Source organism: Spermophilus citellus (genome assembly GCF_964194105.1).
Source record: "Spermophilus citellus genome assembly, chromosome: 4".
Taxonomy (NCBI): Eukaryota; Metazoa; Chordata; class Mammalia; order Rodentia; family Sciuridae; genus Spermophilus; species Spermophilus citellus.
This window is the reverse complement of record NC_138185.1, coordinates 47,659,822-47,804,000: the sequence shown is the minus strand read 5'-3', so window position 1 is coordinate 47,804,000 and position 144,179 is coordinate 47,659,822. Positions and strand designations below refer to the sequence as shown.

General features: G+C 40.0%; 1 long non-coding RNA gene across 1 annotated transcript; it reads left to right on the top strand.

Moving 5' to 3' along the window:
• The first annotated feature begins 40,518 nt into the window (after window positions 1-40,518).
• Window positions 40,519-42,378, top strand: LOC308648054. The gene is made up of 3 exons (XR_014021771.1): window positions 40,519-40,636; window positions 40,982-41,079; window positions 42,248-42,378. It is a non-coding gene; the product is annotated as an uncharacterized lncRNA (long non-coding RNA).
• The last annotated feature ends 101,801 nt before the right edge of the window (window positions 42,379-144,179 follow it).

The following is a 144,179-nucleotide window of genomic DNA, read 5'->3' as shown; positions in this document are numbered from 1 at the left end:
CATGAGCACAAAATATAAATTTCCTACTTTATGTTGTTCGTGTCAGGTTTTTTGGTTACAGCAATTGAAAAGCTAAAGCAGGAGGGCTGTGAGCAACTAGACTCAATAGCTCTTGAACATCTGGGAGACAGTGCAGCACAGGTACCTTAGAGTTGTCTGCCCAAGGGATAAGGAAATGGGACTGTTAGTCTCCACTAACTCCCATTTGTCCTTGATTATGAGCCAACTCGTAAAATTAATCTGCCCTGCACAAGGATCAAGCACATTTCTGTGTCCAGAGAAAACTCTTCAAACAGGGAATCTTACCCATGTGCAGTAAGAATGCGTGCAGTGTGTACAGAGGCAGTGAATGCTCAGGGAACACAGGGCTGAGGTGACTGCTAGTGAAACCCTGATCCATGCCTGCTGTCTTTCTTCCCTCCATATAATATTTTTTTGAAATATTTATTTATTTACTTTTTTAATTATTGGCAGACACAACATCTTTGTTGGTATGTGGTGCTGAGGATCGAACCCGGGCCGCACGCATGCATGCCAGGCGAGCTCGCTACCACTTGAGCCACATCCCCAGCCCCACTTTTTTTATTTTCTTTCTTTCTTTTTTTTTGTATTATGTAAATGGATGGATTTGTGGATAGGTGACCATGTGTCTGTCTTTGTATATGTTGTATGCGTGCTTGTCTATATGTGTGTGTATGTTTGTCTGTATGTATATATTTACATTTTTCACCATGCTAGCAATCATACAAAACCTAACCTAACAAAATCTGGGGGTAACAAAAAGGCGTGTGGCACCAAGGAGAATATGTTTGTAACTCTCTAGACTGAGAGCTGGCGAACATTTTCTATGAAAGGTGAGATAGTAAATATTTTAGGTTTTACAGGTCATATAGCCCTTGTGGTAACTGTTCCTGTTGCCTTCGGAGCAGGAAAGCAACCACAGACAATGTTCAAACTTATGGGTGTGACCACATTTGACCCATGGACTTGCCATCCCTACCCCACAGTATAAGCCATGGATTCTCCCTGTTCTTAATTTTCTCTGTACCACAGTCTTTCCCCTTCAGAGTGTTTCCTCTAAAAGAAGCAACCTTTAGGATTAGGGTAACTCACCTCCAATTCTTGAAAACAAAGGGTCCATCCAGACCCAAACAGCATCCCAAAATCTGGCCAAATGCAAGCTTGTGTTTGTATTTCTTCTGCTTTTTCACATACAGATGGTTCTATAGTAATCTCAAGATATCTGTTCAAATGCAATCATTTTCTCTCTTTACCTTAACCATCAGAATCTTCATTTCCCTCTTTTTTAAAAGTTGGTTGTTTATCTACAAATGTCACAATTCTTTATTTTTAATCTCCATTCTTTTGTCCAGCCATTCTTTTCTTTGTACAATAAAAATAAGCAAACAAATAAATCATTCAACTGGTTAAAGGCCCAGGACTGAATCCACAGGGCTGTTTACCCAGCATCCTTGGACTCTTGCAGGGACCTAACATCAAAATCACCTGTCTCCTCTCCCTCATCTTCCCTCCTACTTCCCTATGCTTCTTTCAGGGAAAGAAAATGTTTCCCTGATTGACTAAAAGGAAGCATCCTACCCAGATTTTACATCCATGGAAATTTTTCTGTGTTCTCACTGATGCCTGGGGGTCTGATTCTTTTCAAAGTTAAGATTCTTTTTTTTTTTTTTTATTGGTTGTTCACAACATTACAAAGCTCTTGACATAACATACTTCATTCATTGGACTGAAGTGGGTTATGAACCCCCAATTTTACCCCAAATGCAGATTGCAGAGTCACATCGGTTACACTTCCACAATTTTACATAATATCCTATTGGTCATTGTTGTATTCTGCTACCTTTCCTATCCCCTACTATCCCCCCTCCCCTCCCCTCCCAACTTCTCTCTCTACCCCATCTACTGTATTTCATTTCTCTCCTTGTTTATTTTCCCATTCCCTCACAACCTCTTGTATGTAATTTTGTATAGCAATGAGGGTCTCCCTTCATTTCCATGCAATTTCCCTTTTCTCACCCTTTCCCTCCCATCTCATGTCTCTGTTTAATGTTAATCTTTTCTTCCTACTCTTCCTCCCTGCTCTGTTCATAGTTGCTCTCATTATATCAAAGAAGACATTTGGTATTTGTTTTTTAGGGATTGGCTAGCTTCACTAAGCATAATCTGCTCTAGTGCCATCCATTTCCCAAAGTTAAGATTCTTATAGAACATGAAGCCAAAAGACAATTCTACTCCAACACTGGATTTTTTTTTCAGCAGCTGGAGGACAGGCAAGTTGAATTTCAAGCCCTTAATATGACATTACACATTGCAAGGTCTTAAACATGCATATCTATTACTTTTCAAAACACAACTCATGCTCGATTTTAAATCAGATTTATGCTAAACCAAATTTGGGGACTTGACATATTGATGTGCATGCATCCATCTCTGGATACTCATAATGACTGGAGAGAGAAACCCCAATTTCAACACAGCTTAATATTATTTTCAGAGGAGAGAGACCGATTTGTTCACCTCAGGGACAACAACTAACATGAATCCTTGCCCAGAGGACCTCAAATTCTGAAGCAAGATGATCATCAAAATGAGAAGCAGAGTCAACAATAACTGCAAAATGTCACTATGCCATTCGTGCAAGCATGAATGGTATTTGCTTTCTTACCCTCTATTTTCTCCTCCCGCCATTCTTGAGTCTTCACATGCTTTAGAAATCCATCTGGATGACTTTTGAACTCATCTCTCCCCCTGGCTCCTGATGCCCTTCTTTGTTCACAGTCTGAGATAGGTTTGTCAGTCACCAATTAAAAGTTTGCTCCAAAGGAGGAGAAAGTAAGATCCCATAAAAATAGAGAGGAGATTGATGAAGTAGAAGTGGATTGAGGGGAAAGGAAAAGGGAAGGAAAACAGAAGGAACTGTGGAAAGAAATTGACCAAATTCTATTATGTAAATATATGAATATACCAGAGTGAATTCCACCTTCATGTATATCTATAAAGCACCAATTACAAAAAAAAAACAGCAAGAAAGTATAAGAAAGATCAGTAGAGCAGTGGAAGAGGAATAGGATTGGGGAGGGAAGGAAAAGAGGAAGCAATGGAGACTGAAAATAGAGCAAATGATATTCCATGCATGTATGATTATGTTAAAATGAACCCCAGTACACTGCACTAGTAAAAACAGTTTTTAAAGAAGTTTGCTCTGAGACTCTTTCCCTGGAAATTTACTTGGATAGTTTGAGGCTGTGCATTAGATCCCCCTTTCAGGAGAAATTCCTTTCTTTTTTCTTTCTTTTTTTTAGGTATTTCTGAGAATATTTTAATTATTCCATCTTAAAAGGATATCTTTTAAAAATACACAATTCCTGGTTGGCAGCTTTATTCCTTTAGCACTTTTTTTTTACTTTGATGTATCATACATAGATGGGTTATAATTTCTCATAGTTTTTCTGAGTATACATATTATAGAATCACATTAGTCACACAGTCACATTCCTTTCTGAGCAGAGTAGGCAGTCTCTGATCCTCCATCCTCACATAACAGCCCCATGACCTACACACATGTCTGGACCTTGGGAAAGTTTTCAGATACATAGAGGCCCCATTAAGGTTATCCACTGCTATGCAATAAATACCATCAATCTCAGGAACTTCAAACAGCTTTATTTTGCTTATAGTTTGGAGGTTAAGGATTCAGAAGGACTCTTCTGGGAATTTCTCACTTGCAATCTCTCAAATAGTTATTAACAGATATCTCTCAGAGCTACAGACCACCAAAGGCTCATTCAGGCTAGAAGTCCAATGTGAATAACTTGGCTTGCAGGTGATGGTGGCTGTTAAATGCCAATCAGAGCACCTATAGACATTTGTCCATGTAGCTGAGCTTCCTACAGCAAGAAGGTCAGCTTCATAAGGGAGCATCCCCAGGCGCATTTCCAAAAAGTTAGTGTTTCAAGAGACCAAAACCAAGGCTCCAAAGTGCTTTCTCTGGTCATAAAAGTTGCTCAGCTTCACTTATACTTCAAGTGATTTCATAAGGACCGTCAAATTCAAGAGGAAAGAACACAGACCCCACTTCTTAATGAAACCATGTCTGAGAATTCTACTACAGGGCCAGAGGTCTTTCTCAATCCTGCTTGGACTGCAGAAGCCCATCCAAGTTGGTCATGCCGGGTGCCAGGTTCTAGGAGATATCCCTCCCTCTAAGAGAGTAGGTGCCTCTATCCTTTTTCTGGGACTGTGATTGGATAAGCTTATATCACAAAAAGCAACTTAAGCACAGGACCTAGTTCTTCCACTGTCGGTGTGACACAAACAACTGACTTAATATTTCTCTGATCTCTAGTTTCATCTGAAAAATGAGAATAACACCATTCTTGTAATCTGTTATAAAGATTAAATGGGATTAAATAAGAAAACGTATGGAGTAAAATTTACTTCATAATCAGTTTTTGGCATGTGGTCCTAACTCTACAAATGTCACACTAAAATAGGGAGTTGTCACTGAGCAAGGCCATGGGATAAGACCATTCAACTGGCGAAAACACAAAGCTACACCTAATCTTTTCTACTATACTATTTCCTTTTGACTTGGACACAGGAAAGACACTGATCTCTGCTTACTCCTTATCTTTCTTTTTCTCCATTCCCACACCTCCTTGTTCTCTCTTCCTCTCATTCTCTTCTTTCATTCTCTCACTCGCCTGATTGTGCCCATTCTCCAATTCCATGATGTCTGATTTGGGATTCTACCTGGTTCCCTTAGGGCCCCCCTTCCTGAGTCTTTTCCTGTGGCTTCCAAATCAAGCTCCCCAACTTTGACCAGTGCTCATGTCACTCTTTGTCCTGCCATCCATATGGGTTTTGGGGTGGGCTCTGGGCCTCTGGAGGTGCAAGCACCTGGATGCTCTCATCTCAGTTTGATCTCCCACCATGGAGAGCAGGTTTTCTCAGTTACTGCGCTGAGAAGAAACCCACCTCACCCTCACTAGTATTTAGTTTTTACCCTGACTGCAGAAACTCTCCCTGCTTCTTTTGAAGAGTAACCATAATCTTGTGTTAAGGATTTGAGCCCTGGGTTACCTGGGTCTAGTCATGAACCATCCAGCACAGATGCTGTGAGTCCTGGGGAAATGTTTTCTTCTCTCAGCTTTTTCCCCATGATTAAAGACACAAGTTCTCTCCATACTTCCCATTATTCTGTTCCTACCATAGCTCACCCCGTAAACAGCCTCACCCTCCGTCTCACTGTCGTTTAAGAAAAGTGAATGGTCTGGAGCCAAAAAAAAAAAAAAACACAGTATGCAGGCAGCCTGAGGTCAGGCCTCCTTTGGGGACATTATTAAATCCACCGTCAGGACTGGAGGCCCAAGGAGAGCCAGTGTCCCAAGAAAGTCAGAGGGAAACTATGTCAACTTTGCTAGTACAAAATAACCACTTGTGTTTGTATTCCCCCCAGGCACATGCAAGATCCATTTTCCATTTTTAAAATGATCTGCATCTTAAAATATTATTGAGGCACGGGGTTCTCTCGTTTCCCTTGTTTCTCTGTCCTCATATAGTCCTGAGGGCAGAACATCTGTCAACAACTTTTCTACAGCCTAAATCCTGTCCTCAATCATGTCAAATCCTCTCAGGATATTAGTCTTTCTTTCTTCTTTCTTTGTTTATTTCTTTTCCTTTAATTTTTTTTTTCTTTTTGGCTCTTATTAATTTGCAATTGTCCTCTTCATTGAACTGAGTTTGTCAGTACTGTCCTCATTAACTTTGAAAATCACAAACTCTTTGGTGGCACCATCTTTCTATCTGGTCACATAGTGAGACTTGGTTTGAACAGAGGGGCCCCTTTTCTCACTCCAGGACCAAGCAGACAATGGAAATCTAGGTGGTAACTCCACTGATGGAATCTTCCTTGTATATGAAGAAAGGAATGGTGCATACCAGATGTATATGCAATTATGTCATTTCAAGAGGAGGACACAAAAGCTTGGGGAGGCCAAGTGGCTGTAAGTGGCCTCAGTCTGATCTTCACTTGCATCCAAAATAAATTCTAAGCTATGGTCTCAGCCTTTCATTCTAACCAGGCCTGTGGAACAGAGTGGGCATGGAGGGATGGACTTCTCTAGAGTCATGTGGCAAGTTTTCATCTCAGTGTAACTGCCACAAAGTGCCCGATTTCACCTCTCAATAAGGCCCTGAGCAGCTCCCTCCAGTGTCCTGATTCTCAGAGTATTGATGTCCTAAGGGAACCAGGTCCTACGGGAAGTGTGAAAACTCCAGGGGAATCAAAGAAAGGCTGAGTCCTGTGGTACAGCCCTGCTCAGTCCTGCTGCCTGAAGCCACTCACAGGCACACAGATCACCTGGTGCTGCTTGCACAGGGTTCTGTTGAGATGTGTTAGGACTGGAGGGAAACTGTCACTCCCACACTTCATGTGAACATTGAAGGAAGAGCCAGCAGGAAGCATGATTGATCCACAGCATTGCCAGATGAGGACCCCAGCCTTGGCCATGCCAGTCTATAAGCTGAGGACTGTGAACCTTGACCTTGCAAGGGAAAAATCTTTCTGGTTTTAGCAAAAAAGTGATCTCCGGTGGGATCGCTTTGGAAACTTTGCCATAATATAGAGATGATGGGTGAAGAGCATCACCAGCCAGCCAAAAGGGATATCAGCATATTAGACAATCCCATAAAACAGAGCTCCTCTTTTGGTTGTCAAATAATCAGCCCAGACTCTTGGGGGACCAGAAACTGTTGGACAGATGTCAAAGGGGCTTCATAGTCACAGTCTACCCATAGGCCTGGCCATGTCCCAGTGGCACAAAGGGGTGGTGTGAGCCCGCCCTGACCTTCCTTCTCTGAAACAATTAATTGTCTTGCTTTTGTTGAGCCTGGTTTCTCCTTGGGCTCAGCACAGCCCTTAAAATAGCAGCTAGTTAGGTTGGCCAGCTTGGAATTTCCTGGAACCACCCAGCATGGGACATTGGGCCCTTAGGTTGGCTCCAGCTGTCTGTCAAGGCGCTGCCTGGATAGCTCTTTTCCTGAGTCCACTCCCCACCCCACCCTTTGAGTCAGGCAATAGTGTTTTGGTGCTGCTTGTACCAGGAGTGTCAGCAGTCACTCCGTTCCCCGTCCACAGGGTATAATGGAACGAAAATGTCCTTTGGGGGCCCCCTCACAGGCAGGCTTGGGGTGGCTAGGACTGGGCATGGCAGTGTCTAAAGTCACAGCTTCATTAGCTCTCTCTATTTGTGGAACATTTCTCCTTCACTTGTACTTTACTTGTAGGATATAATTCAGAAAATTCTTTTGAAGTTATGCTTTGTGAAATCATTAGAATAAAGACATGGAGATGGTGCCAGAGAATTAGTCTGGTACAAATGGTGTGCTCTTGGGTGGGATTAAGGGACTCATCTTGCCAAGCTAAGAGACTCACTTTCTTCAGGTTTCCTTCCATCTTATTTGCCCTTGAGGATACTGGCTCCAGTAAGACAAAAAGAACCACCACAACAAGAATCCACTAAACAGACAAACTGCAAAATACCAGAGATGAGAATTTTCATTTAAAATAAAAATTTGGCCACCAAATAAAAATTTAGTAAAATAAAAAATGAGTTAAGGGAGCACAAATATACGAACAAGACTTTAATTGGGGGCTTCAGCTGAAGGATGACAATACTGATTAGGAGATCAGGCTGCTGAAGAAAGGGAGATGTAAACTTTTACTAATTTTCTGGGATGGGCTAGAGTCTGGTAATTTTCCACTAGGGGTACAATGCCAGGGGTGCATTCCAAAAGAAGTTTCTTCTTGTGGGAAACTCAGACTGACATCGCGGTGAACTTGTCCCAGGAACTGCCAAGTTACCTTGCAGCTGGCCCTGCCATCCTGTGTGAACATTCTGGACTTGTGGGTAGATCTAGGACTGTGAAAGGACTAGGTGTTTGGGCTGTGGTAGCTGCTGAAAAAGTTCGAAGGTGGAGTTGAAGAGAACACAAACCAGCTCTGACAAGCAATCAATCTGTGTCTATGCAGAGCTGAGTAGAGGAAGCAAAGAGAACAGACTTAACAGGAAAACAGAGATGCCTAAGCTTTTCATCCCATTCAAGTCACCCATTAGACATCTACTGGCCCAAGTGAAAAGTCAGTGTTTTCCAATAAAAAGCTTAAGGTCCTAAAAAGTAAACTAGGCAACTGCTATCATCATAACACACACATCAAAGGTGTTACCCAAAGCAACACTAGTGGGAGATTGATTAAGTACTGCTCCTCTGTGTGACCTCCACAATTAATGATTTTTAAGTTGACTAAGAACAAGTGAAAATAGAGGATTTGTTGGGTTTATTTCTTAAAAATAATTTCATCTTGTGCAAACATTCTGCCTCTATAGTCTCATCAGGATCTCATGGTGGATCTTGTTGAAAACCCAGGTTGTGGATATGATGAGGGGATTCTCAGAGGATCTGGACCCCAACCTGTGGCCTGACCCTTCCCAGCTGTGTGAAAATCACTTACCTTTACTCACCTGAGTTTCTTTATTTGCAAAACAGTTGTTAGGAGCCTCCATTGACATAATAAACCTAGGAGCACATTGGAAACTTATGTGTGCTGTGCAGATGTGAACTTTAATTAGGCATGGGCAAGTTTTTTTTTTTTTTCCCCTAGTGCTGAGGATAGAACCCAGGAACTCCTGTATTCCAGGCCTGTACCACTGAGCCACACCCCGTCCCTCGACAAGGAATTCTCTCTCTTTTTATGTTTTTTTCTAGTAGTGGGGATTTAACCAGGGGTCCTCTACCACTGAGTTACACCCTCAGCTTCCCACAAAGAATTCTTCCCCACCTCCCCCGCTTTTTTTTTTTTCTGGTACTGAGGATTTAACCCAGGAATTCTCTATCACTGAGCTACAACCCTCAGACTTTTTTTTTAATTATTTTTATTTTTTATTTTTATTTATTTATTTATTTTTATTGGTTGTTCACAACATTACAAAGCTCTTGACATATCATATTTCATACATTAGATTGAAGTGGGTTATGAACCCCCAATTTTACCCCAAATGCAGATTGCAGAAACACATCAGTTACACATCCACAATTTTACATAATGCCCTATTAGTAATTGTTGTATTCTGCTACCTTTCCTATCCCCTACTATCCCCCCTCCCCTCCCCTCCCATCTTCTCTCTCTACCCCATCTACTGTAATTCATTTCTCTCCTTGTTTATTTTCCCATTCCCCTCACAACCTCTTATATGTAATTTTGTATAGCAATGAGGGTCTCCCTTCATTTCCATGCAATTTCCCTTTTCTCTCCCTTTCCCTCCCATCTCATGTCTCTGTTTAATGTTACTCTTTTCTTCCTACTCTTCCTCCCTGCTCTGTTCATAGTTGCTCTCATTATATCAAAGAAGACATTTGGTATTTGTTTTTTAGGGATTGGCTAGCTTCACTAAGCATAATCAGCTCTAGTGCCATCCATTTCCCTGCAAATTCTATGATTTTGTCATTTTTTATTGCTGCATAGTACTCCATTGTGTATAGATGCCACATTTTTTTATCCATTCATCTATTGAAGGGCATCTGGGTTGGTTCCACAGTCTAGCTATTGTGAATTGTGCTGCTATGAACATCGATGTGGCAGTATCCCTGTAGCATGCTCTTTTAAGGTCTTCAGGGAATAGTCCGAGAAGGGCAATAGCAGGGTCAAAGGGTGGTTCCATTCCCAGCTTTCCCAGGAATCTCCAAACTGCTTTCCAAATTGGCCGCAACAATTTGCAGTCCCACCAGCAATGTACAAGTGTACCCTTTTCTCCACATCCTCGCCAGCACTTGTTGTTGTTTGACTTCATAGTGGCTGCCAATCTTACTGGAGTGAGATGGTATCTTAGGGTGGTTTTGATTTGCATTTCTCTGACTGCTAGAGATGGTGAGCATTTTTTCATGTACTTGTTGATTGATTGTATATCCTCCTCTGAGAAGTGTCTGTTCAGGTCCTTGGCCCATTTGTTGATTGGGTTATTTGTTATCTTATTGTCTAATTTTTTGAGTTCTTTGTATACTCTGGATATTAGGGCTCTATCTGAGGTGTGAGGAGTAAAAATTTGTTCCCAGGATGTAGGCTCCCTATTTACCTCTCTTATTGTTTCTCTTGCTGAGAAAAAACTTTTTAGTTTAAGTAAGACCCACTTGTTGATTCTTGTTATTAACTCTTGTGCTATGGGTGTCCTATTAAGGAATTTGGAGCCCGACCCCACAATATGTACATCGGAACCAACTTTTTCTTATATCAGACGCAGATTCTCTGATTTGATATCAAGCTCCTTGATCCATGTTGAGTTAACTTTTGTGCATGGCGAGAGAAAGGGATTCAGTTTCATTTTGTTGCATATGAATTTCCAGTTTTCCCAACACCATTAGTTGAAGATGCTATCCTTCCTCCATTGCATGCTTTTAGCCCCTTTATCAAATATAAGATAGTTGTAACTTTGTGGATTAGTCTCTGTGTCCTCTATTCTATACCATTAGTCCACCCGCCTGTTTTGGTACCAGTACCATGCTCTTTTTGTCACTATTGCTCTGTAATATAGTTTGAAATCTGGTATCGCTATACCGCCTGATTCACACTTCCTGCTTAGAATTGCTTTTGCTATTCTGGGTCTTTTATTTTTCCATATGAATTTCATGATTGCTTTATCTATTTCTACAAGAAATGCCGTTGGGATTTTGGTTGGCATCGCATTAAACCTATAGAGAACTTTTGGTAATGTCGCCATTTTGATGATGTTAGTTCTGCCTATCCATGAACAGGGTATATTTTTCCATCTTCTAAGATCTTCTTCTACTTCTCTCTTTAGGGTTCTGTAGTTTTCATTGTATAAATCTTTCACCTCTTTTGTTAGGTTGATTCCCAAGTATTTTATTTTTTTTTTTTGAGGATATTGTGAATGGAGTGTTTTTCCTCATTTCTGTTTCAGAAGTTTTGTCGCTGATATACAGAAATGCCTTTGATTTATGTGTGTTGATTTTATATCCTGCCACTTTGCTGAATTCATTTAGTAGTTCTAGTAGTTTCTTTGTAGACCCTTTTGGGTCTTCTAGGTATAGAATCATGTCATCTGCAAATAGTGATAATTTAAGTTCTTCTTTTCCAATTTTTATGCCTTTAATTTCTTTAGTCTGTCTAATTGCTCTGGCCAGTGTTTCGAGAACTCTATTGAATAGAAGTGGTGATAGAGGGCATCCCTGTCTTGTTCCAGATTTTAGAGGGAATGCCTTTAACTTTTGTCCATTCAGAATGATGCTAGCCCGAGGCTTAGCATAGATAGCTTTTACAATGTCAAGGTAAGTTCCTGTTATCCCTAGTTTTTCTAATGTTTTGAACATAAAGTGATGCTGTACTTTGTCGAATGCATTCTCTGCATCTATTGAGATGATCATATGGTTCTTATCTTTAAGTCTATTGATGTGGTGAATAACATTTATTGATTTCTGTATATTGAACCATCCTTGCATCCCAGGGATGAAACCTACTTGATCATGGTGCACAGTTTTTTTGATGTGTTTTTGTATTCGATTCGCCAGAATTTTATTGAGGATTTTTGCATCTAGGTTCATGAGAGATATTGGTCTGTAGTTTTCTTTCTTTGAGGTGTCTTTGTCTGGTTTCGGAATCAGGGTGATGTTGGCCTCATAGAATGAATTTGGAAGAGCTCCCTCTTTTTCTATTTCCTGAAATAACTTGAAAAGTATTGGTATTAATTCTTCTTTAAAGGTTTTGTAAAACTACGCTGTATACCCATCCGGTCCTGGGCTTTTCTTGGTTGGTAGTCTTTTGATGGCTTCTTCAATTTCATCCATTGATATTGGTCTGTTCAAATTGTGTGTATCCTCCTGACTCAGTCTGGGCAAATCATATGACTTAAGAAATTTATCGATGTCTTCACTATCTTCTATTTTATTGGAATATAGGTTTTCAAAATAATTTCTAATTGTCTTCTGTATTTCTGTAGCATCTGTTGTGATATTGCCTTTTTCATCCCGTATGTTAGTAATTTGAGTTCTCTCTCTTCTTCACTTCGTTAGCATGGCTAAAGGTCTGTTGATCTTATTTATTTTTTCAAAGAACCAACTTTTAGTTTTGTTAATTTTTTCGATAGTTTCTTTTGTTTCAATTTCATTGATTTCCGCTCTGACTTTAATTATTTCTTGCCTTCAGCTACATTTGCTGTTGTTTTGCTCTTCCTTTTCTAGGGCTTTGAGATGAAGTGTGAGCTCATTTATTTGTTGGTTTTTTCTTTTTTTGAGGAATGACCACCAGGCGATGAATTTTCCTCTTAAAACTGCTTTCATTGTGTCCCATAGATTCCGATATGTTGTGTCTGTATTTTCACTTATCTCTAAGAATTTTTTGATTTCCTCCTTTATGTCTTCTGTAACCCATTGATCATTCAGTAACATATTGTTCATTTTCCATGTGATGTAGGATTTTTCCTTCCTTCTTTTATCATTGATTTCCAGTTTCATTCCATTATGATCAGATAAAATGCAAGGTATTATCTCCACCCCTTTATATTTACTGAGGGTTGCCCTATGGCATAATATATGGTCTATTTTTGAGAAGGATCCATGTGCTGCTGAGAAAAAAGTATATCCATTTGATGATGGTTGATATATTCTATATATGTCAGTTAAGTCTAGGTTATTGATTGTGATATTGAGTTCTATAGTTTCTTTATTCAACTTTTGTTTGGAGGATCTGTCCAATGGTGAGAGAGGTGTGTTGAAGTCTCCCATAATTATTGTGTTGTGGTCTATTTGATTCTTGAACTTGAGGAGAATTTGTTTTATGAATGTCGCAGCACCATTATTTGGTGCATAAATATTGATAATTGTTATGTCTTGTTGGTGAATGGTTCCTTTAAACAGTATAAAATGTCCTTCTTTATCCCTTTTGATTAACTTACTCTTGAAGTCGATTTTATTCGATATGAGGATGGCCACCCCTGCTTGCTTACGAGGACCGTGTGCATGGTATATTTTTTCCCATCCTTTCACCTTCAGCCTGTGTATGTCTTTTCCAATCAGATGTGTCTCCTGGAGGCAGCATATTGTTGGATTTGTTTTTTTAATCCATTTTACCAGCCTATGTCGCTTTATTGGAGAGTTTAAGCCATTAACGTTTAGAGTTACTATTGATATATGGTTTGTACTTCCTGCCATGTTTGATTATTTATCCTTTTTTTAAAAAATTTAGTTTGTTTCTCCATGATTATCTTTCCCCCCATCCTCTGTCTTTACCGAGGCACTTCCCGCTGATGGTTTTGGTTATTGTTTTTCATTTCTTCCTCGTGTAGAGTTTTGCTCAAGACGCTTTGCAATGCTGGTTTTCTGGCTACAAATTCTTTTAGCTTTTGTTCATCATGAAAGATTTTTATTTCGTTGTCGTATCTGAAGCTTAATTTTGCTGGATACAGAATTCTTGGTTGGCATCCATTGTCTTTCATTGTTTGAAATACGTTGTTCCAGGACCATCTCGCTTTCAGCGTCTATGATGAAAAATCCGTTGTTAACCTTATTGGTTTACCCCTGAATGTAATCTGTCTCCTTTCTCTTGTAGCTTTTAATATTTTCTCTTTGTTCTGTATATTGGATATCTTCATAACAATGTGTCTTGGCATTGGTCTATTGTGATTTTGTGTGCTCGGTGTCCTGTATGCATCTTCAATTTGTATATCTGTTTCCTTTTTTATTTCTGGAAAGTTTTCTGTAATTATTTCATTCAGCAGGTTACTCATTCCCTTGGTTTGAATCTCTGTTTCTTCTTCTATCCCGATGACTCATAAGTTTGGTTTTTTTATGTTATCCCATAACTCTTGGATGTTTTTCTCGTGATTTTTTACCAGCCTTTCTAAGTTGGCTAGACTCTTTTCAAGATGATATATTTTGTCTTCATTATCTGACGTTCTGGCTTCTTCTTGCTCCACTCTGTTAGTGATACTCTCAATTGAATTTTTAATTTGGTTTATCATTTCCTTCATTTCTAGAATTATTGTTTGATTATTTTTTATAATCTCTATCTCCTGATAGAGATGCTTATCTTCTTCTTTTATCTGTTTATGTAATTCATTCTCAATGTGTTCTTTCGCTGCTTGAATTTGCTGTCTTGTATCCTCTTTAAGGTTCCATTCCATCTGTCTAAGGTGTTCCTTGAGTTCTTTATATGACCATTTTTCTGATGACTCTAGGTCCTCCTGAATATTTAGGCTGTCCTGCATTGTTTGTACTCCTTTTCTTCCTTGCTTTTTGAAGCTGCTCATGTTACTTCTTGTTCTGTTTGACTGATGAATTACTGTTTACTCCTATAAATTTATTAGATGCTTGGGAGGAAATGTATTAGAAGGGAAGGGAAGAAGTCACTAAAGAGAACAAAAGTAAGCAGGTAGAATTCAAGGAAGTGGGGGTAAGAGAAATGAAAAGACAAAAGAAGAAAAGAATAGGAAATAAAAAAAGAAGAAAAAATTTTTTAAAAAAACAAAATAATAAAAAAAATTAAAATTAAAATTAGAAGAAAAAAATTTAAAAAAAAATTGTAAAAAAAGTTTTAAAAAACAACAAGAAAGAAAAATGAAAATGAAAGAAAAACCCAAATCAAAAAAAAAAGAAAAGAAAAAAAGAAAACCAAAAAACTAATAAGTGCAGTCTTAGAGTTTGATTAACTTCTCTTCCAGTAGGTGGCGCTGTGCCCACCAGGTCAAGTTTCTCCTGTCAATACGCGGGAACCAATCACTGTGCAGCAGCTCCTCCCAGACTGGGCGAGTCTCCAATCCTGAGTGCCTAGGGCCTCCTCTTGTGTCTAGTCACTTCCCACTTTTCCTCTAGCCAGGCCCCTCTCACGGGTGCCGCTCACCACAATACTGGCTACACACCAGGTCTGCTGCTCCTGGGAGCCCTGTTTTCATGAACGACTGGGCACACTCTTCCAGTTTGCCATTCCCTCAGACCCTAAGTTTGTAGAGCTTGGGGCTGAGAATCCTCAGTGAATTTTACTTGCCCTCCGGTAGCCACGCCCCCGGTAGCTGGTGCAAGAGGCCTCAGCAGTCAGCCCTGGTGGGAGCGGTAGTTCCGCGCCACGGGTCCCGCACCACCTCTGATTCCCTCGGGCTAGCTATTGCGCTCACGGGAGAGCTGGGAGGGACCCTTAAGGTTTCCCTGATGTGTGGAGAGGGAAGGCTAGGGAATTATACACCTGTATCCGCAGGTTTCAATGAAGTTATCTCCTCCGCCGCAGTCTGATGACGTCAGTTCTCTGCCATGGTGGTGTCTCTTGCAAATGGCGACAGTTCGTTTCCCTTTGCTGGGCGACCAATGCAACGGGTGGGTCCTTACTGTCTCTCCCAAGCCCCGTTTCAAACCTGTGGCCACTACCTATGAAGGCTCGGTAGGCATTTACCTCCGTAGGATCAGAAGGGCTGACCAGTTGTTTCAGCCGGATGGATTAGTGCTGAGTCACAGCTGTTTGTCTGCGGGAAGCAGGTGAACGGGAGCTTGAATTCAGCGGATCCGGGCTCATTGTGTGTTCTAAGAGGCCCAGACTGTTCGCCCCAGATCCACGTCAGCTCAGCATTGCCTAGTGATCCTGAGCAAACAGATTTAGGTTGTTTACGACTCCCTATGCCCGCACAGCTGAAGAGGTCAGAGACTTGATCTCTCTGCGCCCGCCGCCATGTTGGAATCCGGCATGGGCAAGTTTTTATGAACTGTTAAAGGAAAATTTGGCCCAGACAGCTTACTACTTAATGAGAAATCACTCTCATTGTTCAGCTGGACTTAGATACTAACATTAACTGTTGACTGTTTTAATGGGCAGATCAAATTGAGCTTAGAAAATAATAAGTTCCCATTCCCCTCTGAAATCATGTGTTGCAGGCACACATAGAACTGTGGAATCTGGCTTCCCCGACGGCCCATGATGAAGATTTTGTTTCCACATTCAAGAGACTTTTTTGAGGAGGTCAAAGGAATCTTTGTTCATTTATTTGTTTGCTTGTTTATCATACCTAGTCACACGGGGCAGATATCTAGAGCCATCCAAATCATGCATTTGATTATATCAGTTAAAGCCATCTAGTAACCAATGACACCTAACCCAGGAAACAGTTCTACCCAAAGGCTTCACAGAAGCAAGATCATTGTGTCCTTCAGCAGAAAGTTAAGTTTGAAAACAATAATAGCCATCAGAGCTGTTCCTTCTAAGTAGGTTTCAATTGGCCTATGAACCATGAGCTCGGTACCATTTGGCTATGTGGGGAACAGTGTAGACCTCCATCCCTGGCTTGGCCTTTTCTGTTCATCAAAACAGAAGATCAGAGAGGTTCAGAAGCAGCCAGCCCCCTCTGCTGGAGCCCAGTTTATGTCCACAGCCAGCCCTGACTCTGGTGCCTAGGTTGGTTCCAGATCCTAAACTCAGTCATCTCAGCCAATAAACCCAAGAGGTTTATGGGTAGGTGAGATTCTTCTCTCATCTACAGCTTTCTGTCTTTCTTTGTACTCTGAGATGAGCCAACTTTTGTGGTTTTAAGAAATCTGGAAAATTGTTCCACATAAATTTTCAAGCTAAAAAGTTAGACTGCACAGAAATTTCTAGAGACCAAGTCCCCTGTATAGCCTTAACCACAAGTGAGCTAAGCTGTAAGCTCTGACTAAAGATGGCACTTGAGAACATGCATCACCCCTCAGGATCAGAAGTTAAGTGAAAACCATGGCACAGAGCAAATAAGCCTGCCCAAGGTCATGTCTCCTTTTTGGGATTCTAGTGTCATCTTCAATATTCATGGGTGCCTCATTTCAGGCATTATGCAAGACATGCATACCTACAAGACGAAATATGTGAAAGCAATGCAAAGGAAGAATTACTTTGGTTCCATTTTAAAGATGTGACAACCAGGCCTTAGAAAGTGTAAGTGACTTGTCCAGGGCCAAATAAATGTTTGAGACTGAATAACCAAGTCATAATTCAAACCCAGGCCTCTGAGCCTGGTCTCAGGTTGGTGTTTCTTCCTGTATTACATTGCTTGGCAAGAAGGGTCCCTGAGAGTAGAACATGTGTGCTTGCAAAGTAGGGAGCACAAATATGGAAACAGCCTCTGTACTTCAAGATGGTGCCTTGAGCAAGAAAATAATCCAAGTCCTTCCTTGCATGGTGTATATGATACCCCTACTTGCTAGATTTTCATGAAAACATAGTCATCGTCATATCCATTCACTTCAATACATTTCTTGAGTGTATACAAGAAGACCATTTTTCTCAGCAATATTTACCATTGACCATGAGCTAAAGTCTAAGTTCCTTGAGACTGAGAATGGTTGATTGCTTCTTGGGAATTATTTTGGAGTTCAAGTTTAGGTGATTAGAGTTATGGGGTCAGAGTTGGTTCCATTCCCATTGCCCTCCAGGATACAGCATTATAGCAGACCCTTTTTCTCATTCCATACATCCTTTTCTATCTGCCTTTGATATAGGACTCAGGCAGTGTTGATAATCAGCAGATTCCAGGAGCCTGGTCAAGAGGAAAAGAAATGTTATGTGTTGGATAACGATTTTCAACCTGCCCCAAAGAGCTTGGAGGGGCACTCCCAGGCCTGACTTTAATCTACTAGTTAAGAGTAGGGCCTCTGGGGTTGGTGTGTTCTTTGGCAAAGCTAGTGGGTGTCCATATTAACCCATCCCAGATGTGAAGCAAATAATTTAAATACAGTATATAATCTACAATATAATTAAATAACATGCAATGTAATTTTAATAAGGATATGATCATAACATTATTTATTAATATAATAATATAAAAGCTATGGATTATTGTTCCCAATTTATGTTAATGTGCCAGGTCAATTTCAATGAAATATTCATAGAATTTAAAACTTGGAACCTAATGGGTTAAGGAAGACAATTTTTTATTAGCTCTGCTCTGAGTGTTCAGTTAGGAGCTTAATGATGCTGTAGAACCTATGACATCAACAAAAGTATCTGGTACCCTTTAGCCAACAGACTTCTTTTCATCTAGGACACTCATGGGTTCCAGATAACCTGGTGGACCTGATAGAGACAAAAGACATGACTTTCAAAGCTTCTCAGGTCTGTTTCCCAATACCTCTGGCCCACTTTCTGCTTCCCTACAGTTGATGATGTAGGTCCTTGGATTCCAGATCTTGACTTAAGATGTACTAGCACTTTCTTGACTCTGAGTGTTTGCACACATTCCTTCCTCTCCTAGAACCCATTCCTTCTTTCCCACTAGAGTTGGCTCTCCATATCCACAGATTCCACATCCTTTGACTCAACTGACAATAGATTGAAAGTATATGAAAAAAACATTCAGAAAGTTCCAAAACACAAAAATTGAATTTGCAGCTCATCAACCAATGTGCTGGATTCATGAGAATAGAGTTATATAGAGGGATACTCTACGATAATATCCTGCTATTTCACAGATCTTCAAACTCTCCCCAGCATTCAGTATCTGAGCATTATTCACCTGGGCATCTCCTTTATTTATCATATAGTTAGGGCTATCATAGTTCTAGTGAATATGTACAGGCATTTTTTTCTTATTATTCTCTAAACAATATCATATAACAACTATTTACACAGCAATTGCATTGTATTAGGTACTCCTAAATAATATAAGAATGATTTAAGTATAGGGGAGAATGTGCATGGGTTATCTGCAAATTCTACATTATTTTATATAAGGTTCTTGAGCATCCACAGATTTTGGTACTGGAGGAGGGTCTTGGAAACAATCCTGTGAAGATGCTAAAGAATGACTGCATTTCCCTCCTCTGTAAGTTTGGGTTAGTAGATTGATGTCTGTGGATACTACTTCCCTGTTCTGCTCTTCCTATTAGTGCTTAGAGGCCCTTTGATAGCTCTTTAGGCTTTCCAAAGAACAATCCACAGTGGCCTGATCGCTACTAGTTTGAAGACGTTAGCTACCAGAGGCACTGCATCCTAGACTGAAAGAGCTAGAAAATTAACCATATAAACACACACAGTGGCTTTCAGGCATGGTGGATAAGTACCCTAGCTCCCCTCCTCTTCCAAGGGAATTTCTGTAAAGACACATGGTTGACAGGGCTCCAGTTGTCTTCAGATAGCACCTCTTGCTGGCCGCCCTCCATTTCTATCTCACCTCTTCATTCACTTACTAGGGTTTCCTGGCTCACCTACCAAAGGAACTTATTGCACCCAAATCCTTGTCTCAGGGTTACTGCTAGGAGAACTTGAACCAAGACAATTCATCCCAATACTTATCATGGGCACCCATCTGAACTGATTGCACCCCCCACCCAATTCTAGTGTCAGTCAGATTGGGCAGAATGAGCTGCTCTTGTTCCTACTAGTATCCTAGTGCCTGATGAACCACCCAGGATCACAATTAATGTCAACAAATATTTTTAAATAAAAAAGACACAAAATAGACTAGGGAAGAGCTTAGCCATCTTACAGGGGAGACAGATGTAAGCAAATGAATGACAAACCAGAGAAACAAGATGAATAACTGAAGAATACCTTGAGGCACAGAAGAGGGTGTGATTAATTAAATGTAAAGTACTGGTGGAGTCAGAACAAGTGATGTTGGTGTTTTAAATGACTGAATAGAACCAGGTAGGAAAGCAGGGAAGAAGTCCAAATAGGAGTAATAGCAAAGGCCAGTGCTTGCAAAGATATGCAGACCAGATCTTCCCTCAGGGAAGGACTTTCTGACCTGTCATGGAGATGGTGGTATTCAGGTGGCCTTCAGCTGTTGGCTCTGGCCTGGGCTGCAAAGAATTGCCTTGCCAGGACCACACAACTCAAGAAAAGACAGAATAAGGCAGGCTTACAACGCCACGTAAAGGGAGAAAAAATTTTCTCTCAATTCTAAACTCTGACAGATAACAGCGGCTCCAGAACTTCCTGCAGAGCTGGCCAGGGTTTTACCATTTCTGCATCTTATTCTCTGCCCAGTCTTTCTTCCTCTTTCTTTTCTTCACAGGTATTGATCCCTCCTTATAGTTGTCAGATTTAGCAAAAAAAATATATATATATATTAAAAATAAAGGGTCCAGTTAAATTTGGATTGCAAATAAATAATAATTCATTTTTTTAGTATAAGTGCATTCTGAATATTTCAAGGGTCATACTTACATTTTAAAAACTTATTCTTTGCTTATTTGAAATTCAACTTACCTGAGTCTTCTGTATTTAAGCTAAAAACCCCATCACTGTGAAATGGCTTGCCTATCAAATTCCATCTCAGTATTCACTTCTACAAAAGGAGGATGGTTAGAGAAACTTGGAGAGGCTTGGAGAGAAAGTGGACAAAAGGTGAAACTGAAGAGGATGGATCTTAAGGTGAGTTTTGGGGCTTAAGGGTGTTAGCTTCTCCTTTCACCCTTCCTTTGAGCACTTGTTCAGTGGAGACCACCCTCCAACCAGCCACATCTGCTGTTGTATTATCTCCAAAAACTGATGGCTCTTTCAAGCTCCCCATGTGAAATAATTATAATTCCCCTGTCACCCAAGCTCAGCCTACCCAGACCCCTTAGGTTCTGCTTTGACCACCATCTCTGGACTTAGATTGGCTCAATAACAGACTGCACTGCAGGGAGAACTGTAGAGTAGAGAGAAGGAAAAGATGGGGAGAAGGGAGAGGAGAGACATAGGAGGTACTTGGGAATGAAATCAACCAAACTATGTTGGTTGTATGAATATATCACAGTGAATCCCACTTTTATGTATAATTATAATGTACCAGTTTAAAAAATAAATAGAAGAGAGACTAATAGATTGGGGGGGGGGTATTAGGGGGAAAGAAAGAAGGAGGGAAAGGAGAAATATTGAGGAAGAAAATGGAACAAATTATATTATGTGCATATATGATTATAGCATAATGAATTTCTCCATTATGTATAATTATAATGCACTGATAAAATTAATATAATTTAAAAAATATACCGCCTACATAGATGACAAAGAATTTGAAGTGTGATAACTTTAAAGTATGTCTGAAATTTTTTTTTAGAATTTTTAATATTTATTTTTTAGTTTTCAGTGGACACAACATCTCTATTTGTATGTGGTGCCGGGGATTGAACCCAGGATGCACGTATGCCAGGCAAGTGTGCTACCGCTTGAGCCACATCCCCAGCCCTCTGAAATTTTTTCAATGTCTTCCCTTCAAAGGGTGAAATTTATTTCCTATGCCCTTGAATACAGACTGGATTTAGTTACTCACTTAAAACAAACAAAATAAGGTGTAAGTGGAGGTATTACCTTCAAGGCTAGGTCATAAAACACATTTTATGCCTTGCTCTCTCTCTCTCTCTTTTGGATCATTTTCATGGGGGAATTTCAAATCTGAACCAATTTTGGTCACCAGCATTTTGGACAAGGGATCCTCAAGCTGTATCATACTGTGTTAGTCAGCTTTTAATCATTGTGAACAAAATACCTGAAAAGAATAACTGAGAGGAGGAAATTTTAATTTTGGCTCATGAATCCAGTAGTTTAGGCCAAGGTCGATGAGTCCACTGCTCAGGGCCCAAGGTGAAGCAGAACATCATGGTGGAATGGCGTGGAAGAGAGATTGTTCCACTCATGGAAGTAGATACAGAAAAGAGAAGGGGCCACAGGAAAGATGAACCCTTCTAGGGCATGCCCCCAGTGACCCACCTCCTCCAGCCACACCCCACCTGAACATAATTATCCATTCAACTGGGAGGGATTGATTATGTTACAGTCCTCATGATCTAATCATTTCACTTCTGAATATTCCTGCATTATCATAGGAGCTTTTGGAGGACACCCTATATCCAATTATAACACACACTCTCTTCCATAATCCACTTTGAATCACCATTTCCCCTTGTGTGGTTCCCCCAACAGATGTGGCAACTGTATAACATCTGCAGAAACTCCAGTGAGGGGTAGTGGCATTATAACTGTGCTGTGAACACCCCCACTGCAACAGTACCTGTCCCATCTGATGATGCCTATCACAGCTGGTACTAACCCATTGTAAAGCTGAGGCCCTGTATCAGGGAAATTTCCCTGGATCACAGATCTTTTGTCCTGCTGAAGCTTTGCTTTCTCTATGCCTTCTTTCCATTTTGATACAGCCTCCTTCCTCCTAGGACACAAAACTAAGTGATGGGGATGGGCTTGGGAAGAGCTGGCTCAAGAGGGACAACTAGAATAAACTTGAAGCAAATTTGTTTTTCCAAGATGTCCTTCCCAAGTGGCTTCCTGGGGTCTCATGTGAACAGCTCCTGGCAGTCCCCCAAGGCACCAGAGATGCTCATAAATTCCTGAATCCCAGAGTGAACTGTTTGGGTCAGTGTGGACCCTTGCTACATAAACAAAAATCAGCTGATGTGAAAGATTTGACTTGACTATACTTTGTGAACTATGAGTCATTGCTTCTTTAAAGATTTTGAATCTGATACTCAGAGGCTAAAATAGAAACAACTGGACACCATCCTGGGTTCCTAAGCAGGATGCACATTTAGTACATAATGCTGAGAAATGACTTTCAGAACCTGGAATCCAAAACCTCACCAGGGGCCATTATGTAGCCCAAAAATCTGCCAAGGTTACCTCTTACTGAAGTGAGGTGCCATGGTCTGTCTCTCCCTGAACTTCTTGTCAACTCTATTTGTTTATTTCCTCCAGACCCATTCACCTCTTGACACATGCATAAAACATTGCTCTGTGTTTAGAAATGCTTACACAAATGTGTGAAAGGTAAATAGTTTTGTCTCAATCTTGGCAACCCATCAGATGCTTATGAGGATGATAAAAATAAGGTTTCAGAAATCTTGTTTATGGAGAAAGCTCTAAAGAGGAATTGGTTTTAGATAATGTTTCTAAACACTATTCCCAGAGATTTTATTTTTCCTCCTTTGTTTGTCTTGGTTCCGGGTCTAAAAGATGAAGGCGTTTTGTTTAAATCTCCCAACACCATCAGAGACGCTAAATCCATTCTTTGTTCTTGAATACAATGGTGAGATTTTTCTGTCTGAAGACTTTCACTGCTTCTTTATTAAACTGGAAAGAAGGATAAAATGGAGGTGGGGGAGTGAGTGCTTGAAATCCAGTAGCTAGGACTTCAGTAGCCTATTTTATATGTTTTAGTTATTGATAGAAAACTATAATTTCAATGTGTAAAGTGCATTCGTTGCACGTATTTCTGATATAAATAAATGAACATCTACACACCACATCCCATGGGAATCTCCACTGTTCTTGCTCCTTGACCTCTCTGAGCCCTGATCCTGGTGCCCCTTTGGACCTGAGTTCCACTGTTTTTTCTTCCCTCTCATTTGGGATGTGGGCATCTTGTTGAGCATTGCTCCTTGGTTCCATTCACAGAATCTGTCCCCACTTGACTGCTGAAAGGTCCCAGTTGAGCACTGGCTGCCTTCATATTGTTAACAGTTTTTCGTGAGACTCTTTGCATTGTGTTGTCTTTTGAATGGCTCCACTTGGTGTCGACAGCAGCCAGTTCCTGCTTCTGACAGAAACACTGAAGGTCTGCTGTGGAACTAGTTTATCTTCAGAAAAAAAAAATGCATCCTTGTTTCCCAAAGGTTTACCTCATGATCTCTTATTGAAGGGAATCCCTCAAGAATCCAGACTGGGCCAGGTGTGGTGGTGCATGCCTGCAATACTAGCAGCTCAGGAGGCTGAGGCAGGAGGAGGATCACAAGTTCAAAGCCAGCCTCAGAAACTTAGGGCCTCTCTAAGCACTAAGCAACTTAGTGAGACCCTGTCTCAAAATTAAAAAAAAAAAAATTTAAAAAGCTGGGTATGGTTCAGTGGTTGAGCGCCCCTGGGTTCAATTCCTGGTACAGGAAAAAAAAAATCCAGACTGATTAAGACTAGAAGTAAGGGTCAATCACTGGGTGATAAACCACTCATTTAGACCTACAAAATATCATCATTTTCCTAAGTTTGTCAGCAGATTATGTTGGCACTTCATACTGGTTTTAGTAAGATGGCAAAAGAATTACCATTCTCTTCTTCTGTTTCACCTCTCTCATAAATGTGCATTTCCCCCTCCATCTAAGTAGCCTATCTTTGTCATCAGGAATCTATCCTATTGTCATTCACTATTATCTGGTTTCTGGTTTGGGCCCTCTATGCCAATGAGCTTGTTGGTTGATGAGCTCTCCTTTGGGCATCTACATTGGGAAAGAGGATTCTCCTCCTTGCTGGGGCATCTATACTGTGAAGATAATATGACAGTAACCCAGGAGAAAAGTTATGAGCACATAGAACATTGCTTCTCCAGCTTGCTGTTAGAGATCAAGGGGAATTAGAAAAGTTCATTCAGGGGAAGAGTCTGTAGACATTTTGGTGATAGGTTTTATTTTTATTTTTTACCTTTTGGATACTGAGGATTAAACTGAGGGACACTTGACCACTGAGCCACATCCTTGCCCTATTTTGCAATTTATTTAGAGACAGAGTCTTACTGAGTTGAGTAGTACCTCGCTTTTGCTGAGGCTGGCTTTGAATTTGAGATCCTCCTACCTCAGCCTCCTGAGCCTCTGGGATTACAGAGGTGTGCCACTGCACCCAGCTGGTGATGGGTTTTAAATAAAGAATGAGTAAGAGACAGTCTGAAGTCAACCTTTATGTATAGGACAATAGGTGCTAAGCTTTGTATAAGGATGAGAGCTGGATGAAGCAGAAATCCATAACTCAGATTAAATGTAGCAAATATTTCTGAGCTTGCACATTGTCCTTGAATGCATAGAGGGTTAGGGATCTGGACAGATTGAGAATAAACCAAAGTGAATCGATGCAGAATCAAATATATCAAACCCTCATCTGAAATGGCATTTCTTAATGTTCAGTTCTTCACTTCCAATAATTTACCTGACGTTAATTGCAATATAACCAATGTATCAAAATATACCCATCTGACACAGTTGGACCATATTAAGGAAAACTTAAAAATTTAATCAAGTAGATATATTATTGGGACAGAAGGGTGGGTTGAATACTAATTTTTTTAAATTTTATTGTTGGTTGTTCAAAACATTACATAGTTCTTAATATACCATATTTCACAGATTGATTCAAGTGGGTTATGAACTCCCATTTTTACCCCGTATACAGATTGCTGTGTCACATCAGTTACATTTCCATTGATTTACAAATTGCCTTTCTAGTGACTGATGTATTCTGCTGTCTATCCCATGCTCCACTGTCCCCTCACCCTTCCCCTCCCCTCCCCTCCCCTTCTCTCTCTCCATCCCCTCTACTATAAATCGTTTCTTCCACTTATATAATTTTTCTCCTACTCCTCCTTTCCTCTTATATGTAATTGTGTATAACCCTGAGGCTCACCTTCCAATTCCATGCAATTTCCCTTAACTCTCACTTTCCCTCCCGCCTATCATCCCTGTTTAATGTTATTCTTCTTCTCCAGCTCTTCGTCTCTACCCTGTCCTTGGTTACTCCCCTTATATCAAAGAAGACATTTGACATTTGTTTTTTAAGGATTGGCTAGCTTCACTTAGCATAATCTGCTCTAATGCCATCCATTTCCCTCCAAATTCTATGATTTTGTCATTTCTTATTGCAGAGTAATACTCCATTGTGTATAAATGCCACATTTTTAATCCATTCATCTATTGAAGGGCTTCTAGGTTGGTTCCACAATCTTGCTATCGTGAATTGTGCTGCTATGAACATCGATATAGCAGTGTCCCTGTAGCATGCTCTTGTTAGGTCTTTAGGGAATAGACCGAGAAGGGGAATAGCTGGGTCAAATGGTGATTCCATTCCCAGCTTTCCAAGAAATCTCCATACTGCTTTCCAAATTGGCTGCACCATTTTGCAGTCCCACCAACAATGAACAAGTGTACCCATTTCCCCGCATCCTCGCCAGCACTTGTTGTTGTTGGACTTCTTAATGGCTGCCAATCTTACTGGAGTGAGATGGTATCTTAGGGTGGTTTTGATTTGCATTTCTCTGACTGCTAGCGATGTTGAGCATTTTTTCATGTACTTGTTGATTGATTGTATGTCCTCCTCTGAGAAGTGTCTGTTCAGGTCCTTGGCCCATTTGTTGATTGGGTTATTTGTTATCTTATTATCTAATTTTTTGAGTTCTTTGTATACTCTGGATATTAGGGCTCTATCTGAAGTGTGTGGGGTAAAGATTTGTTCCCAGGATGTAGGCTCCCTGTTTATCTCTCTTATTGTTTCTTTTGTTGAGAGAAAACTTTTTAGTTTGAGTAAGTCCCATTTGTTGATTCTGGTTGTTAACTCTTGCGCTATGGGTGTCCTATTGAGGAATTTGGGGCCTGACCCCACAGTATGTAGATCATAGCCGACTTTTTCTTCTATCAGACGCCGTGTCTCTGATTTAATATCGAGCTCCTTGATCCATTTTGAGTTAACTTTTGTGCATGGCGAGAGAAAGGGATTCAGTTTCATTTTGATGCAAATGGATTTCCAGTTTTCCCAGCACCATTTGTTGAAGATGCTATCTTTCCTCCATTGCATGCTTTTAGCCCCTTTATCAAATATAAGATAATTGTAGTTTTGCGGATTGGTTACTGTGTCTTCTATTCTGTACCATTGGTCCACTCGCCTGTTTTGGTACCAGTACCATGCTGTTTTTGTTACTATTGCTCTGTAGTATAGTTTGAAGTCTGGTATCGCTATACCGCCTGATTCACACTTCCTGCTTAGCATTGTTTTTGCTATTCTGGGTCTTTTATTATTCCATATGAATTTCGTGATTGTTTTATCTATTTCTACAAGAAATGCTGTTGGGATTTTGATTGGGATAGCATTGAACTTATAGAGAACTTTTGGTAATATCGCCATTTTGATGATGTTAGTTCTGCCTATCCATGAGCAGGGTATATTTTTCCATCTTCTGAGGTCTTCTTCTATGTCTCTTTTTAGGGTTCTGTAGTTTTCATTGTATAGGTCTTTCACCTCTTCTGTTAGGTTGATTCCCAGGTATTTTATTTTTTGGGGGGATATTGTGAATGGAGTAGTTGTCCTCATTTCCGTTTCAGAGGATTTGTCGCTGATATACAGGAATGCATTTGATTTATGCGTGTTGATTTTATATCCCGCCACTTTGCTAAATTCATTTATTAACTCTAATAGTTTCTTTGTAGACCCTTTTGGGTCTGTTAGGTATAGAATCATATCGTCTGCAAATAGTGATAATTTAAGTTCTTCTTTTCCTATTTTTATGCCTTTAATTTCTTTCGTCTGTCTAATTGCTCTGGCCAGTGTTTCGAGGACTATGTTGAACAGAAGTGGTGAGAGAGGGCATCCCTGTCTTGTACCAGATCTTAGAGGGAATGCCTTCAATTTTTCTCCATTAAGAATGATGCTGGCCTGTGGCTTATCATAGATTGCTTTAACAATGTTGAGGTATGATCCTGTTATCCCTAATTTTTCTAGAGTTTTGAACATAAAGGGATGCTGTACTTTGTCGAATGCCTTTTCTGCATCTATCGAGATGATCATATGGTTCTTATTTTTAAGTCTATTGATGTGGTGAATAACATTTATTGATTTCCGTATATTGAACCAGACTTGCATCCCAGGGATGAATCCTACTTGATCATGGTGTATAATTTTTTTGATATGTTTTTGAATCCGATTCGCCAGAATTTTATTGAGGATTTTTGCATCTAGGTTCATTAGAGATATTGGTCTGTAGTTTTCTTTCTTTGAAGTGTCTTTGTCTGGTTTAGGAATCAGGGTGATGTTGGCCTCGTAGAATGTATTTGGAAGTTCTCCCTCTTTTTCTATTTCCTGAAATAACTTGAAAAGTATTGGTGTTAGTTCCTCTTTAAAGGTTTTGTAAAATTCTGCTGTATACCCATCCGGTCCTGGGCTTTTCTTAGTTGGTAGTCTTTTGATGGTTTCTTCTATTTCCTCTATTGTTATTGGTCTGTTTAGGTTGTCTATATCTTCCTGTCTCAATCTGGGCAGATCATATGACTTAAGAAATTTATCGATGCCTTCACTATCTTCTATTTTATTGGAGTATAAGGATTCAAAGTAATTTCTGATTATCTTCTGTATTTCTGAAGTGTCTGTTGTGATATTGCCTTTTTCATCCCGTATGCTAGTAATTTGGGTTCTCTCTCTTCTTCTCTTCGTTAGCATGGCTAAGGGTCTGTCAATTTTATTTATTTTTTCAAAAAACCAACTTTTGGTTTTGTCAATTTTTTCAATTGTTTCTTTTGTTTCAATTTCATTAATTTCAGCTCTGATTTTAATTATTTCTTGCCTTCTACTTCTTTTGCTGTTATTTTGCTCTTCTTTTTCTAGGATTTTGAGATGATATATGAGATCGTTTATTTGTTGGTTTTTTCTTTTTTTAAGGAATGCGCTCCAAGCAATGAATTTTCCTCTTAAAACTGCTTTCAATGTGTCCCATAGATTCCGATATGTTGTGTCAGTGTTTTCATTTATCTCTAAGAATTTTTTAATTTCCTCCTTGATGTCTTCTATGACCCATTGATCATTCAGTAACCTATTGTTCATTCTCCACGTGATGCATGATTTTTCCTTCCTTCTTTTATCGTTGATTTTCAGTTTCATTCCATTATGATCAGATAGGATGCATGGTATTATTTCTACTCCTTTATATTGTCTAAGAGTTGTCCTGTGACATAATATATGATCTATTTTTGTGAAGGATCCATGTGCTGCTGAGAAAAATGTGTAACTACTTGATGTTGGGTGGTATATTCTATATATGTCAATTAAGTCTAGGTTGTTAATTGTGTTGTTGAGTTCTATAGTTTCCTTATTTAACTTTTGTTTGGAAGATCTGTCCAGTGGTGAGAGAGGTGTGTTGAAGTCTCCCATGATTATTGTATGGTGGTCTATTAGACTCTTGTACTTGAGAAGAGTTTGCTTGATGAACGTAGCTGCACCATTGTTTGGGGCATATATATTTATGATTGTTATGTCTTATTGGTGTATGGTTCCCTTGAGCAGTATGTAGTGTCCCTCTTTATCCTTTTTGATTAACTTTGGCTTGAAATCTATTTTGTTTGATATGAGTATGGACACTCCTGCTTGTTTCCGCAGTCCATATGAGTGGAATGATTTTTCCCAGCCTTTCACCTTCAGTCTATGTATATCTTTTCCTATCAAATGCGTCTCCTGTAGGCAACATATTGTTGGATCTTGTTTTGTGATCCATTCGACTAGCCTGTGTCTCTTAATTGGTGAGTTTAAGCCATTAACATTTAGGGTTATTATTGAGATTTGGTTTGTTCCTCCAGTCATATTTGTTTATTTATGTTACTAAACCTGATTAGTTTTCCTCTTTGGTTACTTTCCCCCCTTTACTGTCCTACCTCCCACTGATGGTTTTCAATGTTATTTTCAGTTTCCTCTTCCTGTAATGTTTTGCCAAGGATTTTTTGAAGAGATGGTTTTCTAGCTGCAAATTCTTTTAACTTTTGTTTATCGTGGAAGGTTTTAATTTCATCTTCCATCCTGAAGCTTAATTTCGCCGGATACACGATTCTTGGTTGGAGCCCATTTTCTTTCAGTGTTTGAAAAATGTTATTCCAGGATCTTCTAGCTTTCAGAGTCTGTGTTGAGAGATCAGCTGTTATCCTGATTGGTTTGCCCCTAAATGTAATCTGCTTTCTTTCTCTTGTAGCTTTTAAAATTCTCTCCTTATTCTGTATGTTGGGCATCTTCATTATAATGTGTCTAGGTGTGGATCTCTTATGATTTTGCACTTTTGACGTCCTGTAGGCTTCTAGGATATGGGATTCTGTTTCATTCTTAAGTCTGGGAAGTTTCCTCGTATTATTTCATTGAATAGATTGTTCATTCCTCTGGTTTGGAGCTCTGTGCCCTCCTGTATCCCAATGACTCTTAAGTTTGGTCTTTTAATGTTATCCCATATCTCTTGGATGTTCTGCTCATGGTTTCTTAGCAGTCTTGCTGAACTGTCTATGTTCTTCTCAAGTTGAAATACTTTGTCTTCATTGTCTGATGTTCTATCTTCTAAGTGATCTATTCTGCTGGTAGTATTGTCAATTGAGGTTTTAAGTTGGTTTATTGCTTCCTGCATTTCTAGGATTTCTATTTGTTTGTTTTTTATTACTTCTAACTCCCTGTGAAATTGATCTTTTACTTCCTGGATTTGTTTCTGTAGTTCCTTGTCAATGTGATCTTTCATTGTCTGATTTTGCTGTCTCATGTCTTCCTTGAGACTCCAGATCATCTGAAGCATGTATATCCTGTACTCTTTATCTGACATTCCATCTGTTGCAACTATTACCTATTCTAGAGTTGAGTTGACCTGCATTGCTTGTGGTCCTTTCTTTCCTTGTCTTTTCATGTTGCTTGCGTTTCTTTCTGCTTCGTGAAACTGTTGTGTTTTTGAAATTTTTCCCCCTGTTTATTTATGTTGCTCTTGTATATTTGGGATATCTCTCTTGTAGGGCGGGTAGTGGCTGTGATCCTCCTCTAATCAGGGTGATCTATCCACTACGCTGGTTGGTCGTAGGTCTGCCCGCCCTGCGGGCACGGGTGGCTGCTCTACTCTGCCCCCACTCCAATTGCGGTGACGTTCCTACCACATCCTCGGATCGTTGGTCCTGATCCGGATGTGGGCAGCAGCTCTTCTCCACCCCTACTCCAATTGATGTGACGTGTCTACCATGCTGGTCGGCCTCCAAGCCTGTTCCGCCGGTGGGTCTCAGATCTGCCCACCCTGCGGGCCTGGGCAGCAGTTCTGCTCAACCCCCACTCCCAGTGGGGGTACCTAACTGCCTCTCCAACGGGTCTCTGGGCTCCTTCCGGACGCTGGCGGCGGCTCTGTTCAACCCCCACTCCAACCAGTGTAACGTGACTGCCTCGATGCTACTCGTCCACCACACTGGCCGGCTGCCGAGCCTGTCCTGCCAGTGGGATGCAGGACTGCCTACCTTGCAGGGTCAGACGGCAGCTCTTCACGGCCTCCACTCCAAGTGGGTTGACTTGGCTACCCTGCCGTCGGGTCGCTGGTCCTGTTCCAGGCGTGGGAGGCTACTCTCCTCGGCCCCAGCTGCAGTTGGGGTGTCGCGATACCACACCGACGGGACCCTTAGCCTGCTCTGGGCACAGGAGGCAGCTCCACTCTGCCCTCCAGGCCCCCGCAGCACCCAGGAGGACCCGGACCAAGAAGCAGTCCCTGTAGGATCCCCAACCCTGAGCCAGAGCCGCTTCGGGAGCCAGGAGCCGGTCTCTCCGATCCCCGCCACTTTCTGCTAGGAGCAGGCTCCTCAGGGCTACCGCCGCGGGTTCCCCAATCCCAGGCCAAAGCCGCCCCGGGAGCCCAAGCCTGGCCGCACCAGACTCTCCCTGCTCGGTGCACGCTCCCCTGGGAGCAGAGTCTAAGACGCACTTCCCGCGGGCTCCCCAGCTCCGGGTCAAAACTGTTCCAGGAGACAGAGTCCCGCTGCCCCTCGTCGCAAGTTTCACTTGTGGCTGGCCTCAGCTTGCGGTCCCCACAGGCTCCGCGGCCCTGGGCTCAAGCAGCCACGAGAGCCAGAACCCAGCCTCTCCGATCCCTGCCACACTCTGCTCGGAGCAGGCTCCACAGAGGTACCTCAGCCTCAGGCCCAGGCAGCCCCGGGAGCCCGAGCCTGGCAGCTCCAACCTCTCCCAGCTCAGTGTACGCTCAGACAGGGGCAGGGTCAAAGACGCAGTCGCCGCGGGTTCCCTAGCCCCGGGCCAAGAAGGATCTCCCGCCCTGGGCCAAAGCAACCCGGGGAACTAGAATCTGGCCGCTCAAAGCCCGGCGCCCGCCTTGGCAGGGGTGAGGCCTGAAGAGTATTCTCCTCAGAGTTTCCAATCCCGAGCCTGAGCGATCTGTCTGCGCGACGCAGGCAAATACCAGCCTGGAATCACCTGTTCCGTAGTTGAATGAGCTGAGATCAGTAGAAAACAGGGATGATTGCATCAGCTCTCCATGATGGCGGCTGCAGTCCTCCTCTGTGTTCCGACCGGTGTCGGGAATCGAACTGGACCGATTCTCTCCTCTATTTCAAAACTGGAATTCAGCACTCAGCGCGGCCAGTGTGCCACTGGCAGGAGCCTGCAGAATCCGCTTCGCTGTAATCCCGCTCTGGTACCTCGCGGCTAATTAACTCGGGCACGTCCCAGACTCCATCCACGGGGCGGTCCGCCGACCAAGTACTGCTTCGCTCCGTGCGGAGAAATCGCCCGCGACCAAGCCCCTGCAGCCGAATCCCACGCGCTGGAATTCTGACCTCTAGATTCTGGAGCACCTCAATTTCACTGGGGATTCCCACCAAGGTAGCCTTCAGCCATTTCACCTCGTGTTTCTCCTGCACAGTGGCGCAGCGTACTGGTGTGCTGCACTCCCTTGGCCGCCATCTTCAGGATCAATCGAATACTAATTTTTGACAAACTTTTTGTTCTTCTTGGTATCAGCCTATTGTGATCCTTCACCCAAACTTGTGTATTTGCAGACACACATACACACACACACACACACACACACACACACACATACACACACACACAGAGCCATCAGGCCTTCTTGTTCTCATCTTTATTCAAGTTCCTCACAGAAAGAAAGCCAATGAATTACTTTTCATTACAATATTGGTGAAAAGGGAGCATGTAAAACTTTTCCCTACAGTATTTTCATTATAAAAATGTAATCAGGTCTGTAGTCATACTCCCGCCAAATGTACCTAATCTTGTCTGATCTCAGAAGTTAAGCAGGTTTGGCTTTGTTAGAATCTGGATGGGAGACTGCCTGGGAATACTGGGTGGGGTAAGTTGCCAAATGAGAAGGTGCATGTCTATAATCCTAGTGACTCAGAAGGCTGAGGCAGGAGGATCACAAGTTTGAGGCCAGCCTCAGCAACTTAGTGAGAACCTGTCTCAAAATAAAACATAAAAAGAGCTGGGGATAGAGCTCTGTGGTAAAGTGTCCTGGGTTGAATCCCTAGTACCAAAATAGTAACAATAACAATCAGAAATATAAATCAAAGCAAGAAATTTCAATTAGAAAATCAATATTCTGCAAGAAATTGGGTAAGAGGTTTGGAGGTGGGCAGGACACCAGGAACCCTGACACTGGGCAGTTTTCCCATGCAAATAGTCAGATATTTTAGTGAGCAGATAAGGTGAGATGTGGAATCCATCCCAGCTTTGTAGGTGGAGATGGAGCTATTAAATCTACGAGAGAAAGCACATTTAACCAGAAGTCAAAGAATCTGAATGTGAGTCCCACCCCGCCCCTTCCTGTGCAAGTAACAAGGTGGAAATCATGATTTTTTTCCTTATTTTTCTCATTGGTGTACTAAAAATAATATATGGACTCACGTTGAAAATCAAAGAACATGAAAACAATCTGATATAGTGTCAGTATCATTATCACTGTTCCTAAAGTTTTTAAAGTTCAGGAAATTTCAGAGGAAGAATAATAAAACATGGAAATTATCCTTAAACTCACCACCCCAATTCACCAAAGTTTTCTAAAATTTATACTACCTGAAAATAAAAAGAAGAACCTGTTGAAAAAGTATCCAATGCTATTTAAGAATTGTAAGTTGATACATTGTAGATACTAGAGATGTGCAGAAATATTTGGAAAATATTTCTTTTTTTAAACTCACATTATTTTTCAGTGAGATAAAATAATAAGGGCATTAGCTAATCATTGCCTGATAAGAGGCATTGCACAATTTACGAATGGGAAAAACACAATACCAAACAATTCCAAGGAAACAAGACAGAAAACAGGTGCCTGTGGAAGACTTTGACAGAATTTTTATTGCAGATGATTGAGGATTCTGCAAACACCAAGCACATTTGTTATGGTTGGAATAAACATCCTCCAAAGACACACACAATAAAAGCTTGTCTGCCAGGCTATGGCACTTCTAGGAGGTAGAAAACACTTAATAGGTGGAGCCTAGTAGGAGGAAGTTAGGTCCCTTGGTGGCATGACCTTGAAGGGGATATTGGGACCTCAGCACCTTCCTCTCTCTAATTTTTTGCTTCTAGGCTGTGATGAGGTGAGTAGATTCCATCATATGCTCCTGCCATGATGTGCTGCCTCATCATAGCCTCAGATCAACAGGCCAATCAACATGGACTGTGAAGCCTCCAAAACTGTGAGCCAAAATAAATTTTTCCTCATTTAAGTTGATTATCTCAGGTATTTTACAACAGTAATATAAGATTGAATAACACACAATTAAATCAACACTCTACCACTGGCATGAATGCAGGCTCATGTTTGGCATTGTGAGATATACTAGGGCTTTCAGCATTCATATTGTATATTTTCATAAAAGTTTCATTTTTGTGTCATAAAGTGCAATGTAATGCACAGAATGAATAAGCCATGGCATCCAGCTAGGGAAAAATTCCTGCTTTAAATAAACATTGTCACCTACTTCATATAACTTTGAGATGTCCCACTGGATACTTTCATAGATAAGAAAGTTGTTTATAATTATTCTATCCAATAACCTAAAGCTGATTCACAATAAAAAACAAAGGATTTGTTATGGTTTTAATATGTATTGAATTTTCCAGGATATCCAGTTTTGTGGGAACATAGAGAATATAATATTTTCTTTCAAAGGACAAACAAGAGTTTAGTAACATATTGGAAAAATCCTACCACATCAGATGTGCTATTTGTGGTAATATGCATATAAAAGGTTCTCTTTTAACTACCAGGAAATTCAGACATAGAACTGAGTCAGTACCTAATGACATGTACATAACACATCCATGTAAAAAAATACAGATATGGTTCACTTAGTTTTATTTTTATTCTGAATTATTAAAGTCTATATGTGTAGAATTTTGTAATCAACTTCAAATATTTTGCAGAAGTTGGCGGGACTGATAAACCTGATTGACTGACTGACTCAATGAATGAATGAGTGAAAAATCACCCAACAACTAAGAAATCACATGGACGCTTCTTCAAAAGCTGTACAATTCTCTTATTTCCTCTGTGGCATGGGCATCTTAAAATAGTCTTCTCTTTAATTCTGTTGTTTTTTTTTTTGATGTTGTTGTTTTCCCCAAAAGGAAATATCTAAGTAAAATTTATTTTTAGTTACACAAATAATGCATTTTCCATGGCAAAATTTGAACATTTAACAAGGCTAAATTCCCTTTTGAAAATAAACTTATTTCCAGCCCTTCCCCACAATCAGAAAAAAAAAATTCCTTTCAGAATTTTCTGTGTTTAACTATAAATAAGACTATGCCAATACCTATTCCTATACCTATACCTGTACACTTGTATCTATACATATGTGAATATTAAGTTTCCAAAGAATATACACAGAGCATAAAAAATGAAATATTTGGCCAAGATTTCTACATAGATTGATATGATTTGAACATTTATCCTCTCCAAAACTCATGATGAAGTTTAATTATCCTTGTCAGAGTGCTAAGCAGTGGAGCCGTGAAGAGGTGTTTGAGCCATAAGGACTCTGCATTCGTGGATGGGATTAATGCCATTATTAAAGGGCCAGTTCAGTCTCCTTTTGCCTCTTTGCCCTTCTGCCTTGCACCAGGTGGAGATGAAGCATCCCTCCACTCCACAGGACACAGCATTCAAGGCTCCATCACAAAATGAGAGTCACCAAACCTGCTGGCCCCTTGATCTTGGGCTTCCCAATTTTTAGAACTGTGCACTAATAAACTTCTGTTTATAGATTACCCACTCTGAGGTTTTAATGGTTTAGATATGCAGTATAACCTAAACACCCATGTATGAAACAGTGCAAGAGAATGTAGAGGTGAAATGTCAGCGTTTTAACAGGTTTAACCTAATTAGTGCATTAATCCCCTTATAGGAATTAACTTGGTGGTAACTATAGGCAGGTAGGTGTGGCTAGAGGAGGTGGGTCCCCAGGGGCATGCCTTAAGGAGAGCTCTTTCTCTCTGCCTTTTGGTGGCTGTGTCCTGAGCTGTTTTTCTCTGCCATATTATTCCTCCATGATATTCAGCCTCTCCCAGAACCCTGAAGAATGGAGCCATCTATAGACTGAGACCTCTGAAACCATGAGCCCCCAAATAAAGTTTTCCTCCTCTAATTGTTCTTTTCAAGGTGTTTTGGTTGCAGCAGGGGAAACGTTGATTACAACAATGGCATTCTGTTTAGAAGCACTGACTAAGACATACATGTAGAATACACACATACATATAATCTTCCTGAAGGACCGCCTGTCTCAGAGTCTTTCTCTACCACTGTACCTAAATCCTCTCTACTCATTTTGACTGTTTCCTGGTGGAGCATGGTATGAATTTTTCATGATTGATTCAGCTCTGCTTCTATTGGTTGAGAATTGGGTGTTTCTAGTTTTTCACCATAACTACTGCAGGGGGCACCTTCCTTCAGAGACCTGTGTGTCCTGAGCCCAAAGTGAGATGTCTAACAATCTGGCCCAGGGATGTGCTCAGTAAGGATTCGTGGGATGAGATGATGAGAAGAAGAAATCACATAAATGAATTATCATTGAACTAATCTAGGTGAGCAACAGGAGATTCTGAATATTGCTTTCTTACTTCCATGTATATTCCTTGGAGTAGAAAAAAATATAAAAGTAAAATTAAACACTGCATATCTAAACCATTAAAACCTCAGAGTGGGTAATCTATAAACAGAAGTTTATTAGTGCACAGTTCTAAAAATTGGGAAGCCCAAGATCAAGGGGCCAGCAGGTTTGGTGACTCTCATTTTGTGATGGAGCCTTGAATGCTGTGTCCTGTGGAGTGGAGGGATGCTTCATCTCCACCTGGTGCAAGGCAGAAGGGCAAAGAGGCAAAAGGAGACTGAACTGGCCCTTCAATAATGGCATTAATCCCATCCATGAATGCAGAGTCCTTATGGCTCAAACATATAGAATATACTTCCAATGACATTCAGGAAAAAATTACTAAATCAACAACCACAGTTGGGTTGACCAATGAACTAAGTGACCAGATGTTTTAAAAATCAACTTAGAAAAAAAAAATAGGGTAACTCAATGGTTTTAGCCAGAATTGTTTATACATTTATTTTATTTAACATGAAGCTCCATACAAGGATCAATTCATCCGGTACTTTCAAAAGATCAACACCTAGCTTTGGATCCACCTGAGTACCCTTGCTTCCTGCCTTGATGTGTCCTGGAAGTCACACTGTCTGGAAGGAGGCAGAGCCAAGGTGAGCTGTCAGAACTGGATCTGACATATTCCAGAGGGAACTCAGGCGGTTGAGTTGGGAAATAACAAAGGAAATAACCCCTAAGGAAGGTTCCTGTGTCACTCTTGGAAGATCAATAGTTCTCTTATTTACCAAACACTATTGCCGAACCAGAAATTTTTTACCTGTGTTCCTGAGATTCACCTGCTTCTAAGCAGATCAGAAATGAAAGCTGATCAGCAGATATTAAATAGTTTACTTACAGTCACATGGCCCAGAAAAGTGTCTATCTGATCCCAGCGAATGTGCACTGCCACCACTTTCTGTGCTCTCTTCCAGGTGATCTTGACTCAGGACAGCAGATCTCATCTCCTCACAAGAAAGGCTGTTTCCTGGTAGTCCAGTGATTGGGGATGGTGATTCACTGTGGACCCTCTCCCTGTTCTGGTGACTTTCCTTTAATGTCCCACACCCTTTCTCCTTCCATAACCCATTTTCTTCCCTTCAGACCCTCCAAGCACCAATCTCAGCCAATGTGGAGAGCTGGAGCAAGTTGGCTGTGGAGTGGCCCTTTAGGCTTCAAAGCCAAGCTCACCCCCTCAACCTTCCTCTGCTTATGGTCTCCCCCTGGGCCACATGTGAATATAGCCACTGGGTTGAACTGAGTTGCAAGTGAGCATTGCTCTGGGATGGCCATGACTGGACTGTCCTTATCAGAAATCTTCTATGTAGTGAGTTTTTTTGCTGTCCCCATCCCCCACCTGGATGTCCCTGGGAATGGGTAACTTTACTGGCTCTGAATGTCTCTTCCTTCCCCTTGGGACAGCCTCACTTTTCCTTCAGGAAAGGCAAGGCCCCTCGGGCAGGAAGTCCCACACCCAGTAGGACGAGTCCTGGGGCGGGGGAGCCCTCTACAGTGCTGCCCACTTCAAATGAGACAGGGACAGATTACAGTGAGGACGTGAGGGGATGGGTCATGTCAGGCTGATAAGATGGCAAACTTGCGCAAGTGAGCACTTGCAATTTTATACACTAAAAGGCCTTAAAAAAAACTTAAAGGAGGAATTTCCTAAATATTAAAAATGCACTGGATATATTATGGCTATTATATGTCATGTATTGATGTGAGCCTTATTGTGATGCCCAAAGAGTAGAATACTCCATCTACTGCTTCATATATTCCAAAGTTTTTCTCCTTTTATTTACTGTCTATTATTATACACTGACATAATAATTTTCCCACAATCATCATTTTTCTAGCATTCATAAAAGTTCTTAAGTATATTTTTAATTTTTTTTTTTATTTTTGCAATTCTGAGCAAACATTCTACCACTGAGCTATACACCCAGTCTCTAAATCATTTCTGTTTTATTATTTTATCCTTATCTTGTTCCCAAGGCATATATCTCCTTTGAAGAACAAGAGACCCAAATCCTACCTTTTCTAGTCCTCTAAAGGTACCAATATTTTTAGCATTTTTCTTATGTTAAATTTCTATTCTTTTACCCTTGAACTATCCACTCCTAACCTGTTCCTTCTAGTTTTCTGCAGATAATTTGTTCTTCACACAGAATTTTAGTGGGAAAAACTGCTGAATCTATTTAAAAAAAAAAAAAAACTTAAGAAAAATACAACCCAACTTTTAAAATGAATAGATAGATACTTCACAAAAAAAGATGGCAGAACAACCCATAAACACATATAAAAGAGATGCTCCCCATAATTAGTCATTAAGAAAAGGTAAAGTCACAAAAAAGTATAGTAACAAAAATAAACAAAGCTGGATGCTAGTTAAAGTGGTAAGGGAAGATTTTAGTCAGTAAGGACTCTTGCAATAGGAAAGAGTCCGGCATGAAATGAACTTGATTTCAATTCGTACAAAGGTGAAAGGAGTTTTCAAGGGAGAGTGAGGGAGCAGGAAGGGAAACAGGGCCTGGGCAGAGTCAGGAAAGTGAAAATGCAAAGGGTCAATCCACACAAAAGGCAGGTGCAGCTACCAGCAGAAAAGCATTAAAGAAAGGATTCTGGGGTCCCCAGAGACAGCCTGGGGCCAGAGGCCCTATCCACAGGTGTGACTGGTTTGGAATGTCAAACAGCACATTCTCTTGGCTCCTCCAATTTTCCCAGGCAGGCACTTTAAGGGGAGATAGGATTGTGTTGGGGATATGGCTTTGCGCTATTAGAAGCTGTGTTTGTTCAAGACAAGGTTGAGGCCTAGAGGAGAAAGGGGCTCAGGGAGCCTGGGTGGAGTTTAGGCAAGAAGAGAATCTTTGTCACTATATACAAAAGTGGACTTTTTTAAACAGACAAAAAAAAAAAAAACTAACAAACAGATAACACAGGTTAAGTATCCTTATTCAAAATGCTCAGGACCAGACCTCTTTTAAATTTTGTTTTGCTTTGTTTTTAGATGGGAAATATTTCCCTATTCTGTATATAATGAGATATCTTGAGGAAGGGATGAAAGTCTAAATACAAAATTCATGTATGCTTCATATACATCCTATACACAGTATGAGGTGATTTATACAATATTTTTAATTTTTTGAATGAAATAACATTTCATAGAGCAGAATTTTTTGTTTGTACTAAAATATTTGCCTTCAGAAGATTTTATATTTTTGAGCATTTTGGGTTTTAGATTTTTGAATTACACATCTTCAGCCCATACCAGGTATTTAGAAGGATGTGGAGCAACTAGAATTCACACACTTTAGAATATTAGAATATTTCATGGGATTATTTCAGTATTTCTTTTCTTTCTTTTTTATTTTTATTATTTATTTATTTATTTATTTTTAATTGGTACTGGGGATTGAACCCAGAGGCACTTAACTACTGAGCCACATCCCCAGTCCTTTTCATTTTTTTTTTTTTTTTTATTTTGGGACAGGGTCTTGCTAAGATCCTTAGGGCCTCATAAGTTGTCACTAAGTTGGCTGTTTTTGAACTCACTATTCACCTGCCTTAGCCTCCTGAGTGGTGGGAATTACAGGTATGAACCATCACGCCTGGCACATGGTATATTTCAAAAAACAAACTACACCTACCCTACTATCCAGGCATTTCAGAAAGGAGTGTTTATATCACCAAAAAACATGGACAAAAAGGCATTAGTAGTAACAGCCAAAATACAAAAGCAACCCCTATCAATTTAAATAGCAAAATATACTTTAGTATTTACCAGTGGAATACTTTAGGAAACAAACAAAATGACAACTGTAACATGAATGGATCTTGAATTACAGGACATGGAAAAGAACCCACAAAGGAAAGAAAACATGCTGTGCTTGTAAGTCTATGAAGTCCAAGAACAGGCTACCAAATCCATGTTGAGATAAAGCATGACAGAGGTTCCTTCTGGGAATGGCAGGTATGTGCTGACGGGAGGGAGCAGAGAGAGTGGGGAGCGAGAGAAGTCCCACACCTTGATCTGCACAGTGACACGTGAGGCTAGATGAACATCGAAAACATTCATTGAGTTGTGTGATTAGAATCAGTGCACAATATAGCTGGTGTATTTAGCCTTAGTTTAATTGCCTATCAATTAAATGTAACACATAGAACTTGTTTGGATATTGTTTTTAAACAAAATACCTTTAAGAGGCATTTATGAAACAATGGGGAAATAGCAACATTCACTTGATTTTAAATAATTATTAAGTTTTCATAAGCTCATGGTATTGCAATTGTATATTTTTGTGCCCTTAACTGTTAGAATATAGGCAGAAGGAAGAATTGATATGACATTTGGGATTTGCTTCAAGACAACCTTGTGGGATATGCAGAAGGGGTTGGAAGATATCAAAAACTCAGGTCAGTACTCTATAGGTGATGGGTGCCAGGAGGTTCAACTTTGGTTTAGTTGGAAATTTCCCATAAATTAGAAGAGGAGGAGGAGGAGGAGGAGGAGGAGGAGGAGGAGGAGGAGGAAGAAGAAAAAAAAGACAAAAGAGAAAAATAAGATTTAAATTAAAGGAAAGGCTAGTTGTTCCTCCATCCTGCTCTGACGCATGCAGCAGAGTATGGAAAAGAGTGTCAGGGCCCGCCCCCCCCCAACACCATACACCCTTCCCTCTCTCCCAGCACACGGCATCACCCCGCTGGGCTAGGAGACAGCAGGGACTGACACCTCTTCCCCAAAGGAAGGCCTCAGCAGGTTCCCTGAGGTTGGCAGGAAGCGTCTCTCCCTGAGGCTCCAGGGACCAAAGCCTTCCTCCCTGGGACCGCCCTGGGATTGTTAAAGATCACCTTAGCTCATCACAGCCTCCACCCTGTTTCCCTTGTGCTTGAAAAGGGGGTAGAAGGATATTATTAGCTCACTAACCTATGTCTCCCCATCCTCCCAGAGTACCTCTGCAGTCCAGGTCTCTGCACTATGTTATTTCCAAATGAAAATGGTTGCCAACCAGGAAATTGCAGGCCTTCGTGAGAAGAGTGACAAAGACCATACTTCTTAACTGGGACTCTGGGCCACACTGTTTGGGAAACAAAAGCAAGAAAATTGCCCATTAATGTTAACATACAGAGATCTCTGAGGAGACCTGGGTAAAATAAAAGAAAACAAAGTTAAATAGCATCACCTCTGAACACAGGTGATCACATGAAGCATCCCCAGCATCCTTTCAGAATCCTCTCCTAGGGAATGCAGCTTCTCAGAGCAGATACTCTGAACCAGAATATTCTCTGGGTCCAGTGGCTCAGTGAGTTCCTTGGGGTCACATTTTGTGCCTTTATGAAGTGAGGGTCTGTGGCATCATGAGATTCTCAAAGGGGGCCAGAACCTTGAAAGGAGCAAGAACAGTGGCACTGAGAGAATTTTTCTAAGGAAAGGCTTAATGTTTCTTGATAAGAGTAAATCTAAGTATGCAATCTCTCACTTTTTTTCTATTTATTTTCATTTATTGCTGAGCTAGGAATCAAACCTATTTATTGCTGTACTAGGTGATTGACGACTAAGCTTTTCCTTTGTTTTTATTTTTAGATACTGTTACAGACCTGGGGCCTTCCAAGAAACTGAGGCACTGTGAAGACCCCCCTGCAAACCCCGATTCTTGCAATCAAGTCAGAGATTTTAAACAGTGTCCCACAGAGTAACAGGAATGAGTTTATTGAAATCATGAGAAAAGGGAAAGGGGTCATTCTCAAGGGAGAAATGGGTCCTCTAAGAGACGAGAGGGACAACATGCAGAAGAGCACTCCAGTTTTATTGGGGATCCCAGAGAATTTTCTGGAGAGTTTTGCCCAGGTCCAGCTCTTGACTAACAGCAGGATGACATAAGACTTTCAAGTCCCCACTGCTATGACAACTCTAGGTCAGTTGTCAATTAGTGTCAACCAGCTAATTGGCTTCTTAATAATTTTTACAGATTTTATGGTTCAGAGGTACTGTCCTTATCTCCCTGGGTTTCAAGGTCTGGTCATAAAAGTCTTCCCTTTTATCATAACTCGGGTTCCTCATATTGACATTATTTGGGACCTGCATTCTTCTGTAGATAACAGGTGGTTTTCTGAGGAATGTGACATAGCCTATCCACATAAGCCAGGCTTATATACATGCAAGTAAATTGCTTCTTGAAAAAGAAAGCATGTGAGAGTCAGCACAGTGGGCCCATTTTATGGAATTATTCTCTTTTTTAATATATTAAAAATATTTATTTATTTTAATTGTGGTTGGACACAATACCTTTATTTTATTTATTTATTTTTATGTGGTGCTGAGGATTGAACCCAGGGATTCACACATATAGAGCAAGCTCTCTAGCACTGAGCCACACCCCCAGACCTGGAATTATTCTCTTAATCTCATGCTCCCACCATTCATATATGTCTATTCCCTTACAATAAGATCTCTCTAGGTTGTCTACACTGGCCTTCAACTTGCAATCCTTCTGTATCAGCCACCCAAGTCACAGAGATTACAAGTAAGTTCTTCCACACCTAGCTTGTAATGGTATTGGTACCAAAAGAGACTTGTAGACCAATGGTACAGAATAGAGGACACGGAGACAAACCCATATAATTACAGTTATCTTATATTAGACAAAAACATATATTGGAAAAAAGATAGACACTTCAACAAATGGTGCTGGAAAACTGGAAATCCATATGCAACAAAATAAAATTAAACCCTATCTCTCACCATGCACAAACTGAACTCAAAGTGGATCAAGAACTTAGGAATCAAACCACAGACTCTACGTCTAAAAGAAGAAAAAGTAGGCCCATATCTCCATCATGTTGGATTAGGCCCTGACTTCCTTAATAAGACTCCTATAGCACAAGAATTAAAATCAAGAATCAATAAATGGGATGGATTCAAACTACAAAGTTTCTTCTCAGCAAAAGAAACAATCAGTGAGGTGAATAAGAGAGCCTACATTTTGGGAGCAAATTTTTACCACATGCACATCAGATAGAGCACTAATCTCTAAACTCAAAAATTTTAACACCAAAAAAAACCCCAAAACAAATAACACAGTCAATAAGTGGGCCAAGGAAGTGAACAGACACTTCTCAGAAGAAGATATACAATCAATCAACAAATATATTAAAAAATGTTAAACCTCTCTAGCAATTAGAGAAAGGGAAATCAAAACTACTCTAAGATTTCATGTCTTTTAATAAATGTCTCAGGAGTGCTATTCTTTTGAATATCTTATCAAGGATGAGATGAACCAGGTTCCATTTTTAAACCGGGATCCAAGAATTCTTGAAAAACAAGACAGTCAAATGTAGACCAGGGAAGAAAGAAGACTATGGTCTACCCAATACCCCTATTGCTAATTTGGAGGAGAATGAATTTTTTGAGAATCACATTAAGCAAATCTTTCCACTTGTTACTGACTCAGGATCCCACTGAAGGGTGAAGAGTCTGTCCACCATATATCTCTGTTGAAAGTCTAGGACAACTCCATGTGTCATGGATGCACATGTCCACTTGTAACCCCAGCAAGCATGTCCTCAGCCTCACTGCTCCCCAGCACAGATTGAGAGTTCTGTTCTGGGCCAGATCTGAGGCCAAAGGGAAGAACTTGGTACACTGTAAAATGAAGCACAGAATTTATTTTTTTCTCCTTTTGTTTACTTAATTTCAGTTTGGCTTAAATTTTTATTATTTTATTTAATTCATGCTATCTTATATTTTATTTGTTATTTATAATTTATATCATTGGTATTTTTCGTTGCTGTCTAGTATACATTTTAGTGCATGAAATTATAGTTTGCATAGCAACAAATTATGCATCTTTCTTATTAAATAGCTGCCGATGTGTGCCACAGTGAAAACATTAGAAGCTAAGAATCACCATAATTTAAACATCTCAGAGGTAACTACGGTTTATATAAACAGAGATATATAAAAATAGTTCTTTTACCCTCTCTGGAGTCTTAAGTCCTGTGTTCCTTCCTTCCCATATTTGAGAGAAATGTACACTCTATATATAGTTCAACTTTCCTGAGGTTCTTGTGAGTTTAATGTACAGCTGTGGAGCTCAAATGGTCAGTTCCTCAGACCTCAGCAAAACAGACTGGGAAATCATCCTTTAACAATTCATTCCCAGGAAATATCCCTGTACTGACTGCGGAAGGGTGTGTAGGCATGGCTATTTTGCACTGGTGTTGTGTCCGCCCAGATTCTGAGTCACCACACTCCCTCCTTATCAGCCTCCTCTCCCTCCACAGACCCTGCTTCTGACCTTGCCTGCACCCTCCCCTTCTCATCCAACCTGACCTCACCCGGACCTGGAAATTCACCAGCTGCTGGCCAAATTACAATTCAGGACAAGAAAAAAAAAGGCAGAAATGTCTTGAATTAAACATGGATGTATAGGATAAATCCTTAACTGAAATGATAGAGAAGAAAGTAGTTACACTAATGTCCAATATCAGGGATAGAAGAAGAACAGTACGGATCCTGAGACATCAAAGGAATTATCAGGGCATGGTATGATCAACTTTTATGCCAGAAAATTTCACAGTTTAGATGATAATGGGGAAATTCCTTGAAATCCTATAACTTAAGAAATGTATAAAAAAGGAAAAATTACTTGGGATATGAATCATCCCAGGCAAGGTTTTAGAGCAGAGCTTAGAAATAAATCCAACAGCTTCAGGGGAAAATATGAAGAGTCCAAAGAGTAACCATAGATAGAAAGGGAATATCTCATGTCTTAAAACTGCATTTGGTGTAGCTTCCAGAATCAACAGAACTTAGGCTGTTGACTGTGTTAAATAGTTTAGATTTGAAGAGGGTACATCTTTGATTAGATCGAATCAGGGAATGATGTCGCATCTGACCTTCATGCCTCTCATTCATGAAGACTAAAAATGGTCTGTTTTGGTGGGAAGTGGGTTGGAAGGGAGGCTTCAGAATGAGAGAAGAAAAGTCGAAAGTCAGAAGTCATGGCAGCAAGTGTGGGGGGTGGATCACAGAGCCACCAGCTCTGAGAAGTGTTGAACTGTTTGTGGCCTCAGACTCAGGAATTTTAGCAGTTAGAATCTTCTCTCTCGTATGTAATTTTGTATAACCCTAAGGGTCTCCTTCCATTTCCAAGCAATTTCCCTTCTCTCTCCCTGTCCCTCCCACCTCTCATCCCTGTTTAATGTTAGTCATCTTCTCATGCTCTTCTTCCCTACTCTGTTCTTAGTTACTCTCCTTATATCAAAGAAGACATTTGGCATTTGTTTTTTAGGGATTGGTTAGCTTCACTTAGCATAATCTGCTCTAATGCCATCCATTTCCCTCCAAATTCTATAATTTTGTCATTTTTTAATGCAGAGTAATACTCCATTGTGTATAAATGCCACATTTTTTTATCCATTCGTCTATTGAAGGGCATCTAGGTTGCTTCCACAGTCTTGCTATTGTGAATTGTACTGCTATGAACATTGATGTAGCAGTGTCCCTGTAGCATGCTCTTTTTAGGTCTTTAGGGAATAGACCCAGAAGGGGAATAGCTGGATCAAATGGTGGTTCCATTCCCAGCTTTCCAAGAAATCTCCATACTGCTTTCCAAATTGGTTGCACCAATTTGCAGTCCCACCAACAATGTACAAAATTACATACAAGAGGAAGTGAGGGGAAAGGGAAAAATAATACAAGGGGGAGAAATGAATTACAGTAGAGCGGGTAGAGAGAGAAGAGGGGAAGGGAGGGGAGGGGAGGGGAGGGGGGATAGTAGAGGATAGGAAAGGCAGCAGAATACAACAGACATGAGTATGTCAATATGTAAATCAGTGGAAGTGTAACTGATGTGACTCTGCAATCTGTATACGGGGTAAAAATGGGAGTTCATAACCCACTTGAATCAAAGTGTGAAATATGATATATCAAGAACTATGTAATGTTTTGAACAACCAATAAAAAAAAGTTATTTGGGGGATGCTTTGAAGAGGTTATTGGGACCTTGGTCCCTTGACCTTGGTCCCTTACTCTCTCTTTTCTCCCTGTTCACCGGTAGGTAGGTGGGCCATCATGCATTAGGTGAGCAACTTTCTGCCACATATTCCTGCAAGCGGGACAAAAAACAATGGACTGAAACTTCCAAAACCACTAATTAAAATTAATTTTGTCTCTTATTAGGTTGATTATGTTAGGAATTTTTTACAGAGATGGGACGTTGACTAACACTACAATATATATGGATGTGCATGTGTAATATGCTCTATAGTCTATGTACGAAAAATAAAAAGAAATTGAAATATTAAAAAAAAGAATCTTCTCTCTCATCCCAAAGAAAAAAAGTTTACAAAATTTCCATCTTTTGTGTTCTATTTTCCTAAACCACTTGCAATTATACAAGGATTGAATATTTTCTGTAGTAGTTCCTTAGAAACTCAAACTTTCACTTATTCTCTTTTTTCCCACTCTTTCCTAAGTCTGTTTTCTCTGTCTGGGTTTCAATGTTTCTGTTCCTTGAGAGAATCTTTCTTTCAAAGATCCTGGTTCTTTAGATTGCACTCCTTTCCTTTTACTCAAGTTGCCCCACACATCTTTGTTTACTCCATGACTTTTTTTTTCAGATTTTTATCTAGTTTATTTCCAGGAACACCATGATCAAGTAGCAATACCATAGGCCTACATAAGCAAAACTATTCTTTTTTTTATTTCTTACATAGATGACAATAGTGGAGTGCATTACATTCATAATTATCCATTCACAGCACAATTTTTTGTAACTCTGTATATAAACTATGACTTTTGTCTTTGTTAGTTTGAAAATCTATGTCACTAACAGGCTTTGGCTATGATCATTGGCATATAGTTTGGTAGAATACATAACTACATTTTTGTTTCCATTTGTACAGACTAAATATAGAAACACAGCAAAGGAAATTTAATTAGTAGAAAACCCATAAGGAATCAAGGATTCTGCTTTCAGACTCATATGACACTAAGAATTTTTTGGACAATGCAATTTTTCACTTCTCCTTTATTTTCATTCAGTTTTCAAATCTGGGATTTATTTTTTCTCTCCAGATTCCTTTGTTTAGGAGGGTTTAATTAGATTTGATATTTTCAAACTCTGTCCTAGGGCTATGACCTCTGTAGTGCTTTGGGAAAGATCTTTCTCTAGAGAAAAGGACACAACTATAAAGATAAATTAATATTTTGCATTTTGAACAATAACTAGTTTGAAAAGAGTTTTTAGAGGAACCCTTACACCAATCATTGGGATAATTAGATAATTTATCACCCCCAATGGAACATAGACAAAATTATACCTTTTTTTTTTTTTTTTTGCACTGGGGATTGAACCCAAGGGTGCTTGCTTTACCAGTGAGCCACATCTCCAACTCATTTTATATTTTAGTTTGAGACAGGGTCTCACTAAGTTGCTTAAGGACTCACTAAATTGTGGTGGCTGGCCTGGAAATTGAAATTTTTCTGTCTCTGTTTCCCAAGTTGCTGGCATCACAGGCATGCTCCTCCATGCCTGGCTAAAAAATCATATCTTGAAAAAAATTTCAAACCTACAGAAAATTTACAAGGACTTTTACAAGTTACAAAACTTATTTACAAGTTACAAAACTTAAAAGTACCAAACTTTTTATTTCCCATGAAACTATTTAAGAGTAAATTGCTGATGTATTGTCCATCACTCCTAAATATGGTAATAACACACAACAGAACCATCCAACTCTGGAAGTTAACACTGATGCATTGCTCCACTGATTCTGTTTTTTAATTCAGATTTCACCAGTTCTCCCAATGTCTTCTATGGAGAAAAAGATCCAGTTAAGAAATATACATTGCATTTATTCATGAAGTATTTTTATTTTCTTATTTTGTTGTTGTTGTTGTTGTTGTTTATTTTACAATGCTGAGGCTCAAACCCCGGCCTCATGCATGTTAGGCAATTGCTCTACCAGTGAGTTATACCCCCCTGGTCTCTTCATGGGTTGGGGGATATTTTATTTGTTTTTTATTTCTGGTACTGGAGATTGAACCCAGGAGCATTCTACCACTTAGCTATATTTCTAGCCCTTTTTATTTTGAGATAGGGTCTCACTAAGTTTCTGAGGCTAGGCTCAAACTTGCGATCCTTCTGCCTCAGCCTCGTAATCTTGCACCACCACACTCTACCCCATTATGCATTTTTGACTGTACTCTGACCAAAAGTCCCTTGGTCTCCTCTGGACTTTCATGGTCTCAGCATATTGAAGACCACAGGCTATTGGGTATTCCTTATTTGTATTAGTCTAATGTTCTTTCATGATTAAATAGAGGATATGCATCTTTGACATGAATAACACATAAATAATGCTATGTTCTTATTCTTATTTCCTATCAAGTTGCACATGATTTCACCTTATCCTTTTACTGGTGATGTCAACTTTCATCATAGAATTAAGGAGGTGTCTGCCAAACTTCTCTGTAAAGTCACTTTTTCCCTTCATAATAAATATGTATACTGAGGGATCACGTTTTTGGCTATGTAAATATCCTGTATTCCATCAAATTTTCATCAGAACTGAGAACATAAAGTAACACAGTTATTCTGGAAAATATCATAGAGCTTCTTCAGAAATCTAAAAATAGACTATCTAGCACTCCCACTTCTGGTTATGTATCCAAAGGAACTGAAATTGGTGTGTGAAAGACACATCTGGGGTTCATTTCAACATTATTTACAGTGGCAGAGACATGGAAGCAACCTAAGTGTCCATCAGTGGATGAATGCATAAAGAAAGTACAGTGCAAGTATACAATGGAATGAAATTCTGTCATTTGTGACAACATGAATGGAAGTGGAGAACATTATGCTTAAGTGAAATAATCCAAACACAAAAAAGAACCGATGTCACTTATATGTGGAATCTCAAAAAGTCAAATGGATAAAAACACAGAGTAAAAAGGTGTTTATCAGAGGCTGGGAATTTGGGATAGGAAAGGAAAGAAAAGAAAAGGGAAGGTATTGATTAAAGGGTACAGAATATCAGTGAGACTGGAAGAATAGGTTTCAGTGACCTATTGCACTTTGCATGGTGACCACAGTTAATAATAATGTAGGATATATTTGAAAATTTTTTAAATAGATTTTTAATAGTGTGACCACAAAATAATGATTAATTGATGTGGTGATGGATATGTGAGTTAGCATGACTGGATCTTTTTTGTAATATATACATAAATCAAAATATCACATTGTACCTCATAAATAAACACAATCATTATTTGTCATTTAGGAGTAAAAATAAATTTTTAAAATGGAAATAGCCTTTTATCATCTTAGTTGCTTGGCCATACCTTTCAGATTAAATTATACAAACACAAGAAGGAAAGGAAAAGAAGAGAAAGAAGAACATAAGAAGCCGAATCAGGACAAAAAAATAAATAAAATTAAAGAATAAGTGAATACTTAACCAAATAAATAATAATTGAGTTTGTTGCCAGTAGGCTTGCCTTGCCATAAATATGAAAAGAATTTAAGAAGAAGGATTATAATATAGGTTAGAAGCTGGAATCTACATAAAGAAAGGGAGGGTATTAGAGAAAAATAAGTAAAAGTAAAATTTAAACTTATTTTTTCTTATTCTTTTTTTATTGGTTGCTCAAAACATTACAATGATCTTCACATATCATATATCATACATTTGATTCAAATGGGGTATATTGATATAACAGGTAACAGTCAGTTCAAAACAATAATAACAATGTATTCAGTGGCTCTAGTTTATGTATAAGTGCCAGAAATGATAAAATGGATGGAAAAGAGGAACTAGTAATATTTTATTGTGAGATATTCACTTACTTGTAAATCAATACTGTTTTATTTGATAATGGATTCGTTATGAATATGTTCATCAAATTCTATGGCAACCACTGAAGGGAAAAGTCTAAAAAGAGTATAATTGATACAATAAGGAGAGGAAAATAGACTTGTATAAAATGCTCAGTGAAAACCACAAATGTCAGAAAAAGAGTAGAAGACAAAACCAAGAAAAATGGAAGGACATTGAATAGAAAGTGGTGAGAGGCATGGTATATATTAATCCAAACATATCAATAAAATCACTTTGAATGTCAGGAGTCAAGAGGGGAAGCCAGACTTGAGACTCCTGGAGAGACAGAGAAAAAGGATAAATGCCTTCCATTTGTCTGTCCAGAGCATCAGGAATCCTACAAGACTCTCAGAACCTCCTTAATATTCAAATCTGCAACATAATAGACAATAGCAAGTTATGTAACCAGCCTGGGAACCCCTTGAGAGATAATTGGATAAAGAATATATGGCATAGAACATAGGGGAGTTTTACTCAACCATAAAGTAGAATGAAGTTATGTTATTTGCTGGTAAATGGACAGACCTGAAGAGCATAATGTTAAGTGAAATAAGCCAGACTCAGAAAGTCAAGGGTTGAATGTTTTCTCTCCTATGTGGAAGCTAGAGAGAAATAAGAAATTTTAAAAAGGGGAGGGGACATATTTAATGAAAATAGAAGAGATAACTGTGTAATAGAGGAAGGGGAATCAGAGATAGGAAGGAGGGATGGCAAAAGGGAGAAGCAGCAAAATGAAATTAACCAAACTATGTTATATGCATGTATGAACAAATCCCAATGTGCTGAGAGCCATTGCCAAGTAGGAATGACACATCGAAATTTTCTTGTCAGCCTACCCCATGTTGCTTAGAGGAAGGACTCTCCATTGTGAAAATGGGCTTGTCTTAGACTCAGGTCATTTGCAGTGACATTGCATGTATGCTTGAGTAAGGTGACCTTGCTCAAGGACCAGGGCAGATCCAGGTTTAGGGCGGATCATGTTTTAGGGAGTATCCCGCTCCTTGGGTTTAGGGCGGTTCCAGGTTTAAGGTGTACCCTGCCAGGAATAGGGCGTATCCTGCTGATTAGAGCCTGGTGGAGTACATGGATTTTGCCCAGAATGTGAATTTCCCCAGAACGTGTTTGTAGAGGGCCGGTGTGAGTTCCGGAATAAAGAGTTGCTGTTTGAATCTACAAGGTGTGTGGTGGCTGGTGATTTTGTGCCCAGCCAGACTGCGGCACCAATGGATTCCATTTTTATGTATATAACTATAACGCACCAATTTAAAAAATAAATCCAGAAAGAAGAAAAGAAATGAGCCTCACATTCAGGATCCTTGCATCTGGATGTGCACACAGAGAAAGCAGTCTACCACCCGTGCTGGGAAACTTTGGTTGAGATTTGGATGGATCTGAGGATGAATGTTGGAGAAAAGCCATATGCCTGAACAACAGGGAGGGACTTTTCCAGAGGAAGAAGAGATTGGCCCAGAGATAGAAATGACCACAGGTGGCTGTTACCTGGAAGATGTCATCTGCATCACAAGACAGACCTGGCTTTCTGTGCACATCCTCTCTGCAACCTTACACAGACTGAGCCACCCACTTCACCCCAGAAGCCCAAACCCCTATCTCCAACTTCAAATACCTTTCCCCTCCCTAAGTCTACTATTCCAGTACCTTCATTATATAGTAAATTTTTGTGTTGTTTTGCTGTTGAAAATGGTAATAGTCTTGATAAACAAATTAAAAATATTATCAGGGTGGATCTCAAAACCAAGACCCAATATATGTTGCATACAAAAAGCCCATTTTAAATATATAAAGACATATGTAGATTAAAATCAAACGGATGGAGAAAGATATGCCATGGTAACATTCAACAAAAGAAGGCTGAAATACCTACATTAATTGCAGATTGAGCAGACTTCAGAGCAAGGAAAATTATCAGTAATAAAATGGGGCAATACATGATGATAAATGGGTCAACTCTCCAAGATATATCAGTTCTTAATGTGTATGTGCCTAAAAATAGAACATGGAAATATGTGAGGCAAAATCAATACACCTGCAATGGCAAATAGGTGAATTCACTGTAATAGTTGGAGACTTCAACACATCCTTGTCAGAAATGCACAGATCCAGCAGGCAGACATAATTGAATTCAAAAGCATCACCTGTCTCTGGACTATTCATAAGGTGGCTCTAGGGCTAAGAACTCTGTAGTTTGAAAAATACAAATATTTTGTATTTTCCAAAATAAAAAAGCACCATCCATCCATTATATATAATTGATATCTACAAACTACTTAAACTAAGAACAAAAGAAAACACATTCTTGTCAAGCTCTCTTTGACCATTCACCAAGGTAGAACACATTCTGAGCCATAAACTTGCCTTAGCAAATTTAAAATAATAGAAACAATACAATGTTTGCTCTTAGACCATAATGGACTAACTAAAAATCAGTAAAAAGAAGTAGCTGGAAAATCCCCAAATACTTGGCAATTTAAAAAATACTTCTAATATCACATGAGTCAAAAAAGAAAGTCCAAGAGAAACTTAAAATATTTTAAACAAAATGAATACGAAAATGTAACTCATCAAAATTTGTGGGATGCAGTAAAAGCAGTGCTTAGAGAGAAATTTATAGCATTCAAGGCATATAATTTTTTTTTAAAAAAAGAAATAGCTAAAAATTAGCAGTCTAAGATTCCACCTGAGGAAACTAGAAAAAAGAAAATAAATTGAATCAATAACTATTAACCTTCAAAATGGAAAGCATCAGTCCTAGAGGAATTCATTGGTAAATTCTATCAAAATGGGAAAAAGAAATTATACATATTTGTGTAACCTGTATAATTAAAAATATTGTCAGGGTGTAGTAATTAAATTATATAAATATCTATATAATTAAGCTATATTTATTTGTATGTAACTAAATTATACAGGTTTTATAATGTTTTTCAGAAAACAGAAGCAAAGGAGACAAGTGCTTAACTCATTCTATGAAGCCAGCATCACCCTACTACCAAAATCAACGATCTTGCAAGAAAACTTAAAACGATATTCCTTACAAAATAGGTGCAAAAAACCCTCAAAAAAATATCAAGTTGAATCTAAAAATGTATAAAAAGAATTGTACACCAAGACCAAGTAGGATTTACCCCAGAGATGATAGGGCAGTTCAAGGCCTGGAAATCAATTAATATAATCAACCACATAAATAGTTAAAGAAGAAAAAGTCATGATAGAATCGTACAGATACAAATTTTTTCACAAGATCCAAAAGTCATTTTATAAAAAAAGAAAAAAAAAAAGCTTTCAGCAAACTCAGAAGGGATCTTACTCAATTTGAAAAAGAATCTATAAAATAAAATTTTTTAAAAACTCACATCCACCATCATACATAATGTTCAGAAACTAGCAGCATTTCTTCCAAGATCAAGAATAATGCAAGCATGTGCCCTCTTGCCTTCTCTCTACTCCTCTAAAACATTACACTAAAAAACCTAGTAAAGGCAATAAGAGGAGACAATATATAAAAATTGCAGAACAAATAAAAGAATAAACAAAACCTCGAATTAATTTACAATTATACCAAGTCGGAAAGACATGAGGTTAATATACAAATGTCAGTCACTCTCCTACATACCAGCAATGAACATGTGAAATTTGACAATACAAACACATCATTATTTACATTAGTACCCCAACAATGAAATATTTAGGTATAAATCTAACAAAATATGTGTAAAGTCTATATGATGAAAGCTACAAAAATCTGGTAAAAGAGTTCAAAAAATAATTTGATCAAACAAATAAAAAATTAAAGTAAATGGAGATATTCTATGTTAAATGAATAAGAAGACTCAATGTTGTCAGGTTCTTCTCTACTTGATCCATAGTTTCAATGCAATCTCTATCAGAATCTCAGCAAATTAGTTTTTAGATATTTGCAAGCTGACTCTAAAGTTTGGCAAAGGCAAAAGACCTAGAATAGCGAACTCAACATTGAAGGAGAAGAACTAAGTCAGAGGACTAACAACACCCCCCATTAAGACTTGCTATAAAGCTACAGCCATCAAGACAGCATGACATTCATGAAAGAATATACTGATAGATCAATGGAAGAAAATAGAGCCCCCAGAAATGAACCCACATAAATATAGTTAACTGATCTTTCACAGAAGAACAAAGGAAATGCAATAGAGCAAAGATAGTCCTTTTCAGAAATGATGATTTAACAAATAGATATCCCTATGAAAAAAGGCAGAGGAGGCTAAATGAAAACTTACATTTTTTTTTACAAAAATTAACTCAAAATAGATCACAAACCTAAATTATAAAACTCCTTGAAAATAACATGGAATAAAATCTGGATGAACTTGGGTATATGACAATTACCTTTTCATGTACACTATAAAAGACACGTTCCACAAAATAAAAAATTTTGGTACATTAAAATTTATTAAAATTAAAAATGTCTGCTCTGCAAAGACACTGTTAGGTAAATAAGAAGACAAATCACAAACAAGGAGGAAATGTTTTCAAAAGACACATTTGATAAAGGACTGCTATTCAAAATATACAAAGAACTTGTAAAACTAAGAAATAATAAAATAAACAACCAAATTTAAAAATGGAAAAAACAGTGGAACACACATCTCATTGAAAAAGAGCTATAAATCATAAGAAGGCATATAGAATGATGATCAACATCATATGGGACAACACTACACACCTATTTGGCAAAAATCCAAAATATTGACATCATCAAATTCTGGCCAGAATGTGGAGAAACAAGAATTCTCATTCATTGCTGGTAGTAATGCAAAATAGCACAGCTTCCTTATAAAACGGTTTTCACAGTTTCCTACAAACTATACAATTGATCAATCATATCCCTTGTTAAGTAGCCAAGTGAGCTGGAAACTTATGTCCACACTAAAATCTGCATATGAATGTTTCTAGCAGCTTCATTTATTATTGTTAAAATTTAAAAGCAACTAAGCTGTCCATCAGAAGGTAAGTGAACAAATATACTCTGGTACATTCAAATAAGTGGAATGTTATTCAGTGCTAAAAATAAGTGAGTCATTAGGCCATGAAAGACATGGAAGAACCTTAAATGCATACTACTAAATGCATAAAGCTAATCTGAAAAAGTTACATATTATATGATTCTCACTTTGTAGTATTCTGGAAAAGTCAATACTATGCAGACAATAAAAAGATCAGTGGTTGCCAGAGAGGGAAGGATGAATACACAGAACACAGAGAATTTTTAGGGCAATGAAACTTTTATGTAAAATACTATAAATACATATACATACATACATATATATGTATATATATGTGTGTGTGTGTGTGTGTGTAAACACACATATATACACACACTATATGCACACACACTCATATATACACACACTATATATATTTATACTCACATATACACACACTATATATGTATATATATATATATATATATATACACACACACATATATATACACACTATATATATTTATATACACACACATATATTTACACACACACACACACACACACACAATGTACAATCCAAGAGTAAACCCTAAGGTCAACCTTGGACTCTGAGTGATAATGAGGTGTCAATGTAGATCCATCAGTTGTACCAAATGTACCACTCAGTGTTGGCAATATTGATAGTGGGGGAATGATAGGCATGGGTGGGGAAACAGACAGGAATTCTCTTTATTTTCTGCTCAGTTTTGCTGTTAACTTAAAACTCATCTAAAACTAAAGATTATTTCTCATCTTAAAAACATAGTGCTGGGCTGGGGTTGTGGCTCAGTGGCAGAGCACTTACCTGGCACATGTGGAAGCACTGGGTTCAATCCTCAACACCACATAAAAATGGATAAACAAAATAAATATATTGTGTTTAAAAAAAGTATTTTTTTAAATCATAGCAGTTAGTGAATAAGGTGACATTTAGGGTTCTGCCGTCCTTGAGGGCTCCTGAACACCCCCTACCTAACTGTTTGAGATGTGACCACTGAAGAATGAAGTTTCAAGCCTGTGTGAGGAAACTCACTTACTATGAGTGGGTACCATCATGCAGCTCATAGACTGGGAGCTGGATTTAGGAAAAAAAATCAATTCAATTAGACCACAACTTCTATTGAGTGGAAAAATCTTGTTCTAGAGGGGAGGGGTTGGAGATGATTGGCTGTAATCCAGAGGAAACACATTTTTCAAACAGTATTAATATGTGGGTATGTGCAAGGATTTTTCACCATTATAAATGAAGCAGAAAGACAAGGGAAGTGAGAGGAAGAGTAAATTAGTGGCTAGCCAGGCTATTCACCACCAAAAGATTCTTAGAAGTAGAAAAATTGACCTAATGCTGCTTGTGCCAGAGCATCCAGTCCTATTTACAGCATCCACTTATTCCTTTGAAATGTATTTATTAGGGAACTTCCTAGGTGCCAGGTACAGAATATACAGTGAATAGCAGGAAAGGTAGGATTCCTACCTCTGTGAAATGAGCAGTATAGTAGAGGAGAAGCTATAAGTTTACCTGTCTAAATAAACAGGATATTAGAGCACAGGTTGGTCAGTTCTTTGATTAGAGAAGTTGGAGGCAACATGGAATTCATGCTATGAAAGCAGAAACCAATCTAGATTTGGGGATAGAAAATCAGGAAGGGCTTCCTAGAGAAAATGATTCCTTGGTTGGGACCAATGCCAGATATATTTTAGTAAGAGCAAGTAACACCAGGTGCTGTAACAAACAAGCTCCAAGTTTTAGCAACTATAACTGGTTGAATTATAACCCTCAAAAGATATGTTCAAATCCTAATTCTTGTGAATGTAACTTTGTTTTGAAACAGGTATCTGCAGATATAATCAAGTTAAGACGAGATCATATGGGATTAAGAAGTGTTCTGACTCATGACTGGATTAGAAAAGGAAACTTCATACATATGCATAGATACCCATGAAAACATCATGCAAGAAAAGATGCAGAGATCTGAAGAATGTATGTACAAACCAAGGAATGCCAAGGACCACCATCAAACACCAGATGTTAAAAGAGCAAGGGCTGGGGTTATGGCTCAGTGGTAGAGCGCTTGCCTAGCACATGTGAGGCCATGTGTTAGATTCTCAGCATTGCATATAAATAAATAAAATAAAGGTCAATTGACAAGTAAAAAAGTATTAAATATTAAAAGAAAAAAATTTTTTTTTAAAGAGGCAAGGGATGATCCTTCCCAAGAACTTTCACAGAGAAGGTGGTTCAAGCAGCCTATAGAAATGGCACTTTGACACAGATGCCTTGGGAAATGGATATAAGAGTTAGCACACTGGGAAGGTTTTCCCTTATTGTCTGTCCACTCTGGGTCAGTGAAGTGGTTAGGCAAGAAATGGGAGAATGACTGTCCTCCACAAAGTCCCCTAGAGATGTGCTATCCTTCCACCTTGTCACTCCACCTTTTCTAGAGTCTCAAGAAACCCCTCTATCATGGTTTGGGCAGTTAGGAGAGAGAGAGAGAGAGAGAGAGAGAGAGAGAGAGAGAGAGAGAGAGAGAGAGAGAGAGATATCTCACAGAGGTCTCAAGGGATATTTGGGTCAAGGTATACATTTATACCCACTTCCAGAGCATGGTTATGTGTCCCTACCCCAACCATAGTAGGGTAGAGATGTCAGTCTCTCTATATGTAGGAGGTAAAGGAAGCTCTCCTGAACCCCACTCCCCTGAGTTCTGGGGATCAAACTCAGGGATGTCTGACCATTAAGCTATCCAAAGCCCTTTTTACTTTTTTTTTTTTTTTCATTTTGAGACTGGTCTAAGTTGTAGGGTTGGCCTTGAACATTCAATTCCTGCCTCAGCATCCCAATTATAGGCATGTGCTGTAAAAGAAGCATTTTTGATGAAAATTTGCATTGCATTATCTTTGCCTTGGTACTCACCTGCCCTTTTTAAAAAAATATATTTCTTTTAGACCTTTATTTTATTTATTTATATGTGATGCTGAGAATTGAACTCAGTGCCTCACACATGCCAGGCAAGCGAGCTACCACTGAGCCACAATCCCAGACCCCACCCTTTTTTTAATTCAAAGTAAAGAATTCTTCAGAAGCTTCTGGGATGCTTCCTAGGTCTATTGTTCTGGGTATGATGAGAAAAACAATCTCCATTATTTGTATCATGTACAATTCCACTGCAATTCAAGATCCATCTATGGGGACCAAAGCGTCTAAACCATTTCAATCTGCCATCAGGGGGCCCTTCTCCACTCTGGGCTGTGGACAAACTCTTTCCTTTGCTTCCTAACTCAGTTACATGCCTTTCTGATTCTGTGTGTGTGTATGTGTGTGTGTGCCAGGGATCAAACTCACGGGCACTCGACCACTGAGACACATCCCCAGCCCTGTTTTGTGTATATATATATATATTTTTTTTAAGAGACAGTGTCTCATTAAGTTGCTTAGCACCTCACTGTTACTGAGGCTGGCTTTGAACTCATGATCCTCCTGTCTCAGCCTCCTGAGCAGCTGGGATTATAGGTATGTGCCACTGTGACTGGTTAGTTACATGCCTTAAAAGCAAACAATAGTTCAATGAGAACAAGTGCTCAGATAGAGCACTTGTAAGGTAAGAATCCATTTGCTGTGGTCTCTGGTGCCTTTCTTGATGGAGTGCAGTAGAGCTGCCCTGTTCTGCTGCTAAAATTTTTGAACAAATTTTTCTGAGAAAGAAGCTGGGGATTCTCTGATCTCCTTGGAACTGAATGCCAGCAAAGCATAGCTGGCTCAGGGCTGTGAATAGGAGGAGGAAGATGGACAGATCTGTGTGTTTCACCTCCACCGTCATCCTACTGAATCTGGAGCCCAGAAGATGAGTAGAGAGCTTTAGTAATTCATCTGGAGCTACACGGCTTGGCCAATCCCATCCCACTCCCTTTGCTGCAGAGTCATTTTCATTTCCCTTTTATTTTGACATGCATATTAATCAGCAGAGGTGAGTGGCATTATTAAATCAACTGCTGGTGCTAGCACTCCCCACCACTGCTCTGCCTCACTCAGTCTCAACTGGTCATCCCTCCTGAAAAGCAGAGTTCTCTTGCCCAGGCCCCCATCTATAATTACTCTTTTCCAATTGTTCAAAACACGCACAACACATATACAGGCACGTGTGTACTCATGCAGATGAATATACACACATATATGCATGCAAACATTTACACATGCTCACATGCACACATGCCTGCCTGCACAAGCATGGGGGTGACATCATATTGATGGCATTTAAAGCCATGAGAACATGGCTTAAATCATCAAAGGAGAGGGTATTTATGAAGAAGAGAACAGAGCACTGAGTCTGAGTCACTCCACATAACAAGGTCATGGACAAGAGAAGAAACCTGAGAAGGAAAGCCAGGGAGCATTTCATTTCCTCAAAGCCAAGTGCAGAAAGTATTTCAAGGAGACTTACCTCAGTAAGTCAAATGCTGCAATGGGTTAAGAAGAGTGAAGACTCTTGGCTTTAGAAACATGGTAGTCATGGTGACCTTGACAAGAGCTGTTATTTTCCCCCTACATCCCCAATCCTGTTTATTTTTTAAATTTTGAGACAGGGTCTCATTAAGTGTCTGAACTTGCAGCCCTCCTGCTTCATGAAGCCTTGCAAACCACTGGAATAACAGGCATGTTCCATTGAGCCCAGCCAACAAGAGCCATTTTAAGTGGATATTGAAGATTAGAATAAGATGAAAAAAAAATTCAGAGAAGATAAATTAATGTCAGCAAATGAAGTCTTTCAAAGGGTTTTGTTTCACATAAGAAACAACAAAATAGTGCAGTAGCTGGAGGAAGAAGGATTATGAGAGTTATTTTAGATAAGAGGAAAGATGTTGGGTGGCAGAAATGATCCAATGGAAAGAAGATGCTTGGCCATGGGTCTAAGCCATTGGACTCAAAGGAGAGAGGGGACAGAGTTTCCACTGTGAGAAAGATGAGATCTCATGTATTAGAAAGGACCATGGTGTTCATCTCTGAAAGAAGCAAGAAGGTACAGGGGAAGGTAGACATGTAAGACGAAAGAAATTATCCTGAAACTTAGCTGGTCACTCATGATTTTCCAGTAAAGTTGAGAGCTGAGAGAGAATATAAGGGTGGAGTTATGGGGAGGGAGTTAAGAAGCAAGGAGAAGGTATTTAGAAAAGCATAAGAGAGGTTGTATTTGAGAATATACAATTCCATTGACAGGTAGCATGAACAACCCACAGGGACTCATGGGCAGGAAGTTAAAGCCAGACCTGTCTCCTTGGTGTGTTTCTCCTCAGGCATGTTCTGCTGCACAGAGGAGGCAAGAAACAGAGAATTGGATTGAACCAGGGATGGGGTTTGCCAAGCTAGAAGAAAAGAACAAGGCAGTGTTTATAGTAATTGACCATGAGAGTTGAGCTGAGAAATGAGAAGTGTGAAGAAGAGTAAAAATTAAGATTTCTACATCCAGCTAACATGGAGTAACAGGGACCAGATTTTTCCTCCTACCTTTAACAACTTTAAAAAATAAAAAGTGAAAACTAGGAATGGAACCACCATATGACCCAGATATCCCACTCCCTGGTGTTTATCCAAGAGAACTAAAATCAGCAAACTATAAGGATACATGCATACCTAATTTTATAGCAGCCCAATCCACAATAGCCAAGTTACAAAACGAGCCTAGGTGCCCCTCAACAGATGAATGGATAAAGAAAATGTGGTATATATATACATAATAAATTTTTACTAACTTATTAAAAATAATGAAATTGTGTCATTTTCTGGTAAATGGATGAAACTGGAGAACATCATGCTAAGTAAATAAGCAGACTCAGAAAGTCAAGGGTCAAGTATCTTTTTCTGTATAAAAGCTAGAGAGTGAAAAAAGACATAAAAATGATGGGTAGTTTGTCTCTCCCACTGAGATAGATGGATGGATAGAGAGACACATACAGAGATAAGACAGTGTTATTTAGATATAGAGAAATATATGCTGCTGATAGTAATCTCAGAGAAAGAGAAATAGACAAGTTGAACTGTTAAGGTCTGTAAACAAGTCAGGATGGCGCCTGGCATTTTGCCAGAGGGAGTGGTTTGTGAAATAATGCCAGCGAGCCATTAAGTGTGGAGATTCCTTATTGGTTGACTGCTGTATCTAGTTTATGTTAATTAAGATAAGCTGTGTGGAATGTATATATACCCCTCCTGTCCTACAATAAAGAGCTCCCACTCCTGCTGTATCAATGTACACAAGTTGTTCGTCACCCCCCGGTTATTTTGCTGCAGCTGTACTGCGGCATTGAACCCATTCTGGCTGCACAGGATGGGAGAATCTAGACGGGACTCACAATCTGAGTTGAAGAGATGGAAGTGGAAGTCTGAGGATGCCACAGAAGCCAAGGCAGAGTCCCAGAGTGGATTCTGCACACAAAGAGAGCTTCAGGGAGCTGCAGAGAGCTTCAGAAGGTCCCTTACATCTCCAGCTGTGTGTAAGTGAATATTTGGAAAGCCCCTGCTATGGCTGGGGTATCTTTACCAAAACTCATGTTGAAAATTGACCCCTTTGTGAGATATTAAGAGGTGGGACCAGGAAGAACCTTTAAGAGGTGATTAGGTCAGGAGAGCTTTGCTCTCATGAATGGGCTACACCCATAGATTAAAATGCTAGTAGTTATGGAGAAGTATCTTTGCTAGAAAAGCAAGCTCTCTCTGGCTTGCTTGTTCTGTGTCACAACATGGTCCCCAACACCCCCCTGCAGAGTTCCCACATGCAAAAGGCTCTTGCCATATTCAACACCTTGAACTTGAACCTCCAGATCTGTGATCTAAATAAATTACATAATCTGTGGTACTCTGTAACTGCAACAGAAAACAACCTAAGGCAATATCAAGGATGAAGCAGAAGCCTCAGAAAGGAGAAAAGGGAGCTCAAACAGGACAAGAAGACTTGATGTCCCACCATCTTCCTAGTACACAGGGCATTGGCAGAGAATTCAGAAGGACAATGCCTGAGGAGTGGAGCAAAATTGATTGGTCTGGCCTCATTTAGAAAAGCTGAAAAACAAGAGCCTGCATGTCCTCGTTTTTATGTGGAAGTGAATGTTGATCTCAAATAAGTGGAGAATAGAGTGGTAGTTGCCAGAGCCTGGGAAGATTGTAGGGATGGAAGGAAAAGATAGAGGATGTTTAATGAATACAGGTATATAGTTGGATAAGAGCAAGAACTAATGTTCTAAATGGACCAAGGACCTCAACAGACACTTCTCAGAAGAAGTTATACAATCAATCAACAAGTATATGAAAAAATGTTCATTATCTCTAGCAATTAGAGAAATGCAAATCAAAACTACTCTAAGATACCATCTCACTCCAGTCAGAATGGCAGCTATTATGAAAACAAACAACAGTAAGTGTTGGCGAGGATGTGGGTAAAAAGGCACACTCTTACATTGTTGGTGGAACTGCAAATTCGTGCAGCCAATATGGAAAGCAGTAGGGAGATTCCTTGGAAATCTGAAATGGAACCACCATTTGACCCAGCTATCCCTCTCCTTGGTTTATACCCCAAAGACTTAAAAACAGCATACTATAGGGACATAGCCACATCAATGTTTATAGCAGCACAATTCATAATAGCTAAACTGTGGAGCCAACCTAGATGCACTTCAGTGGATGAATGAATAAAAAAAGTGTGGCATAATACACAATGGAATTTTACTCAGCGATAAAAGAGAATAAAATCATGGCATTTGCAGGTAAATGGGTGGCACTGGAGAAGATAATGCTAAGTGAAGTTAGCCAATCCCCAAAAACAAATGCTGAATGTTTTCTTTGATATAAGGAGGCTGACTCATAGTGGGGTAGGGAGGGGGAGCATGGGAGGAATAGATGAATTCTAGATGGGGCAGAGGGGTGGGGGGGAAAGGGAGGGGGCAGGGTATTAGCAAGGATGGTGGAATATGATGAACATCATTTACCAAAGTACATGTATGAAGACATGAATTGGTGTGAATATACTTTATATACAATCAGAGATATGAAAAATTGTGATGTATACATGTATTAAGAATTGTAATACATTCTGTTGTCATTTTTTTAAAAAAATCAATTAAAAAAAGAACTAATGTTCTAATGTTCTAGTTTGCTAAGATAACTACATTTGACAATTAATTGAATACTTCAAAATAGCTAACAGAATTTTGAACGTTCCCAGAACAAAAAAAAATATATCACAGATATGCCAATTACCCTTATGTGATTGCTACATATTGTGTACATGTGTTAAAATGCCACACTCTACCCCACAAATATATACAATGATTGTGCACCAATTTAAAAATGCATGAATTCTATAAACAACATGAGGAAAGCAAGATTACAGATGATCAAAAACCATCTCCCTAGCTACATTTTAAAGCAAAGCTCAAAAATATTAAAATAATGCAAGAATATCTAGCACCAACAAGACCCAGTGCTGCAGGATGGATAAAATGGATATCCCAGTGGAGGGTACCTGGACTTGGAATTTTAGTGGTAGTAGTAAGCTAAAAAGTGGGGTGTTTGAAAATGAGGTAACAGAACTCTGGTTATGGCTAATGACAAGGTCTCAGATGAAATTAAGAAAATGTGTGAAGGACAGGATCAGTAGGGAAAGGGTTCAGGAACTGAGAGGTCAGGGTGTAGCAGGGATCCTGCATGAGCATGTTGAAGCTATTAGAATTTGGACAGATGCAATATTGGAGGGAAGGACAATAAGCCAGGAGCTTTAATAGTCATGAATAACACCATCCACTACAAAAGTCATCAGCTGTGTATGGCTGTTTCCATTTTACTTGTTAATCGTAAATCATTGAAGTTTTAAAGATCAATTCCTTAGTTGCAGTAGCTACATTCCAAGTGCCCAGTGGCCTCATGTGGCAGGTGGCTACCCTATGGTGCAAGCAGTTATGGAGGATTTCTACCATGATAGAAAGTTCTGTTAAACGGCACTGGCCTAAATTTGGGGAAATGACCTAGAAGAGGACAGCCAGACAGCAGCTATAGAGGAGACTTGTTTTGGGAAAAGTTTCAGCCAATGGCTTGGGCTCAAATACAAACAGACCCTCTCCCTCCCTTCGCCTGCTGCCTGTAATGCAAAAACAAAGTTGGAGGTCAGGTGTGTTCAATCTGGAAATAGCTTACTTACTGAGTATGTTGATGGGATTATCCCTGCCTGAACTCTTCATTTACTTTGAGCTTGAGTCGCCTTAGATTGGGCAAGTTTAATGGAATATTTCTTGGACTTCCTATTTTAAGAATCCCAATGGCTTTCCTTTTCTGGTGCACTCTTGAACTAACTTTGATGTGCATGCTGCTCAGGAGGGAGGGAGCCTTGGACAATTCCCACTTTATTGGAGGAGCTGAGACAGTCCTCAGGCTGCACTGTGGGCATTAATGGTGACATTAAGACTACAAACTAATATCTCGGGATGACTTCTGTTCAAAATTCTTGTCTACGGATGGTGGTTTAGCTGCACACAGTGGTGCATACCTGTAATCCCAGAGACTCTGGAGACTGAAGCAGGAGAATCACAAGTTCCAGGCCAGCCTCAGCAATTTAGAAAGACATTAAGCAATTTAGTGAGACTCTGTCTCAAAAAATAAAAAGGACTGGGGGAGGTAGCTCAGTGGTAAAGTGCTCCTGGATTCAGTCCCTAGAAGCACAAACACATCAAAGACTGTTAGAGTCTGTAAACAAGTCAAGATGGCGCCTGGCATTTTGCAGAGGGAGTGGTTTGTGAAGTAACGCCAGCAAGCCATTAAGTGTGGAGATTCCTTATTGGTTGACTGCTGTATCTAGTTTATGCTAATTAAGATAAGCTGTGTGGAATGTATATATACCCCTCCGGTCCTACAATAAACTGCTCCCACTCCTGCTGTATCAATGTACACAAGTTGCTCGTCCCCCCCCCCCCCCCCGTTATTTTGCTGCAGCCAGACTGCGGCAAAATACCAAAGATGTGAAATTTTCTTGAATGACTAGAGATGAATTCAGAATTGTGCAAAGCAGGCCACTGCTGGTGCCAGAGAGAGGCATCCCACCTGGACCCCTACTACCTTGAGCAGGAACTGATAAAGCATATGGGCAAGAAGCCCCAAACTTCCCTGTTTGGATTCCCCGAGCATCCTTCTCTCTCTGGATCTGTGGGCCACTTTCAATCTGACCTCTGTTGAGTAGACCTTGGACCAAGGAAAGCTTTGAGTTCCTCCAAGAAGCAGAAGTTAACAATAAATAAATAAAAGTCAAAGTTGCCCCGGGTCTCACAGCTGGCACCAACTTTAGCACTGTGAATGAAACATCCTGGGGAAGTAGAAGGAGTTCCTGAGTATCAAGTTCCTGGACATCAAGACACAGGGCATGGGCAGAAATCATGGCAATGAGGTTGATAGCCCAAAAAGTGCAGGGTTATGAGAAAGTTAGGGTATAAAGCAGGACACCCATCCCCTGGAATGCAAGTGTACAACAAACTGCTTCGTGGGCATGAAAATCACCACCTGGATTGGTTTCACTCTGAGCTGACGAGCTTCTTTCTTATCTTCTTGTGGCTGGAACCAGGACTCAGTTGCTCTCGGTATCTGAGGAAAGGTCAGGAAGAAGAGGAAAGCATCAAGGTAGCAGCTCAGCTACTGAGAGAGGGTCAGGGAGGAGAGGGCTAGGCAGACAGGCTGGACAAATACCAGGAAATGGTGGCAGCATGAATACAAGGACTTTCCTTTGATTTCTTTTGTTTTTATTTTTCCTTTTGGCCAGGGATTGAACCCAGGGGTGCTTAACCACTGAGCCACATTTCTAGCCCTTTTTATTTTTTATTTTATTTTTTATTTTGAGATGAGTTCTCACTAAGTTGCTAGGGCCTCACTAAATTGCTGAGGCTGGACTCAAATTTGTGATACTCCTGCCTCAGCCTCCTGAGTTGTAGGGATTACTGGTATGCGTCACCAGATCTGGCTCATCATTGATTTCTACAGAAACCAGTGTGTCACTGTCCCTCCTATGGCTCTGTGTATCATTTAAGGAAGCTTAGCACTCACAATTTAAGGGTAGCAACACTTTAATTTTAATTTAGCATATCTGTTTAATAAGAATATAGCAGTTCATAAACTGATAGAAAATTTCTATTTTTAAAAAAGAATCTGAATGTGAACGAGGATATCAATTCTAAACACAGTCAAATGAAATAAATTTCAGAAGCAAAGTCCAAAAGACTAACATGAAAAGATGTTCAACTGCACTTGAAACCAGAAAAAAAAATGTTAATTAGAAGAAGAGACCATTTAATGGTAGTAACATTTTTAGAAACAAAATAAACAATGAAATTCACTCACAATAGGATTCACTTTCTTCCAGGGCTTGCACCTGGCCTTTGCCTTTTCTCTTTCCTGTTGTCAGATATTTCCATGGTGCTCATCTCCGCACTGATAGAAGTGTGGAGGAAGAACACACACACACACACACACACACACACACACACACACACACACACGGGGCAGGAGGATGAGAGAGAGAGAGAGAGAGAGAGAGAGAGAGAGAGAGAAGACACCCAAGGCTTTGTGCATGCAGAGTTCTGAGCTTCAGGTGAGGGACTATAGTTCCGGGTCCAAAAGAATCAGCTGTCACTCCAGGGTCCAAAAGAATCAGAGGGTGTGACTCCTTGTCTTCATAAAAACAAGCAACTAAGTTTAAACTCAAGGCATTACTCACTGGCTACAGGCTGTCCACCCTCATAACTCTCAAGTGGACTTCCCAGGAGACTGCTTCACTCTTTGGTCATGCAGATGGGAAATGGAGAACCAGAGAACTTGTCTGACCTTAGTTCTACCCAGCCTCTGCCACTGGAGGAAAGGCAGAGGTGGCTCACACGGCATGCTTCTCCATCAGGCCTGAGCTGGGACTCGCTTGAGACCCTATCCATTTCTTTTTCTTTTTTTTTTTATTGGTTGTTCACAACATTACAAAGCTCTTGACATATCATATTTCATACATTAGATTGAAGTGGGTTATGAACCCCCAATTTTACCCCAAATGCAGATTGCAGAATCACGTCGGTTACACATCCACAATTTTACATAATGCCCTATTAGTAACTGTTGTATTCTGCTACCTTTCCTATCCCCTACTCTCCCCCCTCCCCTCCCCTCCCATCTTCTCTCTCTACCCCATCTACTGTAATTCATTTCTCTCCTTGTTTATTTTCCCATTCCCCTCACAATCTCTTATATGTAATTTTGTATAGCAATGAGGGTCTCCCTTCATTTCCATGCAATTTCCCTTTTCTCTCCCTTTCCCTCCCATCTCATGTCTCTGTTTAATGTTGATCATTTCTTCCTGCTCTTCCTCCCTTCTCTGTTCATAGTTGCTCTCATTATATCAAAGAGCACTCTTCGAGGTTTATCAGGTAGACCCGGACTAGGCTCCCTGAAGTAGAGCTCACACTAGCAAGTTTTGCCAAGGCGCGCGAGCCCCCACTCCTTTGTATAACCACTAGACTATTAGTGCTCTGCTGCCCTCTGCCGCCGACTTGCTTCATGGCAGCTGGGGATTAGAAGAGCGTCCTACTCTCTAGAGATTTTTCTTCCACCTGTTTTCATGCGTTTTGTAAATCTTTGTTGTCACTGTATATTGTGAAAACCTCAATGATATTCCCTAAAAACTAAGGCACAATGCCCTCATTGGAGTTACAGCTGCAGTTTAGGTTGATAGTACTCTAGGATCCTTTTGCTGATGCCTTATTGTCTTAGGCACATACTCTGCATGCAAATATATGCTATGAGAGCATGCATATGCACCAAAACCAGAGGAGCATGGATATGAACTTCAGCTCTTCCAAGGTCTTCCAGAAATTTGTGCAGTTAATGTGCTGATCATCTGGGACTCTAGGAAATTAAAGTTTGGGAGTTTCTAGGTAACAACCATCTGAGGCTGCATGAGCTTGCTCTGGAAGGGGAACTATGGCTCCATCTCCACAAAGTCGTACTCAGCTGCCTGGGCAAAACACTTGGATTTCTTCTGTTCTTAAAGACATATTGCAGTCTCACTATGGGCCAGCTGTCACTCCACCTGCTGGGAATGAGACAACATTCAAACAGATACCCATCCTTGTTCCTTTCTGGATGCAGTAGTATTCTCCTGTAATCCCATGCAGTTGGGAGACTGAGGCAGGAATATGTTGAGATCTAGTCCAGCCTCCACAACTTACAAGACTCTCAGCAACTTAGTGAGACCCCTGTCTCAAAATAAAAAGGCTGGGTATATAACTCCCATGGTAAATGCCCCTAGGTCAATCTCAAGTACTAGTAAGTAAGTAAATAAATAAATAAATAAATAAATATTAAATTCCAGCCCTGGGGATGGGGGAGGTTGCTTTTATTTTTTTTTCACAAGCTCTGTAAATGCTTCCTTATGGTGGGAACACTTCACTCCCACTTAATTTGGAAGTGATGTGCTTTAACCCTCAAAGAGGAAAAGGCCTTTGGCATCCACAGAGCTAGTTGGGGACTATCTGGGGAATGCATCTCTCCCTCCTCACTGTTCCTTTTATGCCAGTTTACATAATTCAGTTAACATCCTACTCGGTAGAGATAATTTATGGTCAAGCGGAAGGAGGAAGAACACAAATGGAAAAGAGGGTGATGAGGAAGTGATGTGACTCACATCATGTGGTGCTGAACTCTGGAGCCACTGTAGCTGAGAGGAAAGACAATGAAATAAATGCTGTTTCCCAGGCATCCCAAGAATATTAATCAGACTTAGTTATTTACCAGCTAAGTGCTAAAAGGATCCACGGTAATTAAAAAGAGCTAATCAGATTTTCCAAAGGGCACCGATACCATGCAAACATAAGAGGATTATACTTTTTCTTCTCAGTATGTCATTACATTACTGTCTAACATCCAACCACCACAAAACTGAAGATAAAAAGAGAGAGTGGTTGTGGTGAGGTGTTCTGGATGTTTAATCAACCCTTTTGGTTGTGCACCCCTGGGGGGGGGGATGTAGGAACCAAGAAATAACACCAAGGCCTCTTGAACAACTAGGACACACACATATTGGTCCTATTGTTTGTGAGTGAATATAGCTCTTTTGGTTTTTGTTTGTGTTTAAATCATCCTGATTGTTACTAAGTTCATATTAGTTTTTAACTTGCCCTTTCTTTATCCCTGGTTATAAAACATGTGTCTATCACTTGCTGTTTATCCTCAGATACATTCCACAACCTTCAATATTTCCCAGGAGTTTTGGCTAACGGGCTTCCATTTAGGTTTGGTCAACAGTAAGTTATGCCAAGAAACAGAAAGCCAGGGTGTTTGCTCCCTCCTCTCTACCTCTCACTCCTGATATTGTCCCCGACAGAGGCTGCCTCTCTTCATTAGCCCCAGATCCAGGCAGCTGGTCCTCTCTTGCCAGTTGACACCAAGAGACCTGACTCTTGTTCTTTATCACCTCTTTCCTTGTCTCCTCTAGCTCAGCAGATTTCTGACATGGTCACCCAGCTGTTAATAATGTCAACAAATTTGTGACTAGTGTCTTGTATTAAATTCTTCCATTTGGACCACTTACTGTGGGCTATTTTCTACATTGGACCTTAACTGATGTAACATATGACTATGGTATAGATGTTTTGGTATTACACAATTTGTCTTTATGGTTTGGATACTGCCTCAGTCTGTTTGTGCCTGCCATAACAAAATACCTGATATTAGGTAATTTATAAAGAATGGAAATTAATTGTCCACAGTTCTGGAGGGTGGGAAGTCCAAGATCAAGGATCTAACAAGTTTGTTGTCTTATGAGAGCTATTTTCTGCTTTCAAGATGGTGACTTAATGGTCCATCTTCTGCAGTGGGTGAGGGAGGAACACTGTGTCCTCACAACCTCTGGAGGTTGAAGAGAAAGAGTTAAATTCTTTCTGAAGCCTCCTTTATACGTGCTTTAATTCCATTCAGGAGGGAGAAACTCTTTGGCCCAATCATCTTTCAAAGCCCTGCCCCTCTCTCTCTCTCTCTTTTTTTTTTTTTTTTTGCATTACAATTCTTATTACACATGTAGAGCACAATTTTTTGTATCTCTGTACATGCATATGTTCATCAAAGCCCTGCCTCCTGATACCATCATGTGTACAACATCTGAATTTTGGAGAGGACTCATTCAAATCATAGCAGGTACCTCAGAAAACACTACTACCTGGATAACCTTAGCATCCTGAGACACATCTTTCTTTTCTTCACAGTGTCAATGTACTTTTTAGATTTGGAGTAGCATCCTCATCCCTGAGATTGGCTTCTGCCCACCATGTGCCCATAAGTAAGTGTTATAGGTTAAATTATGCCCCTCAAAAAAGATATATTGATGTCTCAATAATAACCTTGAATGCTAATGCTAGCCACCATAGGTGGGTCTGATCTCTCATTCAGTCCACCTGTGAGGAACAAAGAAAGTGCTTAGTGAGCTATGGATTTTAACAAGTCATCCTAATATTGAGTGGCTCACCACAACCACTCTCTCTTTTTACTTTCAGGTTGTGGAGGTTGGTTCTTCCTTTGGCACCAGCTGAGGTGGTGACATTCCAAGTCTCCAAACCCCAAGCACACAAGCTTTTTGAGACGTTCGTGTTTCCTGACATATGATTGACTGAAGAATTAATATCAAGAATCAATAAATGGAATGAATTCAAACTAAAAAGCTTCTTCTCACAAAAGAAACAATCAGTGAGGTGAATAGACAGCCCACAATTTGGGAACAAATTTTTACTACTTGCACGTCAGATAGAGCACTAATATCCAGAATATATAAAGAACACAGCAATCTTAACAACAAAAAAACAAATAACCCAATTAGTACATGGGCCAAGGAACTAAACAGATACCTCACAGAAGAAGATATACAATCAATCAACAAACATAGAAATACGTTCAACATCTCTAGCAATTAGAGAAATACAAATCAAAACTACACTAAGATATCATTTCACCTCAGTCAGAATGGCAGCTATCAAGAATACAGACAACAATAAGTGTTGGCAAAGATATGGGGGGGAAAGCACAATCATACATTCCTGGTGGGACTGCAAATTGTTGCAATCATTATGGAAAGCAGTATGGAGATTCCTTAGAAAACTTGGAATGGAACCATCATTTGACCCAGCTATCCCTCTCCTCGGTCTATACCCAAAGGACTTAAAAACAGCATACTACAGGGACACAGCCACATCATGTTTATAGCAGCACAATTCACAGTAGCATAACTGTGGAACCAACCTATATGCCCTTCAGTAGATGAATGGATAAAGAAAATGTGGTATACATACATAATAGAATATTATTCAGCATTAAAAGAGAATAAAATCATGGCATTTGCAGGTAAATGGATGGAGTTGGAGAATATAATGTTAAGTGAAGTTTGCCAATCTAACAAAACAACAAATGCTGAATGTTTTCTATGATTTAAGGATGCTTATTCATAATGTGGTGGGGGGTGGGCATGGAGGATTAGATGAATTCTAGACAGAGCAAAGGAGAAAGGGCGAAGGAGGGGAAATATACTGTCTCACAGTCCAGGGAGGTCAAATGTCCAAATTCAAGGTGTCAACACCTTGTCAGTGGCCCTTTGTGATGGATACTCCTGGCTAATACAGCAGGACACATTCCTGTGATCTGAGTTGTCTTCTCACCAGTAAGATGGGGAATAGCCACACCTATTTCTCTGGGTTGCATGAAGCCTGAATGGAACTAAGACTTGAAAAGATTTGTAACAAGTAAACTGTGTATATGTACAAAGTAGTCTTCTAGTTCTGAAAAGAGATAGGAAGGGATCCCTCTTTGCTGAGCAAAAGCCACACAAGAAAGACATCACTGCCAGGAGAAGAAGGGACTGAGAGAGAGGGAAAATGCCATGTCAACAGGCAGAGGGAGAGAGGCTGCCCATCATATGTGGGGAGGATCCCAGTTTGAGGCCCCACCCAGTTCACCTCTGGGCTTGAGATATTGCCTTTCAAGAAGTTCTTTGCAGCAGTCATTTGCCTCAGGGTGAAGTCCTCCTGAAGGAGAGGTGAGCCACCAGATAGTCAGGTGTGACAGGTGTGACTCCCTTCTGGGAGAAAGCCTCAAATGAGAGTTGAAAGAGCCACTTGGCAAGCTTAGCAGTACCTCAGAACTATCCTATGACTCCAGTACAGAGTGACACTAACGCACGGAGAGACGTGACCTTTGCTGGAATCCTCAAGGACTCCAACATGATGTCCATGGTTCCTGCTGGGAGGCTGAGGGCCCAGAAGTAGTGGAAGCAGAGAGGGGTGAGAGCAGTGCCCAGCAGAAATAGCCAGGTCCAGAGGATGCTGGTGCCTATATGTTATCTCTAGAGGCTCCTGGGAAAATGTAGGTGTAGGGAGAATAAATCTGCAGGGAACTGAGATTTGTGAGCAGGTAGCACTTAGAGCCAGTGAAAGGGTGTCATCACTGTCTCAGAATATGCCTGAGGGTGGGTGATGTGTGGAGAAACTGCACTTAGAAATTTGACAGTCATGGACATTCTCTTGAGAAGTTCTTGAGATATAGAAAATTAGGGAAATTTAGAGCCTATCTGGGGATCCCCATAAGGACACCCTGAGATAGGATTTATGCAAAAGCAATTTATTAGAAAGCATTTTCAGAACAACAACCAAAAAAAAAAAAAAAAAAAAGAGAAGCAGGTGAGAAGATGAGACAGGGAAACGTAAGAGGTGATTCAGGGGGTCAGCATTAACTCCTTTGAGGGTACTGTTGACTCTGTCCTACCAAAAGCTGTGGGAACAGGGTTAGGGCTAGTTACAGCTTGGAGAGACCCAGTGGTCAGGGGAGAAGCTGGAGTATTTATGTCCTGCACTCAGTAAATGATTAACTTTGCCCAAAGAAAGATTTGGTCCTTGTGTAGCTCCTGGAAAGCAATCTGAGTCCTTGAAACGCCCTACCTGACATGAGAAATTTTGTTTACCTGCGGCCTTGAACTAGGCCATATTATAATCCATGCTAACAATGTCATTCATGGTGGGAGCCATGGGCCTCAGGGTCAACTTGACCTCAGAAGGGGCTGGAGATTACAGTCAGCCATGTGGGCAATCAATTAGGTCTATATGACTGACCCCCAATAAAAACTCTGACATCAAAGCCTGGGGGAGTCTCCTCAGTTGGAGGAACTAAGCTCTGTCAGCACAGCTCCTCCAGAACAGAACAACTGGAATTCCACAACTGGAGTGCTCCTGGATCCTGTCTTACGTATATTTCCTGTTGCTGACTTTTATATACATATTCTTTCACCATTTTAAAATGTAACTATGAATCTAATGGACTTCCTGAGTCTCCTGTGCTAGCGAATCTGAGCGTGATCTTGGGGACCCACACACCCTTCCATCACTGGCTAAGGGCTGTTTTGGGGTCCTTGTGCAAACAGGATGAACAAAGAGGGCTCCAGCAGCCTTCCTACAGATGTGCAGAAAGAGGTGCAGGCACTGGCTATTGGGGAGTAAAAGCAGCACCCAGAACATTATGCATAGAAACGATGAAGTTTCTGAGGGATGCACTGGACAGTGATGGGCTGGGCTTCTGCATCTAAAGCCCACATGCTTTCCAACATCTGGTTTGTAACGTCAAGAATCACTCTGGTGGGGCTGGGGTTGGAGCTCAGTGGCAGAGCACTTGCTTAGCATGTGTGAGGCACTGGGTTCGATCCTTAGCACCACATAAAAATAAACAAATAAAATAACAGCAGTCAGTCCATCTACAACTACAAAAACATTTTTTTTTAAAGAATCGCTTTGGCAAACTTACATGGAGGTATTGTTAAACACAAGAGCATCTTTTTTTTATTGATTATTTAAAGCATTACATAGCTCATGATATATCATCTTTCATACATTTGACTCAAATTGTGTTTTGAACTCCCATTTTCACCCCAAATACAGATTGCAGAATCACATCTGTTACATATTCACATTTTTACATAATGCCATATTAGTGACTGTTGTATTCTGCTACCTTTCCTATCCCCTACTATCCCCCCTCCCCTCCCCTCCCCTCCCATCTTCCCTCTCTACCTCCCCTGCTGTTGTTCAATTCTCTCCCTTTTTTTTCCCTCCCCCTTGCCCCTCATAACCTCTTATAATTCTATGTATCATTGAAGGTCTCCTACTATTTCCATGTACTTTCCCTTCTCTCTCCGTTTCTCTCCCCCCATTCGTCTTTGTTTACTGTAGTCTTTTCCTCATGTTCTTCCTTCCTGTTCTGTTCTTAGTTGTTCTCTTTATATCAAAGCAGACATTTGGCATTTGTTTTTTAGGGCTTGGCTAGCTTCACTTAGCATAATCTGCTCTAATGCCATCCATTTCCCTGCAAATTCTATGATTTTGTCATTTCTTAGGGCTGCATAATACTCCATTGTGTATAGATGCCACATTTTTTTGATCCATTCATCTATTGAGGGGCATCTAGATTGGTTCCACAGTCTAGCTATTGTGAATTGTGCCGCTATAATCATTGATGCAGCCGTATCCCTATAGAGCGCTTTTTTAAGGTCCTCAGGGAACAGTCCAAGAAGTGCGATAGCTGGGTCAAATGGTGGATCCATTCCCAGCTTTCCCAGGAATCTCCATACTGCTTTCCAAATTGGCCTCACCATTTTGCAGCCCCACCAGCAGTGTACAAGTGTACCCTTTTCCCCACATCCCCGCCAACACTTATTGTTGTTTGACTTCATAATGGCTGCCAATCTTACTGGAGTGAGATGGTATCTTAGGGTGGTTTTGATTTGCATTTCTCTGATTGCTAGAGATGGTGAGCATTTTTTCATGTACTTGTTGATTGATTGTATGTCCTCCTCTGAGAAGTGTCTGTTCAGGTCCTTGGCCCATTTGTTAATTGGGTTATTTGTTATCTTATTGTTTAATTTTTTGAGTTCTTTGTACATTCTGGATATTAGGGCTCTATCGGAGGTGTGGGGGGTAAAAATTTGTTCCCAGGATGTAGGCTCTCTATTTACCTCTTTTATTGTTTCTCTTGCTGAGAAAAAAACTTTTTAGTTTAAGTAAGTCCCATTTGTTTATTCTTGTTGTTAACTCTTGGGCTATGGGTGTCCTATTAAGGAATTTGGAGCCCGACCCCACAATATGTAGATCGGAGCCAACTTTTTCTTCTATCAGACGCAGTGTCTCTGATTTGATATCTAGCTCCCTGATCCATTTTGAGTTAATTTTTGTGGCTGGCGAGAGAAAGGGATTCAATTTCATTTTGTTGCATATGGATTTCCAATTTTCCCAGCACCATTTGTTGAAGATGCTATCCTTCCTCCATTGCATGCTTTTAGCCCCTTTATCAAATATAAGATAGTTGTAACTTTGTGGATTTGTCTCTGTGTCTTCTATCCTGTACCATTGGTCCACCTGCCTGTTTTGGTACCAGTACCATGCTGTTTTTGTTACTATTGCTTTGTAGTACAGTTTGACCTCTGGTATCGCTATACCTCCTGATCCAGGCTGTCTGATTCGGGTGGCCTGCCCCGAGACTACAGAAGGCGTGGCGCCGCAGAGAAGGGATTAGCTGGTAAGCAAGAGATAAGTGGCTGCAACACGGTGGTATCCCAACAGCCAAGCCCGCACTGACCCCCGAGCTGAGTTCAGGATTGCAGACGGGAAGAAAGCGGTACATCCCCATCCCCCACGAGGGACACTCCACTAAGGCAACCAGCGGCCACCATCTTGGAGAGCTGAAGTATCCACCGCCACTCTCAGACAGATTGCAACAACAAAACAGGTGTGTGTCACTCAGTTCAGCCCCCATACATAGGGGGATTTCGCATAAAATCTCTCCTAGACTTTCAGGGGAAGGGAGTAGAACAAGAGCATCTTTTATCATTGCCCTGAGAGATAGTACAATCCTAAATCAGCGGTCCTGACCTTCCAAGCAGTAGTTTGAAGCACAAGAGGCTGAGTGAACTGCACATCCAATTTGATTAGTATGGCTTTTAGAGTAGTAACTTCAATGAGTCTCAGAGTCCCCTGGAGGGCTATTGGCTGTTGGCACACACAGTGCTGAGCGCATGCTGGGAGACTGATTCAGCAGGTGCGGGGTGGAGCGTTTCTAACATTCTGCTGGGTGATGCTGCAGCTGGTCCAACCCACACTTGGAGAACCATGACTTTAAAGGTCCACATACAGAATGAACTTTCCAGGGGTCAATACTCTCCCCCGGTAAGGAAGCTAGTGAACAAGAGAGAGCAAGGAAAGTGAATGGCTGCCCATCTACTGGTCCTTTCTGCAGAAGTAAATCTTTACATGAAACAAAGAAGAAAAATTGCTAAGAAAATGGTGATTGTACATTTAGTTTGGACACTCCTAAAGTGAACCCAGAGACAGGTAGCTTATCAGAGAGATGGTCCCAGGAAGCAGAAATGATGGGAAGTGGGATGTGGAAGGCAAGGAAGTGAGCAATGGGGATATCAGTAGCAAGTTTGTCACCAGGGTGGGCATGGGGGCTCTCCTGTTGAAGAAGGCTGTAAAATCATGTGGATCATACCTGGAAATGATCACTGAGTTATTCTGTCATTCATTCTTATTCCCGCCCAATCTTTTGGTTGAGGGTCTTGTCTGTGTTTCCCCTTCAAGATCAAGGTGGCTTGCCCGGAAGCGGGTTGCTATGAGAGGGGAAACCCCTCAAGCAGAGAAGAGAAGGCTTGAGGAGAGAAGTCATCAATTTACTGGGCAATTTTAAGTGGCTGAAGAAAAACTTGGGCAGGTTGAGGGAATATAGGATTGGGTACCAACAATTTCTGTTGAGGTTTTATTAACCAATAAGGTGGCAAAAACTAGACTCCCGTTTTACAGTAAGATGCTTGTCACCCTTAAAGCCTGGACAAAAGAAGGTACCCACTGCCACATGAAGAGTGAATACCCAGGATTCTGATCCAGAGAAAACCACATGCTAAGAAGCACAAAATGCATGAAATGCCAATCATTTAGACACAGTCCCTGACCCAATTCGGGAGAATAAGTGTCAGTAGGCAAGAGTACTCCTGGGATCTTTCACATTCCAAGCAGATGAATTTACAAAATCTAACGCTCATATCCCCTTACCCCTATCTGTATCTACAAAAGTGTTAAAGAAATACATCTTTTTTGAATTTTCATTTGTTCATTTTATTCAATGTCTATTATGTCAGGCTAAATGTTTAGAATATGGATTTTATATCCTAGTAGGAAGGACAGATAATAAATAACTATTACAAACAAGCAGATAAAATCATTACAGATCACAACAACAATTAGGAAAAAAAATAAACAGGGAAATATGATAGAAAGTCAGGTCACTTTCCATGAAGGTGGGTTGCTTTAGGTAAGATTGTCAGTCAAAATGTCTGAGAAAGTAACAATTTACTTACCTGAGAAGGTAGTATGTTACCTGAGAAGGTAGTATGAAATTTGAGGTTTGAGAAAGTGTTGGCCATGAAGAGAACCAGGTAATGAGCATTTGATGTGAAGGGAAAGCAAATGCAAAGACATTGGGGTGAGAAAGAAGCAAGCATTTCAGGAAACTGAAAACTCAATGAGAGGATGAAGGAGCATTCAGAACCTCCAGAGAAGACATTTACCACCCAAGGAATTTCAAACAGACAATTTAACACGGGAAATTTGTTATACAGGTGGTGGGAAAGTTGAGGAGCCCAAATAGAAAAAGGGAAAAAACTCAGAATTCAGCAACACCAGGAAGCTGACATTACTCCTAGCCTGGAAGGTCAAAGAGAGAGTTATCAGAGCTGGAAGGGGTTTTATCAGATTCTGTGTTCTCTGCCCAGGTCTATCCAGGCACCAGAAGTTGAACTCAGGGAGAATTCAACTAAGGCTGGAGTTCAGCTAAGGCTGGAGGTACCCATGAAACAGGAAGAAAGAGCACACATTCCTGGACCTTCTCACTCTTCCATCTACCCCCACCCCATCCCCATACTTGCTAAAGCAACCAATCTCTGGCTGAAGCTGGGAAATGCAGTTCCCTCCATTGCAGCATGATGGCGCCAACCCAGAGTGACAGCAAAGGAGCCATGTGGACATCATCCCATGTTTAACTTTAGCCCTCAACACAATGACCAGATTAGGAGCTTCATAAATGCTTGTTGAATTGACTTTTCACAAAATGAGAAAAATCTGACCAAATGATGTTGAGGAATTTAGCCGTTCACCTGAAATCAATACCAATGTTCTGCATCCTTAGCCAGGTTTCAATAGTTTATAGTTTACCTAATTAATTAAAAATGTTTATATCACTGAAGATTTAGGGCCCATGACCCTCCCCAATTTTTTTCTTAGCCACGCATAGGCAGATGGTCTTCTCCTTTAGTCTTGTGGGGCTAAAAGTGGAAAGGAGCAAACATATCCTGGAATCCAGTTTGTGAAGTCAGAACTAACTTCATGCAAAACAGAACCAGTCCACACTGGAATGATGAGAGGACCCAGGACCAGCTGGTTATCACTTGAGGTTTGGAACTGATTAGTACTGAATAGTTTTGTATTCTCCTCTCTCTCCATCTCTCCGTTGGCTTGGATGGTGTAGCCAGCTCATACAGGATATAGCTTCATTTTCCTACTGTGATCTCCTTTGTGATTTCAAAAAGGTTAATTCATTACTGAGTAGGAAATGTGAAATTCAACAAAAAAAAATATTGCTTTTCTTACTAAGCAAACTAAGCCCGGTCAAGCCTGGGATGTGATGTAACAATTTTCATGGTGATTTACTATCCAACCTCAAGATTTCCAAAGTCCTAACAACATGGCCACAGACCACCAGGAACTGGCATTGTCTGCATGGTGATGTCCCAGCTCCTAAATCCTCCTCCTGGGATAAGTCAACCTTTTACCATGTGGGCTCATCAACAGAGTCAGGACCCTGGTTCCTGTTCTCTGGAGCTTCAAAGTATTGAAGTGACCCATTTGTCTTTCAAAGTCAAGATGAGAGATTGCAAGAACGACGCTCCTTAAAATTGGGAGATGTGTGCTGACCTTGCAAATGCCATGTCTGTGTCCATAATTCCTCTATCAGTGCATAGGCAGCTGCAATGTATGGGGTTAGTGCCCAGCACCAGCCCTCCACCTAAGAGGGATGGGAGCTAGAGGTAAATACCCAGGGTCACTCCTTCTTGCAGGGGACTCACTCAACATGAGTCTTCATGCTTCCCTCTCCTCGCTCAGAGACCAAACCTCTGCTGGTCACTTTTACCGTCCCTAACCCTACAGTTCTGACCTCCCATCCTCCCTCCTTTGCGGATGCTTCCAGAGATCCTCTCCCAAATAAAGTCCTTGCCCTCAAATGCAAAATCTAAGAACTTCATGTGGAGAGATCAAACTGAGCCCAAGAAATAGAGGTATACAGATGATCTGCCCTGAAGTTATGACAGCTGGGCTGAGTTTTGAAGGAAAATCACAAGATAAGGGAGTAAAAAGAGGGTAAGACTAGCTCTCTAGGCAGAGGGAATAACACGTGGAAAGGTTCTGGGCATGTGCAGCCTCACTTAACCCTCAGACCTACCCACAGACCATTCCTATCTAGGGAGGGCACAGTAGGGTTGCCAACATTGGGTGGCACTACTGACATGGGAGACTGGGTCATCCTTTGCCATGGGGGTCTTCCTGTGCACTGTAGGAGGTTTAGTAGTATCCCTGGCCTCTTCCCACTAGATCATTCCATCTTACTAGATGCCCCTCATCATGACAACCAAAATCTATCTCCAGATACTATCATATGTTCCTGCAGGAATGGAGGAGAAACAATATTGCCCCCTATGAGATTAGGGACTTTCAAAGGATGAGCACCTCTCTGAGGAGGGGAGTTGGCTGCTGCCCTATTCTCTTCCATCTGTATTTCCATAGATATATCCATTGCCAGGTCAGCACCGAAGCTGGAATCTGACCAGTTACCTGTCCCTGAGCCTCAAGATGTCACTAGAAGTAGGGGGGTCTAAGAAGGTCCTGTATTTGCTGGACCCTCAACTTAGATCAAGTGGAGTCCTTGATGTATGTGACAGAGAAGAGTTTCAGTGCATGTCAGTCAGAGACATCCAGAGATTTATTTAGGAAAGCAGAGACAAAGGGAAAACATGGGCCATCTCAAGAGTGAGATATGCAGCTGGGCATGGTGATGCACACCTGTAATCTCAGTGGTTTGGGAGGCTGAGGCAGGAGGATCCAGAGTTCAAAGCCAGTCTCAGCAAAAGTGAGGCCCTAAGCAACTCAGCAAGACCTTGTCTCTAAATAAAATATTTAAAAGGGCTGGGGATGTGGCTCAGTGGTAAAGCATACCAGGGTTCAATACCTGGTCTCACAAAAAAAAGAGTGGGAGATGCTTTGGAGGTTCCCAGACTTTCTCTTCTCTCAAAGGAAATTTGGAAAGTGGTAGGCATAGGAAGGTACTTAAGGATGACCGACTGGTGATCACAAGAGGATTGTGCTGGTTGCTCACTCTCAGGATCTTTAGGCTGATGTGGTCTTTATTATTTGATCAATGGATAACCTTGGAAGGTCCCATAAATTATAGGCTTTTCAAATACTATATCTCCCTTTTCTTTATTTATTAGTGAGATAATTAATAGTACAGAAGGAATTTTCATAAATGAGTGGATTTATAGTAATTCTTTGATTTACAGATTACCCAGAAATTTGGGAGTCACAGGCCTGGAAGAGAGATTGGCTAGGGAAATGATAGACCTGAAAAGGTATGTGAAACCTTACGTTAAATTTTTTTATAATTTTAAAAGTTCTCTTCATACAATAAATATTACTAAGTTGGCATTAGCAAAACAAATTTATATAACATTCATTGCATTTTGAACAGAAAGTAATTTTCTAGAATTCTTTTCAAAAATTTGTAATCTTTTTTAAATTGTTATATATGACAGCAGAATGCATTACAATTCATATTCCACATATAAAGCACAATTTTTCATATCTCTGGTTGTATACAAAGTATAGTCACACTATTCATGTCTTTATATACTTACATTAAATTTTTATTTCCTTAGCCAGGTACATTGGCACACACCTGTGTGATCCCATTCACTCAAGGGCTGAGGCAGGAGGATCACAAGTTTGAGACCAGCCTGGGCAACCTGGAAAGACTCTTATCTCAAAATAAAAAAAAGTTCAATCCCAGCACTGCAATAAATTAATAACTATATTTCCTTCTCCTTCCTGCAATGTTATTTTGGCCTATCGTCATTATTATTATCTTAATTTCTTCTAACCTACTTCATAGGGAGATTGGGCTATAGCAGACTAGGAGGGTTTGGTGGCTTAGTGACTTTTCAGACCTAACTTTTGGAAACTCTTGTCTTTGCCCACTAGATGGCCCCATCGCAATGCTGTACCCAGAAGAGAGGCTGCAGGGAAGGTTCCAGAATAACACAGGGGGAGAGTTTGTGCTTGAAGGTTTTTATAGGTGAACTCTCCTGACCTCCTCTATCCCATGACCCAACGTGTTGGGTTTTCCCCCAGTGAACCTGTGAGTGGAATTGTACAGATGGGCTGCTCAAAAGAGAATGTTAACTGTGAGCTCACCCTGGGCAGGTTTCGATTCCATCACTGACCACTCCCTCATCTGTAAAATGGGAGTGAACAGAACACTTAATCTTATTAAATGAGATACATCATGCAGGACATGAAAAACAGGCCCAAACACACCGTGTACTTGAAAACCATTAGCGTTCCTTAAGATTAGGCACTGCATCCTAAACCTGCAGCAGCATGAAAGGTAGGTGCAAAGAAAGCCACATCTCCTCTCCAGACATTTCTTACTCTTTTGATAGAGGGCAATTATCGGGCCCTCTCTGAAACGCCTTTCAATTCTAGAGTCCTTGCATCTGTTGAACACTTGGTATATGCCAGGTAAAGTTAATATGAACACAGTCGTCTTTGCACTTCATTTCATCTTTATTAATACCCTATAAATAGAGAATGGGATGCCTCAATTTGCTGGGGACTGTGCCAATTTAAACCTGTTATTTTAGTATAATTATTGGTCTCAAAATTGCCTTGATTTGGACAATAAATATCATGGTCACCCTACCCATAAGCAGATATTTGCATTGAATTTGTTTTGGCTTGACCCAGAGAAATGTAAAAGAAAAAGTTAGAAGCATATTATTTCAACATCTCTAAGCATCTATAAATTTGATTCCAGCTCTCCTTCTTTTACATACAAAGTGGTTACACATTTTACTTTATCATTTCTAGGGATTAAACATTTAAAAATAAAAATGATTTTTAAAATCCCTATAAAATACACACATTTTCTCTTATATTCACCCTACATAGAAGGAACTGAAGCACAGAGGGGTCAATGGGTGGAGTAGCCGTTCCAGCCTAGACTTCGAGACCCATCCACTGTGTGGTTGACCACTCCATAAGCTCTGGGAGAAAATGGCCAATCAGTTTCTATCATTTCTTTTGCAAAAGGATTGCTGCTTGGTTTACAGGTTAAAATTATTTAGTAAAGAGGGCTTAAACACCTTTGATTGCTTTGGTACCTGAGAGCCAGAGCAGGTAGAGAAAACACCTGTGGCCTTTTATTTCCGCTCACCCTTCCAGGGTCTCCTTGAAAGGGGTTAGTTTCCTATTATTCTTAGAATTCAGGAGTCAGCAACCGTTTTCTGTAAAGGGCCAAGGAGTAAATAGTTTAGGCTTTGTGGGCCATACGGTCTCTGTTGAAAGTATTCAACTCCTTCACTGCCACACAAAAGCATCCCTGAAAAAAGTGAAAATAAATTGGCCTGGCTGTGTACCAATAAAATTTCATTTATTAAAAACAGACAGTGCACTGGATTTGGCCCACGGGCCATAGTGTGCCAACTTGAGCAAATGTAGCCCCTTACCAAGAACTTGTTCTGAAGCTTTAAACCTACCTGTCATGAAACTGCTTGATTTTTTTTAAAGAGAGAGAAAATTTATTTTTTAGTTTTCAGCGGACACAACATCTTTGTTTGTATGTGGTGCTGAGGATCGAACTCGGGCCGCAAGCATGCCAGGCGAGCGCCCTACCGCTTGAGCCACATCCCCAGCCCAAAACTGCTTGATTTTTATTGCCTGGGAAAGGGCTACATCCCTGGGTCTCATCTGGCCAATAACATGACTCACTAAATGTGGACCATGGCTTCAATGTATGTTCTCTATGTGGCCCAAAATTAAAAGCATTTGGTTTTTATAATAAAGCATTTCTAAGGAGAATAACTCAGAATGGAGCTGGGCCTGATGAACGTCCAGGCAGCAAGGCTCAGAGGCATAGGAGGAACATGTGGCCTCTGACCTCTGATCCATCCCAGAGAAACCACAGGTGGTCCACATAAGGGACACCATCTCTGCCCACCTCTGGAGGTGCACTTCCTCACATCTCAGAGGGTCAACCTGTGGAAGCTCCTACTGATGTGTTGGGAGTCTACTCTGTATAGACATGGGAAGTTCTGTGCAAGGCTCTGGCATGGCTGCTTCTTGGGATCCACAAAGGCTTCTGACTATTTACTTTTAGGAGAGGAATCCTGGTCTCATCCACCTCAGTGGTGTGTACTAATGGCACAAATCCAGCCACCTTCTCAGTGTCAAGACTCAGCAATGGCAGCCAGAGGTGGTCTCTGAGCAGTCATTCTACAATTAATGCTCACAAACATGAAAAAAAAGTACCAACACCTTTAAGAAAAAATGTTGTTATGGAATTATTATGAGTATAGGAACTTGGTGACTTACAATGGGATTACAGACTAATAAATTCATAATTATAATTTGAAAATATTAAGTAAAAAATGCATTTAATACAGATAATCCCTGACTTAAAATTTTTTAACTTTACAGTGGTGCAAAAGTGATACACATTCAATTTAAATACACACTTAAATTTTGCATTTTGATCCTTCTCCAAGCTAGTGACATGCAACACAATACTCTCTTGTGGCCCATGTGGTGAACCAGAATCCACTCAGCCACATGGTCATGAGGGGTAAGAACTGGTACTCCTCAGTGTGTTGCATTGTTAAGTTAGGATAGTTAGCTGACTGGCATATTAAATGCATGTTCAACTTACATTATTTCTGACTTAGCGATGGATTTATCAGGTCATAACTCCATTATAGATCAAGGAGCAACTATATACCTAACCTACCAAACATCCTAGCCCAACCTGCTTCCAACATGCTTAGAACACTGAGAGCAGCCTATGGTTGGACAACATCATCTAACACAAAGTCCATGTTACACTAAAGTGTTAAATGTATCATGTAATTCTTTGAATACGTTCCTGAATGTGCAAATCAGAATGGTTGTGTGGGTGCTCACCATTAACACATGGTCAATGCACTTTAAAGTATAGTCTCGGGCTGGGGTTGTGGCTCAATGACAGAAGGCTTGCCTAGCAGGGGTTCAATCCTCAGCACCACATAAAAATAAATAAAATAAAGTGTGGTCTCTACTGAATACTGATCACTTTCCCAACCTTGTAAAGTTGAAAAAAAAATTACAAATCAAACCATTGTACGTCAAAGACTGTCTATCGCTTAAACTTGTACAAGTATAAAACACACTCAAAATAAATCTAACAAATGTAGTTTTTGAACAATCAATAACCACTGTTATCATTTGAATATAAAACACCCCCTCCAAAACTTCTGTGTTCATACAGGAATATTCAGAGATGGAATGATTAGTTTATGATAGTTGTGACCTAATCAGTCCATCCTGGTTTGAATGGACTGACAGGGTGGTAACTATAGGCAGGTGAGGCATGGCTGCAGGAAGCGGGTCACTGGGGTTGTGCAGTGGCCTTCCCTTCCCCTGCTTCCTGGCTGCCACGAGCAGAGCAGCTTCCTTCTGCCATGCCCTTCCCCATTGTGTTCTGTCTCATCTCAGGCCCAGAGCAATGGAGTCAGCCCACCATGGACAGAACCTCATGGGAGCCAAAATAAACTTTTACTTCTCTAAATTGGACTTGTCAAGTACTTTGGTCCCAGAGAAGGAAAGCTAACACAACAGCTAAGTTCATTCATATACATATTGAAATAAAACTTTTAAAAAAATGAATTCAAATCACCATCGTTAATTTAACACAATAGGAGTGAAATTCAATTGCCCATGTTGAATGTAATAGTAAAAATATATCTGCTGCATGCTATCCTGTCTTATTTTCTGTTAAGAATGATGAGCCAAGTTTCTTAGATCATCTTTACTGTTTTAAATAATTACCTCCCAATTATGAAGGCACTTAATTACTGTTCCATTATTTTAATGGGCAAATCAATTCTAATAGTGCATCATAGAATATAGTACTCCAAAAAGCACTATGCACACACACACACACACACACACACATATGACAAAAGTTTTTCTTTATTTTTTAGTGGGCAAATAAATTCTGAGTACATTACAGTACTCAAAAAATGCAGTAAAAATATACCATAAAATGACTGAATTTTCCAAAATTTTCTATATTGCTTGCTACATGGAACTAGTGCAAATTGGAAATGTTAAAACACAACCTGAGAAAGCTATTTGCTCAAAATAAGGATAGCATCTCAGTACTGCCACATCGTTTGGAGATGATGACCCAGTGTGATTCAGTTATCACCATTTCTGTTTCTCCGACACATAGCCTGGATCCTGACCATACTTCGTGACAAAGACACAAAAGAACTTCAAGTGTGGGGATCAACTATTGGGGTGCAATTCTAGTGAATGCATTTCATGTGGTCAGGAAAATGCAAATGGAAATTTTAAGGATTCCCATTTTGCTCATTTCTATGTGGACAATATATAGCACAATTTGTCCTATAAACATGTAGGAAGGTGGCTTTTGTTTTTAAGTCAATCTTTTTGTTGTTGTTCTAATTAGTTATACATGACAATAGAATGCATTTTGACACATCACATGTAAATGGAGTATAACTTCTCATTCTTCTGGTTGTACATGATGTAGAGTTGCACCAGCTGTATGATCATATATGTACATAGGGTAATAATGTCCAATTCATTCATTCCTCTCCTCATAACCCCTTCATCTCCCTTCACTCCCCTCTGTCTAATCCAAATACACAGAAAGGAGGATTCCAACATGGCGGCAGGCGCAGAGAGATCAAGTCTCTGACCTCTTCAGCTGTGCAGGCATAGGGAGTCGTAAACAACCTAAATCTGTTTGCTCAGGATCACTAGGCAATGCTGAGCTGAGGTGGATCTGGGGCGAACAGTCTGGGCCTCTCAGAACACACACTGAGCCCGGATCGGCTGAATTCAAGCTCCCGTTCGCCTGCTTCCCACAGACAAACAGCTGTGACTCAGCACTAATCCACCCTGCTGAAACAACTGGTCAGCCCTTCTCATCCTACGGAGATAAATGCCAACCGAGCCTTCATAGGTAGTGGCCACAGGTTTGAAACGGGGCTTGGGAGAGACAGTAAGGACCCACCCGTTGCGTTGGTCGACAGGCAAAGGGAAACGAACTGTCGCCATTTGCAAGAGATACCACCATGGCAAAGAACTGACGTCACCAGACTGCGGCGGAGGAGATAACTTCATTGAAACCTGCGGCTACAGGTGTGTAATTCCCTAGCCTTCCCTCTCCACACATCAGGGAAGCCTTAAGGGCCCCTCCCAGCTCTCCCGTAAGGGCCCCTCCCAGCTCTCCCGTGAGCACAATAGCCAGACCCAGGGAATCAGAGATGGCGCGGGACCTGCGGCGCGGAACTACCGCTCCCACCAGTGCTGACAGCTGAGGTCTCTTGCACCAACTACCGGAGGCGTGGCTACCGGAGGGCAAGTAAAATTCGCTGAGGATTCTCAGCCCCAAGCTCTACAAACTTAGGGTCTGAGGGAATGGCAAACTGGAAGAGTGTGCCCAGTCGTTCATGAAAACAGGGCTCCCGGGAGCAGCAGACCTGGCGTGTAGCCAGTATTGTGGTGAGCGGCACCCGTGAGAGGGGCCTGGCTAGAGGAAAAGTGGGAAGTGACTAGACACAAGAGGAGGCCCTAGGAACTCAGGATTGGAGACTCGCCCAGTCTGGGAGGAGCTGCTGCACAGTGATTGGTTCCCGCGTATTGACAGGAGAAACTTGGCCTGGTAGGCACAGCGCCACCTACTGGAAGAGAAGTTAATCAAACTCTAAGACTGCACTTATTAGTTTTTTTTTTCTTTTCTCTCTCTTTTTTTTTTTGATTTGGGTTTTTCTTTCATTTTCATTTTTCTTTCTTGTTGTTTTTTTAATTTTTTTTTTAGAATTTTTAAAAAATTTTTTTTCTTCTAATTTTAATTTTAATTTATTTTATTATTTAAAATTTTTTTTCTTTTTTTATTTCCTATTTTTTTCTTCTTTTGTCTTTTCATTTCATTTCAATTATCTTATCCCCCCTTCCTTGAATTCTACCTGCTTACTCTCATTCTCTTTACTGACTTCTTCCCTTCCCTTCTAATACCTTTCCTCCCAAGCATCTAATAAATTTATAGGAGTAAACAGTAATTCATCAGTCAAACAGAACAAGAAGTAACATGAGCAGCTTCAAAAAGCAAGGAAGAAAAGGAGAACAAACAATGCAGGACAGCCTAAATATTCAGGAGGACCTAGAGTCATCAGAAAAATGGTCATATAAAGAACTCAAGGAACACCTTAGACAGATGGAATGGAACCTTAAAGAGGATACAAGACAGCAAATTCAAGCAGCGAAAGAACACATTGAGAATGAATTACATAAACAGATAAAAGAAGAAGTTAAGCATCTCTATCAGGAGATAGAGATTATAAAAAATAATCAAACAATAATTCTAGAAATGAAGGAAATGATAAACCAAATTAAAAACTCAATTGAGAGTATCACTAACAGAGTGGAGCAAGTAGAAGCCAGAATGTCAGATAATGAAGACAAAATATATCATCTTGAAAAGAGTCTAGCCAACTCAGAAAGGCTGGTAAAAAATCACGAGAAAAACATCCAAGAGTTATGGGATAACATAAAAAAACCAAACTTACGAGTCATCGGGATAGAAGAAGGAACAGAGATTAAAACCAAGGGAATGAGTAAGCTGCTGAATGAAATAATTACAGAAAACTTTCCAGAAATAAAAAAAGGAAACAGATATACAAATTGAAGATGCATACAGGACACCGAGCACACAAAATCACAGTAGACCAACGCCAAGACACACTGTTATGAAGATATCCAATATACAGAACAAAGAGAAAATATTAAAAGCTACAAGAGAAAGGAGACAGATTGCATTCAGGGGTAAACCAATAAGGTTAACAACGGATTTTTCATCACAGACGCTGAAAGCGAGAAGGTCCTGGAACAACGTATTTCAAACACTGAAAGACAATGGATGCCAACCAAGAATTCTGTATCCAGCAAAATTAAGCTTCAGATACGACATCGAAATAAAAATCTTTCATGATAAACAAAAGCTAAAAGAATTTGTAGCCAGAAAACCAGCATTGCAAAGCGTCTTGAGCAAAACTCTACACGAGGAAGAAATGAAAAACAATAACCAAAACCATCAGCGGGAAGTGCCTCGGTAAAGACAGAGGATGGGGGGAAAGATAATCATGGAGAAACAAACTAAATTTTTTAAAAAAAGGATAAATAATCAAACATGGCAGGAAGTACAAACCATATATCAATAGTAACTCTAAACGTTAATGGCTTAAACTCTCCAATAAAGCGACATAGGCTGGTAACATGGATTAAAAAAACAAATCCAACAATATGCTGCCTCCAGGAGACACATCTGATTGGAAAAGACATACACAGGCTGAAGGTGAAAGGATGGGAAAAAATATACCATGCACACGGTCCTCGTAAGCAAGCAGGGTTGGCCATCCTCATATCGAATAAAATCGACTTCAAGAGTAAGTTAATCAAAAGGGATAAGGAAGGACATTATATACTGTTAAAAGGAACCATTCACCAACAAGACATAACAATTATCAATATTTATGCACCAAATAATGGTGCTGCGACATTCATAAAACAAATTCTCCTCAAGTTCAAGAATCAAATAGACCACAACACAATAATTATGGGTGACTTCAACACACCTCTCTCACCATTGGACAGATCCTCCAAACAAAAGTTGAATAAAGAAACTATAGAACTCAATATCACAATCAATAACCTAGACTTAACTGACATATATAGAATATATCAACCATCATCAAATGGATATACTTTTTTCTCAGCAGCACATGGATCCTTCTCAAAAATAGACCATATATTATGCCATAGGGCAACCCTCAGTAAATATAAAGGGGTGGAGATAATACCTTGCATTTTATCTGATCATAATGGAATGAAACTGGAAATCAATGATAAAAGAAGGAAGGAAAAATCCTACATCACATGGAAAATGAACAATATGTTACTGAATGATCAATGGGTTACAGAAGACATAAAGGAGGAAATCAAAAAATTCTTAGAGATAAATGAAAATACAGACACAACATATCGGAATCTATGGGACACAATGAAAGCAGTTTTAAGAGGAAAGTTCATCGCCTGGTGGTCATTCCTCAAAAAAAGAAAAAATCAACAAATAAATGAGCTCACACTTCATCTCAAAGCCCTAGAAAAGGAAGAGCAAAACAACAGCAAATGTAGCAGAAGGCAAGAAATAATTAAAATCAGAGCGGAAATCAATGAAATTGAAACAAAAGAAACTATTGAAAAAATTAACAAAAATAAAAGTTGGTTTTTCGAAAAAATAAATAAGATCGACAGACCTTTAGCCATGCTAACGAAGAAAAGAAGAGAGAGAACTCAAATTACTAACATACGGGATGATAAAGGCAATATCACAACAGACGCTACAGAAATACAGAAGACAATTAGAAATTATTTTGAAAAACGATATTCCAATAAAATAGAAGATAGTGAAGACATCGATAAATTTCTTAAGTCATATGATTTGCCCAGACTGAGTCAGGAGGATACACAAAATTTGAACAGACCAATATCAATAGATGAAATAGAAGAAACCATCAAAAGACTACCAACCAAGAAAAGCCCAGGACTGGATGGGTATACAGCGGAGTTTTACAAAACCTTTAAAGAAGAATTAATACCAATACTTTTCAAGTTATTTCAGGAAATAGAAAAAGAGGGAGCTCTTCCAAATTCATTCAATGAGGCCAACATCACCCTGATTCTGAAACCAGACAAAGACACCTCAAAGAAAGAAAACTACAGACCAATATCTCTAATGAACGTAGATGCAAAAATCCTCAATAAAATTCTGGCGAATCGAATACAAAAACACATCAAAAAAATTGTGCACCATGATCAAGTAGGTTTCATCCCTGGGATGCAAGGATGGTTCAATATATGGAAATCAATAAATGTTATTCACCACATCAATAGACTTAAAGATAAGAACCATATGATCCTCTCGATAGACGCAGAGAAAGCATTCGACAAAGTACAGCATCCCTTTATGTTCAAAACATTAGAAAAACTAGGGATAACAGGAACTTACCTTGACATTGTAAAAGCTATCTATGCTAAGCCTCAGGCTAGCATCATTCTGAATGGACAAAAGTTAAAGGCATTCCCTCTAAAATCTGGAACAAGACAGGGATGCCCTCTATCACCACTTCTATTCAATATAGTTCTCGAAACACTGGCCAGAGCAATTAGACAGATGAAAGAAATTAAAGGCATAAAAATAGGAAAAGAAGAACTTAAATTATCACTATTTGCAGATGACACGATTCTATACCTAGAAGACTCAAAAGGGTCTACAAAGAAACTACTAGAACTAATAAATGAATTCAGCAAAGTGGCAGGATATAAAATCAACACACATAAATCAAAGGCATTTCTGTATATCAGCGACAAAACTTCTGAAACGGAAATGAGGAAAAACACTCCATTCACAATATCCTCAAAAAAAATAAAATACTTGGGAATCACCCTAACAAAAGAGGTGAAAGATTTATACAATGAAAACTACAGAACCCTAAAGAGAGAAGTAGAAGAAGATCTTAGAAGATGGAAAAATATACCCTGTTCATGGATAGGCAGAACTAACATCATCAAAATGGCGACATTACCAAAAGTTCTCTATACGTTTAATGCAATGCCAATCAAAATCCCAACGGCATTTCTTGTAGAAATAGATAAAGCAATCATGAAATTCATATGGAAAAATAAAAGACCCAGAATAGCAAAAGCAATTCTAAACAGGAAGTGTGAATCAGGCGGTATAGCGATACCAGATTTCAAACTATATTACAGAGCAATAGTGACAAAAACAGCATGGTACTGGTACCAAAACAGGCGGGTGAACCAATGGTATAGAATAGAGGACACAGAGACTAATCCACAAAGTTACAACTATCTTATATTTGATAAAGGGGCTAAAAGCATGCAATGGAGGAATGATAGCATCTTCAACAAATGGTGTTGGGAAAACTGGAAATCCATATGCAACAAAATGAAACTGAATCCCTTTCTCTCGCCATGCACAAAAGTTAACTCAAAATGGATCAAGGAGCTTGATATCAAATCAGAGACTCTGCGTCTGATAGAAGAAAAAGTTGGCTCCGATCTACATATTGTGGGGTCGGGCTCCAAATTCCTTAATAGGACACCCATAGCACAAGAGTTAATAACAAGAATCAACAAGTGGGACTTACTTAAACTAAAAAGTTTTTTCTCAGCAAGAGAAACAATAAGAGAGGTAAATAGGGAGCCTACATCCTGGGAACAATTTTTTACTCCTCACACTTCAGATAGAGCCCTAATATTGAGTGCAAAGAACTCAAAAAATTAGACAATAAGATAACAAATAACCCAATCAGCAAATGGGCCAAGGACCTGAACAGACACTTCTCAGAGGAGGATATACAATCAATCAACAAGTACATGAAAAAATGCTCACCATCTCTAGCAGTCAGAGAAATGCAAATCAAAACTACCCTAAGATACCATCACACTCCAGTAAGATTGGCAGCCACTATGAAGTCAAACAACAACAAGTGCTGGCGAGGATGTGGAGAAAAGGGTACACTTGTACATTGCTGGTGGGACTGCAAATTGTTGCGGCCAATTTGGAAAGCAGTTTGGAGATTCCTGGGAAAGCTGGGAATGGAACCACCCTTTGACCCTGCTATTGCCCTTCTCGGACTATTCCCTGAAGACCTTAAAAGAGCATGCTACAGGGATACTGCCACATCGATGTTCATAGCAGCACAATTCACAATAGCTAGACTGTGGAACCAACCCAGATGCCCTTCAATAGATGAATGGATAAAAAAATGTGGCATCTATACACAATGGAGTACTATGCAGCAATAAAAAATGACAAAATCATAGAATTTGCAGGGAAATGGATGGCACTAGAGCTGATTATGCTTAGTGAAGCTAGCCAATCCCTAAAAAACAAATACCAAATGTCTTCTTTGATATAATGAGAGCAACTATGAACAGAGCAGGGAGGAAGAGTAGGAAGAAAAGAGTAACATTAAACAGAGACATGAGATGGGAGGGAAAGGGAGAGAAAAGGGAAATTGCATGGAAATGAAGGGAGACCCTCATTGCTATACAAAATTACATATAAAAGGTTGTGAGGGGAATGGGAAAATAAACAAGGAGAGAAATGAATTACAGTAGATGGGGTAGAGAGAGAAGATGGGAGGGGAGGGGAGGAGGGATAGTAGGGGATAGGAAAGGTAGCAGAATACAACAATTACTAATAGGGCATTATGTAAAATTGTGGATGTGTAACCGACGTGATTCTGCAATCTGCATTTGGGGTAAAATCGGGGGTTCATAACCCACTTCAATCTAATGTATGAAATATGATGTCAAGAGCTTTGTAATGTTGTGAACAACCAATAAAAAAAAATACACAAAAAGTGGCTTTTCTACGCAACAGGTTTTCTTAGTTAAACACCAGTCAATTTTTTAATACAAAATTCTACAGCTCATTCTTAATTTGAGGAATGATGACTAGTTCACCTTTTTATGTTCTATCAATGTCGTTTCAGTTAATGTCTTTTTCTTTATTATTATATTAGTTGATAGAATTGTACGTGGTATGTATTTTACCATGTACAATATGATGTTTTGAAGTATCAATACATTGTGGAATGATTGAAACTACCTTACTAACAAATGTGCGACTTCACATAATTACCAATTCTATTGTAAAAACACTTAACATCTATTCTCGTTGCAGTTTTCAAAAAATGCAATATATTGTTTTTAGCTGTAGTCACCATGCTATACCTAAGTCTCTTCCACCTATCCCTCCTATCTAATTGCAATTATATATCCTTTGACTGACATTTCCCCATCACCCCACCCTCCCTAACTGCCTCTAACTCTGGTAACCACCACTGTGTTCTCTAATTCTGAGGTCAACTTTGTGAGATTCCACATACCAGTGAGATCATGCTGTATTTGTCTTTCTGTGCCTGGTTTAATTTTCTCAGCCTAATGATCTCTAGGTCCATCCATGTTGTCACAAATGACAGGAGGATATGGTTCATTTTTATGACTAAATAGTATTCCAATATATCTCTATGCCACGTTTTCTTTTCATTAATTAGGTAATAAACATTCAGGTTATTTACATTTCTTGGCTATTTTGAATAGTCCTGCAATGAATACAGGAGTGAAGATATCTGTTTAATATAATGACTTCGTTTCCTTTAGATATATACCCAATTGTAGGGTTGCTGGATCTTCCAGTTTCTGAGATTTGATCATATAACATCTAGAGAGCAAATAGTTTACAAAGAAACTCTGTGACTTTACTGTTATGCTAAGTGGACTTAATACTTAACATATAGAAACCAGATTTTTGGATTCATCCAGAAAATGTATTTTTTCAAAATTCTGCTATGCCTGTAAGTTTTTTGTTTATTTATGTTGATCTTTTGGGTCCTAGAAGCAGGCAACTTTTTTATGTTAAACCATTTTAGGTCAATATTTCTGTGGATCAAAAGCAGTCAAATAGTAATTAATGTACATGATTTAATCTAATATGAAACATTTAGATCATCAGCTTTACCAAAAGGACACCTAAGCAGTCTCATGGAAAACCTTTGCCAAAACCAGATAATAACTCTAAACTCAAAAGGGACGTTTCCAACTCAGCAAATAAAAGTGCAAATCTGGGGAAGAGAGGCAGAACTGGAGGGAAGGACTAGAGGGAGCTGCGGATCTCCAGTGGCCAATCTCAGATGCTGTCATGACACCTGTGGCAATTCATCTTCTCGATACTAAGTTCATAGAAGAAGTATTGGGAAAGTCAGCAGGACTTGGTTTTCTCATTTTCTAACTTTGAGTTTGAGCATCTGCTGGCGCTTTGGTGAGAAAAGGTGAAAGGGCTTCTGAAAAAAACGAATGAAAAAATTTCACCTGCTTTACAATTTCCCTCAATCGTGGACCCTCTGAGTAGATCGATGGTCCATTATGGAACACAGCCAAAAAAACAGACCTAGATGTTCAGGGGAAAATGACCTACCTAGCAGGAAAAGAATTAAAAGAATGTCACCCTTGTTAGCTCTCGCTCATTTTTTTTAAATACATCAGTCACCTTGACATTTCTAAAAGAATTTTTTCAAGAGCCTAAGTTTTTAAAAGGTATGCAACTTGTCCAAATAAAATGTTCAGTATCACCAGATGGCCCACTCCATTTTGATTATGCAACTCCTCTTGCAAGAGTGTGACTTAAATCTGATTAAATCAAAAGGCAATAATGCTCTTGTTTATGAGCAAAGTATTTTTTTTTTTCCATTTCAAGTGGTCGAGGCTAAGAGAACCACCCTTGGCCAAACGTCTCTCTGTGCTGTTTGGTCCTCTGATGATTTGCTCAGTGAAATTTGATAAGCACACTCATGCTTAGCAGTCCCAGGGGCCTCACCTTTAACACGGAGACAATAAAAACAGCTCACATGTTCTAATCTCAAGAAAAGGACTCCTTCATTTGACAAGTAGCATCAGATACGAAAAACAATTGAATCCCTCTTGGACTTTCAGCTCTGTGTTTGTGTGTGTGGAGTTCAGTTGATCACACGTTTGCCTACTGTGAAAGTCTGTTAGATCGAGCTCCAGCCAAAAAAGACATAATAACGGGGACTTGGGGTATATCTCAGTGACGGAGCATGTGCTTAGCATGCACAAGGCCCTGTGTTTGATCCCCAATACCTCCTCACCCCACTCCAAAAATGACACCAGTGCACTGTTATTTGGAATGAAAAAGAAAAATCTTTTTTGAGAAATGGTTCTGGACCATCTGAATTAAACTTTGAAGGACAGTTAGGATCTTGAAATGGACCAGGCTTTGGTATCAAACCTCAGATTCCAAATCCTGAATCCAGATCCACAAACCCAATCACAGGCTCGGATCAGTACTCTATCATTTAAAAATTTTATGACTGGGCTGGAGAGGTAGCTCAGTGGCAGAGCACTTGCCTAACAGGCACTAAGCCCAGGTTCAATCCCCAGCATTGCAAGCAAAACAACAACAAAGCAAAACAAAACAGAAACCTGCTTAGGGGAATTTAGTAACCATTAGGAGTCTCCTTTCCTCATTCACGACACTGTAGAAACAGGAATTCCTTTCCTATAGGGCAGCCACGAGGTTTAGCAGATAGTGCTGACTACCCCGTCTAGGGGCTGACATATGGGAAACAATTCAGAGCAATTGACACTGCCCCCTACTGTTGTGTTACTGTCCTCTTCCTGCTCACCATTTGTGGTAGATGACATTTGAGGGGGTGGATACTGGGGATTGAACTCAGGGGCACTTGACCACTGAGCCACATCCCCAGCCCTATTTTGTATTTTATTTAGAGACAGGATCTTACTGAGTTGCTTAGTGCCTCACTTTTTGCTGAAGCTGGCTTTGAACTCATGATCCTCCTGCTTCTGCCTCCCAAACTGCTTGGAGTACAGGACATTCGCCACAGCACCCTGCGCAGATTGCATTATTTGACCTAAATTTTAATCCTCTGGCATCCTCACCCTGGCTAAGGTAAGATGGGAGTATTTTCCTGCTTCTTGACTCAGATTTAAACGTACAATTTGGTTTGAAAAATAGGCTGCAAGAAAAAGGGATCGTTTTCCAGCTTTGCGCCTCGGGCTCACCAAGTCTTGAGTTTTCGCTTTCCCTCCTGCTCTGCCAGGGCCATGAGAAGAGTTGCTGCCTCCCCTTCAGTCTCAGCCCAGAATGGGAGGCGCATGGGAAGCAGAACCACGCCTGACCACCTCAGACCTGCCTCTGAGAAGCCAGCCTCCCTCTGCCAAGGCGGTCAGCAGCAGAACTGCCCAACAAAGCCCAGTCTAGCTCAGCTGAGTCCTGGAGGACATGCAGACGTGTGAACAACAGCAAAGGACCGCTGTCTTACACCAGAGATTAGAATGTTTTCTTTCACGAATTTCATGAGCGTAGAACACTGAATAAGCAAAAAAAAAACCTTACAAAGGGGATCTGTAGGATGGAAACTAGAAATAAGGGAATCCTGGAGTTTGTTAAAAATAACCATAGGAGCTAAGGCTGTGAATCACCAAGAGCTTTGATGGCAAAGCCAAGGATCCAGGCTCTACCCATTCTACAGAGGTGACCATTGAAGGCTTCAAGCAGGTTGACCTGACTCAGCAGGGATTCAGGGAGGGGATAGGAGAGCCTCTCCTTCACATCCCGGCCACAGAGGGGACGGGGTGGACTGCCAGGCACACCACTTCCCACCACTTCCTCACACATCCCAAAGGCTGATCTCGTCCTGTTGGTGATCGTCCCTCCTTTTCCTTCACAGTCTTTTCACCTGATTTTACCATTTGCAGGATGCAGAGAGAGAGCTGGCAACCTGAATCTCCTCTCCTTCTATGGTAAATATAAATGATGCTCAGTGTGTCCCAGTGACCAGGGCACCTGCAGCAGCCTCTGAAGAGGGACCCTGAAGGCTCACAGCCCTGATTTTGTAAAAAGCTCCAGGATTCTGGGAGAGGGTGGACCTAGAACAACAGAAGAAACCTAAAAGCATCTTGATATGGCGGTGCCTCGACCATGACTACCACACACAAGTTCTCTAGGGCCAGCCTTCCTATTCAGATTCCGATGGTGGGTATGCTCTTGTTGAGAGGAGTAAGACAAAAGTGAAGGGGGGGTTATTGGTATTGTTGGGGTCCATGAAATCCCTGGACTTAACAGATCAGCTCCATGTAACCTGTCCTCAGTTCTTTTCAATCACGCTTTTCTTAGGAACTAGCCAGGTAGGAGTATAGAGCCGGTGAAAGTGGGTATTTCTAAATCCATAATCTCTCTTGATTAGCTCATCATCTATTAAAGTTCTGAAAAATTCTTAAGTCCCTACACAGTTCCAGAGTTATGATCAAACCACAGCTTGATCACCAATGAGGTGATCAAGAACTAACACAATTTCTCCCAAAAGCTGGGGGGAGTTCAGTCAGCACTGTGTGCCTGAGTTTCCTGGTTCATAGACAAACTTTCTGTAAGAATGGCCCATGTTGTAGTACATTTAATGCATTTAGAGCACTGTCCTTCATATGGCGGGTGACCCAGCAAATAGTCAGTGGTATTATCACAGCTATGATATTATTAGGGTATTTATTACAGACTACCACAAACTTGGAGCTTAGAACAACAAAGCATCATTATGTCATAGTTCAGGGTTGGGTCCTTCTGAGGACTGTGAGGAAGATTGTTCCACAGCTCCCTCTTAGCTTCTGGTGGTTGCTGGAGATCTTCGTTTCTTGGCTTGTAGAGTCGTCACTCTGATCTCTGACTTCATGTCCAAGTGACGTCCTCCCAATGTGCATGCCAGTGTCCAAATTTTTATTTTTTATAAGGATAACAGTCACATTAGATTATTTCACTTAAATATTTAAATTTTTAAATATCCTATTGCCAAACAAGTTAACATTAGGAAGCACCAAGTGTTAGAAGCTTCAACATATGTATTTTGGGGTGACATGATTCAACCCATAACAATTATTATCATGATTTTTATTAATAATTGAATTAGTACTTTTTCTGATACTATAATAGAATACTATAATAGAATATTAAGGACTTCATGGCAGATGACACAAATGGTACAAGTGCACACTAGAAGGGAGAGATCAGAGTACAATTTTGGGGGCAGTGTTAATCTATTTTACAACTTTCTTTCTCAAGAACTAACACAATTTCTCCCAAAAGCACATTCCCAAAGATGGAAAAGCAAAAGGACAAGGGGTCAAGCACAGAAGAAAAGCACAAGTGAGTGAAAGAGTGGGAGGGGTCTGGCTTCCTTATACCAACCTGCTCTTGCTATAACCAATCCAGGCAACGCCTCTCTTCCAAGAGCAAACTACTAATCCTCCTTAGGGACCTAATCACCAGAGAAAGTCCCCAAATCTCTCCACACCGCTGCACTGGGAACCAAGTCTTCTCATGAGTTTTGATGGGGACAAAACTGTATTTGAACTCTTGCCATTAGGCATAGCTCTTCTGCTCACCCTCGCTCCTCTCACAGGGCAGTTTTACATGCCCTGATTCCTCAGCCCGCTCTGCCTGGCTAATCCTTCCTGAATGGCAGAGGAAGGAGGGAGTACAGCAGTCCAGTGTGACGAGATGGCAGCAGCCTGCACGTCGCCCCCTGCAGGCCTGACTCAGTCACACTTTTAAAATCCTTTTTAATGCTTTTATTAGTATATTACCATTATATATAATAGTGGGGTTCATTTTGACATAATCATACAAATTTAATTTGATCCATTTTGGTCCCCAGTGCCTCCACTTTCCCTCCCATCCTCCCTCCCACTATCCCCTTCCTCTACTGGTCTTCCTTGTATTTGTCTATTTGTTTTGTAATTGGAACTGGATAGAGAGACATAAAGGCAGAACTCACTGTGGTATATTTATTTATACATGCACATAGCATCCTTTTGTCCAATTCACAATTTGTAATCCACCGATGGGTCCACAAACAGGCAGCTGCTCTGCCCACAGTGCCATGGACTAGCCTGTGAACAGACCCAGGAGACGTGGGCCCGGCTGCCAGTCAGGGAACACACCCAATGATGGAGGATGATCCCATTTCAACCATGAGGGTGAGCAGGACTGAAAGATCATTGTGGACTGCAGTCAATGTAGGCGGGTGAGGAGTCTGTGTATGTGACATTCAGAGAAAACTTACCTAGGTTGATAGACTTCAGGTCTTAAGTTGCCCTGGTGGCTCAGGGAACAAGGTTAACTAGACATAAGCATTAAGGAACTTTCTGGAGTGATAAAAATGTCCTCTAACTTGTCTTGGGATCTTACAATTAAAACTCACCAGTCAAACTGCATCAAACTAGAGGGAGCAACATTTCTTTGAAGGTAACTTTTGGGGTTTTATTTGTTTGTTTGTTTGTTTGGTTATTTATTGTTGGTGAGTTGTTTGATTTTGTTTTGCTTTGTTTGCTGTACTGAGAATTAAATCCAGGAGTGCACTACCACTGGATTACATCCCAATAACTTTTTTCCTTGGTTTTTTTTTTTTTTTTGAAATAAGAGCTCATTAAATCACCTGAGTAGCTGAGATTATATGCATGCAACACACCATGCTAGGCTCTGTGGGTTGTTTCTATATAATTCTGATTATTTTTTTAGATTAAGTTAACATCTTGCTTATTAGGTAAACAAAAGTAAATCAAAAAGGAGAGCAAAACCATCCTGATGATAGTGATCCAGAGAAATTCACTCTCTATCACGTTCTACCAATAGAGGGACGATGCCAATTAGATGTTCTAAATTAGAGTTCTTGCCCTAGTCGAAGGACTAGACATAGGCCCTAAACCCCCTAAAGTTGGATGCAAAATGTTGTTATGTTGATTTAAAAAAAAAAGAACTCTACTACTTCCATCAGTTAGCCTGTGTTGCTCAGCTGTCCTCAGAGTGAATGGAGTAACTTGAAGGCAGCCATCCACCCTCACTCTGACAATGAGGTCCAAGGCACCAGAGAGCCAGCTCACATGCTTGTTAGATTCAAATCCTCAAACCCAGGTTCTAGCAGAAAAACATGAACATATTAAAACAAACAACTCTTTCTACATTCAGGAGTTTAAAACTTTGTCTTTGATGATGACCAAAATTTCCCTTTGGTAATAATTATCAACACAAGGGAGGCCAGTCCAGGAAGGGGGCCAGGGGAGGAAGTAGAGAAGAGGTAGGGGAAGGGGAGATACTGGAATGACATGGAGCAATTCTGTTATGTGTGTATGTGAACACGTCACAATGGACCCCACTGTGATGTATAATCTTAATGCACTAAAAATAAAAAACAAACATAATTATGGCAAAGCTCTGGCTCACAATTTTAAAAGGACTGAGGATGTCACTCAGTTTTGAACATAGTAACCCTGAATTTCATTCTTAATACTGAGGGAAAAAAATCACTCTGGCCTACAGCAACTGCTGACAACCCCATTTCTGAAGAAGGGACGAGAACAGGGATGGGGAGAGATTCTGGAGAACAAAACTGCCCACATTATATTGTTCTATTGTGGACATGTACAAGTGTACAACAACAAATCCTGCTATTATGTATAATTATATTGGACCAATAAAAATTTGTTTTAAATTAAGAAAGAAAGAAGCAAAGTTAAGGTCAAAATATAATAATTAAAAGATAAAATAAGAAAAAATTTTTAAAAAATTATCAACATCCTAGGCCAGCCAGAATTCAAAATTTTTCCTTATTGAATGTCCTAATATTTCTAATTAGGGCATCATACTGCCAATTCAAAGAATTGGAGAAATCAAAGTGAGAGATTTGGATTTAAGGTTTAGCTCAGTACTTTGCTAAGACTCTGATACCAGTCACTTAAATATTACCTTGAGACAGAAAAAAAAAATATCTTTACAAGAGGATAGTAATATCATAACTTTAGAGAAATATGAATTCGATAAACACTAGCCCAGTGAACACAGAAACACATTGACTGACATCCTCTGAAGCTCCCTCAGGATACAGCATCCTGCCTCAACTCACTCAAGGTGCTGAGGACATATTTGTCGATTGACAATCTTGTCCAAAGTTTCCACTGAGCTTCAAGGATCAGTTAATAATTTAATTCCTTTAGAGGCCAGACTAGATTCCCAAGCACCATACTGAAAACAAACCTGCCACATCAAATCTTTTATGAAAAAAAGCCAATAGATGATGAGTTTGAGGCCAGCTCAAAGGTTGATGGAAGATACTTTGCTAAGGCTCCAGAGACCCAGCACACTCACAGAACCCCCCTGCTTGGGCTCAGCTATCCCATCACCCTCTTCTGTTCCTACTGAGAATTTGAAGCCAAAAAGAACAGACGAATCTCACAGTGCAAATGAGTTAATGAATTGAATTAAAATGTAAGTGAAATTACATTTTAGTAGTCAAAATCTGGAAGTAAAACTTTCTCTCTCTCTCTCTCTCTCTCTCTCTCTCTCTCTCTCTCTCTCTCTTTTCCTTGTTAAAGAAAAGTCACATGGAGATAAATCATATTTTCTGTCATTTTAAAATGCCACAACCAGAATATACAGAATAGTTTCACCTCAAGGTTTAAAACGAGAGTTAAACCGTATCAATGTGAACTTACGATCCTCTGTATAGTTTTGACATACTGAGATGCTACCATTAATTTGTACCATAAGGCAAGGATTTCTATAAGGTCCATATAAAATAGAAGATCATCTTGAACAGTCTAAATTAGTGTCCAGGAGAAATGGATAGTTTCTCTGTGGCTATGTGCTCGGGATCCCCAGAGTGCATTCCTTAAGACTAGTACCAGTCATGGTGATGATGGGGTCATAAAAATAGAAGTTCATGTCTCATTAACATGAGGTCCAACGTGAGCCACCGTGTTGGGCAATGGAGATGTGCTCTGCTCCACACTTTCTGTCATCTTGAACATGTAATTCTGGCCACTCTTGGTATGCACCCAAACATCAGACACAAGGAGAAAGGAAGGGTTGTATGGGAGAGAGTCTTTTTCTGCACATCTAGAAAGTTAGGTGCACAATTCACTGGTGGAATTCAGTCACATGGTCACATGTAGTTTCCAATTACAATGGATGCTGGGAAATGTCGATTCACACAAATTGCCACTAGTGAGTGACTCTCCTATAGTAATGGCATCAAGTAGACAGATAATGTCACATTCAGACTAGGAGATTCAGTAGCATCTGTCAATTTGAAAATTTAGTAGAAGATATGTTTACCTGCTCAAAGTTATTTCCTATATAAAGCCAATACTCAAATGCATTCAGAAACACTGATTTTTAGTCTATTCCTAGAATATTACTAAGAGCTAATGACAAAACAAACAAAAAAACATCCTTTCTGTCAGGCGCTCACATGCAAATTAGATAATTTTAACAAGACAGAGATCCTCTTTTTCACTATTTGTATTCAACATGGTCCAGGAAACTCTAGCCAGAGCAATTATATTAAAATAAATTAAAGGGATACAAATAGGAAAAGGAAAAAAATAACTTAAACTATCACTATTTGCTGATGACATGATTCTGCACTTAAAGGATCTAAAAATTTCCACCAGAAACATCTAGAACTAATAAATGAATTCAACAAAGTTGTAGGATAAAAACCAACACCCATAAATCAATTGCATTTCTATACATCAGTGACAAATCTTCTGAAAGAGAAATTAGGAAATCTACCCGATTTACAATAGCCAAAAAAGTAAAAATAAAATAAAATACTTGGGAATCAACCTAACAAAAGAGGTGAAAAAACTCTATGATGAAAACTACAGAACACTAAAGAAAGAAATTGAAGAAGACTTAGAGGATGGAAAGATCTCCCATGTTCTTGAATAGGCAGAATTAACATTGTCAAAATGACTATATGTATGGGTATGATTGCATGAATGATGTGACTCTACATCATGTACAACCAGAGAAATGTAAAGTTGTGTTCCATTTGTGTAAAAAAACAATAAAATTAAATTAATTTAATAAACAGTTGCCAACAAAGTGAGTTCTGGCTAAAGTAAAAACAAAATAGGTAATTTTAACATCACCGAAATATTCATAAAAGGTGTAGAATCATTTTCTGTATATATTGTCTATGTCATATATACCTGGTACTTATGTTTCCAGAATATAAGAGTAAATATAAGTGAAATTTAAAAGACAGGTACTTGGATGCAAATTTATACAACATGGTAGCCAACAAAAATGTGGGTAAACATGGAAAATGTTCATGGTCAACAATTGTTAGAAAAGTCTGCAAAGAGCAACACAAGTGGGCTTCAAAGAATGGATTAGTGGTGGGTATTTTAGTGGGGAAATCTGTCAGGAAGTATAAGTGTTGACAACAGTTATAGAAAAAATAATAATTTAATGGCCAATGCAAAATCCCAACACAAAGGGCCTTCTATATGCAGCTCTGAAGGAGGCATGGCAAGTTGGCAGTGAACAAGCCCCATGGCCCTGCTCTTATGTGGTACACACAGATAGACTCTATGGAAAGAAAATAACATTGTTTGGGGATCAGAAGGTAGGGGAGTTTCCCTGAATAAGTAATGTTCAGCGTGGCCCTCAGGCTTAGTAGGCACCTCTGAGGAAATTGGCTTCCACTTGGATCTAAGACAATAGGGAGCTATAGCAGGTTCTTGGGATTCAGAGTGGCATGATATAGAAGATTTTTTAAAATTTATTTTACTTTTAGGAGCAGAAGGAAAAAAATCTTCAAACATATTTTGAATTGGTCACCAAGGAAATGAGGAAAGGCACCTTGACTATCAGGAAGGACAGCCACTTCTGGAATGTGCTCCCAGCAGCCCATAGAAAGCCTCCTTCTCTAAAACAAAAAGATGCTTTTCCTTAAAGAGCCTCCTAGCCAGAGTTTAGCCAACTTCCCCCCCTCAAAAAAAAAAAAAAAAAACCTCAGTGAAAATCTTCCCTTCTGGAAGGAGTGGATCTCAGATGTGAATCTCTGAAAAGTCTGGCTTTGAAATCAGGTGTTGGAGGAGAAATCTGCATATCAGTGACTCGCAGAGCAGCATGGGACCTGGGCGCTTCCTGCGGGGTGAATCCACATTCCCGAAGGCCATGTGTGTGTCTCTCCCTTCAAGATGAGTGTTTGCCCACCTGAGCCCAAGCCAGGCCCACCCATTCCCCACTGCTTGGCAGGAGGAACTGCAGACAGCTGTGCTCAAAGTGGGGCCAGGAAGCTCCCAGAGGTCTCCCCAGGGGACTTTGCATCACAAGGGGGACATTACTTCCTTGGCTGGGAAAGCTGTGTTTGTCTGAGACCCCAGGGAGCTGATGGGGTAATAATATGGGGAGAGAAGTGCCTAGGGGCAGAGCTGTGTGTGCTGGCCTAAGATGGCCAGAGCTCAAGGCTCACTGGACCCGATCTGGTCCCACAGACAGGAGATGCTGTTGGCCAGCTTTGCTCCTATGTCATACTGGTTCCTTGTACATTGTACAACTTAGAGGTTTGCTCCAAAAGCCAGAGGCAGTTCTCATACCAGCAATCGTTTCCATGGGAAATGTTGTCATTCTTTTCAAGGGAGACCCAAGTGCTGTGTTAAGGGATCACAGCAAGAAAGCCTGCTGCCGCCGGGGCATCCTGCTGGAGCAGCTTCTCTGCACAGGGCTCAATACCCCCCTAACTTGAGATGACAGGGAAGAAAGAGTTGTCTTTTCAAAATCAGTTCAGAAATGTTCAACAACAGTGAAGAAACAGGGCTCTTGCCCAGATTACTTAAAACAAAAATCACACACACCAAAGGTGGACTGCATTTCACACATTAAATTGGGCGAGTGACTAAAGCCAGATAGTAAATGTGGGGATTTCACACAGAATACAGCTTAACAGTGAAGAGAGGAAGCAGGTGGGGTCTGCCACAGGGTGTGGGCAGGCAGCCACTCAAGCCCACCTGAGGGGAAATACTCCCCCGCACCCCTTGTACTGACACTGGGAGGGTGGGGTGTGGATTGACACCTCGGAATCCCCGGGGCTGCCACATGCAAACTGAACTTGGCTCCCACTTTAAAATGCACCCTGCACTCCAGATGTGCAGACATCTGTCACCACAGGCTCTTTTCAATTGGCACCTTGAACACCGGTACTCAGTTCCAGAAAATGGGGACAGCATTGATTTCTGCTTCCCATATTGACATGCGTGTACCAGGAGCCCAGTAGTCATTTGGTAAATGAAGAAATTAGTGTATTTCTTTTACAAAGAGCTAAATGTTAGCTTTCACAATAACAGGAAAGAGTAAATTAGTGGCACATTTCAAGAAACTTTTTGCTGATTCTTTAGTTATAGCTTATGGGGTGACAGGGTCTGTCTCTCCCTAACTCTAACTTTATGGGTTCCTCCTACTGATGTTCTGATAGAGATCAAATGGGTTGGTGCTGATTCCCATTGGGGCAATTAGGACTAGTGGTGAGAACTAAGTGTCTAGCATATGCTGTGTTTGTATAGGCACTGCATAAACACCAGTCAATGGATGCTTGTACATAACATTCTCTTAGGGTCCAGTGATGACAGACAGGGTTTGCTAAGGAAGAGGCACGGAGTGCTATGGCTGCATAAATCCCTGGCTTTGTTTTTTTTCTGTCTAGCTCCCATGTTATTTCTGTCTAGCTCCAGTGATGCTTTTCATTCAAGAATTTTAGTTCTAGAGCCGGGGCAAATCATCAATGATAGAGCATTTGCCTAGTATGTGTGAAGCCCTGAGTTTTGATCCCCAGCACTGAAGAAGAAATTTTAGTTGTAAAAAAAACCATAGTTTTGCCACCTGTCTTTCTGGCATGGTGTCTTAAAGTTGGGTAAACTTTTTTTTTTTTCTGGCCAACTTTCAAGCGGACTGAATCTTATTTCTGATTATTCTGGGATATTAGGACTGAAAGGGATGGATGTGTGTGTCAATTGAGTTCATTGAAGCGGTCAGAGGAACAGACCTTGGAAACAAATGTTTAGATGGAAAAAGAAGAGCAGACAGGGAATTAGCACCTCCTCTGTTCTTCCTCAGCAGCCTTTGCAGGTGAGGTCAGTGGGATCTGTCCACACATATTCTATTAATTGTGAGTAGAAGAGCAGGATTAGCAGCCTTCTCTCTGAATGTCTTGCTTTTTGTCCTTTCTGGTCCAGAGTAGGCACAAAGAGACAAAAATCTGGTAACGTAGACCATAGAGCTGATCCTTTTGGTCCTGGGGACTCCATCTTGTGGGAAGAATCAAAGAGTTATCCTCAAGATCCGGATGCAATTTGCCTTCCAATTTCACACCCATGGAAGATGTCCAAAAGAGTGCTTCTGCCCAGCAATGTAGGGCGGAAGCTGGAAGATGAGGCGCCCACCATTTTACTTAAGGAGTCATCTTAAACCACTCAATCAATGAGGCCTAATTATCGACTCTGATATTTTCAAATGCTGGTGTTACTGATCTATTTCCTCACACTTACTAAATACTTTGAGCTTTCTTTTTTTTTTTAAATCTTTATTTTTATTTATTTATTTTTTTATATGGTGCTGAGGATTGAACCTAGTACCTCATGTGTGTGAGGCAAGCGCTCTGCCACTGAGTTTCAACCCCAGCCCTGAGCTTTCATTGTTGATCAGATATTTCATTATTTGGAACTCAGTAATCCAAACATCAAACACTAAGTTATAAAATCACAAGCCATACTCAGGAGGCTGAGCCAAGTTCAAGGCCAGGTAACTTAGCAAGATCATGTCTCAAAATAAAAAAAAAAAATAGAAGGGACTGGGAATGTATCTCAGTCGTCAGGCAACCCTGGGTCCAATTCTCAGGACTGCACACACACACACACACACACACACACACACACACACATTAAGTCATGGTCATTACAAATTTTGGATGGCTTCCCAAAGGCCCAGTATGTGATTCTAAAAACTTCTGGATGGCTTTTACTTCCTATCTTTGCAAAGCACTTTCTGAATGCCCTCCATGCACATGAATAGTCACCTAAGTCTCCTAAATGGATTTCCTGGTCAGATTTAAGAGATTAAAGTATGATAATGGCTGTGAGAATGTGCTTTGAAAAAAAACATGACATAGCTACATGTTTAATGAATATTTTAACCTGTGAGAGCTTATGTCATGTGGTCTTTACTTCTCCAAGTATAACATTTCTTAGTAGATTCTGTTGCACTTTGTCATGTTAAAAAAAAATTAGATTCCTTTTGGGGCATAACAAGATAAGAGCTGACCCAACTGTGCTTCTTAACAGAGACAGCCATTTGTTGAGGGTTTCTAATTAGCAGCTCCTCCGGGACCCCCTTTGGAATTTGATGAGCTCCCTCAGAGTCAATGATCTTTCACAGGAACCCTGAGAAAGCAGGCAGGGAGATAGAAATCCTCACTGCTAGTTTCAAAATGAGAACGAAGACCCCCTTTTAAGGTCAAAATACTTAATATTTGTATTTTTTAGCAAACATCGAAAAAAAGGGAAAATGTCATGAGGGTTGTAACATTTTGAAATACATTTGAGTTTTTTGGATTTGTGGTATAGAAAGTTCACTTTCTCCTGAAGCATAGTCCCCAACATACTTTATCAATTTTAAGACAGGCTTTTTATTTTATACTTTAACATCTACAGTATTTATGGACTGTTGATAGTTGATGGCATCTTAGCCATTGTGCCAAAAATTTAATGCCAATGTTAATTTCTAGTAACATCTAAATAGTGGTGGTCTTCTAAATTCAATGAAACGCTCCTGGGGTAGGAGACAGAGTGCTTACTCAGCCCTCTAGCCATGTTCAGTATGATTCTGAGGCTCTTGGGAATAACTCTGCTTCTCTCCAGGGATCTTCTGCCCTATGGACTGGGAAATTACTATTTTGATGTATCCTATCATTTATATTAACAAACATGATATTTCTGGGTATAAAATGTAACCAAGTCAAAATTTCTGCTCTCAGTGATGTACTGCCTGGGAAGTTTTCATCCACTACTGCTGTGGAAGACTCTTGGGTTACAGGCTCACTGCACTACTGCTAAGCATGGTGCTAGAGGTTTCTGATTCCAGCAGAAATTTCAGATACTGTTTAGATGAAACAATGGTCAGTATGCTCAAAAAGAGCTCACTCTCTGTGTATCTATCTCAGTGTTCAAAAGAAGTGCAATATCAATGTTTACAGCAGCACAAGTCACAATAGCCAGGTAATGGAACTAAACCATGTGCCTGACAACAGATGAATGGATGAAGAACGGTGGTATTCATACACAATGGAGTTTTGCTCAGTCACAAAGAAGAGTGAAATTATGGCATTTTCTGGTAAATGAACGGAACTGGGGAGCATCACCCTAAGTGAAATAAGCCAGACTCAGAAAGTTAAGGAAGGAGAAAAGGAAATAAAGCCCCCAGGAATGTTTACTAGCTTAGATCAGTTTCTATTGTGTTACCTTGAACAAATGAGTCAGCCTCTCTGATCCTCTATTTTCTCATCTGTAAGGTAGAGACAATATTGCTTGTGTTGCTATATTCATCCAAGTATTAAGTTAGATAATGAAAATTTAGCAGAATACCTGATAACATAGACATTAGCAAAACATAAGTCATCCATTACCGTTGTTATTAATATACTTGTTCTGGTTAGTCCGAGAGTGGCTTTCCAAAAAATCTAGCTGGAAAGTTCTGGAAGATATTATCTAATTCCCCTTTCCAGTGCATTCTTTTGTGTGGGAAAATCCCTTCTAGTCTTTGCTGCCATTTCCTGATATGATTCTAAGCCAATGAGAACCGAGAGAATTCACCAAGAACGGCTCAACATTGTCCACCATCTTTCCTCACCTGAATTGGTTTTTAGTTGTTTTATAATTGATTCCAACTGTCATAATCCAGGTATGTGACCCTTCAGATCAAAGTGGAAAATATCATTTTTGTAATTAGAAGAAATACTTCTTGTGTCTTGTCCCAGTAAGTAGGTATAAACTCCAGAGTTGGCACCCAATCTTGAGGCAGTCCATATTACTCGTAGACTAGGACTAACATGGGGCACATCTAACAGAGGAGAGTCTTCTTTCTGGATCTGGATAACGCCCATGGGTACTATCAAACCCCACCCCATGATCTACTAATAGTAGATGGAACAAATGGATGCTTAAACTTAGGACCTTAAATAACGAAGAGGTAAAAAATGCTTCATTGAGGCAAATGCATTTGTGCCAAATGAGAGTTTTATGATCTGTTGTTCTTTTCCTAAAAAAAAAAAAAAAGTAATGGTAGCATTTAAAATTCCTTGTTGGTCACCAGCATGTAGGGTTTTGTGTCTGTGGTAAACAGGTTTGCTTTCTTTCAGGAGATCTTATTGACTGGGGGCCATAATTTATATGGCTATAAGCCCTGATTTGTTTGTGAGTTTGGAGGAGAGCTGAGCTCTCTGTGTGGCAAGGACCCTCCTCACCCACTCTCACCAGGAGGGTGTAACCCTGCCCCAGAGGGAGGTCTGCTTTCCCCTCACCTGAGTGGGTCACAATATTGGCTACACATTGGAATGATGGGGACAGCTTATTTAAAAACCCACATGTCTAGCTCCCCTTCCTAGATCATTTATGTCAGAATTGCTGAGAATGGGGCCAGAAATCCAGGTGCCTTTCTCTGAAAATCTGCTGTTTACTGAATCCATCTTAGTGATTTTCCTTCCCCTTGGACTCCATGGTAAGCAGGGAATGGATGCCTGAGACAGGACAAGGAAGACCAACTGCTTCCACTATGGACACCTGATGTTCTGCCCCCCGAGTCCAAGTTCGGAGACTGCAGGAAGTACAATCTCTCCTCCAAGGGTCCTAAAGAAAGGAGAGATGACTAGGCAGGAGGGTTGGTGTGCAAGTTTTGCTCTCTGCATCTTCCCAAAGATAACTTATTTCCTCTATGTTGCTTTTCAGAGGAGTAAACAAGTATCCATTTCTGCATGCATTTTTATCTTTTAAAAAATGTTTTGTTCCCTAATTTAATAGTTTTTTTTTTAAAAAAAGAGCATTTAATACTCCAAATATACCATCCTTTTGTAAATTTTGAATCATGGATAATTGTAAAAAGGAGATGAATGTTCTTAGTTGTGACCAACATTGACTTTATAAGCATTTCATTCATTCACTGGCACCCCACAGCAATGCATTTGATCTCTCTTAAGTTTTGCCCAAAGTGAGACATTTTCTGATTTTTTGGTGCTGGTCTCCTGGCTTCAAGGTATCATTGTTACCTTGACATGTAGGAATTGGTCTTTGTTGTTGAAAGAAGTGTATAAGTGTCTGTAAAGGGATTAGAGTCAGAGAAATTCCACTTACACCCAAATCCAAGACAGCTGGTGCCTGATGGTCTACAGAAAATGGGCCCGTGGGAGCTGCCTCTTTCTGGGAACTTATGTGGGAAACTGAGTGCTAAAGGCTGCCCCAGGTCTGCCCGGTGGAAGAGCTAAGAGGTACTCCTAGACGGAACTCTTGTTTGCCTTCCAGGTCCTTCTGTGTAGCCTGTTTTGAACTGCTCTCTCTGATCCTAAGATGAAACTTGGCACTAAATTTCTAGATTACAACTCCCACCCTTTACCAACTGTGAGGCTATGTTGAAGTCACTTTACAGATAAGAAAACTAATACTCAAAACCTAAGAAAGGAGCAATTCAATAAGAAATCTAAAGTTGTTGGGTCTTTTAAAAAAAGATTGCAAACACTAATGTTCATGGCAGCATTATTCACAACTGTCAAAAGATGAAAGCAATTCAATTATCCATCAACAGGTGGATGAATATGCAAAGAATTGTAGATATGTACAGTTGAATATTATATAGTCTTCAAAAGGAAGAGAAGTCTGACACATGCTACAAGATGGCTGAAACTTGAGGATATTATACTAATTAAAAGAAGCCAGTTAGTATAACCACTCTGAATTTCTCTCATATGCAGAAGCTAGAGTAAATGAATTAAAGGAAGCAGGAGGGAAGGAAAAGATTACACATAGAACCAATCGAATACAAATTAATAGATGAGTGGAAGGAAGTCTAGTAGAGTAGAGGAAGGAGAAGGTGAGGGGAGGGAGGATGGGAGGAAAAGGGGGAAAGAAAGGGGGAACATGAACTGAAATTGATTTCCATGCATGTACGGGTTTATCGGGATGAACCCAACTACTATCTATTACCACAGAGCTATAACAAAAATTAAAAAAAGAAATAAAAATAAACAAACAATAAGGAAGCCAGTCACTAAAAACCAAATATTACATATCCCACTCCTGTGAGGTACCTAGTACAGTCAGATTCATAGAGACAAAACAGAATAACAGTGGCCCTAAGGTGAAGTGAGACAGGACAAATGGGGAGCTAATGTTTAATAGCTATGGAGTCCTCAGTTTTGCAAGATGGAAATCTCTAGAAATGAATGGTGGTACCATTCATTAATGCCATTGAACTATGCAACTAAAAATGATTAAAACGGTCAATTTCACGCTATGTATATTTTACCATATACACATAAAAGACTATGATACTCCTGCAGCTCTGCTATTTTCTGTGTTTTCCAATTGACCTAGCAGGATCAATATTCATAAAAGGACCTGATTATGCCAAACAATGATGGTTAGCACTCAATGAATCTGAGAAAAACTTCAATGCAAATTGTTATAAAATTATAAAATTCCTAGTATCTTATTATATGATCTTATGAATAAGGTCTGACAGGAATTATGAGAACATTTAAACTATTTGATTGATTTTAAAAGTTATTACTCCTTTTTTATTTTGGTGAAAATTTATAACTTACATATTTGAATAATTCAGGCATCTAAAAGTACATGATTTTTTCCAGATAACTCAGGAAAAGAGTCTGGATCACTGTCTATATCCACAACAATGTCAAAGCGTGGGTGGCCAGGAGCTGTCTAATGAAGACTGGTTCCACATTCTCTATTGGTGCAGCTCTCAAGACAAATCAAGCTCAAGAAAGAGCAGGTGACTCCCTCAAAAGTTATTACATCCTATATCATTGCAGGCACCACATGGAAACACCTGGAAAGGAAGAGAGGATGCAGAGAGGCAGCCAGTTTGCATAAGACAAACTCCAGTTGACAAATACAGATAATCAAACAGGAAGAGGCAAATTGCTCATTAACTTCTGGGAGTCGATGAACTGGGCCGTGAAGCTTCAACCGACCAAGGAGGATCCACCCATAGGCCCCGAGCTGGCCTCAAAATCACCCCAGAAGTCACTGTCCACGCTGAGGACATGGGAAAGGACACTAGCGAACCTCTTTCCACCCAGACTCTTCTGAACATCAGTGGGCACCATGGGACAGCCAGGGCAAATCTGGGCTCCCCCGGGGAATGTGTCCCTGAAGTTGGAGATGGCAATGCTTTCTGAAAAATGGCTCTGCAATTTCTCCAAGTGCCCAAGGAACCAGCAACTCTATCCTCAGGGGTTTGCATACATACAAGTTGTATCTGCGTGAGTGTAAGGGTGTGTGTCTGTGAGTGTGTGTGAAGGGGAGAGCATGAGTGTGTTAGATAAGAACAAGTGTGTGAGGGTATGTGCAGGAACATGCTCATGAACATGTATGTTAATGTGTGTGAGAACATGTGTGCCTGTGTGATAGTTAATGTGACAGTGTAAGTCTGTGAGGTGAGAAAGCATGTGGTTGTCTGGGTATGTGGGGTGCGTATACATGAGTGGAAATGCCCATATTTCTGTGCATATCTATGTATGCGAACATATTTATGCTTGTCTGTTTTTATATTTGTGTGCAAGTATGTATAATAATATATACAAATTTGAGTAACTCTATGTGAGTGTGGATGTGTGTATACCTGCATTTGAGTGTGTTCATGTGAATATGTATTTGTGTGTAGGTATGTGTGCACTTGTGTGTGTGCATTTGTGAATACCTGTGCGTGATTGTGTATATGTGGATGAGGGTATGAATGCATGTATAGCAGATGCCTGTGTGTGAATGTGGGTATGCACCTGTGAGAATGTGTGTGAGTGGATGTGTGTGTACTGTGGATGTGTATGAATGTGGGTTTATGCCTGACAATTTGTGTGCGAGGGGATGTGTGTGTATGTAGGTGTGACCATATATATGGATGGGTGTATAGCACATGTGCATTTAGGGATGTGTACATATCTGTGTAGGGGTGTGTAAGAGTGTATCTTCATGTGTGTGAACATATGTATATCTGTGTGTCTATGTGATTGTGCATGTACACATTTGTATCCACCCCGAGCTGCCTCTCCAGGCTCAGCAGTGACATAACATGCAGGCTGCTGCCACCACCTCGGTGACTGTGTGCTCCATTCATCATAGGCACATGTGAGACCCTTTTGTCCCCTTTTCTTTCCAATCTGAAAGAGATTCTTGGAGTGTAACCGCGTTTGTTTGTAGAACTGCCCTCTCCTTAGGTGAGCCCTGTTTGTCCCTGTGAACGGCAGGCCGTGGACAAGATGTACAGCCCCAGACTTTAAAATAGCCGGGCACATTTTCCCCTGCCCGCGAGACACAATTCTGGCCCTGTGGCCTTTCAGATTCATTCTCAGGTAAACACCCTGTGACAGGCCACAAGCTGGAGACCAACCGGCGTGGTCGCAGCTGTGCCACATCATGGCGCACCCGACACCAGGCCTGTGCAAGAATGTTTGCCGTCACCCCAGGCTGTGGGCAGCAAATATTTTCCATAGCTCACCAAGGAGAAAGGTTTCATACAACGTTTCTTGGAGATCCGTTATGCTGGAGTCTGTAGCCACCTTGTTGCAGAATTTATGAGCCCACGTGTGTAGATTCTCTTGGAAACATTAAATTGAATTCTTAGGGCTGGATCTTTCTGAATCTGAAACCATAAACTTCTTAAAGGTTGTACAACTCTTTGGATCCCTCCCCCAATAAAAAAAAAAAGGGACCAATTTGCTGGAAGGAAAAATGAGACCTTCATGTTGGCACATTGAGAGGGGCAGCAGATGTCTGCCAGCTGTTCACAGGTTGGTGACTCACACACGGTAAAGGAGTGGCCTTTTCCCTGTGTACCCCAGGCAGGAAAATCTCTACAGCCAGGCGGTTTTCACTAGGGATGTGGAGCAGGTCTGGGGGCTAACGCTCTGTTGGAGGTCAGACAAGGGTGTGCTGTGGCCCTAGCATCTCCCTCCAGTATAGTGGATTAATTGGTTCCCTCTTTGCAGGGATCAGGGTGAAACTTGCCAGAAAACTTTAATGAGAAAAATATAACATACTCCTGGATTTCCATTTCCCGGTCCCAACCCAACTTGTTAAAGAATTGGGGAATGTAAATGGCAGGAGAAGGGACTTACCTTTTGTCCTTACATTTGGCTCAGATAGGAGCCCTCAGATTGGCACCAACCCATTCAGCTCTTGGCAGGCTGAAGTAGCTTCTGCTCCAGGAATGTGGATTTTCTGTCTGAGCAAAGCATAATAAAATGAAGCAAAGTTCCTGAATGTTAAGCCGAACAGTTGAAACTCTTTACTCTATGGCATGTGGAGAAAGGGAAGGAGTTCGTTTTACAAGGGAAGAGGTTTAAGCCCGGTTGGGGAGTGGAAGGAAGTCAGCCCCAGAGTCTCCCTCAGCTCCATGCTGTTCACCTAGAAGAGGTCAAAGGCCAAGGGCTTGAAAGCAAATTCCATGGGGACTCTTACACCTTCCTCCTTTTAAAGGAAGATGGACCGGAGATGGAAGAGTAAGCCTGGAAGTTTTCTGCCATGCTAATCTGGGTTCCATCCCTCTTAGCTCCTGCATGCTTCTAGCAAGGGCATTCAGACTTTCTGGGTGAGTGTTCCCTCTCTTATACAGTGGGGGTGGGGGGTGATAGCACTACTCTATGGGCCCACAAGGAGCACAACAGGAGAGGCTGGGGAGCCTTTGGCACTGTGACAGACACCCAGGATGGAATTGACTCCCACAAAGCTCAATGAAGTCTTGCATGTTTTTTTATTTCTTCTTCTCTTTTCTCCTAACAAGCAATGTAAAATAAAGTGACAAACAAGGTTCTCATCAGTGCAAACAGTACTTAACACCTACTGTATGTGGCTTTGGACCAGGTGCTAGAGATGAAACCATGATTAAGGCATATCTGGGCCTTAAAGAGCCAAGAGAAGGAGAGTCTTCTTGCTATGTTGCATGGAGTCCAAAATGGCCTTGGGACACAGAGGTGAGAGCAGTTCCCCTAAACTCCCAAGGGGTGCACCTCATCACCCATTGGGATCCCTGGGAAGTGGTAGATTGTATTTTCCAGAAATGGATGCATTCTTAAATCTCTCATTCCACATGCCACCCTTCCAATAAAATATCAACACTTCTGTATGAGGGGGTGGGGTCTCTGTTCCCTCCCTCTGCATCTGGGTACACCTGTGTAACTATCTTAACTGATATAATACAACACAAGAGATGCTGTATGACTTCTGAGGCTAGGTCCTAAAAGGTGACATGTCTCCACTTGGCTCACCTGCTCTTAAGATCTGCATCTTGGGAGCTCTGAGCCTTCCAAGTAATAAGAAATCTGCCTACTTTGAGGTCAAAGTAGAGAGGCCACATGGAAATAATCATACCCAGGGAGACCCTGCTGTTCCAGCTCCTTACTATGTGAATGTCCCTAGTCTAGTTACCAGACATACCACTGAGGTGCCTCCAGATGATTCCAACCCAGTCTTTACTTTCCCATCTGAGGCTTCAAGATAGTAGAAGAGAGATGAGCCATCTCTACTGTATCCTGTATGACCTGACAGGTTTCAGGAGATTGATTTATACTCATTATTTTAGAGTAACTGAGTTTTGGGTGTTTTTTTTTTTTTAGATGACTGTAATAACTAGAACAGAAAGGGGCATGTGACATTCTCCAAGGGTTCCTGAACAGTGGGAGACGGAAACAGCATTTAGAAGTTTGTGCCTTTGGGTCAGATGTTCTTTCATAAAAGCAAATCTCCCAGATTCCTCATTACTGGATTATGATGTAGTTCTGGGCAGTGAACAGAAGGAAAACCATAACCTAAAACTATATAGATCCGGTTCCCAAGTGTGTAGTTCAATGAACAGTAAGTGGTTCAATGGAATATTAGTAGCTGTTATGAAAAAGGAAAAAATAATACTTCACAGAAGAGAGAGTGAAAAGGACATTCTAGAGTCAAGTTTGAGAAATCCCAAGTGTAGCGAGTTGATGGTGCCAGTCCACATCCCCAGAGAACCCATTTTTCCAGTCAGTACAGCTGGCTGCATCCTATTGCAGGACCCTGAAACTCTCTGCCTGGGGGATTTCTCTCAGCTTGCACATATAAACAGGGAGTGAATGTCACAGGGTGTCCCTCAGTCCTTTGATGGGTTGAAAGGAAGTTCACCAGTACACCTTCCCCACCCACATGGCGTTGTTGACACTGTCTCCCAGAGGTCCCTGACCAGGCTGAGCCTCTCTCTGATAAGATGCTCGATGACGCCTGTACTGCTGGCTTCACTTCAGCTTCACTGCCCTGCCCACTCCCTGACACTACTGGATGCATCACCTCCTTTAATAAATCTCCAAATGAAACCTTATTTTTTAGCTTGCTCTGGGGCCCAGATCTAGGCACTATTCTAGTCTTCCTGCATGATCCTTCAGGAGTAGCTATGCTACCTTTGGCTTAGAGTGAGTATCAAGGACTCAGTGCTTCACCATGATTTTTGTTTAAACTGGAACATCTCAGATTTTTCCTCTTCTCTGATAACAGCTACCAGCTACCAGCTTGAAGAAATGCTACCTTAAAGGTATTTGTTAAATTGGATTCCATTGGCCAAAAATTCTATATTAAATAAATGATTTATTAAATAGTAGTCTCCCCAATGTTTTATATTCTTTGAAATGGGTGAAATAGTCAAGTCAGACTTGAAATCAAGCCTAGTCATGAGCACAGCAGGAGATCATATTTTGATGTATAGATATATGAACTGATGATCTTGTACCAACTTAAATTTTCCACCTGAGCCAACATTGAGCCTCATTTTAAAAAAATTGGCAACACTGACTTGAAAAGGGGAGATTGAGGGTCACTGAAACATACAAATCGTCTGGATGTAAGGCGAAGAATTCTGATGCAGCAATATTATTCAGATCCTTGCTTCTTAAACAGAAGCACATGCTGCCCTCCAGGGCACAACATGAATAAATGGAGGATTAAAACAGGAGAAAATGATTTCAGGGCCCATATCCTTAAGAAATTCACTGATGAAACGGCACAGAACATTAAAGCCTATGAGAAGGCTCTGGGTTTCAGACTCATCAGCATGTTTTCCTTGGAAAAAGAAAACCATGAAATCTTTGGGAAGTATTTATATAGATTTTTATCAAGAAAGGAAAGGAGAACTAGAGAACCACCTAAGTTTCTTAATTTAATGTTTCCCCAATATGTGTATCTATTTAGGATGTCCACCTAAGTTTCTTAATTTAATGTTTCCCCAACATGTGTACGTGCTCTCTGCTGCCTCTATCCAGGGAAATAGAGTGCTTGTACATAACTTTCCCTAAGTGTCAAACTGCATCTCTTCTCCTCTTGAAGCATTTCTTTTTTCTTTTGCTTGCCCTTGTCTAGAAAAAACAAATAGAATGGCTGTGTGAGGGAAGGAGCTGAGAAATTGAGAGCTGATATACATACAATTGAAAAATAAATAAATAAAGTTGAAAGCTGGTTCTTCAAATAGATTAATGAAATTGATAAATTCTAGGAATACTGACCAAAAGTGAAAGAGAGGGCAAGCAGATTTAATGTCTGAAATGTAAAAACAATGCAATCACAGACCCAAAGTACATTTAAAAGTTAAGAGACTAAGTATAAACAACTTTTACCAACCTATGCTTGACAATACAGATGATTTTCAACAATATAGATGACAAGGACAGATTTTTTAGAAACCTAATGCTTAAAAGCTGACACAAGAAGAAATAGAATACCTGAGGTATCCTATAGCTTTTAAAGTAATTATAATCCAATGTTAAAAACTATTCTGTAAAAGAAAAACTTCAGATCCACTCTGCATCACTGGTAAATTCCAAACTTTCAGAAAGAAACAGCACTGATCTTACAGAAAATTTTCCAGACAAAAGTATAGTCACTGCTACTTCATTTCAAGATATTTAAATATTGATTTTACCCTTGGTGTCTTCCTTTTGTACCTCCATGGAACCAAAAGCCACCTTTCTACAGGCGCGATGAATGGTGCTCCCTGGTTACTCCCCTTCACATTCTCCCTTCAGCCCTGGGAGAATACATTGCCTTTCCTTTAAATGATCTCATCCTTTTCCTTTAATCTATATAACCATCCCCGTTTTAGTTCCTGCCACACTTTTGTTTCAGCTCCTGACCTGAGTTTATGAACACCTCAATAATAATGGTAATATACGTAAAAGAAAAAAATACCATTCTGATTCATTCTTCCTGGTTAATTAAATTTCTAAAGATCTTTTCCCATCATGATTTATCAGCATGAATAATTTTAAAAACTGGTTATAACAGAGTTATATAATGTCGTTATATGCTGGCTATTTTTGGGTGGGGGTGGTACTGGTGATTGGACTCAGGGGCACTCGACCACTGAGCCACATCCTGAGCCCTTTTTTGTATTTTATGTAGAGACAGGGGCTCACTGAGTTGGTTAGGGCCTTGCTAAGTTGCTGAGGCTGGCTTTGAATTTACAATTCTCTCTCAGCCTCTTGAGCCGCTGGGATTACAGGTATGCACTACCACGACTGGCTATATGCTATTTTATACAACATAGTCTGCAAAAGAAGAACTTCTGTGTTGCTCTATGATTACCATTTTATCAATTAGATTAAAATCCCAATCTATATATTTTAGATTTATCATCTTGAAACTTCTCACTGCTTTCTAAGCATTCTAAGACTCCACTCTTCACCCTTTCTTTAAATTATTTATAATATAAATTAATAACATATTTATACACACATAAGCATACATACCACTTTTCTGGATTTGTCCTACAGAAAATTACACAGACATGTGTGTCAATATATTTACTGTGTGTCTTATAGTCACCCCCAAACCCAATGACAACAAGCTCAATGTACACTAATATGAAATTGTTTAAGTAAATTATATTATCTGAGAGGGTTGTCAATAAACAGATATTTTTAGAAAGTATTATGGCACCTGCATTTTGCACTTTATAAATGTCTGAAGTTTTGTTTTTATCTTATGACTAAGTGTATGATATCTACAACAAGGGAAAATATAAAGAGAAAATTATTTTAAAATGTAAATAAATAATTTTAACAGAGACTTCAAAATTCCACCATGCTCTAGGCAAAGGTATCAAAAATAATAATTATTTTGAGAAGCAAAATAATGTGTTCCTATTATGTCACAGGAAGAATGTATAATGAAGAATTATTATATATTATGTATTATACACAATTATACATTGTGTATAATGAAGAATTATTTCCAAATGTTTTGATGCAATGATTTGGTAAATATTTATTGAACTGATGCTATGGGTGAGTCACAGAAACACTCTCTCTCATCTCATGGATTTGATGTTGTACCCTGAAAACAGACAATAAATATGAAAACAACTAAGTAAATAAAGTAAGTACAAACCATACATGAGAGATGACTATTAAGAACAAAATACATGTGGTGATAAAATAATGTAAATGGGAGGGACCTACTGAATGGAACGGACAGGTGAAAAAGATCTCTGCAAGGACCATATACAAGCTGAGACCTGAGAGAGAATGAGCCAGTTTACTAGTGATTCAGCCAGGGGCAGAGTCAAGCATTTACGTGGCACCCAGAAAGTAGGTTACAAGATAAATATATAATTTGAAATTTATAGAATGTGACAGCTTCTTGATTCCATGTTTGTGGAAAAGATAAGAGAGTTATCAAAATTCCAGAGAACAGAAGGATGTAAGCACGGGCTCAAGTCCCCAACAAAGAACCAAATGTCACCAGTCAGTTTTTTTTCTAGTCTAGCAGTAGTACACAATATGAGTAGTCTCACCATAGAGAGCATTTTCTATTGCTCTAAACACCATCTAACTAATATCAACCTTTCTACATCATTTATAGTCAAGAATACTTGTCAGAGTCCAACTTTAAGAGGTTAGTGTGAAAATTTCAGAGACTATCTTGCATTCATTTATCAAGTCTTTATTGAACAGATATTATATTCTAGGAATAGTTCTGGCTGCTAATGATTTGGAAAATAACTAAACAGGTCTCACAGCTGCTAATATGCTGGCACTCTCATTGGAGAAATAAGAGATAAACTGCATGGTCTACCAGATGGTAATAAACACTCTTGCAAAAGATAGAGAAGGGAAAGTAGTCCAGGAAATTGAGAGTCAGAGTGATGATGATGATGATGATTATAAAAATAATAATCATAATAATAATTATTATCATCATCGTAATAATAATAATTATTATTATTATTAAGTGGACAAGAAACGTTTTATGATTTGGGTAAGTGTTCACTAAAGGTCTATGCGTTAAAGGCTAGGTGCTACTGGGAGGTGGTGGAACTTTTAAGAGGTGGGATTTAGTGGGAAGAAGTTAAGTCACTGGGAGTGTCTCCTTGAGAAGAGATTAGGACCCCATCTCCTTCCTCTTCCTTTCTTTCACTTCTAGTCATAAGGCGAACACTTGCTACACTATGTGCTCCTTCCATGATGTGTTAACTCACCACAGGCCCAAAAGCAAAAGGTCCAAGTAACCATGATTGGAAACCTCTGAAACCATGAATCAAAATAAACCTTTCTCCTTTTTAAGTTGATTATATCTGATATTTTGATACAGTAACAGAAAGAAAATTCATTCCAAAGGGCCTCAGCAACAAAGAGTACCTGAGCAAAGATGTGAATAAGAAAGAAGAAGCCATGTGAATGTCTAAGGGCAGAATTATTCTAAATAGGGAACAGCAAGACCTTAAGGAAGGTATGTCTGGTGTGTCTGGAGAACAGTTGGAGTCTACATAGTCTTGAGATGAATGATCCAGGGATAACAACAGATGTGGTCAAATGGGGTGGAGGTGCAGATCTTATAAGACATTTATAAAAACTTCAGCTTTTTGCTTTTTTTGTACTGGGGATTGAAGCCAGGCGTCCAAAACCACTGAGCCACAACCACAGCCCCTTTTATTTTATTTTTTTTATTTTAAGACAAGGTCTTTCTAAGTTGCTTAGGGATTTGCTAAGTTACAGAGGTGGGCTTTGAACTTGAGATTTTCCTGCCTCAGCCTCCCAAACTGCTGGGATTACAGGCATTCGCCACCACATCCAGCAAAACTCCAGCTTTTACTCTAAAATGAGGAAATACCAGAAGGCTTTGACAAGAGTGTTAAGGCATGGGATGATTTTTTTTTAATATTTATTTTTTAGTTGTAGGTGGATACAATATCTTTATTTTATTTATTTATTTTATGTGGTGCTGAGGATCAAACCCAAGGCCCTGCATGTACTAGGTGAACCCTCTAATATGAATATATTGCCATTTAAATAAAATGAAATTGGGTATAGTTTCTGTAAAATATAGTGAGTGTGTGTGTGGGGTGTATGTGTATGTGTGTGTGTGTGTGTGTTTGTGTGAAAGAGAGAGAGAGAGAGAGAGAGAGAGAGAGAGAGAGAGAGAGAGAGAGAGAGAAAGAAAAGAGAAAGAGAGAAACTGTAGTATGTTGGTTTAAAATTTTGCCTGAAGGATTATGAAACTGGTTACAAGTTTTCTCTGAACACTGGGACTATGGAAATCAGGAAGGAAATGCACAGTTTATTCTTTATTAACACATTTGATATCATATGAACATTATTTTTAGCAGCTACTATTTTGAAATTTATTAAAAGGTGATTAAAAAGCTAACAGAAAGCAAGGTACTCATCATAAACAATCCCGTAAATGTTTTCTGAGAAGCAATAAGATTATGAGTGCTCCTGCTTGCATTTTAATTAGGTAAGCAAACAATTTTTCATTTAGATAAATAACCATGCTTAAGTGCTAAATTAACAAACATTTATCTATTGTTTCTCAGAATAAATTGTAGGAATAAGAAATATTTCAACCAAGTTTACTTTTAAGTTCATAAAAAGGATTAAGTCACTTTAGGACAAAAAAACCTGAGTCCACCATCTTGATAAAATCAGTTCAGACTGCTGGTTATATTATAAACAGTCCTCTTTACAATTAAAAAAAAGATTTAGGCAATTGGAGATCATGTAACTAAGGCAGATCATATGGCTAAGCCTAAAGCAGAACCAGGACTGTCTATGAGTTGACCTACTCTAAAATCTAAGCTACCCACTGCAACCAAGATGGCAGTCAACCACCATCCTCTCATTATCTGAATATTCCTTCCCTATTATAGTGTATTACTTCTCACTTCATCCATCCACCAGGAACCCTCAAAATATTTTTTATCCTACCACTTATACTCTTACCAGTCACAGAAAGATGTCCTTTCTGATTTGTCTATTGGTAGACAATAGCAATTTTTAATGTTTAGGCAAGCAACTCAGCAATCCCAATGTGTTAGTCAGCTTTAGCAGAAAAAGGTTTGCAGATAAAATTATACACCTTTTTATTGCTGTAACAAGATACATGAGAAGAACAACTTAAAGGTGTAAAAGTTTCTTTTGACTTACGGTTTCAGAAATTTCAGCCCATGGTCAGCTGGCTTCATTGTTTCTGGACCTGTGTTGAAAAAGTACTTCATGGTGGAAGGTTAAAACTGCTTACTTCAGGAAGCACAAAGAGCAAAGAGGGAAGGGGTTAGGGACAGTATATGCCCTTCCAGGGCACAATTCCTCCCTCTAGGCCCCACTTCCTACAGTTTTCACCACCTCCCAATAATGCCAATAAACACCTTCCTAATCCACTTGCCTTCCCAAACACCCCACCTCTGAACACTACCGCACTGGAAACCAAGTTTTCAACACATGAGACTCGGCACCAGAAGAAGTAGAATAGGGTGAGAGCAACTGTAAGTCTCCACTGTGAGAAAACTGCCATTATTTGACCTATTTGAAAGTTCCTTGAAAAAAGCATATATCTCAGATTTGTCCTCATTCAAATTTTCCCAGATACCCACCAGTGCAAATAGACTTTTCCCTTGGAATATTTGTTAGAAACAATCAGTGGCATTAAACTATGCATGAAACTATGAAAAAAAAAAGTGGGGGCAAATGGGGTGAAAAAAAGAATAGTTGGTTACCAAATGAGAACATAGAAAAGTTCCTGAATCTAACTTTGAACCTAGAAGGTTATATACATGCTTAGTGCTGAGCACATGTTCAGGAGAAATCTAAAAAGTGTGTAAACTCTCCCATCTGACTGGACTGAAGGCTCAACACAAGCAAGAAATGAAGTCTAAAGCAGAGTTGCAAACTACCTGTCTGAGCACTGATGGGACGTTCCAATGCACACATGGGGTCCTTAAGGAAAGACTAGGAAACATTGGGGCCAAGCATTTAATATTAAATGTATTAAACACAGACTGTAATCAGATATTCTAAAGATATTCCAAGAATTAAAGTAAAGCTTGTGTCAAGAACTAGTATGAGCATGTGGTCTCACTAGAAAATATCAGTGAAGAGATATAATTTAAAGAACAAAATAGAAACCCTGAAGTTGAAAATTAAAATATCAGAAATGAACAATTCACAGTGTAAGTCACAGAATCTATTTCATTTAGGTTTTTGTGCAGTCTTACTCTCTTTCATTTATATTTTTCCATCTATTTACTTTCAAATCATTTGTGTCTTTGAATATATAGTCAATCATTTAGACAGCATTTTGTTGGATCACTTTTCACTTCATGTTTTTTAATCAGCCTTTTGATCATATTTTTAATCTGCTCACATTTAATTGTATTGTTGATATGATTTGATTACTTTCTGTATGTCTCATTTCTTGTTTTGTTCCTCTCCCATTGTGCCACATTCTGTGTTAAAATTAGTGCATATAATTTTTTTCCTTACTATGTTTTACCATATTATGTTGAGGATTATAATTATTATCAACACATAACAATTTTGCTCAAATTAATATTGATTTAATTTTGATAGTACACAAAAACTTTATAACCCCATCCCCTCTCTCTCTCCTTTAGGCTGTTATTGCCATACAGATTGTTTCTTTATACAATGCAAAATTCCCTCAAGCACAGATTTAAAATTACAATGAATATCAGAAAAGGTTCTAATGGAAACGGAAAAGCTTTAAGAACCTGGTAGTATAATTGGGTCCTCCTCCTTTTAAAATTAATCTTAGTTTATGTATGTGGAAATATGAGATATTGACTGTCACATAAAAAAATTCTGAATACTGTACTTATTGCTTTATATAAAGAAATATTTCTTGGCTTCCCGGTAGGAGCATGACACTTCCAGCTGCTTCCTGAGGAATACATGTATTTGGAATTCTTCTAATATCAGTGGGGATGGCCTTTTAATACCCCCAATTTTTTGTACAATCACTGTAAGAATTAAGAATGGAAACTCTACCCTTGGAACAGAGTTTCCCTTCAATATTACTCTAAGTGACCTAATCTAAGAGTCAAACTCCAAAAATCTTAGCATATTGGCATCAGTGACTGCCACGTTTACATATGACAGCACTCTATTTTAAACTATGATCTATGATCTATCTTTACAATTTTAAATTGTAAGCTACACCTTTCATGTCAAATTTTCCAAAGACTTGCATAACAAGCATCTGAGATAAATCTCATAAATGCTCCCTAGTGGGGAACTGCACATGCAACTACCTGTTTACATATGCAGTAACTTGAATTAAACATGAAAATTCCACATGGATGCCCAGAATCAGCACTGTGTTAATTCAAGAAGTATATTAATTTTTTGGATGTATTTAGTAGCAGATCATGAGAAAAATCTGTTCTTTAAACTGGGTTTTCTTTTAAAAAAATTGTTAGTTGAAAATGACTATTTCAAGGAATCTACTCTTCCCAGGAAAAATAATTGGATAGAAATATTAATATTATAATACATTAAAAATAAGAAAGTTTTAAAAAATCCTTAGAAATTCCATATTTAGCTCTCTTAATGATCCTGTACACTGTCCCTATCCTACAAACTTAAGAGTCATATTGAAAATAAAATTTAAATGATAAATGTCAAAAAAAAAATAATAAATAAAATTATGCTTAATGTAGTTGCCTTTCAAATAATGTAGCAGAAAAAGGTTTGCAGATAAAAATGTATTTAGACCATTTTTATATTCATCTATGCAAATAACTTTTCTTGTGTTTTATGTTCATTCACATAGATTTGAGTTACTGTCTGTTGTCCTTTTTAACACCTTTAAGAATTCACTTAAGAGTTTCTTATAGAGCTAGAAACAAATTAGTTTTTGATTCCTAACTTACCCTTCATTTTTGAAAGGTAGTTATACTAGATATAAAATTCTTGATCCTCAGTATCTTTTTTTCAGCATTTTGAATATATCATCATGTTGCCTTAAACGTCCTTAGTTTATGATAAGAAATCTGTGAATGGCATAATGAGGATCCCTTGCATGTGATAGAGTAACTTCTTTGGTTCTGCTATCAGAAGTCTCTCCTTGGAGTTTAGCACTTTGATTATGATGTATGCAGGTAAAATTTTCTCTAAGATTATCATATTTTGTGTTCATTGAGCTCCTACAATTATAATACTTTGAGTTCACTGTTACAGATTTTTATTTTTCAACTAATTTTGGAAGTTTTGTCTTTAATTCTTCCAGTGTTCTTCTTGGAACTTTATCTCTTTCCTCACCTCTGGAACACCCATTGTGAGTGTGTTATTTGCCTCATATTGTCTCACGTATCTCAGAATCTGTTTATTCCTCCTCTTTTTTACTGTATCATTTATTTTTTATTTGTCCTTTTTAGCTACATATGACAGTTAAAAATATTTTAACATATTATACATACATGGAGTATAACTTATTCTATTTCTTTTGTTTGAACATGATGTGGAGTTACATTGGTAGAATATTCATATATCAACATAGGAAAGTTATGTTCAATTCATTCTACTGTCTCTTCTATTCCCATAACCCCTCCCTTCCCCTCATTCCCCTTTAATCCAATGAATTTCTATTCTTCCCTCCCCAACCCTTTATTTTGTGTTAGCATACACATATCAAAGAGAACATTTAGCCTTTGGTTTTTTGAGATTGCCTTATTTCACTCAGCATGATATTCTCCAGTTCCATCCATTTACCAGCAAATGTCATAGATTCATTCTTTATAGCTAAGTAATATTCCATTGATTATATATACCACATTTTCTTAATCCGTTCTTCTGTTGAAGGGCACCTAGGTTGGTTCTGTATCTTAACTGTTGAGAATTGAACTGCTATAAACATTTGATGTGATTAACACCCCAAAATCAATTGCATTCCTATACACCAGTGATGAATCAACTGAAAGCGAAATTAGGAAAACTATCCCATTCACAAAAGCCTCAAAAAAAAATAGTTGGGAATCAATCTAACAAGAGAGGTGAAAGACCTCTACAATGAAAACTACAGAACACTAAAGAAAGAAATTGGAGAAGTCCTTATAAGATAGAAAGATCTCCTATGTTCTTGGACAGGCAGAATTAATTTTGTCAAAATGGCCATCCTACCAAAAGTGCTATACAAATTTAATGCGATGCCTGTTAAAATCCCAATGGCATTTTTCATTGAAATAGAAAAAGCAGTCATGCAATTCTTTTGAGAAAAAAAAGAGGCCCAGAATAGCCAAAGCAACTCTTAACGAGAAAGGTAAAGTAGGAGACATCACAATACCAGACATTAAAGTATACCCCAGAGCTCTAGTAACAAACACAGCATGGTATTGACAACAAAACAGAAATGAAGACCAATGAAGCAGACTAGAAGACAGAGACAAACCCACATAAATACAGTTATCTCTTACTAGACAAAGGCACCAAAAACCTACATTGAAGAAAAGAGAGCCTCTTCAACAAATGGTGCTGGGACAACTGAAAATACATATGTAGCGGAATGAAATTGAACCACTATATCTCACCCTGCAACAATCAACTCAAAGTGAATCCAGGGCCTAGGTATTAGACCAGACACATCTCACCTACTAGGATAAAATGTAAGCCTAACTCACCATCATGTGTTCCTTTTTATTCATTCTTGCTCTTCCTTCAACTCTTTGATGTCAATTGATCTATGTTCAAGGTGTTAATTGAATAAGTAGAAATGAGCAAACAAAATGTGACCCATCCATACAATGGAATTATTGTTAGAAGTAAAAAGGAATGCAGTAAAGGCTAAAACATGGATATCTTTTGAAAAATTATGCTAGGTCAAAGAAGCCAGGCACAACAGCCATATGGTGTATGATTCCATTTATATTAAGTGTTCAGAACAGGCAATGTGCATTACTCATTTCCAGGGGTCAAGGGTAGAAGAATGAGGAATATTTGTTAACAAATATGGGATTTCTTTTTGCATGATGATAATGTGTTAAAATTCAATAGCTTAATAATCCCACACCTTTGTGACTATTTCAAAAAATACTCAATATTAAAGTTTAAAAGGGTAAACTTTATGATACATTAATTATATTTAAATTTTTTAAAGGTCACATTACAAAAATATTTTATGGTCTTGATACATCTCAATCTTGACATTTCAATGCAATCTTGCATTGAAAAGTGAGGACTTCATGAGCTGTTTTATGTTTCATTTCTCTTAAAAACTACCCCAATGCCCACCACATGGGGATCTACTGTTCTCATTCCCCCCAAAAATTTGCTTTCCTTATGCTATTGAAGACCAACAAGAAGAACCTCTCTTTTTTTTCCTACTAAATCACACATTCTGCACATAATGATTCGAAATGCCCCTCCTTTTCTGATCTTTCTGCTACCACATCATCTCAAAATCAATCAACTAGGTGTGAACTTCCTTTATGCCACTACTCCAAGTAAAAATTTAAAGGCAGGAAGAAACCATGACCATGATTTGTTTTGTACCTGGGATATTGAGTATCTCAACTTGCTTCTTAAATGGCAACAGCTTCTTAAAAATCATCCCCTCTCCTTCTACAATGATATTATAAGCTCTTGTTCTGGGAGAGTTCACAGTGCCTATCTATTGTTCTTCAGGACTAATAGCAACCCACCTTCACTAGACAGATGAGGAAATAAAGTTTATTCATTTTAGAGTCATAGAACATTAGGGCCTGCATGACTTGGGAGAACATCCAGTCCTTTATCTCATTTTAAATATGACAAGATAAGCACTTAGAGAGGCTGAGGAACACAGAGTAAATTGTTGACCTTCCAGTGAACCAGGTTAGAATCCTACTTTCCATCACAGGTTCCACCAGATCCATGACCATCTGCATCCTAGACATCTGTCCAGTCTCATTTCCTTCCACCTTTCTCTGGTTCATTCCATTTCAGTCCTACTGGTCTCCTTAATAGTCCCCAAAAATGGCAAACAGGTGTTCACATTAGGGCCTTTGCATATGCTCCTTCTGCCTCTGGCACACACCTTCTGCCCAGATAGTCATACCATCTGGTCCGTGTTTATGTCACCAACTCAGAGAGATATTCATAATCTAAAATTGCTCCACCAGGCCATTTCTCTCCATCCCTTTATTCTGCTTTATTCCTTTTTCTTAGATTTCACCTGAGACCATGCCCTTGCTTGGCTCACTCCCTTACAAACTCCCTCCTCCTGAGAGCCTTTTCCCAATAAATCCTAGTTATCAGAAGATCTATCTTAAGCACTGCGTCTTAGAGACTATTTAAAACACTGTGCATAAGGGAGGCAAGGTGTTGGTTGAACAGCATTGCCTGCTCTCTGGATATCGACTCACCTGTCAAGGGTAACCATTCATGAAATATCCAATGAAACTGTTAAGAAACAGCAAGCAAGCATTTAAAAAAAATCACATCCTAAAATGGTCACTTTAGTAATTATGTGATCTTTAGTTTTTAATGCCAAATGTTTGGTTCCGGAGATGTGTTTGGACCTCCACAAATCATGTTTGCCTAACTAAATGTGCAAGGCAGTGGTATCAAGCTCGAGGAGATCATGTGAGCTACAGCAAACAGTCAACAGATGCATGCTATTTATTTTGTTTTTTAGTCTTTTCATATGTTTTCATAAGCCATGCAGTCATTTTGCTTATAGGTCACCCCATATTAGTCTTCAGTGAGGCATGTTTCCCAAGTTAATGACAATATTGTCTGCCAAGTAAGGAACACTTATTATAGGCAAGGATAGATGACACTGTGTCCTATCCTTTCCAACTGATGTTTACTATCCCTTGTGAATTATGGTACATTATATCTTTATGGCCAAAGCATGTTATTAACAGTTTCTGGAATCTCTTTAGACATTTAACTGCTATTTAAAAAATCACACTTGGGGAATGGGGATGTATTTCAGTGATAGAGTGCTTGCCTAACATTTGCAAGGCCTGGATTCAATCAAAGTAAGCAAAAAAAAGTCATACATGTTTATATGTTTATATTCAAAATAGCCTTGTTTGGGGCAAGAATACATCTTTTCTCCATTTCAGTGGTGTTATGAACTTTTAGGAATAAAAATAAACCCAATGGAGAAAATAAATAACCTGTTTTTTTGATGGTGATGATGGTTTTTCTTTTGGTGGTTGTTGTTTTTCTTGTTTGATTGTATTTTTGTTGTTGTTGTTGTTGTTGTTTTGATTTTTTTTTTTTTTTTGGTTGGAGGGGTATCTTTTCTCCTCTCTGTTCAAAAGCCTAAGAACATTATCTGAAAAAAAATAATAACCAGCATATACAAAGACTTAGAATTTGAGACAAGTAATTGAAAACCTCCAAAGGGAAATCTCTTTGGTGAAAGAGTTGATTTTCAATTAAATTAAGAGTTTCTCCAAATTCAAAATTTCAGATCTAGGCATGAATTCATCATTTGAAATCCCAAGGACTTGGTCACCTAATGATGATAAATACATTTTATGAGCCACTGAACCAATGCAACTACTATTGCTGACCAATATTTTCATGGACATTCAACTCTTTACGTTTTATAGTTTTATTTTAGGTAAATGTGCATTTCTTAAAATGTTTCAAAAACCATGTTTAATTGCCAAATAGCGGTCAACTTTAAATGACTTATGAAATGTTTTATTTTGGAGCAAACAGATTCTTCCTCCTCCAATGCAACCATAACCAGCCAGAAATACTCACTTTGCAAGGTAGGGATCGCACCTAGGGCCTCACATGTGCTAGGCAAGCACTCTACCACTGAGCAACACTCCCCAATCCCATGACACTTTATTTTCAAGGTGGGAAATTCAGCTTCAAATGTAACAATAACCAAAATAAATTGATACAGTGAAAATAAAATTAAAACCAAAGTTTATCTTCAAAGAAATTTTGCACTATGATTTGGAAATAAAATAGATTTATTTCCCTAAAAGCATAATCTCTGAAATGATAGTCACTGAATATAACCTCAGGGAGAAAAATTATTTGGTTCTATAGGTTTGGACGACAGTGTAGCCCATGATTCCCTTCAAGGCACATTGGCACATATATAGTTCTGCGCAATATTCTTGTTCAACATCAAGATCCTCAAAACTTCCTTGACCATGGTATCAAATCATTTTTTTCTTTATTTTTCTTTCTTGTTCTTTTGATAATCCATCTGGGATCTTGCAGATGCTAAGCAAGCACTCTACCACTGAGTTATCCTCCAACCCAGTGGAATCCTTTTTTGAGTAATAGATATTTGTTATCTTTGGGAACAAGAATTCTAAATCATATTTTGTGGTTCACAATAAGCATTTTTGTGGTTCATAAGCATTTTAAGAATTTCCAATTAATACATTTAAACAGAAATCACATCTGTTATATACCATCATTGTGCAGAAGGCTGTTATATCAATTTTTTGGAATGGGATTCACTTCCCATTTTTGCTTCTTTCTGGCAACAAATAATAATATTAAGTAAAACTGGAGAATGCTAAAACTTGACCTAATGGATGATACTGAGTTGGAATTCTAAACTTTGAATAGAGCTGGAATTATTCAACACACACTATATAAGTGGTTCAAATTCATTCTTTGGGCTTTCTCACTTTAAATAAAACATCTAGGAAAATAAGAACAAAGTTTTCTTCAAAACTTGCTCAGTAACTAGAGAAAAAGAATAATGGGAAGCATCAAAATCTTAAATTTGGACTTTTGGTTGCCAAAAATATTTGTATTGTTTTTGTTTTATCTTTTTTAAATTTTCTCTAATCCTACACTAAAAATCATATTATTGTGTTGATAAAACTACACTTATGTACAAAACAAATTACCTGTAAGTGACACTTGATACATAAACCTCAAGAAGAAGTGTGATTCCAATTGCGTAAGTGACCTAAATCCAAGGTGAGGAAGTGTTGGTAGTCAAGGGCCTTCCAGTGTGTTCTGAGCTGAAGTTCCCTTTGGTGGCCTTGCATGCCAGTTATTAAGTGGACTGTGAATTCAAATCTCATCAAGTAAGCCTCAAACTTCTATGGATCCTGTATTTAAAGCTCATTTTTTTCTCACTTTTAGTTTGAATCCTCTCAGAGAAAGGCCTTTCCAGGCAACGTAAAGAAATAAAGAGACACATAGTATGAATGAATTCTACAATTACTAAAAATCAAGATATACTGAAAAGAGGAATACTTAAGGAATCACACCCTCATTGTTTTCTGTCTTTCCATTTACTAAACTTTGAATTATTTTGCCAAATCTTCTTGTTGAAGTGTCTTGTTGAACCGTGTATAACACGATGAATCACAGTAGGTTGAAAATGAGTGTTCGAAAAGGGGAAAATATTCTAGAGTGTGTAAAGTCACAGAGGAAATAAAACAGCGGGTAAATTGCCAAATCTTTCACAATATCATAGCACTCTGCCAGGCTGCATTTTCTCTCCAGCAACATCCAGATATCCTCCCCCAAAGGTGGGGGTGACCCAAGCAAACAACATCACTGGGAGTGGCAGGTGGCAAAGCCCAGCTGGCCTTTCAGCAGTGTGTGTACCCACACCCCACCCCTGCCAAGTGCACTGTACTGTATTTGATCATTCCATGCCAACACTGATTCCAGCCTGCAGAGCTGCAGGACAACAAATAATTACAACAAGGATTTATGGGGGAAAGAGGCAGACATTGAGCTGCCTTCACAAGGATTTTATCTTAAAAGAGGACCCAGATTTCCATGTGCAACCCAACACCAAACATGGACTTGGATTTGTTTTTCTCTGACATTTTCATGCATGCACGTGTACACGCACGAGCAGCACACACACATAAATGCACAGATACATGGGATGAAAGTACATCACCCACATTAGTAAGCAAGGAATTCCCAGAACAGGCTACCTGTCAGCTTCAGCCTACATCTACATCTTAATAAGCACCTCGACCTGTTGAACCTGCCAATGAAATCTAAAATATCGCTATTGTTTAATTTTCTTTCTTATGACAAGTTTGGATCAGGTGGCTAACATTGTTTTAGTCACTCAGATGACAAGTTTAATTGTATGTGGCACATCGCATTACTTAACAGAGGATGAAAAATAATTTCTTATGATCAGAAAAATAATCTGAATTGACAATCATAATACATTGCCCAATTGGCTCTTCCATTGCTATCTGTTAATTATAAGCTCATCAGTCATAGAAATCCAAAGCTATACACTATACACAGGCATATAATATATTAAATATAAATACATATAAATATTATATATATATCTGTGGGGTAGTGTTCATCTTGGGGAACCCCCAAGCCCCTGTGAAAAAGAATATAATATTTCCTGTCTAGCACCATTAACAACTGCATTAGCATAGAAATGCCTTGGGTGACACATTTAACAAATGTGTGAGAAGTGGGAAACTAGTAGTGTTTAGGAGAACAAGAGGCAGGAAAATTCTATCAGTTTTGGAAATGAAATCAATAATGAGCACATGATATCCGTACAGTTCATTCTTAGGTGCCTCATAAAATGAAGTAATCTGGAAGGACCAGGAGAACAATGGGATGCAGCAGCAGCACCCCATTCAGGACATCTAGGTATACACACCCCTTCCTGGGAGACTCCAGCCAAATGGAGAAAGAGCCCTGCACCACATCAGTAATAATCGTGGGTTGGCTGGGCACAGGGGGGCGGGTACACTCCTGTTATCCCAGCAACTTGGGCAGCTGAGGCAGGAGGATTACAAGTTTGAAGTCAGCCTCAACAACTTAGGGTGGACCTAAACAATTTAGCAAGACCCTATGTAAAAATTTAGGGGAAAAAAAAGCTAGCTAAGGATGCTGCTAAGTTAAGCACCTCTGGGTTAAATCCCCAGTACCAATAAATAAATAAATAAATAAATAATCTTGGCTCAGACCCCTATCCATCCTGTTGTCCCCCCATCTTCTAACAAATATAAAGCTTTATCCTTACCAAAATTCTTTTACTATAATTAAAACCTATTTTCCGAGAATTGTTTTGATTCAGAGCCCCACAGAAACCCCATCTTCTCTTTAGAACATGAAAGTGCAGTTAAATGCAGCCAAGTGTGCCTCTGTAGCACTGAGGTTCAGTGACCAACAGGACACACTGCTCCCATCAGACACCACAGAGAGGCAGAGATTTTTGTCCTTGTCAAATTCCTGGGTTTTAAGGAGGTTGGGGACATAGCTCAGTGGTTGAGTGCTTGCTTCACACATACAAAGCCCTGAGTTCAGTTTCCAGCATCACCAAAAAAAAAAAAAAAAAAAAAAATCCCTGGTTTCTTTATTCTTCCCCATGTGAACAAACTATGGAGGTTTCCAACATTGTAAGGAAAAACATGTCTCATTATGAATAAAAATTCATCTCTTCTTGATTCCTCCTTTCCTTTTTGTTTTTTCTCCAGAAAACACAATCAAAGGAGAATTATTTGGACTGGTATTATGCCATATTACTATAAAATAGTACACGTAGTTTTGTTTTGTTTTATTTCTAAATTATTTTTACCAAGAGGAGTTCCTATTCTTGTCAGGACAAAAATATAGAAATTGAGGGAATGAATGGTTGTGATTTTGGCAACTCAAAGGAGTCTGGGGTAATAAAAATCTCCTAGGCCCATCCCCCTCAGTTTTTGAGGAGTCATTCAAATGTGTGAACAATACCTTGTACTTCTGCTTGATCCAGATCATTAAATCCTCTGAAAATGTTTTTCATGAATTAAGAATAGCCATTAGGTGGTGAATCTAATTAGCAAAGATTCAGCTATGGAGTTCCTCAAATAGCTGAACAAATATTATCCCATGTAATTGTGGTAATTCCCCATTATGTCTGCTCATACATCGTTTATACCAAGAAACTAACTTCTCAGGCCAGAAAATTCTGTTCAAAACAAAGAGCATCATTTTTTAAGTATCATTTCCTGGTGGTAGGACATGAGGAGAATGTTTGCCTCCTCCAACATCAATCTCCATTTAGTTTTTCATATAAGATACAAACACTAGATGAAAATCTAAGGATTTTCTTAAATTGCTGTTTTTCTTTTTTCTGGCGCTGGGGATTAAACTTCTGGTCTTGCACATGTTAGGCAAATACTCTTACCATTGAGCTACATCCCCAGCCCCCAAACTTGTTTTTTATTTATTTTTTCTTGGCAGTGCTAGGACCATAAAACCCAAGACCTTCGTGTTGGTCAAGATCTCCACTACTGAGCTATAATCCCTATTCTGCATTTATTGAAAGGTTTATATCCTTCTAAAAGAGGCTTGAAAGTCAGGCATGGTAGCATAACTGCAATCCCAGTGACTTGGGAGTCTGAGGCAGGAGAATGGGAAGTTTAAGGCCAGTCTCAGAAACTTAGCAAGGCCCTAAGCAACTTAGAGAGACCCTGTCTCAAAATAAAAAAATTTAAAATGGTGGGGCTGTGGCTCAGTAGTTGAATGCCCCTGGATTGGATCCTCAGTACAAAATTTTTTAAGAAAAATAAGACACTTAGGCCCTACATTAATTGCTTTCCTACCTATGTTTTATCCAAAATGTTGGAAAGAGTTTTAGCAATCCTTAAGAACCTCCACTGCCTTTTGACTTTATAAAGAGTGAAACTGAAATTCCTAGAGGTCCTCTTCCAAAATAGAAAAAGGATGTTTGAAAGGAAATTGTACTTTCTGCTTGTTCAACTGAATCTGAAACAACTCCAGATTGTTGGATTTTAAATTTTCCTGAAATTTTAAAACCAGTGGTTGAGCTGACCAATTACCCAGGCAGTGTTGTTCTTCCAGCCTACCCACCGTGTGATCATGAGCGTCCTAGCAGTTCTGGGGCAGTGGGACAAGGAGCAACTACCAGAGACTGACAGAGGGACCCTGGCAGTGATACACATTCCTAACACTTTGCTCCAACCTTCAATTCCAATCACCTGCCCACACTCATTCTCTGTCATGCTTTGCAGGGAGACAAAACTGAGTTACCTGGACCCTCAAGCAATAGCTCCAGTGGTCCATTAGGGCTGGGGGCTGGGACAGAGGCCCCACCCTCTTTCATGCCATCCTCTGTCAGCAAAACTACCCTGTGTTTTCAGCAGAGCCGTTTTTTTCCCCCCTCTCAGACAGAGAAATTTGGCCCCAGTATGGGCCATCAGACTAACATTTATTTGTTTGTATTATTTATTTATTTTGGGTGCTAGGGATGGAATCCAGAGCCTCATGCAGGTGAGGCCCAAAGCCTCATGCCAGATGGAGAGAACCCCAGTCCAAGACTCTAATCTTTAGATTGAGGATCAAAGGACAAGATTAGCCAAGAAATCCCTAACAAGGAGCATCAAGCCCCGGATGGAGACTGGAGGGAGTTTACCAGTTATGAAGACTTGTTATGCAAAGTAATAAAAATTCCTAATATTGTCCCTGAGTTAGGAGAAAGAGTTTCAGTATCTCATGACAGAAGAAGATAGGTTTTGCAGCTCAAGAAGGTGACTTGGCCCTTCCTCCACCCTTTTGTTCTGCTCAAGCCCTCAGATTGGATGATGCCCACCCACACTGGGGAGGACAATCTTTACTGACTTGAATGCCAATCTCTTCCAGAAACACCCTTCCAACACACATGGAAATGTTTTGTCAGCTATCTGAGCATCCTTTAGCCCAGTCATATAATGTTAATCATCACAGCATAGAAACAGAGAAATAGACAAACAGTTACCTAATAGAGCCTAGACATGCACACACTCATGTATGGAAAATTGCATGTGAATCAAGTGCCAGACAGATGGTGCTCAGTACAATAGCAGCAAACATTAACTGATGTGCTTCCTGTATCCCATGAACATCTCAATGTTTTCCATCTAGTAATTCACTTAGTCCTAATAAAAAGCCTATGAACAGTGTGAGATGCAGACTCCAGGGAGGCCCTGAATGGCCCCTGCCTCCTGCCACTTACACCCATACACAATCCACTCTCCTTGAGTAGGAACTGGATTTAGGAAGAGAGACTCTAACTTCAGGAATGAACAGAAGGTAGCAGAAGTATTAGTAATGGGATGTCACTTCCAAGATGAGGATGTAATAAGGCTGCAGATGCCAACTAGGATATCCTTTTTCATTCCCTTGTTCATCTGCTTTGAGAGAAGTTGCTATGCTGTGATTTGTTCTGTGGACAGCCTGCTCCAAAGTAGTAGGGACACTTCTGGTTTTAAGAAACCAAAGATTTTGGTCCAACTGCCCAGCCGGGACTAGATCCTGCCAACAACCATATTAAGAATGTACTTGGGAGAGGATGGGTCCCCAAAGAGCCTTCAAAGGAAACTACAACCTATGAAGACCATGCTTCAGTCTTGAGTCAGAGACATCCAAATTCCTTTCTCAAAGAATCTGAGAGATAATAAATGTTGTTTTAAACTGTACTGTTTTGGAGAAATATATCCCATTGCATTGGACAACAAATCCAGCGGTTCCATTATCATCTCTATTTTATTGGACAATGAAGCAGAAGGTCACACATCACTGGATCATTCAATAAATGAGTCAGAGAATTGTGTGTCCATTTATGCAAGAAGATTAGTTTCCTAACAGAGACTATTCACAAAAATCAAATGTAGCTCTGTGAAACATCTAAATGAAAATGATAAATCTTCTCATTGCTGAGAAGAAGCCAGAAAGGAAGGTAGAATCATAGAAAATGGGATTCCTGAAACAAGATGCAAGATTATTGAGGAAGAATGGATGAATTCAAGTACATTAAAGTACAGTACTTCCCCTTACATCAAAAGACACCAAAACAAAGTTTCCAACTGAGATAAGCTATGCAGTTTATTTAACTGACAACAGGAAGGTATCCAGAATACTTAAAGTAATAAGATAAAACACAATTCCATACCAAAATAAAGAGGCCACAGACATGAATAAATTTTTCTCAAACAAAAAAAATGAGCTTCAACTAACATTACGGAAGATAAAGTAAAAACATAATATAAAAAGATTTTATTAATTTATTTCTTACATTTATTTATCTTTTATTAATATATATTTTTATTCATTTATTTATCTTTGGTGTATTTATCTTTACTAAAAGATGGGCAAATATTTAAAGGTCTGAGGTTTCTAAATCCTGGCAGTGAGAGGAAAAACAGTTCTCTCATACCATGTGTGTGGGAATGTGAATTGAGAGAATGCTCTGGATGTTGGTTTGGATAGTATCTCCCATCCCAGAATATCCTATTTTACTCACACAATGATGTTTTCAGCCAGGCGCCATGGCACAGCCTGTAATCCCAATGGCTCAGGAGGCTGAGGCAGGATGATCAGCAGGTTCAAAGCCAGCTTCAGGAACTTAGCAAGGCCCTAAGCAACCTAGCAGGACCTTGTCTTTTAAAAAAGAAATTTATTTATGTATTTATTTTTGTTGTAGTTGGACACAATACCTTTATTTATTTATTTTTATGTGCTGAGTGAAAGAATTCCCCACGCAAAGACACTTCGCCGGGAGAATTCCAATTTTATTGCAAAAAGCTGTGTGCTTATATAGAACTAAAGGGGAGATGGTAGGGCTTAGATAAATGGCAGGCCACCCGTTTATTGGCAAGTTCTTCCAGATATCAGCTCCCGCACCCAGGAATTAGTTCTCATTGGGGCTAAGGTTCCCCGCCAGCGAGATTTGAAATTGGCGCCGGCGGGAGAGTTCACAAGGGCGGGAACTTTTCGCGCCACTGCAGAGAAGAAGAAGGTAGGAAGAAGAAGTCCTTAGGCGCCATGTTGGGGTTTTTTCTCTGGGGTATGGCTGCCATTTATACTTTTCCCAACATTCCTCCCTTTTTGTTTTCTTAGGAATTGGGGCGTCGTTAGTCAGATCTGGCTGCTTCCTGCTGTGTGGGGGCGCCATAGGGCCTAGAAAGGGAAGTGGAGGAATGTTCGGGGGGCAGGTCTGGGGATATCATGGCAGCCAGAAATAAAACCCAGTGGCTATAGACAGCTACTTCCGTAGGGGTGAAGTCTATGAAAGTTCCCTGAAGCCACAAGTCGTCGATGGCATTGAACCAGTCCTGGATGGAGGAGATTGTTGGTATCAGCCACTGGTCCTGTAACAGAGACTCTAGGAAATACTGGAAGCGTTGCCTGGACATGGCATCACCAGCACCTGAAGAAGATCAGAGCAAATAAAAACAGAATGAAGATAAAGATTAAAGCAAAGGTCACTTTTTGGCAGAAGTTCCATGTTGGGGGACTGACAGAGAAGAGGCCAAGGGCCATGAGGAGGCTTAAAAGGACATAAAGACTCATGAATCCAGGATGGCAGATTAAAAGGTTCTCTGAGCTCGTTGTCTCCCGCTGTCTGATGTCCGTTGCATTCCATCGTGCCTGGTAGGGAGCCTCAGCACTGAGTGAACTGTTCTCTTGGAGATGTTGGGGGTTCATCGGTCATCAGAGGCTGGTAGTGCCTAAGCAGAAGCTGGTTGAAAGTTTGATTAGAAATTTTCTGCAATTGAGTTTGATGGAACTTCATTATGCAGGGCAAGAGAGCACAGAAAAGGAGCATCCCAATAAGGGGCCCCAAGATAGGTAGTAAGTACGTGGCAAGAGAGGATTGGAAGAGCCCTGTTATGGGATTAGAGGAGGTGGGTTTGAGCAATTGGGTTGATAATTCCTGCAATTTAACAACATTTTTTTCTATTAGCCCAGACTCATTAACATAGTAGCAACATTCCTCTCTGAGGAACAGGCATGTACCCCCTTTTTCTGCAGTGAGAAGATCAATCGCTCTTCGGTTCTGTAAAGCCACTTGTGCCAATGAAGTAACCTGCCGCTGCAAGGAGCCCAGAGACTCAGCAGTGGTATCGAGTGCTTCCTGCAGTTTTTGTTGCAGGTCATTGGATGCCCATAGAGCATGACCTATAGCTCCACCGGAGAGTCCGAGACTCGCCACTGAGGCTGTTAAAGTGAGGCCTACCAGAACCGGCAGAAAGACTGCCCTACAGGTTTGGGAAGGTAGGGCCAACTGTCGGAATTCGGTGGGAGTATATAAAGACAGTTGAGGAACTACAGTAACCAAGAAACAGGTGCCAGAGACATTGATTGTTGAGGTACTTAAAGACCCGTTACACCAGAGGAAATGTCCAGGTTGCATAAACGCAGGGCTCGATGGGGTGCTATAGCTCAAGGAACAAATGGGTAAAGGATTCATTGTTGGCAGGTGGAAACAGATGAAAGGAAATGAAGCATTGGTGGAATAACTTTCCCATAGTGGGATACATGTCACGTGTAGGGGTTGTCCTTTCTTAGAGAAATTGTAGGTTTTTGCTGAAATATTTCCTGCTGCTAATGGGACCGCTGCTAGAAGTGGACGACTAAGTGAAGCACAGAGAAAGCACTGAGAAGTAGGCACAGAAAGAGGGGTGGAGTTTAATAATCGAAGAGTTTGGTGTAGCAAATTGAGCCATGTGGGAGGGAGGCCTGAGGGAGTTGAAGGCTCTGAATCCTCTTTGGATGGGCTATGGATAAGATCTTGAAGTTTTGATTCTGACTCCTTGATGTGCTCGACTACCTGAATGGTTGCCTTAGGTGGCGTAACCAGGGTGCGGCCAACAGTCATCCACCCTGTGGGTCTGGCTGAGGTTGTCCAAGCATAGACAGCAAACTCAACATAGTCCCAACGTTTGGCCTTGAGGTCAGGTATATCTAAAGTATACCATCCATGGTTATCGGATGAAGAGACTTTATGCCATTTTAGGTAACTAGAAGTCCATCCTACAGGGTAACCAAGTGAGTGGTAAGAATAGCTACCACGTTCATCATGGAACCTGCATGACCAATAGGGGCACCCATTATATATCTCAGGCCACCAATGGCAATAGCCTTTGGTTTGATCAAAAAGGAAGCAAATGAAAGGCCAGTTCCAGCTACCAGGGACGAAGGTCCTGGAAGGTGACAATTTTAGGGAAATAGAGGTGCAGTTGTGGATGAAGCAAGTAGTTGCATCCACTTCGCGGACCTTCAGCATGCCATGTTCTGAGTATCGTTCCCGAAGAGTGAATAGATACATGGTAGGAGAGGAGGGTAAAGACCGGTCCCGACAGAGCGCAGAAAAGAAGCAGAGCACAAAAAACAAGCAGAAAGAGAGAAGACTGAGGTGTTGGGAAAGCTCATTGTGCCTTCTTTAAGAGGAATTGGGCTGCGGGGAACACCGTGTGAGCCGCAACTTAAAGGGGTGAGATGGGTGTGGAGAGCAGGAGTAAAGGGGAGGTTCAGGAGGTGATTCTTGGAGTTCCTCTGGGGTGGTCCTGTTGTCAGCAGGTGGGGCCTCCTGGTGATATGGCTTCAACCTAGAAATGTGAATCCAGGGAGTGAGACGGTTGTCTGGTAAGGAGAGTTTGGCGGCGGTGGGGGTACAGAGAATGACAGGATAGGGGCCTTCCCATTTTGGGGTAAGAGACCCTTTCTCCTCTGGGGTATTATAGTAGACTAAACTTCCAGGTGTTAAGGGAGGAGTGTTTGGAGAGGAGACTGGGTCCGGAAGAAGCCAGTCCTGATATTTCCAGAGTTCCGAGCGGAGATGAAACAAGAGAGGCAAAGACAAATCTCGGGTGAGAGGTCCTTGTGAAACGACCAACCCAGGGGGTATGAGAGGTCTTCCATACATTATCTCAAAGGGAGACAGTAAAGATGGTTTCTTAGGGAGAGCTCTGATTAGAAGAAAAGCCAAGGGAAGGAGTTTGACCCAGTCTAAGTTTAATTCCATTGTCAATTTGGTAAGGACTTCCTTTAGAGTCCGATTTACCCTTTCCACTTTCCCTGAAGCCTGGGGGTGATATGGACAGTGGAAATGCCACTTGAAGGAGAGGGCTTGAGAGACCTTTTGTGTGATCTTAGAAATAAACTCAGGACCATTGTCGGATTGTAAGGAAGTGGGCATACCAAACCTAGGGATGATGTCTGTCAGTAAGATTGAAGCTACAGTGGAAGCCTTTTTATTGGAAGTGGGAAATGCCTCAACCCAACCAGAGAAGGTGTCCACAAAGACAAGGAGGTACTTAGTGCGTTGTACTGTGGGCATGTTGGTGAAGTCTACCTGCCAGTCAGCAGCAGGAGTGTGTCCCCGAGCTTGGTGGGAGGGGAAAGGTTTAGGCCTTAAAGGAGTATGAGGGTTGGTCCGCTGACAGATCTGACAATTAGAGGCTATATTCTGTAGCATGGCTTTGTCAGAGGGGGTGAGGGAAAAGAAGCTCTGTAAAAAGAGGGTCAAAGGCTGAGAGTTGGAATGGAACAGAGTATGAAGGAACTCGAAAAGATCCTTGTTCTTACTGGAAGAAGTAGGGGCTTCAGATGAGCTGTCTAAGGTGGCCATTATATGTCCCCCAGGGGGTCCATAATTGGAAGTGGTAGCAGCCATTCGTGCCGCCTGGTCAGCCTTGGCGTTGCCCTCAGTGATAAGAGAGCCGTCCTTCTGATGGGACCTACAATGGACAACTCCCAACTGGGTGGGTAAGTGGGAGGCCTCTATCAGGTTGGTTATAAGAGCCGAATTAGTGATCGCATTACCTTTGGTGGTAAGTAGGCCTCGCTCCTTCCATATTGAAGCATGGGATAATAGAATATGGAAGACATATTTTGAGTCAGTATAAAGGGTGAGGGATTTGCCTTGAGCTAGAAGGCAGGCACGAGTGGCTGCTATGAGTTCAGCCTGCTGGTTGGTAGTTCCTGAAGGCAGAGCTTTGGCCTCTATAATCTCAGTGGCTGAAACTACAGCGTATCCAGAGTAATGAGTGCCGTTCTGTCTAAAGGAACTGCCGTCAGTAAACCAGATAAGGTCAGGCTTGGTGAGTGGTCCCTCAGAAATGGAAGGATGACAGGAGAGGAAATCATCTAAGGTTTCCAAGCAATTATGAGTTGGTGTGTCAGACGTGGGAGTCGTTGGGAGCAGTGAGGCAGGGTTCAGTGCAGAGCAGGGGAGGAACGTAATATTAGGGTTTTCCAGAAAAGAAGTGAGGAGTGACAGAACTCTGGATGGAGGAAGGGTTTGAAGGCCCTTATAAGCTAAAAGATCCTTCAAGTGATGTGGGGAGTGGATAGTTAAAGGGGCCCCAAAAGTCAGCTTAGAGGCTTCTTTGTGTAAAATTTGTCCAGCAGCCAGAGCTCTTAAGCAAGGGGCCCACCCACGGATGGCAGGGTCTAGTTGCTTGGACAAATATGCCACAGGTGCAAATGTAGGCCCATAGTTTTGACCTAAGACCCCAAGTGCTTGCCCCCTTTTTTCATGGACATATAGATGAAATGGTCTTGAAAGATCAGGAAGGTGAAGGGCAGGTGCCTTTAAGAGGAGTTGCTGAAGCCTGCGGAAGTGGTAGTTGGGGGAGGAGGCAAGAGATTCACTAGGGGGTCCCTTTGCTAGGGGTTTGGCTAGAAGAGAATAATTTGGGATCCAGGCCCTAAAATAACCTGCTAGTCCTAGGAATGATAGTATTTCGGCTTTCGTATGGGGCACTGGAAGATTAGAGAGGAGTTGCCTCCTATCCAGTGTTATTTCCTTTTTCCCAGGTGTAAGGCGAAAACCAAGATAGGTGACAGCAGACTGGGAAACCTGGGCCTTGTGGGGAGACACCCTATATCCCTTGTCTGCTAGGAAATTAAGAAGCTGGGCGGTGTGGGATTGAGAGTGTTCCCAAGAGGGACTACATAGAAGAAGGTCATTGACATATTGAAGGAGAGTAGAGACAGGACAGGTGGGGTGAAAGGATGTGAGGCCCTGGGCAAGAACTTGGCCAAAGAGATGGGGGCTATCCCTGAATCCCTGTGGGAGGACAGTCCAGGTAAGCTGACGAGAATGGCGGGTGTGAGGGTCAGTCCACGTAAAAGCAAAGATATCCTGAGATTCTGAGGACAAGAGAATATAAAAGAATGCATCTTTCAAATCTAGGACTGAGAAGTGGGTAGTAGTGGCAGGGATCTGAGAGAGGAGGATGTAAGGGTTGGGCACTAGTGGGTGGATGGGGACCACAGAGGAGCTGACAAGGCGAAGGTCTTGAACCAGCCTGTAGGACCCGTTAGGTTTCTTAACTGCCAGAATGGGGGTGTTGAAAGGAGAGTGTGTAGGCCTAAGATATCCCTTTCATAATAAATCTTGGAT